We start from the raw sequence: 144,179 nt of genomic DNA, 5'->3' as shown, positions 1-144,179 counted from the left end.
CAATCTGGCTCCCCTTCACCTCTCATTGGCTTCAGCACAGATAAAGAATGTGAAGCTCTCGTGACCATTTGTTAGGGATTCCCAGGCCTGAGGTCAGATGCAGTGACACGGCTCACAGCAGCTGCCATTACCACAGCTGCTGGCTCTGAGCCCTGGCAGGGCTATTTCAGATCTACCGAGTGTTCCTTGCCTTGCCTGCAAAGCTTCAAGAAATGCTTTGAACTATTCAAGGACAAAAAGGCCTTGGTTCCTAGGCAGCCAGCCTTCTGCTAGCTTGGCCAGGGTAGGTCTGGTCCTGGTGGGGAAGGCTTCCGGTGTCTGTAGGCTGTAGTTTTTGGCAAACTTATGCATAACCATCATTCCTTCAAGTCCAAACCCTTGGAAACGCTTTCTGCCCCTTTCTTTTTCTGGTAGCCACAGCTAAAGGTCTAATATTAGCCCTTCCCCTGTGGTGGAAACGTCAAGCATCTCATGTGCTGAGGAATGGCTGTACAGGTTCCCTTTTCTGAACCAGTGTTAGAGCTGGAAGTGTTTGCGTTATTTCGGTTTGTTTGTTTGTTTGTTTGTTTAGACAGGGTCTTGCTATGCAGCCCAAAGTGTCTTCTAACTGAAGGATCACTTGAACCTTCCAGGTTGAGATCAGCCTGGGTAACATAAGGATATCCCATTTAAAAGTAAAATAAGCCAAGTGGTGGAGGTGGTGCATGCCTTGAATCTAGCACGTGGGAGGCAGAGGCAGGCAGATCTCTGTAAGTTCTAGGCCAGCCTGATCTACAGAGTGAAGTCTAGGACAGCCAGGGCTACACTAAGAAACCCTATCTTGAAAAACCAAATTAATTAATTAATTTAAAAAGATATGGTGGTACATGCCCTGGGATCCTATCACTGGGGAGGGAGGTAGAATAAAGAAGATCCACAGTTCAAGGCCAGCGTTAGCTACTTTGAGAGTTCAAGGCTAACCTGGGTTACATAACACTATCTAAATACTACCAACAAAAAAAGACAGCAGATCAGATGGTTCATTAGGTAAAGGTGCCCAGCATTAGGTCATTTGACCCGAGTTCGATCCCCAGGTCACACATGATAGAAGAGAACCAATTCCCACAAGTTGTCTTTTAATCTCCACACAAATGCTGTGACACACGTTAGAACACACACACACACACACACACACACACACACACACATTAAAATGATTACAAAAGAAAGAAATTAAATAAGAAAGAAAGAAAAGCAGCAGCCAGACATGGTGGTGAACCTTTAATTCCAGCACTAGGGAGGCCAAGGCAGGCAGACCTCTGTGAGTTCAGGCCAGCCTGGTTTACATAGCGAGTTCAGAGGACAGACAGAACTACATAGTAAGACCTTGTCTTGAAGCAAACAAGCACAAAGGAGGAGGAGTTGAAGCAGGAAGTCCAGAGAGAAAGAAAGGAGAAAAACAAAAGAAGAGATGAGACTTCATTTCAGAGCACTTTGAATCCTTTTTTTTTTTTTTTTCCCTTCTTAGAGACATGGTTTCTCTGTGTAGCCCTGGCTGTCCTGTCACTTGCTCTGTAGACCAGACTTTGAACTCAAGAGATCCACCTGCCTCTGAGGAGCGACGAGGCCAAAGGTGTGCGCCACCACTGCCTTTTGAATCTCAGATTTTCCAATCAGGGACGTCCAACACTGTGGTAGCCAACGGATGACTGCCCTGCCCTGGGTCTAACGCTGTGCTGACAACTTCCGGGCTCCTGTGTTTCTGCTCTACAACCTCACGTGTAGCTGGTTATTATTACCACAACCATAACTGACAGTGCACTATCCCCAAAGTTTTGCTAGCTCATGGTTCCCTTGTCATGCACATAGCCCCAAAAGTACAGTCCCCACCACCACCCTGTAAAATCTGTCAGTGACTGCCAGTGGAAAGGCAGACCTGAGGGGCTTTCCAGACCAGCCAAAGGAGCAGCCTTATTGACTTCTCTTCCCTGATTTCCGTTCTCCCAACCCACTGCCCCTATGAGCTTGTCTGGGTGATTTCGACTCCAGGTTTCAAATGTGATTCTTTATGCCTCTACCCTAAAGGCTGATGAGCTGCTGGCTTCCATCCTCCCACGAAAGCTGCAATATCTTCTTCTTCTTCTTTTTTTTTTTTTTTTTTTTTTTTTTTATGGCCTAGGGAACAAAGGTACTTTCAGTGACAAGAAGATAGGATGGGATGGAGAACAGGCCAGAACCATATGCACTGAATTTTTTAGTGTAAGGAGAAGCCCTTGGTGGGGCACATTAGTCATTTATCATGCGGGCGGCCCCAGGCAACAGCTGACAAGTGCAAATGCTGCCCTGCCTGTTAGCAGACTGTTGGGATAGTCTATGCAGACCAGCACAGCAGCCTTTTCCTCTGTCTCCCTCCACCCCACCCCTAAAACCTGTTCTCAGCAAACATATGGGAGCCATTCGGGGCCTACTCCTTCCCTTCCAGTGTCCGAGCCACGTTGACAATGGGGAATTACAACGGTTCAAAATGGAGCATTCTGTTTTCTTTTGGGTTATTCTAAGTTTGGGGCCTGTTAAAAGTTTTGTAACCACATAAATATTTATCCAGAGGTTTTGGTTACTACATAAACATAACAAATATGACACTGGGCCCCAGTACTGTAAGTCACATAAGTGTCTTTCCAATTCAGAAAGGGGGAAACCAATAGAAGAAGCCTTTGGAGCCGATTATTTTTATCATGAAATATTTTCATGGCTATTTTTATACTAGGCTTTTAAAATACCAAAATATATTTGTCCTTGACTGTATATAGCTATTCAGACCTCACTTACTGTCCATCTGCCAACTTGTTTAAGCATGTCCCTGGATTGCAGGGACATGGTGGGAATGTGGATGGTGCAACACAGGGCTGCATCTTTATAAATACACTCAGGCCAACAGCTGGAAGCCTGGGCTAAAATACCACTGCTCAGAGCTTTGTCTCCTTTGAAGGCGACGAATATTACTTTGTATCCAAATGCCTTAGCTTTACATTTGTTAACAGGTTCTAGTTGGCGTGGATGCTGGACATTCAAGAGCTGAAATATTTAGTGCCTATTATTATTATTATTATTATTATTATTATTATTATTTTGAGACAGGGTCTCTTGTAGTCCTATCTGGTCTTGAGTTCACTGTGTCCCCTAGGGCGGCCTTGCACTTCCGGCTCTCCTGAATCCACCCATGGAGTATTCAGATTATAGCTACATCTCCATAACTAGATTATGGAGAGCAAATCCAGGCTTCTTGAATGCTAGGCAGCCAGTGTACAACTGAGCTACATCCCCAACTCCCAGATGTTAATTATTAAAGATAAATACTCAAGTATTCATACTGGAGCACGTTAGAGAAAAAGGTGCATGTTCTTTGTTTTGTTTTGCCGCTACTGAGGATGGAGCCGAGGGCCTTGTACTTTCTAGGTAAGTGTCCTACCAAGACACTCATTCTCTTCTTAACACCTCCGTTGGTTATAATGTTCATCTGCTCCATCTAAAGGGTGAGGTCTGGGTGTGCACATGTGACGCTTGTGTTCTACAGAGATCCCAGGATCATCATTTTCTACTTACAAAGGATATACACACAACCTTGACAGTGGTTAGTCCAAGAGAAAAGCAGCTAATTGGACGTCCTGCTCCTTTGTTTTGTTTTGTTGTTTGTTTTTTGGATGCCACCAAGCCTGGCTGGTCCTGCTCCTTTGATCCTGGCCTGGATTTAGTTCCCCCAAGTTTCTCCCACGTCTCCCTGATATCAGAGCCAGTGGCTGTTGTAGGATATTTGATCCCATTGTGAATCCTGAGATTGTAAACTGTAAAAACCTGTTTCTAGTTGTGACCTGGCTCATCCCTAGCTCACACCTTTTATCCAAGAGCTTTCTGTTAACTGTGGATAAGTACTTGTATTTTTGGCTCAGACCTAGCACACACCTTCAATCCAAGAGCTTTCTGAACACAGGATTAAATAAAGTTAACCCTAAGTCAAGAAGCAGAGCAAGAAACCAGCTGACAGGGATTAAAGAGCAGGAGGGACTTTGAGTTGAGTGATATTTAAGACAGTATGAAAAAGAAGAAGGGCTTTTAGCCTTTGGCTTGTTGCTTTTCCTCTAGGATGTGAGCTGAGTAGGAAGGTCAGCTGGGTGCTTTCTCTGCCTCTCTGAGCTAGGAGGCTTTAACCACAGCATCTGGCTTCTGAGTCTTTATTGGTTAAAAATCAAATGTTTGGGATTTTGTATTTATAACAAGTGGATACGGTAAAGCAGCCCCATGTGTTCAGGAGCAGTATACATGTTGAATATTTCCTGTTGCTTTTGTTAGAATGTTCTTCTCCCCAGTCTGTATGCAAGTAAATATTGAACAGTAAATGGATTAATGATTTGCTCAAATTTTTATAATAACATGTTTGCCAATAATAAAAGCTGAAATTTCTGATACTCTTCTTCTTTTTAAAATTATAATTTTTTATTTATTGGGGAAGGGGTAGAGGGAATGTATGTCACAGCCCCCAGGCACGGGTCAGAGGACAAACTGTGGGTGTTGGTTCGCTCCTATCATGTGGGTCCTTGAAGTTGAACCCAGGCAGTCAGGCTCGGCAGCGCATGCCTTTATTTTCTGGGCCAAATTTCTGATTTTCAAGCCCAGGGGACTCAGTTCTAAGTGGAGATGCTCAGATATAGAAGAAACGATGGAATGTTGCATCTTATCTTTGTTCTTCATCATTCCCAACCCAATAACCTTTCTATAACCAACAAAGACTGCAAGCCCACTGCCAGATGTGGAGATATTCTTCTCTACCAGCTAGACTTTCATAGTCCCTAACTAGCAATTGGCTGCCTGGCTGTCCATGTGCCCTGAAGGACATACTCTGGTCCATTCACATTAGTGCTCGGGAGGGCTGACTAAAGACTGATCTTCCCCTCCTCCTGCAGTGGCTTACACAATAGTTTAATGCTCACGTGTAATCTTGCCCCTCAGTTGAGCACTGACAAAAGAGCTGGTATGTTGTGCAGAGGAGCTGCAAAAGCCTCAAGGGGCTTTCCGCTCGTGGAGGAGATGGAGCATTTACAGAGCCAGCTAGGGTCCTGGTCCCTTGTGGTAAAGGGACTGAGGGGTCCAAAGACTTTTAGAGTCAGGTAGCATCCTAGGAATAGACACCACATTCTATGTGGCACGTGGCCACATATAGACCTAAATGGACAGACAGATTCCCCCCCCGCCCCTTCTTCAGTCTTCAGGCTCCTTATCTGCCTAAGGAGAGAAAGAAAGCCGAATATATTGAGCTAAAACTTTTAGCACAAATGAAAACAAATGCTGACACTGAAGATTTCCCATCCAGCCAACAGAAATTCTCCTGGCCTGCTATCCATGGGTAACTTGAGTCCTGGAATTCTAGCCTTGGTTAACCCAAATCCACAAATCTGCTGGCGCTTCGAAGCTTAGGGAGAGCACTGTTTTTCTATTATGTTCTGTCCTGAGCCGACCCATTGAGTTTATTTCTCCCACAAGTTTAACCCTCTGCATGGTGATCACTTTTTGGCAGATACCCCAAAATAAACAAATGAGCCAGCCAACCAACCAGATAGACTAAAAGATAAAAGAAGAAAAAAAGGGGGAAGTAAATTCCTCTTAGCTTATTTTTAATTTCTAACTTGCATGTAAACTCCCCTAGTTGCTCTATGTAGTTTTCACATTTTGTGGGATCTACATATTCTTCCGGTATAACCACTGCTGCTTCGGGGCCGAGGAGAAAACTGAGGGCTTAGGGGCAGTTGCTCTTGCAGAAGACAAGGGTTTGGCTCCCAGCACCCACAGAGTGACTCCGACCCTCTATAACTCCAGTTCCAAGGGATCCAATGTGTTCTGACCTCTGCAGACACTGGCATCCACATGGTACCCATACAGACACGCAGGCAAAACACTCATAAATAAAACACAGCATAAAAAAAAAAAAAAACACGCTGCTGCTATGGTTTGCAAAGCTCCCAAGGCCCGTGTGTTAAGTGTTTTGACAACTTGTGCTGCTGTTGGAAGATGATGGAACCTTTAGGAGGAGGAACTATGGGAGTCAGGTCACTGTAGGTGCTTGAAGGGGATATTGAGCACCTGAGTCTCCTCTGATTCCCTGACAGCAAGAACTGAAGGTTTCCTCTGCCATTTGCTCCTACCTACTATCATACGCTGCCCTGCTACGGGTCCAAAAGCAATGAGCCAATGAACCATGAACTTCTAAAACTGTGAGCCAAAGTAAACCTTTCCTCTATGTAAGCAGCTTTATGTCAGGCATTTTGTTGCAGTGCTGGAATGCTGACCAGCACGCGCTTAGAAAACAAAAACAAAAATACACTAAAGGCTACCAGTATAGCTGACTGATGTTTTCGTAGAATGCATGAGGCCTTGCTTTCAACCTCTCACCCCCACCCCCACACAAGGTACTCCTGATACCTCTTCTGATCATGAGTTCAAGGCCAGCCTGGGCTTCAAAATAAGATCTGTCACAATTAAAAAAAAAAAAACGCAAAACCAAACAAAAATATATGGAAGGGAGGCTGGGAATGTGGCTCAGTTGGTAGAGTATTTGCCTAGCATTCGTGAAGCCCTGAGTTTGGACCCTAGTACTACATAAACCTATAATTCCAGCACTTGAGAGGTAGAGGCTGGAAGATCAAAAGTTCAAGATCATCTTCAACTGCATATCAAGTTTGCAGCCAGCCTGGGCTACGTGAGACCTTGTCTTGAGAAAGGGGTCAGGGGGGTGAGGAAGTACGGAAGAACAGCAGCAACCTGAGTGCATTGCTCTCAGCAAAGCCTTCCAGAAGCTTCCTGGAAAATAAAGTTTTATTTTGCAAGTGTGTGTCTACCTACCTGGAGTGTTGACTCTGGCAACTTGAGAATGTAATAAGTGGCCTGATAGGAGACTCAGGAAAATGGAGATTTATTTTTAGCACTGATCTTTGTTTAGATTATAAAGAACAGAGAAGAAAAAGAAGTATGGTTGTCAACGAAGAAATATTGAGTCCTTGCTTGATCATAAAAGCACCAGGGGAAAAAAAAAGCAACTGTAACCTGCTTGTTTCTCTTGAACCAGAATGCTGTTGACAGAGGTAGGTATGAACGGCACAGACAGGCCTCTTGACAGTTCTGTTTCTTTCCTGCAATTGTGTGTTTGAAGAATGTGACCCCAAGGGTCTACAGTAGAGATAGTGAGCCTTTTCAGGTAGCAAATGTGCTATGTTGTCTTCTGTTAACTTGACACAAGCTAGAGCCATCTGAAAGGAGGGAACCTCAATTGAGAAAATGCCTTCATAAGATCCACCTGTCAGGCATTTTCTTAATTAGTGATTGATGGAGGAGGGCCCAGCCATTTTGGTTGGTGCCATCCTTGGGCTGATGGTCCTGGGTGTTATAAGAAAGCAGGCTGAGCAAGCCGCAGGAATCAAGGCAGTAAGCAGCGCCTCTCCATGGCCTCTGCATCAACTCCTGCCTCCCTGCTTGAGTTCCTGTCCTGACCACCTTCAACGATGAACAGTGCTGTGGAAGTGTAAGCTGAATAAACACTCCCCCCCTCAACTTGCTTTTTTGTCACGATGTTTAGTCGCAGCAACAGAAACCCTGACTAAGACACCACGCTTTGGGCTTGCTGGTCATGTATCTCTGCCTGCCTTGTATGTCTTGCCATTGTATGGGATGCCCACCAACCAAGGGCTTCCCACCAAGTTTTTCCATGCTTCGCCAAGACAGGGCAAAGAAGAGATGCCATGGTTTGGGATCGGTTAGAAAGCTGTGAGCAGAGAGGGGAGCTGACAGAGAGCTGGAGAACCAGGAAGGAATTCTCTGAGAAGAAACCAGGTGACGAAAGCAGCTGTCTGGCTCAAAAGTGGATGAGGGGCCAAGGTTAACAGAGACACCCATTTTTACCCGCTTATACTGTATTGTCAAATGTGACCAAACATTTCATCATGGCTTACTGATAAAGCTTGTACCTCAGAGCAGTGTTCTACAAACAGCTCCCTGACTTGAGAGCAGTAGGGAGTATCTGGGGGGAAATCAGGACAATTGGAAAAGCTGTGCAGAGTCAGCTCAGAAGAAGCAGGAGCCTTGAGTTCTAGACTGCCACGGGCCCTTTCTGCTGCCCTTCCTGCACCACACCCAGCCAGCTGCAAGTGTCTGAGGGAAGGGAGGAACTCCTGCAGCAGTCTTCTGTGTCTCATTCCTGTGGAAAACATGTCCTCAACCCAGACCCCACTGCCTCAGACATCAAAACCTTAGACACTCAAAACAGTTTCTCTGTCCCAAAAGGAGGCAAATCTCAGAACTCATCCCAGTGAGACCGAGACTCCATGAGTCTAAAATTCTTGGGTTTACTGCTTCTGTTAGAGCACAGGGTTGTGGGCCGTTGACTGGAGGAGACCCGAGTCACGATCCGGAAGTCCAATGAGTCCCACTGGAGAGCAATCTTTGCTTCACACAGCCCTTCAGGCACCCAGGCCTCGCTTCTCCACCATCCGTGTGTTGCCCTCGTCTGTACGAAGAGGTCCAGAGTCACCATGTACATTCTCAGCTTGGGGGCAGACAGAAACACGAGAGAAAGTTCCCGAAAGAGCAACTGCTTTTTAAGCAAATGGTTCGGAAATGGCACGCATCACTTGTGCTCACAGTGCGCGGGGGACAAGGTTGTTATACAGCCACATGGAGCTATGACACGGGCTGGAAATGAAGTCCCCTGCTGGCTGAAGCACATTATATGGAAGAAACGGGCACTGTTTGGGGGGGGGACAGGGCCCTGTCTGCCACCCCAAGGAGCTAGAGGACTACACCAGCGTGCCCAGGGGAACCGTGGGCCTCTGAGCAGGCGTCAACAATGGGAGAAGGAAAGAAAAAAAAAAAAAAAAACTGACTGAAATTGTCAGAAGCTGTACATCTTCAGGAAGGAAGTAAACCATTAGCATTCAGCAGCCTGCCTTTCCTCCCCGGCTACGGCCCTGGCTGTTTTAAGGACCTCTGTCACACGGTGAGCTATCCCCCGGGACAGTCACACATAGGGAGAAATCTGAATTTACATGGGGTTCTGTTTATAACAAAAGAAAACAAAAGGAACGCTCTGGCTGAGACAGAGAGGGCCCAGAGCCCTGGCCACCTACTCATCCTCCCTTCTCTCGTTGCCATGGAAGCTCAGAGGCTGACACTGATGCTTGATGGAAAGTGAAACTCCTTTCTCCCATCTCCAACAACAGGGATCCAAGGAACCCGGTTTGAAAACTACTGATCTACAGGAAACAGGGCCCTGGCAGCTAGCAACAATGATGCCTCCAAAGCTTAACTGGGGCCACAGTGAACCTTGCTCCAGACTGTCCAGCCAGTGTCCAGGATTCATGCTCCTAGTGTCGGTGGGACATAATCATTACAGAGGCCCGTGGGTCATCTGACATTTGTTTTTCTGACACTGGAGTGTCTGTATATTTTGACGGGTTTAATTAACAAGACAACTGGCTGAGCATGGTGGCTTACTCCTGTTATGCCTGTGTTTGAGGCCAGCCTGGGGTACATAAGTATGTTCTAGGCCAGCCTGGGATATGGGTCGACTACAGAGAACAAATAGCATAGACCTCAATTGTAACATGGTCTCTGTGAGAAAAACATCATCTCTGTGATGTTTTTATCCCAGAATGTACTGCCACACAAACCCATAGAAAGATGAGGTCCGTTCTGGCCCAGACAGCACTGAGTTGAGCAAAAGGCATGTCTCACAGCAAGGCACTGTTATTACTAGCATGCATCAGCCAGTGGTTTTCCCTCCTTTTGGTGTAAAATATGGAGGAAGAATGAGGTGTGTGAAAAGACTGAAAACTGTGGCTCAAGATTAATTGTGGACGGTATCAGAAGAAGCCTCGGAGGCCAGAAGCCCAGTGCTAGAGGGCAGAGGAACACGGTGTTCAGCTTGGGTTACAGAGAAAGCGGTAGGGAATGAGGAGGGAGGTGAGCTAATGTACTCCCGACAAAGGGAAACAGAAGGCTTCTGTAAAACCATACAAGACAGGAAAAAAAACCAAGGCTGTAGTTTTACCTCTACAGCTTTAAGACCAGATGAAGACTCCTGACTCCCAGTGCATCATTCAAATAATCTTCCCACCGGACCCTGGGTTAAATGTGATGCTAGCAGGTGCCCTGTTTCAACATAAATGAGCAATGCATGGGCACAATGGTCCATGGTGCAAGGTTAGGAAAGAAAGATCAAGAGTTCAAGGACATCCTCCTCAGCTATTGACTCACCTGGGCTACAGTGAAGCCCATTTTTTTTAAAGAGAGAGAGAGAGAAAGAAAGAAAGAAAGAAAGAAAGAAAGAAAGAAAGAAAGAAAGAAAGGAAGGAAGGAAGAAAGAAAGAAGATGAACAAGGAGGAAAATGATTGAAATGATACCTGAGCCAATTATCCCTCTGATAAGATAGAGATTGACTATTTCACTTTTGAAAATTAAGAGCTCTGACAATGCCACCTGTGGCTCTAAAAGCTCTGGAATTTTTAAAAATTTTATGTTGTGAGGGAGAGTGTGGTGTCACCATTTCAGGAAGCAATTAGATGGATAGGTAGATGGTACATTTATTTATTTTGTGTGTAGGCATGTACTTGCCATGGTGTGAGCATGAGCAGGTCAGAGGACAATTTGCCAGACTATGTTCTCTCCTCTGACCACGGAGGTTTCAGGGATTGAACTCAGGTCGTCAGGCTTGCCAACAAGCCCTTTTACCTGAGCCATCTTGCCACTGTGGGTAAAGATTTTAAGTGATTTTTTAAAAAATGTGTCTGTTAAGTGGGTTGTAAAATCAATCAATATCTAGCTTTTTTGAAAGAGAGAGACAAAGTGAGAGATTTGATGTGACCTTGACTGTGGATTCCTGGGCTCAAGCATTTGTTCTGCATCAACCTTCCAAGTTGCTTACTCAAGGGGACACCACCACGCCTAGTTCACAGACAGTGCTCTTAACCGCTGAGGCATCTCTCCAGCCCACCCCATCTGTGGTTTTTATAAAGCCCCCATACAGTAAAATATACAGACGTACACACACACACATTCCATCTCTCTTTCTCTCTCTCTCTCTCTCTCTCTCTCTCTCTCACACACACACACACACACACAGACACACACACAGATACACGTATGGTAAAACTTCACTTTTAAAGCCTCAAAGTCACAAGTTTAGCACAGTGAAGGGGGAGGAGAGGTATTCATTATGTGCTGTTTCTCATATGTAGGGAAAACATCACAATTGTTGGACTAGCACCGTTCACCATTTATAGAAATGGCCCATATGTGTACATAGATGAAATATTTCACTACATAATATTATATGAAACTAAAATCAATGTAGCTATATAAGTGCCCGATAGGCTAGCTCAAAAACCTAGCTTGCTGTGGGCGGTGCTACATGCCTGTCATTCCAAAGCTTGGGAGGCAGAAGAAGGAAGATGAGCACTTCGTGCTACCCAGGGCTACATAGCAAGTTCAAGGCCAACCTAGGCTATGAACTAAGTAGGTGTGGTGGCGCAGGCCTTTGCTCCCAGCTTTGGGAGGCAGGGGTAGGCGGATCTCTGTGAGTTCTGTCAGGCTGGCCTGGGCTATGTAGATTGAGACTGCAAGGCCAGCCTGGGCTACCTAAGTCAAAGTGTGACAAACACACACACACACAAAGACTAAAGACTCTGAGTGTGGTGGTTTATGCCTGTAATCCAGCTCCTTGGGGGCTGAGACAATAGGATGGTTGTGAGTTTGAGGCCAGCCTGAGTTACACAGGACCACAGAAAGAAAGAAGGAAGAAGAAAGGGAGGGAGGATGCAAGCAAGCAGAACAAACAAGCAAGAAAGCCCTCACATCTGTTTATAGTGAGCAAATATCTGTCTACTACAAAATAGAGATTTATGTCAAAACCAACAATAAAAAACACAACAAAAGTGGAACGAGGAGGAAGAGATAGAATGAACCCTTAGGCTGTCATTATTGATTGCTTTAAAGCAGCGACAGTGAGAGGATCAGTCATCCTTTTCAGAGTTGGGAAGTGAGTCAGTTGGGACCCTTGTTGGAGGGTAGAATGTTTTCTCCTGGAACCTTTGACTGCTGTCTCAGAAAAGGTTTCCAGAATAAATTCATTCAAGTTAACAACAGGTCATGTGCCTGTGTGACTTTGTTGACTAAAACCCATTGCCTTCTTCAAACTACATTGTTGCACAAACCTATTTTTGCCAGTAGGAGAGTAACAGGCTGCGGACCAACCAAGTTCTTTAGTAGACACAATTCATTTACTGCTCTCATTCTCAAAATGCAATTGAAATGGATGTCTTCTTTAAGCTGAACACAAGCAGAGGCTTCTAGGCAAATGCTTGCCTCCATAATTTATGAAGCAGCCAATAGAGAGATGGCTCAGTGGTTAAGCGCTCATACTGCTCTTGGAGAAGACCTGCTTAGTTCCACACATCACGACTGAGAAGGCTAGCGACAGCCTGTAGATCCAACTCAGGGGATTTGATGCCTCTGACGCCGCAAGAACCTGCCTGAACACGTGCATGCATGCATGCACATACAGTTTAATAATTCTTGTTTTGTTTTGTTTCAAGACAGGGTTTCTCTGTGTAGCCTTAAGTATCCTGGAACTCTCTCCGCAGACCAGACTGGCCTCGACCTCTCATAGATCTGCCTGCTTCCTCCTCGAATGTGCTGGGATTAAAGGTGTGTGCCACCACCACCCAGCTAAATAATAAATCTTAACAATAATAATTCATGACATCTTCATGATTACCTATTACTGAGAATAAAGAGAAACTGGCCACACAGATCAGGGGCTGCGTCTGCTCTGAGATGTCAAGAAGGCCTACTCTAAGGCATGCTTTGCTGTCTTAAAACCCTCCCTGGTCCCAAGGACACAGTGAAATGAAATATGAATTATGAACTGTTAGTTCATATCGATGGAGCCAACTTCTGTATCTTTGTATTTTATAAGCTGCAACGGTACCGCCAGACTTAGATGCTGAAGAGCTAACCCCAGTGTATTAGAATTCCTTATTTTGAAATAGGGTGATTGTAGATACACTCTTTTAAGTGTTAGGAGGTCACGCTGGACTAGTGTGGGTCCCTATGCAGCAGAAACACTGTCCTCGGAAGAGGGTTAGGTAGGGACACAGACAGGCACATGTGCCAGGTATAGAGGAAGTCAGGCACCAGGTTGCGGAATCCAGGAAAGCCTATGGGTTACCAGAACACCCGACTCAGAACACAAAAAAACTCATAGGAGGCAGGCCTGGCATAGTGCATGCTTGGAATCCTCAGCAGCCACCTCGGCTGACAGTGGTCCTGGACTTGTAGGCTCCAGACTGTGAGACAAAGGGGCTCCCTTATTCTAAGCAACTCAGTTCGTGGCACTCTGTTACAGTCTCCCAAATCCATGCCTTCTTGTTCTACAAGGTTTAGGAAAATGCTTCATCTTTCATTTAACTATTATAATTATGATCTCTGGGTTTTCAGTCAACATCTGAAATCAGAGGAATAAGCTTCCAGTTGTGTTCATCCTGTGGCTTATACATACCCCAGTATAATCTTGAACATGGCCCAACACAAAAACCATAAAGCATTATAAGGCCTTTGTGTGTGAATTAATTGCACCTTTTGTTGTTGTTTGAAATAGGATTTCTCTGTGTAGTCCTGGAGCTCGATCTGTAGACCAGGATGGCCTCAAACTCAGTGATCTGCCTGTCTCTGTGTGTGCCAGGATTACAGGCGTGTGCCATCTCTCAATTGTACCATTCTCAAAGTTTAGAAATGACAATATCAAGTCACCATATCAAAAGGTTGGCCTTACTAGATGATCTCTTTCATTTTTTGTTTTGTTTTGTTTTTTAATTTTTAAGAGATACTGTCTTACTCTGTTGCCCAGGTTATTGTCAAAGTCCTGTGCTCACGTGACTGTCCTGCCTCATTCCCACAGGAAACTGGAACTAAGGCTGTATTATTATATTAGGCTCAAAGTGAATTGTTTGGCTTAAATTAGCTGCCCCCCTTCCTTTTAGATAAACTCTTGTTATATAGCCCAAGCTGGCCGCAAACTCAATATTCTTAGCCCAAGTTTTAGAGCATGTGCCTGCCACCATGGCTGGCTCTGGCTTTTGTCTCTGCTCTTCCTTTTTGGGTTTGGTGCTAGGGCCTTACACTCCAGGAACATACTGTGTCTCTGAGCATGTGTCTCTATCACTCCCGGCTCTCTTCTCCCTTTCCAGATGACTGTTTGGACTAAATGAATCACTTCCCTGTCTCCAGGCTATGTTCTCATGTGCGATACTCATGATACTAATATTTGTCCCACTTACCACTCCTAGCGGCAAAAGAGCCCAGTGGGATGACACAGGACAAAGTGTTTTACAGTTTTAAATCACTATAACTGCTAAAGTATTTATGACACTTTCTCTGTAACTCCAGCTCCAGGGGGATCTGATGCCTTCTTCCTGGCCTCCATGGGCTCCTGAATCCACCTCGCAGACACTTAGACACCCTCCTCCCAATAAAACTGTTTTAAAATAATGAAAAATAGAACGTTGAAAGCTGGGTCCCCAAATACTGCCTTCACGGTGTGTCTAAAACACAGCCGAGCTTACCGGCTACTGTAGTAAATGTCGGTTACTGTAGTAGCAGAGAGCACACTTTACCACACAACGCTGGGGCCTCAGAGCAGAAGGCAGCAGCAAAGACGGGAACTTAGTGAGAATGTGAAGTCTGATTTGAGGCAGCCCTTTCCACGTGGGAGCTTGCATAGGACTGAACAGGGATTATAGTACATTGGTTTGGCCCAAGTGGGTAGAGAAAGGTGAGAATTTTGAAGTAGAGTTTCAAAGAGTCCAAGGGCAATAACACGTTCCCACTTCCTGTGGAGAGGGCTGGAAGTTCCTTCAATGGATAGTAAGGTTACTATGTGCCTCGGAAATAGCTCCCCGACAAGGAAGTGACATGAAAGTAGCCAGCACACTATGGTAACCATTGTTTAGCGTAGGCACTTCAGTGCTTTAGGTATGTTCTCTCACATTGTTGTGCCATTGTCACCACCAGCCATCTCCAGCTGGTGCTTGAATGTGGTTGGTGTGGGTTTCGCTGTCCAGGTGGACGGAAAGTAGGGTGACAACGCATGCTAAGCAAGCGCTCTCATAAGCTACGCCCCCGCCCCACCTGTGGCACTGGCAGTTGTCTTGCACAAACTGTACCTTGGTGCCCATTATTCTCCTCAGCTCCAGCCCGGGGCGAGCACTCACGCTTTCCACCTCTATGGATCTGACGCTGCAGCTGTCTTACACAAGCGGAAGCACACTGCGTCTGTCCCTTTGTGTCTGGCTTATTTCACTGAGCAAAATACCAAAGTCCACCTATGCTGTACTGTGTGTGTAGCTTCTCCTCCTCTTCTTCTTGGGTCCCATGTACCCAAGGCTAGCCTCAAACTCACTCTGTAACAGAACATGACCCTCAACTTATTGATCTTCCTGCCTCCACCTTCAGAGTGTTAGGATTATAGGCATGTGCCACCATACCTGGTTTTATGTGGCGCTAGGGACAAAATTCAGTTTTATGTGGTGGGCTCTACCATTGAGCCACATCCCCAGCCATTTTCTTATTTTTTAGAGCTGGCTTGTAACATCATGTGTACACATCACACTTTGTCCAAAACATATTTTGTGTGTATGTGAATACATCTGGGTGTATGCATGTGTTCCATGTACACACAAGAGCCAAATGATGCCAGAAGAAAGCCTTGGATGCCCTGGACTGCTGGACCGCAGTTAAAGGTGGTTGTGAAACACCATGTGGGCACTGAGAACCAAAGTCTGGTCCTTTGCAAAATGCATCAGCTTCTCTTAACGACTGAACCACCTCTCCAGCACCTGTACATCACATTTAATTTTTTTTTTTTTAAAGTCTGTCAGTGGGCACTTAGGTCACATCACTCTTCAGGTCTTTTCCTTTTCTGATGTCCTTTTCTGATGATCCTTTTCTGGATCACTAGAGACAATGGGACAGAGTTGAGGAGTGGCGGAAGGCTGGAGGTGAGAAGACCAGGCGGGCAGGAGAGTAAGGCAGAATGGTCCCTGACTGCTGCAGGCCCTACTCCACTGAAAGGCCAAGTAGACAGCCGAGGAAGCCCTATCAGCCGCATTCATCAGTGCTGTCAGTGTCACGAGACCCTCCCTCAGCCATGGCAGCCACTCACCAGTTGTCAGTGTCATATGACCCTCCGCTCAGTTTAGAACTCTTGGTTTAAAGAGATTCTGGTACAGTGTCCCATGGGAGACCCTAGATGACACCAACGTTTCAACGCAGATTTTCACTGATCCCTAGGAAGCCAGGATGAGCATTTTTATTTACCCTGGTGACCTGGTTATGACGTGAGCTCCAGCCTCAGTTCCCCAGAACAGCAATATTCTAGGTCTGAACTTTCAATGTGACTGAAATGAGTTTTTGTTACATGTTCTTCGTGTATTTAGAAATTAAAACATTATTCTGGGAAAATTAGGCATAAAACATTCCAGGAGTAAAAATATTGATAACCCAGAGTGCTAACCAACTCAACGTAAATATCTTTACTTGAATCTAGTTCAAGTACAAAAGCTGTAGCCCTTTGTTGGATTTTCATCTTAGCCTATGGGGAGGTAGACACAGGTACTAGCAAACTTTGCACACGTGCAGAAGGAACATTTCAGAAGGGCTGTGTGACATTTCTAAGGCTACATATCTGAGAAGTGGACATATTGGGGTTGAAAGCCAGGTCTTTGGAATTTAATATTTATGCTGTTTTAAAAAATTAATTTTTTTGCTGAGCCATCTCACCAGGTTTATATAGGGCAAATATTTTTGTTCCTGGAAACAGAGGCAGGGGCAGTTCATTGCAGTGCGGACTGTGTGTGACATTAGCAGCTTGAAAACTTTGACAACTGGCTTGCTAGCAGACTGTCTCATATGAGATAAATAATGCTATCATACTTTCCAACCCTGGAATGTGTCTTAAGCAGTGACCTGCCCTCGGCCTGGGAGAGCAGGATTTAAGCCAGGCTGTCCCCCCATGGAGTGTCTACCACCCTGAGCTCCATTCTTGAAACAGAGGTGTGCTTTTGTTTGATTGTTCATGGGTTCCCAGAGAAAAGTATACTTGAAATTTAAAACTGATGAAGGCAAAAGTGAGCAGGGTTCCCCAGGTCCCCCAGGAGGAAGTTGGGCACAGGCTGCCCTGAGAGAGCAATTACCTTCAGTCTGACATAACCAAAGTCTACTAGCTAAGCTGGTCACCCTCTTCACCCCTCCAATCACCCCTACCCCGACCCCATCGCCATTTGAGTGTGTGTGTGTGTGTGTTCCTCTCCATTTACCTCTCTTTTGGTTTTCTTTTTCTCTTTTCCCTCCCGTCTCCCTCTGTTCCCTCCCTCCTTCCCCATCTCTGTTCTCTTTCCTTCCCACCTATCCTCTCTCTGCCTGTCTCCACGTCCTCCTGTATGCGACTGTCACATACTGGAGCCTTGTCGGGATAACACCAAGTTCTTCCTCTAAGACCTCCAGCTCCTATTCCTATGCATCTGCCATTCAGGAGCCTTTCCAAATGTACTCCTTTGTCTCTGCCAGGCTGGGGGTCCCATGATGGGGCCCTCTGCCGTTCTACCTGGGGAGCTCTAGGATGGATGGTGCTTGTGTGCTGTGCATTGCCCCTGCCACCCTCTCATCCCTGCTGGTTGGCCAGGCTGGTGCACACACAGCTGCCCATGGCTTGTTCTCTTTCCCATGTGCTTGTTTCAGTTTATGAAGGGTTGGAAACAAGAATGGCAACCTTCCCAGAGTAAGACTACAAATAAGACTTCTCATAAGCAAGACTAGCAAATAGCCCCGGGAGGCTTCATGTGAGTTAAGTGCCTGAGTTTTATACATGCAACTCATGGGCTCAGTGATCCTCCTGTCTCAGCTTCCAGAGTAGTTGGGGCTATGCCTACCTTTGATTTTTAGGAACTACTTAAATAACTTTTTAATGTTTAATAACTTTTTAATTGCAAAACACACACAAAATAAATTTTATCATGTAGGTAACTTTAAAGGATGCGTTTGTCGCTGGGCAGTGGTGGTGCATGCCTCTTAATCCCAGCAGTCAACCTGCAGAGACAAGTGGATCTCTGTGAGTTTGAGGGCAGCCTCATCTACAGAGCAAATTCCAGGGCAGCAACGGCCCCCGAGCCATCTCAGTGGCCCAGCGTGAGCAAGTCTTAATGTACAGTTCAGTGGCGCTGGATCCATTCTCACGGCCATGCAACTACCACCCCATCCATTTCACGGCCTTTATCATCTTGCAAAACTGAAACTCTGAATCCCCCAAAACAACCATCTCCAATCTATTTCTCCCTCCCTCCAACTCCCTGCACCTTCTGTGGGTTCAGCGGCTTAAAGCACTTCATAGAAGCAGACTCACACCGTATTTCATAGTCCCACGATCCATCGATCCATCATTGTATTATGTGTCAGGATGTCCTTCCTTTCTAAGGTTGAAGACTATTGCATTGCACAATTAAAACACACTTTCTTCATCCATTCATTCATCAAAGGACATGTGCCACTTAAACCTTTTGACAGTGTTTGACTAATGGGCCTACCTAACATGCTATGGACATGGGCATACAAATAATTCCTTGAGGCCCTACTTTCAGTCCTTTGGAGGATATACCCACAGTTGGGGCATATGCTTGGGTCATATGTAGTTCTGTTTCCATGGGAGCCACACCATTTTACACTGTACAAAGCTCTGAGTTGTCCACAAGCTCATCACTTGTCATTTTCTGTCAAATGCCCATTTGCTAACTTCCTGGTCCTTTCTTGTCTTTTAGACAATAAAAATGACAGCTGCCACACTGCTGGTGAGTCAAGGTGTTTCCAGTAGGAAGCAGTAGGTAGATTATGTCACTTTGCGTGGTAATGATGAAAGAAATCCTGTTTTCTTTATGTGTGTGTGTATGCGAATGAGCACCTTTGATCCCGCTAGTGGGGAGGCAGAGGCAGGCAACTCTCTGTGAGTTCAAAGCCTGCCTGATCTGCAGAGTGAGTTCTAGATGGCCAGAGGTACATAGCGAGACCTTGTCTTGAAAAACAAACAAAGACCTTCCTGAGAACATCACCGAGGTTCTGTTTTGTAATATTCATTTTATTCAGTGTGTGTGTGTGTGTGTGTGTGTGTGTGTGTATGTATGTATATGGATGTATGTGTAGACGTCAAAGAACAACTTTCAGGTGTAGGTTCTCTGTTTCCACCATATCAGTTCTGGGGATCAGACTCAGGGCACAAATCTTGGCTACCAAGCTATTTGACCAGCATACTGCTGAGTTAAAAAAAATTTTTTTTAACACTTTTTATCAGAGGTGTGCTGAGTAGACTCTTTATCAGGACTATTATCTCAGTGTTAGGGATGGTGAAAGACATCCAGAGAAGGGCTCTCCCCTGGACTGGTGGGGTTTCCCCTAAATGTCAGGAGTATTGGGCGACATTGGCACAGGAAAGGGACACGCAGAAAGTCATTTCAATGTTGCATCAAATTGTAAAAAGGGGAAAAACTCATAATTTGGACAAAAAAATATATATATATAAAGAGTCCTGGAAGGTCGGTATTGTACAACTTTGTAAGCACGGCCACCTCTTCAAACTTACTTGACAGTGGACAGTGGCTGACACTGGCATTGTCAGGCCGCTGGGGGTCATGCCCTCCTGGGTGTCCTCTGCAGAGCATTTCATGAACCCGCGATCCTTCTCAAATGCTTGAGGAGGATACTGTCACTGCTACAGTTTGGTGTTTGGAGTCTTACTAATAATTAACAAGCTACTAAATTTGAAATCCCAATCATGAATTTGGCTCTGATCATTGCCAGCTAAAAAAAAAAAAAATGTTATAGCACTGGAAAAAAAGTTAAGAAGCAATCAATTGTAGCCTGCCTTGATTTCTAACTTCATATGGGATAATCATTCAGAGGAGAAATCCTTGGATTTCTAGATTTAAAACAGGATAAATCATAGTATTGTTGAAAATATTTGTCATATCCCACATGGAAAAGTGTCTTCTTACTACAGTTTAACTCCATATGTCTGAGTAAGAGAAAATAGATGATCAATACAAGTTACGATTTAAGTAATGTTTACTGGGTTGTTTCAAGTGTGACTACACTACTAAATTATGTTATTTTTCTTTCTTTTCTTGAGCCAAACCATAAAAGAAATGGTGTGACATATGGAAGTACACAGCAGGAATGAACAGGAATTTGTGAGGATGTCATTGTGCTGATGCCTATAGGCTGGACTCACATGGTGTAATTCTTCATTATCACTTCAACTTGCACGGTTGATCGAGAACTCTACGACTGTCATCTTGTCACTTCACTGTGTACAAGATTCTGCCCCTCTGTGTGTCAGTGCTAACCCAGCAATGTCTAATTAGTCCCATTTGATCCATGGACTCTGTCCACGTATACTGCTTTCCTGACCTTCCAAATACAGATTTTTTAAGAACATTAGTACTGGACAGATATCATAAATCAGCTAGATGTTCCCTCTCAATTTACAGATCCAGGCATAGAGCTCTAGCAAGGGTAAGCAACTTGCTCATGCCAGATTATTGTTCATTTACTTATTTAATCATCGGCCCACGAACCCAATCAACCAATGTCACCAAGTGGGAGTTAACGTGAGTAAGTGAGGTGTCATCACTGTTCTTAGGTGAAGTTCACCCAGAAGAAGTGGTAGAATCCACAGCCAGCGTGCTGCTGTGGACTGTGGCGAGGACCCCACTAGCAGCGTGGACTAAGCACTATCAGAGCCGTCAGCCCTACCCAGTGGGGCTGGCAAGGCTTCCCAGAAAAGACTTGTTGAGTAGGGCATTAGAGAATGTGAATTTTGTCATTTGAGAAGAGCAAAAAGCAACACAGGTAGAACAGACATTACAGGCAAAGCCATAAACCGGTGAGCGTGTATGATGAGACCAAGGAACACATGTGACGGTGTAACATGCAAGTGTGAGGAGACAGGAGTCAAGCGGGAAAGGCTGGGTGCAAAATGGTAGAAAATTGTTCTTTAAAAGTCTTGCAAGGGCCTGGTGGTGGTGGTGCACGGCTTTAATCCCAGCACGAAGAGGTAGAGGCAGGTGGATCTCTGTGGGTTTGAGGCCAGTGTGGTCTACAGAGTGAGTTCCAGGACAGCCAGGGCTACACAGAGAAACCCTCTCTCAAAAGAAAAAAAAAGACATTAAAATAGAGTCTTTTGTGGTTAAATTGGTATAATTAATTGTCATACGAAGTGTGTGTGTGTGTGTGTGTTTCAGGGAAAACAGGGCCCCATGGAAGGCTCATAAACAGGGCCGGTGTAAACCTCTGTTTATGATGAGATGAGATGAAATTTACATTTTAGACGAGTGATGACGAGAACTTAAAAATAGAAGGACAGCGATAAGTCAGGAAGACAACAAAAGTGAAACATGACAATTATTAGCCCATGAGTAAAGGGAGAACACGTAGAAATGAAAACCATGAGCACAGCCTGTTACCTCTCCACTATCATAGTGCAAGTTAAAGATCCAACCATTCTAAGGGTGTGGAGAATGGAAAATGCAACAATTTTGGAAAATAGTTCAGCAAATTTTAAAAGCCAAATATATGCTTACTGAATGAAGCAGCGACTAATCCTAGTTACTCAAGAAAAAGGAAGCGTGTCCTTCCATTTGTTTGAATGTTATTGGTCCCCTCTGAAACTCATGTTGAAACTGGATCCTTGCAATGAGATATTAAGAGAGTAGAAAGTTAATCTGTTTGTGGTATTTAGAGGTAGGACCTTTGGGAGAGATTAGAGTTGTACGAGGTCCTATGGTTGAGTACTTGTAAGATGTGAGAACCAGAGCTCCCATCTCTACCCCTTTCCAGGTAAAGCCCTTCCTGCCTCTGAACTCTCTCAGCAAGAAAGCCCTCACCAGAGGTGAATCTTCAGTCTTGGACCCCCCATCAGTTTTGTTTCAAAATCAATCTTCTTTAAAATATATAGTCTGTAGTATTATGTTTTTAGCAATTGAAAGCAGGCAGAGCCCAGGTCCACAAAAAGACAAGTGAATGAATGTTTGCATCAACTTCAACCATAACGGCTTCCAAGCGGGAAGCAAACCACACCCAATACCATTTGATCTGTGTTTATCCACAAAGGAATAAAGAAATTCATTTAGATTGTGGTATATCCATTCATTGTAATACTACTCTTCAATAGAGAATAAAGATCTGTGGGTACAGAGAACGTGAAAGAATCACAGAGACAGACAGACTGAGGGAAAGAAATGAACCCACCAAACACTGACTTAAGCCTGTAATCCCAGCATCCAGGAGACTGAATTCAGTAGCAGGACAAGTTCAAGGCTAGCCTGCTCTATGTATTGAGTTTTAGGCCAACCTGGCTGCAGAGTAGAATCCTGCATTGAAAGACAAAAATTAAGTGAAGTTGACACAAGAGTTCATCTAGTATGTCTACATCTGTATGACGCTCTAGAAGAAGACTAATTCCATCATTTGAGGGAAAACTGACCAGTGAGAGAAAGGTTAACAGAAAGGATGAGCTGGTGGAATTTTCCTGTGCCTTGATTGTGATGGTAGTCATACCGGGTACTTATAAATGCGAGAAAACTCATTAAAATAATACATACTCGATGGGTATATCTTATTTTACATAAATTATGGTGTATAACACAGTTCATTAAAAAGTAATTGGGGTCAGCAAGATGGCTGCCGGTAAACGTGCTTGTAACTGATGTTCAATCCGTGTGACCTACATGGTAGGAGAAATCTGACTCCCAGGAGTTGTACCATGGCACACAGAAATAAATAAATGTAATCTATCATTAAAAAAAAAATGTAACTGAACTTACTTAATGGAATAAGTAAAAACAACAACAACAACAACAAAACCCACCATGGAAGCTGATGCCATTTTATAGATGTCTTCCTTTAGTTATTTATTTATACATCGGTTTCTTAAGGCAGTTCAAGTAAATACATGGAGGCTTCTCACTCCACCCAGCTACTCAAGGGAAAAGAGTTACATGGCAAAAATTAGTAGCCAGTATGATACTGAGTCGCAGTCTCCATGCTAGAAAAGCCAGGGAAGGACCATTCAGCACAGGCCCACAATCCCAGCTACTTAGGCTGAGGTGGAGGAGCACAAGCTCAAGGCTCACCTTGGCTACAGAGCACGGTGAAGGACAGCTTAGGCAACTTAACAAAACAAGAAGGAAGACTAAGACTGAGGCTGCGGCCCAGTGGTAGAGTTTCTGGTTATGCTTGGGAGGAAAAAAGAAAAGAGAAACTCCACTAATACTGGAAATCATTGATTTTATAGGCCTCTTGCAATGACTGACTCATTTGAAAATATTTTTCTACATTTTAAATGCATCTCTGCTCTATAGGGTTTTTGTTTGTTTTGTTTTGGAGACAGGGTCTTTCTGTGTAGCCCTGGCTGTTCTGGATATCCTGGCTGTCTAGGCTGGCTTGGCTTAGTGCTCTGACTACCTCTGCCTCTGAGTGCTGAGATCAAAGGCAGGCACCACCACACCAGGCTTTCTGCTCAACATTTTAAAGCTTGACAAAATGATAGTTATATTTAATGCTGTTGGTTTACATTTTTCCTTCTGTTTTCTGTTGCCATCCTTTTCTTCATGAATTTTATTATATATCTGAAGGGGAGGAAAACAGAGATGGTGATGAAGTGGGGGGTGGGAAAGACAGTGACAGAGGCTGGAGAAATAGCTCAGTAACTGAAGAGTACCAGAGGATCCAAGGGTCAAAGCTCCTACAAGCAATTGTGGGGCGGCTCCAGGGGATCCAACACCCTCTTTCTGACCTCTGTACACTTGACGTACCTGCATTCTGGCACACAAACATACGCAGAAATTAAAAGATAACTAAATGCTTTGTTAAAGATCATGGCACTTGCCAGGACTCATTCCCATGTTATCATTTAAGCTTTTCTCTGTTGTAATTTCTCAGCTTCTCACAGGAGCGGCGCACCAGGAAGCACCAGGCCTCGGTGAGGAGAGCACGAGCGCTTCGAACTGTTCTATTTCTACTTCAGGAAATGATCCCTCCTTTTAAAATTTTTATCTGTTTTTAAGACAGTGTCTCTGGCTGGCCTGGAATTCCCTATGAGACCAGGCTGTGTTTCAAAATTCAGTGATCCGTCTCTGCCTCCTGAGGGCTGAGACTAAAGGCTTGTGAGGGGCCCGCCCCCCTTGAGGTTTTTCTGTCTTCCCTCCATGAATGTGATTCTAAAAGGGTTCTCAAGCTGGGTACATGACCCAAGACTGGTGAGTTAAAGCACTAAGGTACCTTAGCTTGCTGGCCGGTGCTAGGATCAGTCACGGCCGTGACCCCAGGCAAGTGAAACAGGGATTTTCTTAGGCTTCCCATCCTGGGTTCACTGGGGGAAAGCCCAGCCCTTCTCTGGTGGCCAAGGAAGAGGTGAGCCAGGAGCTGTTGGTAGCTGTGGTTACAGCTCTGCTAATCTGAGAGAAAGAAGTTAATACAAAAAATAAAAACCAATTAGTTAATTACTTTAAAAGCAGAAGAGCCCCAACCACATGACACTAGTGGGCCCCGTGTCTCCTGACGTCTCAGCCCAAGAGAAAGCATCCCCTTGGTTCAAGCTGGCCTTCTCCACTGAAACTTCATTGTTGTTGGTTTGTTTTTTTTTTTTTTTTAATGAGTGATTCATATAAGTTTCTTATTGTCTGCCAAAATCACAGTACAGTCCACATTCCAGAGCAGCAGAGTTTGGGGCTCCCCCAGGGAAGGAGATCAAAGGCTCCTCCAGGGAGAAGCCCGTTGATATGGATGGAGCACGTAACTGACTCCAGGACTCCTCCCAGTAGACTGCTTTCCCCCCTCACCAGCCTCCGTGCTTCCTTCCTTCTTTCCCGCCTAGATGCCTGTGTCTGTTGAGCTCTTCGGCTCTTGGTTCCCTTCACGCGGCCTTCGTGGATCTCATATAACCCAGCTTCAGTGCAGTCACTCCACTGGACTGTAGCCTAGTACACGTGGAGGCCAGGATCTGAACTACCACTCTGCGATCTCCAGGAATATCTGCTTCCCTCCTTCTTCCTAAGTCTGAGCGAACTGGATTCCTTGAACTCTGCTCAGGGATGACATCAGTGTCTTTCAGAGGGGAGAAGAGCATGGCTCTGTGCCGACTCATGCTCGCCTCCTTAGCCATGACGCACAAGTATCAGCCGCATGGAGAACTTGGCCAAGTGGGGCTGAGCCACAGCTGCTCCCAAGTGCTCATTTCTCCAGAATTCATTAGGTAGGCGAGGGAGAGCATCTTCCTGAGAGTTAGTTCTACACAACCCAACAGTCTGATTGGAATGATGTCCCCCTAGAAACATGAACTTTAGCTTTTTTAGTACCCTTTGAACTGCTGAGAACAGATTAAAACAGCCAAACAAAATTTTGCTAAATATCTCTGGACAACAAAAAGGTGACAAGCAGACAAGGAATGAGGAGGTAGGCTTTCAGCACACTGTTTTCAGCTCTTGCTCAGAGCTCCAATACCTGCTATGTCATGTGACATAAGGTGCTGCCTTAGCAGCCTGTCCTGTGAGCATTCTGTGCTCCCTCCCTTGCCTTTGGGTTTCTTCTGTCTCCTGGAGGGAAATCCTCCAGTAGAGCAAGCAAAGTTGGCAGGAGTTGTGCTATACCAAGACGTAGGCTCCAGGAAGCCACCAGAGCACTGGCTGATGTGAGATCCTGGATAAAAACCTTGTGGCAGGAATGAGAGCTTCAGTCAACACATTTTCCCTTCGGTGGAGTAGCCACTGCTCCACTTTAAAGACATGGGAAGCGCTTGAGGAAATCACTGGTGTATTGGTTGGCTTTTGTAACGTGACCAATTATCCCATAGGCTTAGTGACCTTAAAACAGTAATCCTGGGACGGGGGCGTAACTCAGTGGGCTGGATGCCTTAGCCTGTGTGAGGCCCTGGGTTCTCATTATTCTGTGGGTTAATCGGGCAGTTACGTTGGTCTAGTCAGCCCACCGGGATTGGTTAGTATAGAATGGCTCTTTTCATGGCCTGTGGGTTGGCAGGCGCTTGCTTCAGGAGCTCAGCTTGAATAACGCCATTCTCCTCTACACAGCCATGGGTTGATTGGTAGAGCAGCTCGGGCTTCTTCACATGTTCATCTCAGTTTCCCAAAGAGCGAAAGGCCAGAGCCCTCTATGAAACTTTGCTTCTGTGACATTTGCTCTTGTACCATTGGCCCAAATAAGTCATGTGGGCAAAGTTTAGCAACAGTCTAAAGAGTGGCCAAACAGATGGATGGATAGTGGGAGGTATATCCTCGTGACCAATTAGGAAGGAGAGGAGGGGAGAAGGAAGGTGACGCACATGCTGTTGGGGCTGTGGCCTCCATTGGCCCGGACTTCTATCCTGCTGAGGAGAGCAGGCTGCTGGCACAAGCTCAGTTTCTAGGAGCGCCAGGCATCTGTGGAAGCACCTACAGCTATATTTGGGCCTGTAGAAACATTGCTCTCAGAGGTTTCTGCTCTCTGTAAACTCTATTACTGAAGAAAAGCCATTCCCTTACTTATTCTGAGGAGGCTTTGTCTTTGTTTAGCTACATCCACCCTAACTAAAGATTCCATCTGCTCTCTCCCTTACCAGCGGCTTTGTACAGTTTTGGATTTGGTTGCCACCAGTCTGTGCTTTCTCCGTGGTGCTCCCGGTATTAAAGCTGTCTTCCTGATCTCAGAGCCAGGACACGACTTGGTTCTGAACAGTTAAAGAACTTCTTCACTCTGGCCCAGGATGGCCGACCTGGGCTAGTCAGAATCCTTGCTGGTTAAACTGTCTTGCTTTGGGGGCACAGTGCTGGGGCAACGTGATGTTGGAACTATACAGTGGAGAGGATAAGTCAAAACAAAAAGGCTTTGTAAACAGAGCTAAGGGACAGAAGTGGTGGTGATGCCTGTGAGCCCCCAACTAGACTAAAGGGCATACTTGAGAATATGCTATCTCTAAACCGAGTTTGAGAGTGTGTTCGTTATTGCTTCCAGAATCTTAACAATAACAACAACAAACAAACAAACAAAACAAACCCTCCCTCCATCTTCCATAGACAAAAGCCATAAAGCTCTTTTGGCGAGGGAAATGTTAACAGGAGGGAGTTTAGTCATTGTTAGTACCTTCTGGTACCATTACCGACCCTTCCCTGAGGTGCCCCATTGTTTGGAGGTGGCTACATGCCTGTGTTTGAAGGATCGACGGAAAGCAGAGAGGGCACAGTCTAGAAATCAAATTCATCTCAATAACTTTTATACATTTACAATCACCACCTAGCCAGCTTCTACTCTTTATTCTTGGCTTGCTCTCTTCCTGACTAGAGCGGTTATTCTGGAAAGCACTATTGAGTCATACCTGACATAAACTATGAACTTAGCTAGTGACATCAGCTTTCAAAATTAAACACACTGTCTAGTGCTTAGGATACCAGAGGAGCATGAAGAGTCACAGGCCAGCATTCTTAAGAATTGCTTCTTAACTTAATTTGGTCATTGTGCAGCAGAAAAAGAATGCCAAGTCAGACTTGCTATTAGACAGAGGCCTGAAAATATAAATAACTCAAATAAACCAAGTTAAGAATCACTATCTCATTAGTAATAGGAGAGAAAACAACGTGAAAAACTGTAAGAAAAGACCAGACTGTGAACTTTTGAAGGGAAATACTGTTTGCAAGTGAGAGACACAGAATAAAATCAAGTACAATGAGATGCTCAGTGAAGGCGACATTTTATAAAAGCACACAAAACAGAAACCATTTACAGAAAACAAATTATGAGGTATTTGACAGTGAGATAAAACGGCACCTGGGTAAGACATGAAAACCTGAATGGGAAGCTTGGCTCTATTCAGGGCCCTTTTCTGAAATATTATAACTATATTCATCCATGATAAAGTTTAAATGAGTATTTAAATCCCAAGTCTTTCACAAGAATGCAAATGAGAAATCCATGTTCTTTGCAAAGAGTTTGGTGAATGTCATTCTAGACTAGATTTGCATGTCTGCTTTGCAAACAACCAAAGCTAAAGACAGCACAGGATCAGAATGGGGTTATATTTTCCCTCCCTACTTTATGTGATATGAACCAGAACGTTAATAAAGAGAATGTAGACATTTCTCAAAAGAGCTTTAAAAATGTGCACTGGGTACTGAAGAGATGGTTGGTGGTTGAGAGTGAGTTCTGCAAGCCGGGTGTGGTGGCATAGGCCTGTAATCCCAGAACTTGGGAGGCAGAGGCAGGCAGATCTCTGTGAGTTCAAGGCCAGCCTGGTCTACAAAGCAGCCAAAGCTATGCAGAGAAACTTTGTCTCAAAAAACAAACAAACAAAAACAAAAACAAGAAAAAGAACAAAACAAAACAAACAAAAATAGTGAGCTCTCCTCTTGCAGAGAACCCGAATTCTATTCCCAGCACTGAGATCCAGTTTCAGCAGGAGCTGATATGCCTGACCTCAGAGAGGATGCGCGGTCACATGTATAAACCCATGCACAGATACAGTCCTAGCACTAAGCTGGAGATTCATTGAACTCATTTATTGAGTCCTTGTCACCAAAAAATATAAGGTAGACCCCAGTGACCAGCTGACTGCCTATGAGGGTGTTTGCCAGTAGCTTGGGACTTGGGAATGAATTTTAATTTGGGAGCATGCCACTCTGGTTTCTTGAAGCAAGAGGTGCATGACTGAATCTTGCTTCATTTTTACTACACTAGCTACATTTCCTAAGTGAGCTTCAAGCTCTTTGTCTCTTTTTTACTTCCTGCTGCAGGAGACTGAACCCAGGACCGTAAGCATGACAGGCTACACTCCAACTCTCTCCTTTCCCAGGCCTCATCCATCCCCCTGACTGTTTGTTCTCCCTTCTCTACTTTGAGATGGGATCTCACATAGGCCAGGTTACCTTAATCTTGCTCCTGTAGCTTAAGATGACTTTGAACTTCTGCTCTTCCTGCCTCTATTTCCCAAGTGATGGGATTACAGGCATGTTTGAACTCCTTTTTTGTTTTAATCAGAGGAAGTAAAATGAAATAGAAGGGATCTTTTACAGTGGGCTATGGAACTGGTCTTTCTCATTTACGGGTTGCAAATTCTTCTCACATATGAAGCGTGTCTCTGTCCAATGCCATTAAAGCAGTATTTGTTACAAAGGATAGAAATGAGACCAAAATTCTTCCCTTTGGGGCTTTTTTCGTCTTCTTCTTCAGTGCTAGGCAATCAAACCCAGCATGCCCAGCTTCCAATGGCTTTCTTTCTTGTTCTGCTTTCTTTCTTTCTTTCTTTCTTTCTTTCTTTCTTTCTTTCTTTCTTTCTTTCTTTCTTTCTTTCTTTCTTTCTCTGCTCAGTTCATTTACAAGTACAGTATTCAGGCAGGAAAGGGCTCCAGCTCTCTAGATAGATAGAGTCCAGCATTGCTGCTCATTTCATCTTGAGGGGCCACTAAAGATTAGTTAAAGGTAACAGCCCAGGCTGGCCTCATCCTGGACTTCTCTGTTATTGCAGATGACACTGAGCTCCTGATCTTCCCTCCTCTACTTCCTGAGTACTGAGATAGCAGGCCTGCACCACACCAATGTGAAGATAATTTTCAAACTAGAATTTGGCCAGGTTATCATGGTAGTGACCATATTTTTTTTTCCAAAGAGAAATGAAAAATTGGGATTTTTAATGAGCTGTGAACCCCACCTGAAAGACAGAGAAAAAGCTACAAAAGCAAAAGTGTTAAACAGTGTGTGTCAACTTGGGGGAAATTTGTTTGGGATATACCCTAGTGGCACCACCTTTCTTCTCTGCTGGGATGAGCCAGAAGATAATCTTCACTGATGTTTCATCACCTTTTGAGGAAATACTCCAAGGTCATTTGTCACCTGCCCATAATATCCGCGAAAACCTCCTGGTTTTTTATTGAGTACGGTAAATAGAAGTCAATTCATTGTAAGAAAGCATACAATCACTTTGTCTCCCCGCCCCCAAAATCAGGCTATCTGCCAGATTTTAGAAAATAAGAGACAAAAGTTCAGAATTATGACTATACTTGTTTGTCACCATTTTCTAAAGCATGGTGGCTTTATTAGTGTCTAGAAATGGAGCCACACTCATTGGTGCATTTATGGCTGAAATTTGTAGAAATATGAACTAGAATATGACCTCTACCAGTTAAATCACATAATTCCATTCTGGCTATGGGAATCACCTGCCAAAGTCTAAACTGTCAAACTAAAGAAAGAAAGACTCTGGAAAGGAAGAAGTGAAGTTAATAAAATAAATCCCAGTTTAGAAAGGAGAGGGATGAGAAATGGAGGCAGATGACAAATTCGAAGAAACACAAATGGCAGAGAGGCCAATAGTTTCTCCCATTGTCTTCGGATAGTATTTTTGAACTGAGATTATACATGAGTTGCTAAGGCTGGAAGAGAAGTAATAAAAACTCTTTGAATCCTACTAGAATGCCATGTACTACATTATTTTCCCAGCACTTGGGGTGGGGTGGGGGGAAGACAAATATTTCACTGTGAAATGCCAAAAAGAAAAAAAAATACAGTACTGCTACCTACAATTATAAACATAAAGTTCACTCCAAATTAATTTCCATTTTTGCCCATCCCAGGTACCTCCAGGGAGAACTTTCTTTTAGGGAATGAGGAAGGGGAAGGCCTTCAGCTGTTAACAGTCATTTTCTGGCTGTGGAGTAGCATTAGTCATTCATCCTCCTCATGTCCATAAATGGAGGACAAGCCTACTGATGCTATCAGATGAATTTAAACAAGGTCTGCTCTGGGGAAGGCCTCAGAGCCAGGCTGACTCCAGTAGCACGCCTGGGAACAGGCTTTCATTTCCATCTGAATGCACACTGCTTCTATGGGTCAATCTGCCACACCAAACTCTGGTAAAAGGTCTCTGCGAGGGAAAGCCAAGATCCATGTACTTGGTGTTAGGAACACAGTTTGAGGTGGGAATGCGGATGAGGGCACTAAGCTTGGGTTTGAGTTTCAGTTCTATTACAAGGCGCTGCATGACAACTTACAAGTTACTTAACCTCTCTGGCTCTCACCCTCCTCTTCCTAAGAATGATTGTGATTCCTGCCATCTCTAAAATTCTTTTATACCAGATAGTAACACATTCATAATGCCCCCCTCACCCTGTGACTAGAATTAGTCTGTCTCTAGCTTGTTTCCTGTTTGCCCTCTTTCATTCAGTGTTAGACCAAATATGAACAACAAGTAATATTTTGTCAGAGCTAACAAACTACCCTTCCACAAAATGACCTTTGGAGGTCAGGCTAGTCGATGCAAGATCTAAATCCAAAGGCAATGGTCTGACCAGCCTGTGAGCTGGCGGGCTGCCATCCAAAAGGATGGAAATGGGTGTAGGCAGCCAACATTCTTGGCTGGTACATTTTTAATAAACACAGAAAACAAGAATAGCATTTTCCTCTTGGATCTCTTAATTTGGTACTCATACCACTAGGACATTTGCTGTAAGGATAAAGATGATGGTCATATACAATTTATTCACATCAGGATGGATTAACTAGCACAAATGAGAAGCAGGTTATGGCGTCTTTTGCAAGGAATTTTTATTCGTGTTTCTTGTCTCTGACAAGAGATAGTTTGAGTTATTACAGCAGTATCTCCACCTCGTTTGGCTCTGTTAAGACTTTTATCTGAAACATAAGATCTGTTGCAGTTAGTGCTGCATTTATTGGGATGAATGAACTCAGGAAAGCTGCTGCGACTTGCGCTTGAATATGTGTCTTAATTCTTTCCCCATGACAATTGAATATACATTAATTTTTTTTTTTTCAAGAATAAAGGCACCCACAGTAAATGTTCTTTAACTCGAGGTGCGAGCATTTTAAACTACAGCAATTGACACAAAGACAGCGCACCTCGTGGCCGCGATGTTTTCTAATCACGGCTATTGTACTAACAATGCACGGGGTTGCTTGAGATGTGCATTTCCCTGTCTCTTCAGTAATACGGCCACAAGGACATCTGACTGACAAGGCTGTTTTCTCTTCAGTCCTTGGAGATCCTTGAATAAAATGCTCTGTGATGGCAAGCTGTAATTAGTTATGTGGGTGGAAATTAGTGCTCTTCAAGTACACCATGTTTAGGACAGAGGCACCGTGCTTTTTACTACCCGAGGCCACTCTGGTCCTGTGCCACAGCTCCAGGTCACTGCTTCTTTGCAGGGCATCCTTCCAAAAAGCAAACTGTCTTTGTTGAGCCCTGAAACCAGGAGGCTTTTCATAGTTAAAACAGGATAAATTGTCCTTCTCCAGACAAGTCAAGAATTGACCAAGGATGACTGTAGTATGTTCGCTTTTCACTTGAAGGTGCATGTTCCCAGCTTTCACAACTGTCTTTAGAATCGCAGCCCATTTTATATGGAACGTCAAACTTTTGAATGGACTCCTGCAGTCTTGGGAGGTCCTCCATTTTGGATGTAACAGGAATCATGTAGCAGCAAAACCTTCCTAGCCTAGCCTAGTCATCTGGTATACCGCACCCACAAACGGGCTATGCGTCCAGTTCACATTTTTATTACATCAGTGGATTTGTTCTTTTCATGCTAAGCCCCCCTCCCCCCAAATCCGGGCTTCTCAGACGGCCCCTGCATCGCCTGACTATAAAACATTCGCTGCGTTAGTATTTTCTATCTACCTTTCCAAGGAGGTGAGCTCCAGACTAGGTGAAAGACAGAACATTTAAAATTATCCTCAGTTCCCATCCCTCCCCGCCCCCGGCCGGGATTCCCTTTCAGCTGGTGACGACAGAACGGGATCCACGGGCTGCGTCTCCAGCGGCTGCACAGGGTTCCGCGTGCCTCGGGCCACCGCGTTTCCCCGACACCGATGCGCTAGCTCCGCGTGCGTGCCCGTGTGTGTGCGTGTGTGTGTGCATTCAGTCATCCCCGCGCTGCGCGCGCGTCGGCCGTGTCCCCGGGCCTGGCACGCTCGGGGGTCCTCGGGAATCCGGGGGACGACGATGACCAAGCTCTGCGTGTTCGGGACTCCCCTCCACCCCGCCCTCGCCCTCAGCGGGGGTGGAGGGGGAAAGGAGAGCGGCGCGGCGGCGGGGGCGCGCGGGAGACGGGGGCGGGGCGGCCGCGGGATGCTTCGCCCGCGCGCCCGGGTCCCCGCCGCGATCGCGCCCGGCTAAGTCACGCCTCCCCGCGGTCCGCTCCGCACCCCAGCACCCCCGGGGGCCGCGGGAGGAGGGCGAGGTCAAGGGCAGAGCGGGCGCCCGGCCCCGGCCCCGGCGGCGGGGGGCGCGCGGCCCGGTGGGCGGCCACAAAGGGCCGCCGCCCCGCAGCCCCCTCGCGCGCCCCGCCCCTCGCCCCGGGAGGGAGGGGGAGGGGAGCGGGCGGCGCGGGAGCGGCGGGGGCGGCGGGAGGAGGGCGGCGCCTGCGTGCTCCTCCGCCGCCCCGCCCCCGGCGCCCCGCGGCGAGCCCGGCTCTCCTCCCGCGGCTGCAGCAGCTGCCGGTTCCTCACGGCCTCGGCGGCGGCGGTAGCAGCGGCGGCGGCGGGCGGACGGACGGACGCACGGACGGGCGGGCGGGCGCGCGCGGTCCCCGCGGCTCCCGTCTGAGGCTCGGCGGGGAGGAGGAGGCGGCGGCGGCGGCGGCCGCCGGGGACCCCGCTCGGCGCCTCGGGCCCCGCGCGCCCCCTCCGCGGCCCGTGGTCGCTCGCGCTCGGCGGGCCGGCGCCTCGCCTCTGCGCGCGGAGATGGTGTAGCCCGGCCGCCGCAGCCGGAGCCGCCTCAGCCCGCGCGTCCTCGCGCCGTCCGCCTCCCCGCCCGAGGACAGAGCCTCCGCTCGGCGTCTCCCGCGCCGGGGAAGCCTCGGCGCCGCCGGCACCATGAGGTGAGGGGCGCGCGGGCCGCCAGCCATTGTGCCGCGCCGCCGCGACCGCCCTGCGCGGACCCGCCGGCCCCCGGCCCGCGCCGCCGGCCCTCCCGGCTCTCCCCCGCTCCCTTTTGTCCGTCTGGCTCCCTCCTCTCGCTTCCCATGCCCGCTTCCCCGCTCTGGGGGAGGGGTCCCGCCGCGTCCCCCCCGGGATGCCCTCCGTTCGCCCGGGGTATCCCTGCCTCCGTTTAATGTGCCTGCCCCCTCCCTGCCCCCTCCCCCAGCCTCGGCTAGCGAGACCCAGGAGATGGGGAGGGGCCCAGGAGCCGGAGAGTGCATGTTGCCGAGAAACAGGTATTTTCCGTAGATACGTACAGATTCCCTGCACTTTCGGTACAAAGCTCTAGTATTTAATTGAGAAGAAAAAGAGAGAGAGAAAGGGGGAGAGAGAAAAGAGGGGGCCGGGGAGGGGGGAGGAAAGTTTGAAAGGTCTGAAATCTCTGCGGGGAATAAAGTGCCTGGTGCTAGGGTTCGGCCGAGGAGCGGAGAAAGGTGAAATTTCTGGATGGTGGGGGGAAGGGAGAGCATTTACTAGGTTTCCACTGCCGGGGGACGGTGGAGGGCTGGGACAAGTTGTTTGAGGTTTGTAAGCCCGGGCGGGGGAGGGTTTTGTTTGGAAAGCCCTTCTCTCCCGTTCTGTAGCAGGCTGTGTTGCATTGCAGCAGAAGCGGCAGCCTTCCCCTTCCTCTGTGATCAATACAGTTATTTCTTTCAGCCCCAAAGGAAAGGAATGGATGTACCGTCGTGAAATGCCTTTTGATTGATAACGGTGAAACACATGGGTGTGATAGTTTTCATTTTTTGTTTTCTCCAATTGTGTGGGAGAATGAACCAGGGATGTGGTGTGTCATTCGTTGGAGACCCCCCCCACAAAAAAAAAAAAAAAACCCAACGAACAAAAAAACCTTTCCTAAGCTTGTTTTGTGTCCATAACCTCCCGCTTTTGGATTGGTGCTAGACTTAGTGAGAAATGGAACTTGGTAGACTGAAGGCTGATCCATTTTGCGTTATCATCCTGAAAGGCCTGCCTTTTGGGTTAAACAATTGTGGATGAAGTAAAACACTAAAACACCCCATCTCTTTCTTCTGAGATAGTCTTTCATTTCGTTTGGATTTGAATCTCCTTTGTGTTAAAGATTAATGGCTAACCGTTGCCAAGACCTTTATAATGTAATGCAATGAGATTTGAATGATATAATTACAAATTCTTTCTCTTTGGCCTGAAAATGTTATGTCATTGGGATTTCCCCCCTTGTTTTAAGTAAGATCCGATTTAAACTTTAGTTCCCCCCCCCCGCCCAAAATCAGGGTTAAACACAGTCCCATTTTACTTTTAAGTACATTTTTTTTTGTGTGTTGTGTTCACTTAAACTCACTATGAATTTTTCCGATGCCAAGTGACTATGTTAGTGTTAGATTTTTGCTTAATGCTGAGTGACCCCTTTTCACAAGCTATTTCAAATGTTTAAAAAGTAATTATGGCATAGAGACCAAGATTAATCCTTGTAAAGTGCAGGTTGAGAAACTTCAGTTATATTTTTGTGTATTTTTTCTAAAGCTCCTGGTGGCCTTGAAAATTCAGGAACTGTTAGCAAAATACATGACCGGTCAGGTACTATTACATACTTTTGATTTTTACTTTAGTGACTTAATGCTTTAGAAGGGCATACAGAACAAGTTAATAGCGTTTTTCAGGCTTGCAATAATTTTCTTAACAAAATGAAGCAGGATATTTAACTTCTGATCAACGCTATCTGAAAGATTGTGAACAAGTTTAAAGTATTTGTTAAAACTTAAATACCATCCATTGTCTGGACTTAAAAGTTCTAGTTTCTAGCGAAACTTATGTTTTTAAAGCAGTTTTCTTGCCATATTTCTTATTAGCTGTAGAGACGGAAATCACACTACAGTTCGGGTCTGAGAAGTTTGTTTGAGCAGTCTACAGTAATTCTTTGTAGGCTGGTTTTGAATAATTTAAGAGCAGAAAAGAGGATCAGCTAGTTTTTCACTGTGAAAGGCTTTGGCTTGTTTGGTAGCTGGTGTGTGCAGCCTAGGCTGAGCAGTTACTTTAGATGGCTGTGAGGGTAGGGCTGCTTGGTATGAGGTAATCTCATGCTGTAGGAACTACATGTTAACCTTTTAATGGAATGGGGTTTTTGTGTGTGTGTGTTTTATTTGTTTTTGTTAAGTGAAGGATAGTTTTGGTGTTTGAGAGGCCACCCAGAAATAGGAATATTGAGTAGGAATTTCCATTAAGTTGGTCAGAACTCTGAAGACATAATGATCTTACAGAATTGAGTATTTGTGGTACAATCTCTCAGATGTTTTAATTTTAGGAACAGCATGTTTTTGTCACATAGTGTACTCTTATACAGAAGGGAACTAAATGCTTTACATTCTTGAAAGCCATAAGACACGTTCCACATGTAAAATGCTGTGTGTAGATTTATTAAATTTTGATTAGAGGTGGGCAGTAAAAAAAAAAAAAAATGGTTTAGTATTTACAAAGGACAGTGGAAGAGTTGGGGGAGGCACAAACCAAAAAATACCAAACTGGTATTTAATAGCTTGTTGAGTTTTTGCTTCTGTTTTTTTTTTTTTTTTTTTTCCATTTGTGTAATGCTTCTAAAGTGTAAGATTCTTTGTGACTGAAAAGTATGTATGGGATTGTACCTTTTAAAAGCTGGTTGATTGCTCAGAATTTTATCTTTTACTTAAAAAAAAAAAAAACCCAGAAAGAACCTGTTATAGTTAAAATAGTTCCCTATAGTCTGATCTCTAGGAATTGCTCAGAAAATTTTGGATTGACTTTTTTGTGCCATATTGTATGGCCGGGTCTACTGAAACACTAGATACTCAGACTTGTTCTTGTAAAAATACATAATGGGGTTATGAGGATTTGACCAAAGCTACTTACTTTTGAGTGACCTTGAGCTAAGCATCTAATTTCACGGACAGAGACACACAATATTAGATACCATATATACAAATCAGTGATAAATATCAGTATATATGTATATATCTGTATATGGTTTACTTGTTTGCTTTTTGATGCAGGCTCTCATGTATTCTGTGCTGGCCCGAGACTCAGTTGTATAACCAAGGATGACCTTAATTCTGATTTTCCCACCTCCACCAGCAGAATGCTGGGATTATGTGCGGGCTTGTGACAGCATGCACAGCTTGATGCTCTATTGGGAGGTCTTCCCAGGGCTTGCACATACCAGACAAGCATTCTGTGCCCCAGTACATAGCTAGGTGAGGTTTATGTTGTTTTGTTTGTTTGTTTTTTCAAGACAGGCTTTCTCTGTGTAGCCTTGGCTGTCCTGGACTTGTTTTTAGACTGGGCTGGCTTCAAACTCACAGAGGTCTGCCTGCCTCTGCCTCCTGAGTGCTGGGATTGCAGGCAGGTGCCATTGAACCCAGTTGCTGGGTGACTCTTTACTGGGTTGTGAAGATCAAATACAAAAGGCAATTTGTGTGTTTCTCTTGTTTTGAGATAAAACTTATTAGACTAGTTGTACAAAACTTTTGGGCAATTTGCTTCACTGTTGACCTTACTGATGTCAAATGGGTTACATTTTGCTAATGTAGTCCAGTGGTTAGTGGCTAACACTCCGATAAGGGCAATTATAGGTTTCTGGGGATTGATTGGGAAGAATGCCATATGTTCATCAGAGAGTGGTTCAGGAATGCTACTTTTTAAACTGTGTCATGCCCAGCCTTATTGGTTAGCTGAGGAAGTTGTTTTTTTCATCTTTTTTCCCGTGTACATGTTTAGTCTTTGAAACTTTTTTTGGTTTTCCAACTTAATTTATAGTAATGATAAGTTTAATACACATTTGAGAGAGGTACAGCAAAGGGACAGAAAATTGAGGTTATCCAAACTGTCTTGTTAATTGAGCATATTGGTATAAGAGATAATCCTATTGTTTCCCAGGATTGTGGTGTCAAGCTGTGTTTCCAGGAAAGGATGAAGAGTCTTCACTCTCATGGGTCCCCACATAATGCTTGCAGCTGTTGGATATATACTCTTCCACAGAGTAGGAGCCATATAGTCAGGTTTTTGCTTATTTGTTTTTTGAGATAGGGTTTCTTTGTGTAACTTACCTGGCTGTCTTGGAAACTTGAAATTCTGTAGGCCAACCTGGCTTCAGACTCAAGAGACCCACCTGCCTCTGCCTCCTGAATGCTGGGACTAAAGGCTTAGGCCACTGCTGCCCAGCCATCTTCAGTGTTTTTGAATGTCAGTTTTATAGTTATTAAGTGAATAAACCTTGAATATGAGTGCGGATAAGTAAGTACATTTTATTTATTTTTTAAAAGATTTATTTATTTTATATATGTGAACACTGTTTTCATGCACAGCAGAAGAGGGAATCAGATTTTATTACAGATGGTTGAAAGGCACCATGTGGTTGCTGGGAATTGAACTCAGGACCTTTGGAAGAGCAGCCAGTGCACTTAACCACTGTGCCGTCTCTCTAGCTTGGTAAATTTTATGTGACTTTATGTATTATTCAGAGTTTTGGGTATTTTGTTAATCCATTTGGAATAAGCAAAGTAATTAGGTAGGCACTATTTGGATAGTAAAGAAGAAATTACATTAGTTGCTTTCATAGTGTGTTCTTTAAAGCAGGGGTGATTGTATAACTTTCAAAATACCTAGTCTTTATTTTGAGAGTAAATAAGTATTTGGAAAGTGAGATGTCAGTTTTTATGTAGTTGTCAGATAGTAACTGAATACTCGAAGCCTATGTCGTTCCCCTTCCTCACCTCTTCTTTAAAATTAATAGATATAATTGAGGGGAAGGTAAGGTTAAAGATGATCTGAGTTGAGTTACCACAGGAGATGCGTCTAGATATAAGCCTGAGAAATTTGCTTTACGGAGCAGCACAAAGAGCCAAGAGTCTTCTTGTGACACCTGAGTAGCCCCTAAATTGTCTTTTTCTTTCTTTCTTAAGTTCTAAAGGATCTAATACTCTGTTCCCAAGTCACACCACTAGCCCAGGGTCCTGCATTTTCATATTCACGTTACCAATATAATACTTGGCTAATGCTGTCTGTATCCTAGTGTGTTTGATATTCTTTTTAGAATCTTACGTACTAACAGTAACAGTCACAGTTTTGGAGTGCCTGTGACATTCTAGAACTGTACTGGGTACAGCTCTGGTAGGATGTGGTATAGTATTTGCAGACAGAGGTGTTAATAAAGTTAAACAGACACCGGCGTCACTGCTGCAGGATGGACGTAGAAGTTGTTTCTTACTCCTTACCAAAGCTCAGAAGGAGCCAGAGCCTCAGATTCGGGTTTGTCTATCTCCAGAGCTCTTTGGGCTGTGTTTCCTTGACTATATTGTAAGATACTAAATTAATAGATGGAAGAATATTCTGTTTTTTAGTGTCCGACCAGAAGCTCAAATATATTTGAGCAGCAGACTTACTGTTTTTAGCTTGTTTCCGCACCATTGCTTGCTTTTTTCTTTTTCAGTGCTTGAGATTCCAGCTTGGTAGTTCATGAAATTCATGACGGAAGAAGTGTTTTCCCAGAGCTGGAGAGTGGAAGTTTAGGGCCAGTGGGTTCTGGTGAGGGCTCTTTGTTTTCACTTGGTGAGATGGGAGTGGATTTAGGAGGGATGGGTAGAGATTTTTCTTCTTCCTTACAAAGTCATCAGTCTCAGCTTGCTTTAGTCACCTCCTGAAAGCCCTATCTCCAAATGCAGTTACATGCTGGGTAAGGACATCAACCATGTAAATTGGGAGGGCATAATCCAGTCTGTATAGCAGAACATGCTTGCATGTTGGTGGGGGAAAAGATCATCTCTAATGCTTCTACTAATCTTAGGCCTTTTAAAAAACGTAACTATAACGAAATGTATGGGGTGCTGATGCACTTCAGTCACGTATGGTTTTTAGAAATGTGTTTCTGTTGGGAAGCGACTATATTAGAATTTTAACTTAATGTACAACTTGCTTAAGGAGGCCTTTTGATGTGAAACAATCTGTGTCTAAGTTTTGAGAGGATGATCTGGTGTAAAAATGGCTTGGTATAAAGAAGTCAGATTTTGAATTCAACTGTGGATTCAAATTCTAGTTTTGACATTTACTAATTGATTTTTTTAAGTGGTTTGTAAAATTTTTATTTTACTTAGGTTTGAGTTTCTTCTGTAAAGTTGTAATAATTTCTGCTTTTTAGAGTTACTGGGAAGATTAAGGCTCTGGCATAACACTTGGTGCACAAAGTGGGCTTGGTAAGAAAGAATAAACCCTCTGTCTAGGAAAGTCTGTCTTATAAGTTTATGTTAAGAATTTGAAAGTCCATATAAAATGTTGAGATGCTTCAGAAAAGTTTAGAAGTTCCTCAAAATTTAAATTTAGAGTTATATGACCCATTAATTTCTCTAGTGGAGACAAAAAAGATAAAAGCATGTCCACCTAAAGTCCTTAAATTGAATAAAAGATCAAAATGTGCTGTACCCTTGATATGAAATAATATTTAACCATCAGAAATAATGGATTACTGGTACATTTCCCTGTGTGGATGGCAACATGCCAAGAGATGGAAGCTAGATCCAAAGGTCTCAGTGATTCTGTTAGTTCATCAGTGGTTACCAGGAGTGAGGGAGAAACGGGAAGTTTGGCATTTGTTATTTAGGGATGTGCTTTCTTTTAGACACAATGAAAATGTTGAATAGGTGATGAAACCATGTGTGTATATTGAAAGTTGAATATATTAAAAGTTGAGTCAATATATTAAAAGTTGAATATATTAAAAGTTGAATATATTAAAAGTTGAATATATTAAAAGTTGAGTTGTAGCTCAACATCTACCCCCAGGACTTAGATTATTCTTACCTGTATTTATCTGTTTGTTTGTTTGTTTGTTTGTTTTACTAGAATAGACAATACCAAAAGAGAATCCCATCTGTTTCTTGCACTTACCCCTGACACTTGTATGACTTTGAATTAATATTGACATCTTCATGTTTTCTTAAAGAGAGACGGGAGATGTAACACTTGGCTCTCCTTTTTTGGGGCCCCAGCTATACCAGTGCTTGGGTTGAAACTTGGGCAGTGGTGCCTTTGAGGAGCCTGGGCAAGTTTTAGAGTCTTACATCACTGCTAAATTAACGGCAGTTAGTTTCCTTGTTATAAATGAAAATGAAAGGCTGGTGAGATGGCTCAGCAGGTCTACAGGTGCCTGCTGCCCAGCCTGAGGTAACCTGAGTTTGATCCTGGAGCCCTCATGCTGGAAGAAAGAACATTCTCTGCAGGTTGTGCTCTGATCACCTGTGGCCCCCCACACCCCCAAAATAAACTAAAAAAAAATTTTTTTAAGTTCTAAAAACAATAAATAAAAATGTGATGAAGCATATCTATATGCTTTTTAGAAAACTGTTTTGTCTGGTGTTTTCCTTGAGTCTGTTTATAGTAATCTCAGATAGCAATGAGAGTTTTGTTTTTTTGGGAATAAGGTGCCCATGGTGACATTTTTAGATGAGCTGAGCACTTTCCCAGTGGTAAAGGCCTGCTGGAATACCTGACCTTGGTAGTAATGATGATAAGAATTCATAATGCCTATCCTTTCCTGTTCTCTAGAGGGCTCTGTTTTTGTCCTTTTTGGTGTCTGTGTCATATTGTTAGTTTGCTAGGGGAGAAACTTTAGAAAAGGAGCCCTAGAACATAGGTAAAATGAATAGTCTTAGGTTAAATCCCAAGGGAGTCCAGATTGCTCATTTTACAGTTCAGTGGAGGGCTGGGCTCCTGTGAAGGTTTTCTAATCACTCAATATTGGTTAGGTGTTGGTTTTGTTCTGGGATCCTGAGAGGTCCTTTTCACCTTCTGTTATGTTGTTATAAGCAAAATTGTAACTTCTTAGCTTTTGTTTTGTTTTTCAAGACAGTTTCTCTGTATAGCCCTGTTTTGCCTGGAACTGCTTTATAGACCTGGCTGGCCTCAAACTCAGAGATCTGCCTGCCTCTGCCTCTTGAATGCTGGGCTTAAAGGTATACACCACCGTGCCCGACTTCAGCTTTTTAATGCTTAAAGATTTATACATCTTAAATGTTCTTTTAAAATATTTCTTCATAATCTGCTTAATAATTGTATTACTTTTAGAAAGTGAACAAATTACTACTGTTCAGATAAATGATGAGTTTTTGTAATTGTTTTTTCCCTTCATTATAAAAATGGTGCAGATTTTGCATATATTTTTGAAAGTATGAAAACATTAAATATTCAGATCCAAACTAAATGGAATTATGTATTTGTATTTATGTGTGATGTACTCACTTGTGTCTGTACACCTGTGTATAGATTCACATGTGGAGATCAGAAGTCAACTCTGGTGTCCTCATCCGGCCCCCCCCCCCTTTTTTTTTTTTGAGGCAGGGTCTCTCACTGAACCAGGAATCCATCTGGCTAGGCTGGCTGGCCAGAAAGCTTCAGGGATAAACTTGTCTCTGCTTTCCCAGCCCTAAGACTATATACGCAATGTGGACTTTTAAGTGGGTGCTGGAGATTCAGATTGAGGCATAGCGCGCTCTTTAACAAATGAGTCCTCTTTCTAGCTTGAACTATAGTAGTACTTTCATGTATAGCTTTTTAGCTTTTTGTAATACATACACAGTTGTAAAAGTTTGTGTGTATAAGTAAGATTGCACAATTTGAAAATGGGAAGGTGTTGGTGGCACACACCCCGTTAATCCTGGTACTCAGGAAGCAGAGGCAGGCGGATCTGAGTTAAAGGCCAGCCTGGTCTACATCTTGAGTTCCAGGATAGCCAGGGATACACCGATAAACCTGTCTTAGAAAAACAAAACAAACAAACAAAAAAAGAAAGGTGGAGAGATGGTTCAGCAAGTAAAAGGTGCTTGCTGCCAGGCCTGATGCCTGAGTTCAGTTTTTGGAATCCATATGGTAGAAGGAGAGAATTAGCACTAAAAGTTATACTCTGATCTCTACATGTCTTCTGTGGCATATGCATACACACAACATACATGCACAGCAGATTAGTCCTTTGGACATAATTGCAGTCATTAAATACAGATCTTTATAATTTTTAAGCGACTACCTTGTATTCTATTGCCTGAGGTGGATGGATTATATCTACTTAGTCACGTAGAGATGACTTTAAGTTTGTTCTAATATTTTTTTTTCATGAGTTCACATTCACCCCTTTTGGTTCTGGAAAACAAACCTAGCATCTTGATCTTGCATCTTGTGCTTGCTAAGCAAGCAGTCTTCCACAGAGCTAAATAACCAACTCTATTGTGTAGAGTAACACATGCCTCCAGTTCAGTGCTTAGGAGATGGATCAGGAGATTGAGACCATTGCCGTGAACATCCCTGAGACTATCTTTGTATTTATAAATGCTTACATTTTAGGATAAAGTTCTAGAAGTAAGATCAAGAAACAGTATTTACTTTTTCTTGTTTTTTGTGTTCGGGTCTCAAGCAGGCTTGGGACTCTGAGTCCTTCTCTGTGTCTGAAGGGCTATGATTACAGACATGCCCAACTTCTGTATCTTTTCTGTACGCATGCCCACCTCCATTTATGGAGTTTCACACTGTGCAGATCGCTAATTCACTTGAACAGTTGTCTCCTCGTTCCCCTCTGGACTCTCATTCTCCATCAGTGAGAAGTATCGTAAAGTGGACACTAGATACTGTTAATCCCCTCCTACTGCCTTCAGCGGCATTTTAGAATAAAACTCAATAATCAAAATTGTTAAGGTCATTTGTGATTTGACTTTGTAGTCAACTATATGATGACATACCGTTTATTGACTAATCCATCCTTTCCTGTAGACTTGAAATACCATATTTCTTGTATACTGAATTTCCATAAGTAATTTAATTCTGTCTCTGGATTCACTGGCTACCTAACTCCTTGCCATTTTTGTTTTTGTTCTTCTGTAGTGGCACCGGCTCAGGCATGTGTCAAGTGTTCTGTCATGGTATACGTCTCACTGTTGAGCCATTCCCACCTCACAGCACTTTTTAATCGGAGAAAGGGAAGATGTTTTTTAGTTTCCAAATTTTGATTTGTTTTTCTGTTCTGTCTTCAAATAATTTTGTCAAAACTAGTAAAAATGAAATAACACTTGACCCTCAAACCTGTTGTGATTTTGGTTAGAATTACGTGAAACTGATGGATTAATGTGGTTAGGGGAACAAATTGACGCTTTATAGCTCCTGGTTTCCATTTTTATCCTTTGTTTAGTTTTCATATGTCATCTGTAGGAAGGAAAGTGTCACACTTTCTATTCTAAGCTTCACAAAGCATATTAAAGGTTATTTTTTGAGACAGGCCCTTGCTGTGAAGCACAAGGCTGGGGTGGCGCTTACCTTGTGGTCAGGCTGTCCTCAAGCCCGTGGCCCTCCTACCTGAGCTTCCCCAGTGCTGGGATTATTTGCTCGCTTCTTTGTTTTTCTGGAGACAGTCTCATAAATAGCCTGGGCTGATGAAGCTCAAGTTTGGGCTTGAGGTTGGGAGAATTCACCCTTGGCCTCCAGAGCGCTGGGACTATCAGCATGTGTCTTGTTTAACTTTATATGATTTTTTTTTGTATTTATATTTTAAAGCATGCATACATCTTTTATTCGGAAAAAATTATTTTGCTAATTCCAGTGTTAGCATTTGAGTTCTCATTTTTCTTAGAGTTTTAAAAATATATAGCTCTAAAATGTTATGAGGAACTTAGCATCTGAAAACTTTTACCATGTGAATTCAGTTGATCCTTCTCCAGCAGCTAAAAGTTAGGTGCTTCTTTGCACTTCTGTGGCTGAGGTAATGGAGATGATACAATGAAGTTTTTCTCAAGGCCACTTAACTGGTACATGGTGAAAGTGTTGTTTTTTCTCTGTCTAGAGCCTTGTTTTTTGTTTTGTTTTTGTTGTTGTTTTAACTAATCAGCCCTCTGTAATTGTTGACTTTAATTGATCTGTAATTTGATGTTTGGGTAAATAATTAATTTTGTCTTGCAATTTCTATATAAGGGATCTTTATTTTCTTCAAGTAATTGGTATAAGATCAAGGCTACGTAGGACGAATTAGCCTAGAACATTTCCTAGATAACAGTACATAGCAGAGATGGGGAGAAATGGCTTGATTTGGATTTAATCTTGAAAAATGAAACAAAATTATGAAAACTTTGATATGGTTGCAACTATATTATGTTGTTAGATTGCAAGAATAATGAATCAAGGCTAGTTGCTTTAATATTTTTGCATAATTTTTCTGACAAAATTGTAAAAAATCAAACCATGGTTTTCATGCTATAGTGAACTTTTCTAATATGATAAACTCATGTTTTCCTAAGGATTTTGGGTTTTTTTTTAGATTAATTTATCGTATTGCTCTATTATTCTTACCTAGTCTGTCATCCTATACAGTGGTCAGGCCTTTCTTTTTGCCTCCTCGTAACCAGGGCTTTGTTAGTTGTCTCTAGTTATGGACTGAGCTTGTCATGTAAACAGTGAGAGAGTGTTTTATGACTTACACTTGAGTGTAAGTCAGGATTTAAAGTTCAAGGCCTGAGCTCTCTAGCAGGTTCCAGGCCAGCTCAAGGTACATAGTGAGGCCTTGTCCTTTCAAGGGAAAACAAAAACCCAAACAAGCCAATAAAAAGGAGAAAGAAAGAAAATTTATCTCATAATTGGAAGTCCAGAGGTAGCATATATTCAGTCAACACACAGTGGAGTGCTCACTGACTTCTGAGGACCAGCCTCTTTTGTTGTTTGTGGTGTCCACCTCTTTTTACCTTGGTAGCATGTAGGTCATGGGATTTCCATGCCTCACATTCAGAGTAGAGCTGTTTTTTTTTTTGTTTTTGTTTTTGTTGTTGTTGTTGTTGTTTTAATTTGTTCCTAGCCCCTTAAGGCAGTGGTACTCAATTTGCGGGTCGTGACTTTTGGAGGTCACATATCAGATAGCCTGCTATCAGATATTTACATTACGATTCATAACAGCAGAATTAGTTATGAAGTAGCAATGAAATATCTTATGGTTGGGCTCACTGCAACATAGGGAAGGTTGAGAACCACTGCCTTAAGGTATAATATAGGTCCCTGCTGAAGGATAGGTGGACACACAGTTTAGAATATACCACATGCCTATGAAGCTGCAGACTGTTGGAATATAGAATGTACTTAAAGTTTCCTCCTGTCGCTTGCCAGGTTGGTCAGTGACTTTGCCCTAAGTAGAAATAGTTTTCATGATTTTCAGTGACTTCATAAAGGATTGTTACTTTGAAAGGTCTGCACTTTGATTCTGTGGATGATTTGCATTGCATGGCTTGCAATAGAAATACCTATTGTGATAGAGAGATTGACTGGCCAGAGATGAAATGGTGGAGTCTCTACAGAGGCTGTGCTGCCCTGGAAGGTATATTAAGATCTTTTATCTGTTTTGTCTTCTCTAATACATTCTTCTGGACTCATTTATTTTATTGCCCAATCTGTCATTTTATCAGTAGTCAGACCTTTCTGATTCAGATTTTATTGGCTTATCTTCATTCTTTGAAATCCTCTATGTCTTCTGTTACTCCTAGAATTAAAGACCAAGTTTTCTTTATCATGGCCTAAGTCTTACATAATTGTTTTGATTCTGTGATTCCAAAGTTATTAGAGTAACGCAATAAGATAAATCCCCAAAATTTACTGGTAAGTAAAGATGTGCTTGGAAATTACCCATTCCCTAACCCCAAGCTTAGTGAGGGATGTGGCATCTATCTGTTTTCAAGAGCTGTAAAAACAAAAAACCCACTTGCTTTCTTGAGGATGTCTTACATATTTATGGATGACTTTCTTCCAAATAGTGCCAGCCATGTATATTTAAATTTCTTGTATTATTTATACCCCTTAGTTATAATAGATTGCCAATGTTACCATTTTTTTTTCTCATTTTAAATTTTTTTGATTTTTGTTGCTGAGGATTGAACCTAGTACCTTGCTTAGCATGCACTTGGTATTTTAATTGTCAAATCATAGTTATATTACATTTGTAGAGGGCAGTGAGATGTTTAGTTAACTGTTGAGTTGCCTGATGTATTTTTGTGATGGTATATTTGAAGTTGACTGTTTTGAAATATCTGGTATTGAGTGACTATAGTTAGCCTGCTGTGTGGTAGACCTCATGCCACTATTATTTTGCCTCAGTAAAGTACATTTTGTTCTGCCTTAAGGGAATTGCTTTTGAATGACATCTTTTAACTTTATATAGTCTTCTAGATATGGAAGTTTTCATCTTGAGGGACAGGTAGTCAAGTTTAACAGAATCACGTCTGTGAAGGATAGCAAGATGGCTCCTTGATGGGGTTTCTGCCAAACCTGATGACCTAGGTTCAACCTTCCACACACATGCGGTAAAAGAAGAGAACTTCAAGTTTTACATGAGTGTCCCAGTGCTGGTGGACACTCACACACAAACACACATTTTTAAAAGTAAGAACATTGTCTTTGAGACTGTAACTAGTCCAAATCTCAATTTCTTTTCTTCATAAAATAGGGTTAATAGTTGCCATGTTTTTGAGACTTAACATAATAAGCTTAGAAGATTTGTGTATTTAGAATTTGCATTCCTATGTATGTACATATGTATGTATGTATGTATGTATGTATGTATGTATATATCTATGATTATAAGTCTGAAATGTGTAAGGCAGAACAGTAGGTTGGGAACACAAGAGCTAGTGTTGAGTGCTGGGGTGTTGCTCAGTAATAGAATATATATTTAGCACATGTAAAACCTGGGTTCAATCCCAGCACCAGAGGGTGTTAGAAAAAGGAAAAAGATGATTTTGAATCTTTGTGGATAGACCTAGTATGTTAGAAAGTTAGATGAATTTCCTGTGTTCTTTGTGTTTTCTGTCTTCTGGTCTTTGCTTGTATTCCTTGACTTGTAGATAACTACTTTCTGCTTATAAGTCTTTTCTATGTGTTTATTAACCTGACAGCTGACATTTGTTTGAGACAGGGTCTCACTGTATGTATGCAGCCCAAGCCTCTTGCTTTAGCTTCCCAAGCACTAATGTTGCAAGTGTGTGCCACCTGGCCCAGTGATACATTTTTCTTTTATAATGAATTTATAATAATTCCAGCCATATTGGGTTAAGGTCCTAACATTGTGTCCTTTGCAGTGACCTTGTTTCTAAATAAGGTCTTATTCTGAGATACTTCATCAAGTCCTAGCTTGAGTTTCCCATTTGGGTATGTATCATAACTTTGATCTCATTCATCTCTCACTTTGGTTAGACAAGCTGTCTCAATGACAGATATAGAAGGAAATTTGTGTATGTGTCTAAAAAAATACATGCAAGAATCAGGATAAAGCTACTAGTGCTAATAAATGCAGAGTTGTAGGGTCTGAGATCATAGAAAACACAGTTTTGTTTCTATGCATTAGCAATGAACCATCCAAAAAAAAAGAAATTAAAAATAGCAGTTTCATTTGCAATAGTATCTAAAAACAAAAAATACCAAGGAGTAGATTTAATCAAGGAGTTAAAATATGTATCCTGAAAACAGAATTTTTCTGGAGGAAATAAAATACCTAAACAAATGAAAACAGATACTGTTAAGAGGACATTGATACTCCAAATGATACAGGACACTGTGGCCCCTATCAAAATCCCAATGACATTCTTTAGGAAGGAAAAGGCCTATCCAGAATTGTTAGTAGACTTTCAAGGGGCCCAAAATAACATTGAAAAGCAGAATTAGAAGATCTGTATGCCCAGTTTCAAAAGTACTAAAATGGTCTAGTGAGACCACTCAGCTGGTCAAGACACTACCAAGACTGAACCTGAGTTCAATCCCCAAGACCTGCGTAATAGAGAATTGACTCCTGCAAGTTCTGATGTTCACACATGCACCCGTGTGTGTATGCATGTACATCTATACATATGTACATAGGCAAGTGCGTACACTAAATGCACTTTTAAAAATCTTACTAAATTGTTACATTGATTAAAAACTATTTCAGTACTGGCATAAAGTTAGACCTATAGACCAATGAACAGAAGAGAGTCCAAAAATAAACTCAGGTTTCATAGGTCAGTCTATTTTCAACAAGAGTGAAAAGCCTCCTGGGTGTGTTGACTTGGACCTGTAATTCCAGTACTGGGGAGGATGAGGCAGGAGGTTTGCTGCTAATGTGAGGCCAGCTTGAGCTGCAGAGTGAGACTGTCCTACCTTAAAATCCCCCAAAACAAACAGCCCAAGAAAAGAAAGGGTGGTAAGATCTTTCAGTGGGGAAAGATTCTCTTTTTAACAAGTGATGCTGAGAAATTATTCTCAGGTCTTCTGAAAGATATTTTAATGATTTTTCTCACAATTTCATGTCTACACACACATTTCTGAATCTTGATACTAGACATCTGGGCTAAATGAGACCTCTGAAAATAGAAGCAAACAAAAACTAATTGACATAAGCCTATTAGGATGTTAGGAGTTATATGAAGGAAAAAATATGCTTTTGAATTTTAGTATTAGTGAAATGTAAACAGTAAAACTCTTCCAAAGAATGTGTGTTTCATTGTTTAGTGCAAATGTTTAAACTTATATTAAGATGAAACATTTTAAGACAGGACCTGGGCTGCTTTACTTTTGGATATTTGCGCATGTTGGTGTAAACCAAGGGGGCTGAACAATTATGTATGACAATATAATATTCCTTACTTAGATAAAGTAAACACGTGATAAGTAATTGCTACTGATGTGCATTGAAAGGCAACCTCACAAATGTTCTACTGTTCTTCTACTGTGGAGAAACTGAGACTTAGAATGGTTAGATAGCTTGGCGGAAGTCATACACGGATTGGTAAATGGCAGCTGAGATTCAAATCAAAGTGCTTTCTGTTAAACACTTATTAAATTTTAACTTTCAGTGGTATTTACTTCTCAGATATCATTTTTTATCCTTATATTTACTCAGTGCTGTGTGAATGCAAGGTGGGGCTTTTGTAGGAAGTTGTAGGAAACAGGGCAGATTGGACAAGATTTTTAAAGCTTTAAGGTGATGGGTGGTAAAGGAAAATGAATGTCAGGCAGCAGTGGCACACGCCTTTAATTGCAGCAGAGGCAGGTAGATCTCTGAGTTTGAGACCATCTTGGTCCACAGAGTGAGGTCCAGGACAGCCATAACTACACAGAGAAATCCTTGCTCAACAAAACATAAGAACAGAAAAACCATAATAAATAAACGAAAGCCACGAATTGCTTTGTCCTGCCTATAAATTATTTCTTGTAATTCCAACATAATGTCCTTATGTTGGAGTCCATAGTAAGTGGTAGGACTTTGTTTGAAACCCAATTTTGTCTTATTTCCAAGGTTACATATTTTTTTTCTTTAGGTATCTTCTTTAAAATGATTTGAAGAACTCTTCTGGGAGATTAATTACTTGAGGCTTGTTGGGGCTAAGATACAGGATTACTTCAGATACTCTGAATCAGAGGGTAGACTGTGTCTATATTCTGTAGAATAGCCTTCATTTGTAATATACATCAAGAATATATGGATGTTTTTGTGGTGTGTAGATTCATTTAAAGGCTAAAGTGAACTCAGAGTGCTATTAAATTCCTCAGTCAACACATCGTTATAAGTTGAATAACTTTTTTGTGAATTTAAAGGGTTTCTCATCTTTGAAACTGTTGGAAAACATTTTTAAACTCTGTATGTTAAATCTGTCACATCGGGGCATTTAACATTCTCAAAATAAATAGAGAAACTACAAAACAGTGAATGTATTTAAAGATATGGCAGGAATAACTGCAGTTTTTAGTTTTTGTTCCTTAGGTGAAGTAGAGTTTTTGTTTTTTGGCTTTTTGTTTTGGTTTTTCAAGACAGGGTTTCACTGTGTAGCCTTGGCTGTTCTGGATTCACTTTGTAAACCATGCTGGTTTTGAACTCACAGTGATGTGCCTGCCTCTGCCTCCCCGAGTGCTAGGATTACAGGCGTGGGCCACCGCCATGCTCCCATCTGAAGTAGAGTTTTATTTGAAAAAGTTCTGTGGCGTGATAACAGTTTATCTATACACGCACTTCATTGAGATCGCTCAGGCTCCAAGAGAGATTGAAAATGTTTGTGGTTCTTTTGGTAAATTGTATGTTTTTAAAAAGACAGCTCGATGTGTCTTTACTGTTAAGTTATGAAACAAAAGGTATATGTGCATGCACAAGCACTGTTACCTCTTACCTAAATGTGCCTGGAGAGATGGCTTAGCAGTTAAGGGTACTTGTTGCTCTTACAAGGTGGTTTACAGCCATCTGTAAGTTCCAGGGGACCCTGCTCTCTCGGCCTCAGTGGGCACTGTACCACACTTTGTGCACAGGTATATACACAAGTGAAAACACCTATGCACACAAAATAAAAGATAAAACTAGAACTGCCTTGTAGATGATTTTTCAAATGAAGTAAGGCCCCCAAATGAGCGTAAGTAGTCTTTTTCTACATAAGAAAAACAACGAGAGCAGAGAAACAGTGAGAGTAAAGGTGTAACAATACTTTGATGTTCTAAGTAATCTATGTTTGGATCTACTGCCTTGTAGTTTTAGAAGTATAAGTTATTTATATAATTAGACTTATGTTGGTAGTATATGCAAATACATTCTTTTGCATACTTTAACCTTGATGGAGTTAATTGTGGCTTGGCAAATCAAGAAAGGGAATCTTGTACTGTTTTCAGACTGCAGAATCTTGCTGCTATGCAACAAACATTGTCCGTCAGCATTGAATGTAGTAAATTGGTATTCTGGGTCTTTCGTCTCCACATGCTCATTTTGTAAGTGGCTTGGGGCTATTTTGTAAGTTTATTTTAAGATGGACATTTAAAGATTTTTTGTTGCTATTCATGATTGACTGTATTCAAGGTTTGTGTAGTTGTTCTGCATGTAGAAGACACTAAAATGCCTATGCGGGAAGAATTTATACGTTTTTGGTGTTTTTTTTTTTTTTAATAAGCCAGGATTTCATAACCCAGACTGACCTAAAACGCTCTCTGTAACCCAGACTATCTCACAGTCCTCCTGTCTCAGCCTTCGCAGGCGCTGTGAATTCTAACACAGTGCTGTCCAAAGCTTACAGTGGTTTTCATTGGGTCATCTAGTATTTCCTAGATTCCTCTTTCTCTTATTTATGGGTGATTAGTATTGATAGTCTAGAAAATAGAGTATTAGGCATAGGTAAAAGGAGAAAAGCATTACTGAGGCAAGTCACCAGGCCCTGCTTCAGTTATTATACCTCAAGGAATTTACCTTTCCTCTTTTGATTCCCACCCTGCTTTTAGTCTTGTGGTAGATTCTCTATCTGAAAACCCAGAACCTTTTTTGTTATTTATTTATTTGTTTGTTTGTTTATTTTGCCTTATTTGACTGACTGTCTCTCTTTCATCTCACTTTGTAGCTCTGAGTATCTTATATCTCACTGTGTAGACAGGTTAACCTCGAATTCACAGAGCTCTGCCTCTCTCTGCCTCCCAAGTGCTGAGAGCAAAGGCATGCACCACTGGACCCAGCAAACCCCAGATTCTTGATCTGCAGGATTTATATGTCTTTCACTCTTCATCTCTTTGCAGTTGCACCATATTTTAAAGACAACTCTTTGGTTTTTCCAGACAGGGTTTCTCTGTGTAGCCCTGGCTGTCCAGAAGCTTGCTGTATAGACCAGGGTGGCCTCAGACTCACAGAGATCCACTTACAGACAACTCTTAGGTTGTGATTTATGTACAGGTGATTATGCGTGCATATTGTATTGTTCACTTGATGTGTTTTTCATTTATTTTATGCTTTTAGAAAACTCAGAATTTTTATTAGATGACTATTTCATTGTAAATTACCTATTTCCATCTCAGTGGCTATTTACATAGTTTAGAGTGATTTTGTATAATGAATAATGCTTTCCTGAACCCAAAGGGTTTTTTTCCCTAATTGTAGACTATGTCCTTAAGATAGAATTCCAGAAATAGTATTAGATCCCTGAAGAAATAGAAACAGTTTTAAAAGCTCTTGAATCATATTGCCAAAATGCTTTCTAAAAGTGTTGTGCCAGTTTTTATGCCAGCCGGCAAATACACAAGAGTGTCCACGGCTTCACAGCCGACAGCAGCAGGGAATGTTTTGATGTTGACCTTTAAGTTGAAGAATAATTAACTTTGGGTTCTGCTGAGCTTTTATCCTAAATTATACTTAGATTCTAACTATGGTTGTGGTCAGGTTAGTGAGAAAGAAGACATAGCTTACCAGTCTCTGCTCTTTGAACTTTTCAAGTTTTATTATGATGCAGTTAGGACATTTATTGGACACATGAGGTGACTTTCTGCTATTGAACCTTAAGCATTTTGGTAAGTTGAGTGATGGGGGACAAATCAGAATGGGATTTACGTGACATTTTTTCTTGAAAACTGCGTAGCCCTGGCTCGTCCTCCAGATGTATAGTTGCATCTGAAATAGATTAATTTGCTCCCTTAAATATGGATAGATCTCCATGAATGGGAGGAAAATCATGAGAACGCATTCCTAACCAAAGTTGGTCATAGTTGTGACCTGAGTTTTATTGACTGTATAGCAGAATTCCCCTTTGGCCCAAATCGCTTTGCCGTAAGTGACTTTTAAGCTCTTTCAGCTCTTCACTTATCTCATTAGCTAACGCCTCAGTCTTCCTCACCCAGACAGCTTCTCTCTTCTCAGTGATACTCGGCTTCTGGTCACTACAGCTTGTGTGCTACTGATACACAGTTCATATTTTTTGGTTTTGATTGTTTGACACAAGATCTCACTCCATTGTATGTGCTGCCATGAAACTCACAAAGTAGTCCAAGTGGTCTTAGTTATGAAGAAGTGGTCTCCTGTTTCAGCTTTGAAGGTATGCGCCACTGCTAGCAGTTCAGTCTGTCATATCTTTTTTTTCCTGTCATATCTTGATAAAGCATTATATGTGTTTATTAGACTACTACTGTGCCTTTGTCCTCATAAATTTATTTTGAAAAGGAGAAAAAAATACAGTGATAACACCTTTATCGAAACCGTGTCATCAGTAATTTTATTCCTTCCAAATTTTGTGTGTGTGTTTGTTTTGGTTTTAATTTTTTTTTGAGACGGGATTTCTCTGTGTAGCTCTGGTTGTCTTGGAACTCACTCTGTAGACCAGATGTTTCCAAACTCAGAGATCTACCTGCCTCTGCCTCCTGAGTACTGGGATTAAAGGCGTGCACTACCACAGCTCAGCCCAAAAGTTACAATTTTTCAGTGTCTTTGTTCTCACTGCTGTGATGAAATACCTAGACTAGGTAATTAGCAGAGGCTACACTTAGGCTGGGGAGTCCAAGATCCAGGAAGGAGCAAACTTATGGCCTGGTAAGAACCTGTGGGTCTTAATGTGGAGACTGACATGCATCTGTATAGCTTGTTCCTGTAGCCCTTTTGAGGACCATTCATCCTGTTTATGAGGATAAAGACTTCATGGTTGAATCACTTTCCAAAAATCCAGCTTTCTAACTCTAGCACTTTGGTGATTTGCTAACAGAACTTTTGGAGGATATGTCCAGCCTCATTGGAGCTGGATGAACTGGATCCCACTTGTAAAACTTACCTGTCAATAAGGTTTGTTGATATCAACCAAAAGATACTAGCTTAAAGGTCTGCATCTGTGCGTGTTGCTCACACAGTCATCATGTTTCAACAGTTCTAGGACCTCAGGGATGAAAACAGCTGACAGTGTTGGTTGAACAGGAGTTATTCTTGCCGGTAATTTTATCTGGGATTATTTATATTTTCTAGTCTTTTTGGGGGGTGGGGGGGCGGAGAGAAGAGGTTTCACTTTGTAGCCCAGCCTGGCTTTGAACTCACTATTTAACCCAGGTTATTTTGGTGATCCTCCTGTGTCAGCCTCCCAAGTGTCAATATTCTAAGCATGCACCACCATGCTCAGTTTCCTTGTAGTCTTCACATAGCTCTACCATAGTCCATTTTTGTCTTTAATAAATTGAGAGCCAACAGTGTTTTCTGTATTCTCCAAGGAGAAAAATCTTGCTTGAACCATTGTGGGATTAGGACACTGGACAATCAGTAGTAGGCCAAGAAGCTGCTGCTGTTTCTCAGTTAGGTGGGATAGGGAACATTACAATTAAGAAAGACCGTAGCAAAGTTATATGAAGCATACAGGAAACATGTCTTAGGTTTTCTGGATGGTGTGTGGTTTTGTTTTGTCACCTTGACACAAGCTAGCTACCTGGGAAGAACGTCAGTTGAGAAAATGCTCTGTCAGATTGCCTGTAGCAAGTCTGGAGTGCCTTTTCTTGATTGATTGATGTGGGTTGGGTTGGATGGGGTGGGCCACCTCTGAGCAGGTCGCCCTGAGTATATATAAGCAGAACTGAGCAAGCTAGTCAGCAGCACTCCTCCTTGGCCTCTGCCTCAGTTCCTTCCTCCAGGTTCCTGCTTTTGAGTTTGTGACTTGACTTTCCTCAGTGATAGTATGATCTGAGAGTTGTAAGCTAAAGAAACCCTGTTCTCTCCAGTTTGCTTTATTACAACAGTAGAAACCATAACTAAGACGGAGGTGACATTCTGTGATAGAGCAATTTAAGAATGCTATTGTGATTTGTTAGAGTGTCCAGGTCCATAGTGCTTGTGAGAAATGCTGATCACAACATTGCTTTTTTGGAAGAAGACTGGATATGTGGATATGTGTGGGATTGTTTTTACTGTGTTTTAGGGGACAGGGCTGTGTATCCTTGGCTGGCCTAAAGTTAAACAGACCAGGTTGGCCTCCTGATGGTGATTAGTCTGTCCTAGCTTATAGGTAGTCATTGTCATGCCTGTGTCCTAAGAATTTTTTTTTTTTTTTTTTTTTTTGCAGAACATTTATAAGATAATGTCACCTTGCTGTCAAGGTCTCTGCTCACCTTATTTATTTGAAATTCTGTATAATAAATACTGTTTGAGGTTTGTGAAGAAATAAGAAATAATTTAAGAAAATTGATGTTTTGCTTTGTATTAGTCATGTGGTAAATGATTATGACTTGGTTTTTAAAATGGAACAATTGTTCTTTAAGGATATCTTTTCACTCTGGGACTAAAAGTCCATTTTAAAATCAGTTTCTTGCTCAGCTCTTACATGCTTCCATTTCACATGTTTTTCAAGAATGGATTATGTACAGAGAAAGGATAAATGAATTTCCAGTGGTCAGTACATTTACAGTACTGGGTACAGTACTTCACTATCAACAGCCAGGGGAAAGGGAGGACCCATTTAACTCTGCTAGATTAGGTTGGATAGGCATTAGCTTAGTAATCCTACTGCTCTGGGAAGAGTCAGCTCAGTGACAGCTACCAAAAGTGTCAGAATTTTGGAGTGTTTCTTAGACTTTAGTCTTGGGTCTTCATCTTCTGTGAGGTTCACATGTTGCGGAAACTAGGTGCCCTTTCACTGTGTAGGGCAGGCCATCCAACCTATCTGTCCTAAGTTGAGTACACATTTTATTGTAGGTTTCCAAAGATTGGAAAGGGTTATATCTTCTATAAAGGGGCCCGTGATTTGCTTCTTTGACATGAACAGACCTCCAGAAAATACGATAAGGCTGTTGCTATAAGTAGCAGGTTTTGTGTGCGAAAACCAGGAATGAACTGAGACTCCGAAGTAGCATGGAAAAGTAATAGGCTGGTATTAAGGCCTGGTTCTCACTGAAGCAGTTAAAGGGAGAAACCAGTCATGGTCAGGCTGAAAATGTATTTGGAGACTGGATCATGACAGTGTGACTCTTAAGGTAGTCCGGCTTTCATAGTCAGTTGTTGGTAGGAGATTAGCACCTAATTTTCTGTGGAAGCTATCATAATCACGGTTAAGTTCTTAAGCCAGTACTGGCATCGTTATTTGAATCCTTGTTCCTCTGAAGTATGTTGTTATGCTATTAGGTTTAGCTGTGCAAAATTACTCATTTGGGTAGGTTAAAAAAATCCCAGATATTGGCAGTTTTAATTTTTAAATGGTATAACTCAGTACATTTAATTACCTCTGAACTTTTTTCCCTTTTCTTTTAAACTTACACAATTCTTTCCCTCTTTGTTATGTGATTGAGTGTTTTGTCTGCATTCTGTGTGCCACATAGTTGCCTGGAGTCCATAGGCCAGAAGAGGGCATTGATTCCCTTGAAACTGGAGTTACACACAGCTGTGAATGGCCATGAAGTGCTGGAATTGAACCCGGATCCTCTAGAAGAGCAGTCAGTGTTCCTAATGAGTGACCCCTCTCCAACTTCTCTGTCCCTAGTTTTTGAGACGGGGTCCTACTGTGTACCTCTGGTGGCCTGGAACTACCTGGTAGATCAGCTAGCCTTAAACTCACTGATTCCAGGTGCTGGGACTAAAGGCAGATGTCCTGCTCTGAACATTTTTGATGGTTGTAATTTATTTGGTAAAACACAAGCAATACCAAATTGACTTGACTTGACAGATCCTTAATTGCTTTTGGGAACAAAGATTCTTAGTCTTGAGATTCTGGTACGTTTTATCTCTAATTGTCATTCTTCCTTGTGCAACCACATTGTTTTACAAACTGGTCTTCCAACATTTTTCTGAAATGGAATAGGAATATCCAACTTGGCACACATTAGTGGCAAATATTATGAAGATAGATGTTCTCTTTTTTTCCAGTGATCCCACCTGTCTCTTTTATAGAGACTTATGTTCTTCCTGTACTTGCCAGGTGATTAAGTGGAGTCTAGGAGTATCCTTAGGGGAGTTTAGTGTTCTTTTTTTCCCCACGAGAGAGCATTTCTTTTTGTAGCCTTGGCTCTTGGAACTTGCTGTAGACCAGGCTGGCCTTGAATTCACAAAGATCTGTCTGCCTCTGCTTCCCAAGTGCTGGGGACACAGGCATGTGCCACCCTGCCCATGGGATTTTATTTTTAAAGGCATTTTCCTAGAAGGAAGATAAGAGAAAATTCAGGGCACAGAAGTAACACTTTTTCATTTCATTGTTTTAAGTTGAACATGAAAATTTCACAAGTCGAGTTTCTAGAGAAGCTTCTGATGGTTCCTCAGTATCTTAGAGGAAAATGGGAGAATAATCCCTAATGTTTAGTCGGGACCTAATAAATACTTGTGGAACAAATGGAGAGAGCCCTATGCACTTGTGTAAGATCAGTGAACTACTTATTAGTGAATAATGAAGTGGAAGTGATGGAGGAAAAGAGGGGTGATTATTCTCGTTTCTGGACTGTATTCTCTTGGAAGGAGAGAGGAATCCCAAATTGTCAAATGGGTCATTAAAAGAAATCCCTGTAGTCACTTTTGCATCTGGATGGCTTTGGGGGTGGGGAAGAGGGTCATGTCATGTGTACATGTTGCTGGTGGGATGTTGATTAATTTTAGGGACAGAGGTCCGTGGTTCACTTCTTCTTTATCCCCAGTTACTGGAAAAGTTGATTGCTAGTAAGGCTAATTGCTTTTAGGGAGTTGTCATTTTCCTCCAGGGGCATGTTTGGGTGAGAATGGAGACTGCTTTGTCAAGGGCAGCAGCTGTTGAACAGTCTGTTTAGGGATTAGGTGTAAGTTGGTCTGTAGTTGAAATCTGCCTTCTAGCTGCTGACTATGTGTTGTCGTCCCCTCCCCCTAAGGAGAAAGGCTTTGCTGCTCGCTCTGGCCACATTTGCTTAGCTCTGGCTAGTAATGTAACTGATTATCTTTCTCTGTAAGGAAGTTCTCTTTAAAGAGTGGTGTTGGCAGCTACTGTGAGCAAATTGAAAATGCTGCTTATGCTTTTTCTTAAGTTTTTCTTGGAATTGAACAGTTGTTGGTAACAATGTTTGAATTTAAAATTAATTACATATTATCATTTTTGTAATGATAGAGATATAATCCTTCTGATTGTCTTGATGAAAACATTAAATAATACTTACCCAGTCAGTATTGTGTATAGAAATATTCATTCTAATAACCTTTAAAACCATTTAACTTTAACAAACTTGTAAGCTTTAGAAACTTTTAGACTTTACCTAGCCGGATGATTCTTACACATCCTTAGTCGGGACTGCATACATGGATCATACATAAGAGCAGTTGTGATAATACTAATTATGTTGAGTTTAGAGAAGAGACTGTTAATAAATGTAGCACCGTAGGGCTAAAAGCCTTTTGGCTGTCTAAGTGAAGATCTAGTTGAATGCTCTATGTACCTGGACTTGCCGTAGGTGCTTTTGATGTGGGTGGGGGGGTGCTGAGTTCTGTAATATGTTTAGATCCCAAACAAGGGTCACAAAAGAAACCCAAACCTTTTTAGGTTTGGCTTTTTTTTTTTTTTTTTTTTTTTTTGGTATCTAGATGGTATATTGTGAGCTCCAAAGAGTGATTAATATATAGGAAGCTTTGGATTAAAGATTAATGTACAAGAACATGCAACAAGTAGTTGCCTATGTTTGTTTAGTTTGAGTGTCATTTTTGAGTATAGACTCACTTTTAAAGGTGATGCTTCCGCAGTCAGTGAGCTGATATACTTTAGAATTGTAGGGTTCCATACTGTAGCTGAACTTGCACAATGGAGGGGGTTCTTCAAACCTCAGTGTGTAGGTAGGCTCAGTTTCCCAGTGACTGACTATTGAAATCTGCTAACTAAAATTTTGGATTACTTATATCAAAATTGGCGGCTATCCTCTCCCAAGATATTTAGGTTCACTTTGAAGTTCTGGTTGGTAGTTTGGAGTATCTGTTTTGATTGTCAAACATCCTAACTGCCTTTTCTCTTCAGAAACAAGTATTTTTCTCTTCAACAGTTTTTTGTTTTTTGTTTTGGTGCTAGAATTTGAAGTTGGGGTCTTGAGCATACAAGTAAGAGCTCTGCCACCGAGCTACACTCCCAGGCTTCCTCAGTTTTATATGCAGACACAATACTTGGGATCACAGAATTTCATCTTTTAGAGGTTTTTATAATTTGGAATATTGGCATAGACGTTACCAATTGAGCATCTGAAATTCTTCGAAATTGCAAACTCTTGAGCATACACACACACACACACACACACACACACACACGAAGTTAATTTCACTGGAGAACAGTTAGAAAAGTATGTAGTTAAGCTGGTTTTTTCTTTTTTGGTAAATTGAAATTTATTTGTAATAGTAAATCAAATTATTTTCGGTAAAGGAATTTTCAACGTCAGTATATTCTTAAGAGTTCTGAAATAATTTTTTTGTGTGCCACAAATATGATTACTTAAAATTTTTATGCTACGATTTTTGTATGTTCCTGGAAAGCACATTGATGTTGAGATAGGATTGGTGGGGGATTGGTATTTTATGATGTTAAAGTTTTGGGACAAGTCATTTTAATTTTCTGCAGATAGGTCATTGTGATATTGCAGTATAATAAGAGCTCTGTATTTGGTTTCTGTTTTTACTGCCTGACGTACAGTTCTTAAAACTCTTGGATTGCTGAAGTGTTTGGTGTATTTTTTGCAAAAGGCACTGTGCTGTGGGAGTTGCTTCATAGAAGAATCAGTTTATAATTTGAGAATTGGAAGTCTCAACTCCACTTCACACTTCTGGAGAGAAGGGGCTGGTCAGGAATGGCCAGTGATTTGATTAGTCACATAATAAAGTCTCCATTAAAAACACGGAAGGCCCAGGTTTAAAGGGATTTCAGGGAAGTTATAGAAAAGAACTCAAGTGCCCAGCAGATAAAATGCCCCACCTCCATGAACTTGTGGAAGCTTTCCCACTCAGCACCCTTACAGACCCAGCCCTATGGACCTCTTTATCTCTCTGTTTGCTTGTGCCCTTTAAGATAACCTTCATATTAATGGGTAAACTTTAAACTGCATTTAAATCAAAACCCAGGAGGGGATTGTTAATGGTTTCATCTACAGGAGCTTACGTGGCTTCACAACCAGCTCTCTTCCACGGTGCTGGGAGTTGAACTGGGCCATGCTGAGTAAGTGCTCTTCTGCCCAGAAGTAATGTTCTGGGTGCTGATTAAGAGTAGGGCAAGCTGTTTTTCCTGTCTATGAGACCGTGCTGTTGAGGTACATGTTGTTACTTTACTTGGAAGGATGATGATGAGGTTTTGGTCCTGTTATGACTGAGAACAATGTCTTTGGTTTGCTCTTAAACGATTAAAACTGTTACTATTTTCTTTGACTCAATAAGTGATGTGTGCCCATTCACCTAGTTTCGTATTTAAAAACAGGATGAAAAAAATCAGATGCTTATTAATAGAAGATTGACAAACTAAAAATGTACAGGTATTGATTGGTTAACTTCACAAGTGTTATTACTGATAAGCACTATTCTTCCTGGAAACATGGAGCTGAACACATCTGTGTGCTTTAGTCGTAGAAGGGGAGAGAGATGTTAATAAAGCTGTTATTTTTCAGTAAGTACAATGAAGATAGAGTAGTAGGAAAAGGGTGGACACTGGAGCAGAACATACTCAGTTTGAACGATTAGGAAAGTCTTTTCTTAGGGAGTGATTTTTTTTCATTCTTTGTATTAATTCAATTGATGCCTCAGTCACAAGCTCCTCCTTCCTCTCCTCCCAGTCCCCCTCTCCATTCCGTATCCTCCTTCCCCTATTCTTCATAATAGGGGAGTCTTCCCTACCCAGACACCCCAGCTCATCTCTTCACATGAGGACTGGTTTCATCTTCATCTCCTGTGGCTGATAGGGCAGTCCCATCAGGGGAAAGTGATCATGTCAGAGATATCCCCCTCTCCCCTAAATAGTGGGTCCACATGAAGCCTAAGCTTCATGCCCATCAGCTACTTATAAGTAGAGGACCTAGGTCTACACCATGCATTGTCCTTGGTTGGTGCTTCAGACTCCATAGGCCCCTCTGGGCTGTGGTTGATTGGCTCTCATGGTCTTCTTGTGAGCTTTTGTTAACTCTAGGAACATTTATCCTTGCTCCTTTTTCTAGTAGACTCCCTGTGCTTCGCCTAATGTTTGGCTGTGAGTCTCAGTGCCTGTTTCAAGCCTTTGGTGGGTGGAGCCTCTAAGAGGAGAACTCTGGTAGGCTCCTGTCTCTAAGCATATCAGGGTATCATTAATAGTGACAGGGATTGGCTTTCTTCCACGGGTTGGGTCTTAGGGTTGGGCCCAGTATTGGTTAGACATTCCCTCAATATCTGTTCTATCTGGTGAGGATGTGGAGAAAGGGGAACACTCCTCCATTGCTAGTGGGAGTACCAATTTGTACAACCACTTTGGAAATCAATCTGGCGCTTTTTCAGAAAACTAGGAATAGCCATACCTCAAGACCCAGCTATACCATTCCTGTGCATACACCTGAACGATGCTCCACCGTACAACAAGGACATTTGCTCAACTATGTTCATAGCAGCTTTATTTGTAATAGCCAGAAACTGGAAACAACCCAGATGTCCCTCAACCAAAGAACAGATAAAGAAACTGCGGTACATTAACACAGTGGAATACTACTCAGCCATTAAAAACAAGGAAAATGTGAAATTTGTAGACAAATGGATAGATCTAGAAAATGTCATCCCGAGTGAGGTAACACAGACCCAGAAAGACACACATGGTATATACTCACTTATAAATGGCTTTTAGTCATATAGTACAGGATAGACATACTACAATGCACAGACCCCAAGAAGGTAAGTGACAAGGAGGACCTAATGGAGGATGTGTAAATCTCACTCAGAAGGGCAAATAGAATAGACAAAGGTAGTGGTTAAAGAGTGGGAGCAAGGTAGAAGAGGGAGTGCAGAGAGAAATAAAGGTCAGAGAGAAGTAAGATCAGACCTGGGGAGAGTAGGAGCGGGAGGGCAGAAGGCCTTCAGAGAAATGGTGGGTGGGGGCATCTCTGCGACAAGCTGCAGACCTAAATCAGCATAGGCCTCTGGGAGGATATGAGGGGAACTCTAGCTGTGCCTCCTAGTAGAGGGGCCATGGAGATTGTAGACCCTTTATCTAGACAAGACTTCTAGTGGATGGAGGAGCGCAGCCCACCCACAAAAACCTCAATCCAAAACTTAGCCTACCTGCAAGACCTGCAGGGACAAAGGTAGAACTTAGGGAGTGATCTTTGGGTCGACCTGAGGATGTGGTGAGCAGGAGAAAGCCACTCCTTCATGTAGAGGATGCAGAAATCTAATGGCAGATGAAAGTGAGCAGGCTTTGCTGAAGAGACTGAAAATGCTGTATACAACACTATCATCTCCTTACTCCCCTTTTCTCTCCTTTGCTTCTCTCACCCCCTCCAATTATTTTTTCTTTCTTTTCCTCTCCTCCTTCCCTTTCTCTCCCTTCTTCACTCGAGATTGAACCCAGGGCCTAATCTATACATGTGTCTCTAATCTATACCTTTAGCCCCTCATTCTGTGTGCTTAATAATTTGTGTGTATAATATTTTGTGTGCATGTATGTGCACCGTATACATACCTGCAGAGACTAGGAAAGGCTGGCAAGTCTGCTGGAGCTGGATTTACCAATGGTTGTGAGCCAATTTGAAGTTCTAGGAACATGACTCAGGTTCCCTGAAAGAAAAGAAAGTTTTATTTACTTCTGAGCCAACTCTTCAGCCTCCTTATTCTGGTTTTTTAGACTTTGATTTTTCTAAACACTCGGGATATTGAACATCTTTTTACTATGCTTGCTGTCCATTTGTGTATGGTCTTTTCTAAATTCAGAATCGCAGTACACACATGTAGCCAGCGTGAAAAGGCACAGAACCAGTTCTCACAGTCTATACTAGATACAGTGTCAGTAAAGAAGGAATTAGTTCCTTTGACTTAGAGCAGTGTAACTTAGCTTTGTTTGGCTTTGTATGTAAATGAGCAGAGTCCCTCTGCAGTTATTGCATGCCTGGCTTACTTAGTATATTATGACGTGTGTGCTGTTCTTTCATATATATATATATATATATATATATTTTTTTTTTTTTTCATTTAAAATTTGTACAAAGTGCATTTTGCAGAACTTAAGACTCTGAACAGAACTCCTTATGAAAGGAAATCCCAACAAGGGACTGGGTGAGCACACGTTTGGGTTAAATCTTATGCAACCGACAGTCAACCATTGTTGGGGGGACAACATAGTTTAAAATGATTTTCTATATGTAGTGGTATTAATTGAGAATAAAAGGATACGTAACGCACTTTAGGAAAAAGAAGGGAATATTGGATTCTAGTAACTGACTTTTACAAAGTAACGTTTACTCTATACAGTTCCAGTTTACACAACTGGGAGCTAACATCTGGAAAGTGAAATTAGGGAAATACTAAAACTACACATCTTGCCGAGTATGGTGGCGCATGCCTGTGATCCCAGCACTCAGGGAGGCAGAGGGAGGCCTTGGAATCTCTGTGAGTTCCAGGACAGCCTGGTCTACACAAAGGATCCTTGTCTTGAAAAAGAAAATCAAACAGATAAACAATACACCTGAGTACAAAGTCCAGGCTGCTTCCACTAAGCCCCATCTCCCTACTGAAGCACATTAGAAATAAAAGCCTTTTGTCATGTGCACATCTATAACCTCGCACTCAGGAGGCAAAGGAGGAAAACTGCCATGGACTAGAGGCCACCCTGTGCTGCTTACCTCATACCAGGCCAGGCAGGGCAGCCAAAACAAAACAAAACAGAAAAAAATTATGCTGGCTGGAGAGACGGCTCGGCAATTAAGAGTGTTTGCTGCTCTTATAGAGGGTCTGTGTTTAGTTCCTAGAACACCCACCACAAGGCTTCACACCTAATTTCCAATTTCAAATCTGTATTTGGTCTGCACATAAATGTTCAAGGAATAAAAATAAACATTAGAATGTCCACAGCATCGATCATATATAAAACTACAACCAGTTCAAGTAAAATGAGTAATTCGCACAACGGTGAAACCTGCAGACTGTAATCTGCTGAGTCAGGGAATGCCTTCATTGCAAAGGCTCTTGATGGGTTTGCACCAGCAGCTCTGCAGAAAGCTTGTTTTACCTGTATCAGCAAGACGTTGCCTTTTCCCAGTCTCAGAAAAGGATATCTTGTTTTATCTTGCATTCTTTGCTCACCATTGAGTTTCAGTGTTTTTCATAATTTTACTACCCCTCCTGAAATCTTTTGTGAATTATCCAGTTTTGTTTTCAGAGATGGCATTGAAATGAGGGAATTGATTATTTTTTTAGTGTGTTTTGTTAAGAAATTGAAAATTCAGTTTTTATTTTTCTGCTTATTAAACTAATGGGAATGAGGTTTTTTTGTGGATTGTTGAAGTTGAAACGTTTTTAAAAAAGACTAAATGTACTTACACAAAAATTCTTGGCTCCAGATGCTCAAATTTGAATTCTTCTGTGGCCTAGTACTTTTAAAATCCAGACAAGCACTTTAACCTCTAGGCTTCAGTTTCTTCATCTGCAAACAAGAATAACAATACTTAATTCATTTGGGTGTTGCTAGAATGAAATGAAACAGTGGTTGAGAAGTTACTACCTCATTGTAAGTAATCATTCAGTTAGTTGACTAAGGTAAGTAATTAATGGTGGAAGCAGAATTCTTGACTCTTTGTACCCTTTGTTTCTTGTCATCCATGACCTTTTCACTGGAAACTTCGCCATCAGGTAACAGAGCATATTTTAAATAGTAATTACTTTATTTCAAGACAAGCTATTTATTCCTAGCTAATTGCGATTAGTCTTAAAATGATTTGTTTGCTTGCTTTTGATTTTCTGTGTTTAAAAATAGCACAGGATATAATGCGCCATATTTAAGAAGAGCCTCTGTAAATCAGCTTTGGTTTTCAGAAGAGATTAGTGACAGCACCTGCATTTGCTTTACACTTGGTTGTGTTAATCTCTTCTCCTCCCCCTCTTTACTTTGGCTGCCACTATAGTGTGGGACAACCTACCAGGGGCTCACACCTGTAGAAACTGTTTCTTTCTACTAGCAGCCATGACTTCTTTGTAGCTTCTCAACTAGGAGTGGGACCTTGTGAGCCCTCTGTTCTCCATCCTTGGAGGAATATTGACTAGATTGATAATATGCATGTTTTGTATAGGTAACCACAGCTCTTGCGAGTTCTCAAGTATAATTGCAAAGGCTAGTTGTTAGGCATTTCTTAGCTGAAAACTAAAAGAACTATCTATTTTGCAATAGAATTTAAAAGCAATACAGTTTGAGTTTGGGCTGCTTTAAAATTATAATACCTTTCTTGCTTTGTTGGCATAGTTTGTGGCATAGTTTGTAGCTCTTGTGACAGTACATTAAGTGAATGAACGGGCACTACACTTTTACATCTGTTTCAGACTTTACTTTGGAATATGTTTCAAGTACTAGGTTATGGTATTTAAGCCCCTGCCACACCTTCTTGAGATAATGTATTTCAGAGATTGACAAGTAACAAGTTTCTCTTGTTTTCCTGTTGTATAGGTTTCTCTCAAAGTCTGTGGGAATCAGCTCCATAGCCTGACATAATCCCTATTGTGTGTAAAAAGTTTAACCCTTCACAACCATTATTGCTGACCAAAGTGTGCTTGTAGCCATCTTGCAATCTTTTCTCTTGGGGCTTAAACAACCTAACATAGATGTATTATTAAATCTTAGCTGTTTACTACTTGAAAATACTTGTTATGTGTGTGTGACATTTAGGTGAATAAAGGAGGGTGATTTTTTCAGTTTGCTCTTTTACAGTATGTTCCATTGTTTTAGACCAACATTTGTACAGTTTAAACATACAATTTGTTACTCTAAGTCATTCACATGGCTCTCTCATAGTGTCTAGCATATATTTTCCCATCTACTTAATTACTTTTTGTATTGTCTTCATTTTATAGTTTACTCTTCGATCATTGTTACTGAGAAAGTCAATGGCATTTCCAGTTACAGAAATAGAATCAAACAAACAAAAAAATGCAGCATGGTGCCACATTCCTGTAATCCCAGCATCTGTGGAGGTTTAGGCAAGAGGTTTGTTGTAAGCTTGAGGTCTGCCTGGGCTTCACAGTGAGAGCTAGTCTCAAAACAAAACAAAACAAACAAACAAAAAACCAAACCCAAAACAACAGAAGAAAACAAAAATCACAGCAAAAAGAATATGGACTTAAATACCTTGAATAATACTGAGGTGGTTTGAATAAGAAGGGCCCCTATAGGCTCATATATTTGAATCTTAGTCACCAGGCAGTGGAACTCTTTGAAAGGATTAGGAGGTGTGGCTTTCTTGGAGTAGATGTGGTCATGTTGGAGGAAGTGTTATTGGGGGTGGGCTCTGAGGTTTCAGAAACCCACACCAGGCCCAGGTTCCCTCTCTGCTTGTGGAGCAGGATGTAGCTCTCAGTTACTTCTCCACCTTTCTTTCTTTCTTTCTTTCTTTCTTTCTTTCTTTCTTTCTTTCTTTCTTTCTCTCTCTCTCTCTCTCTTCCTCTCTTTCTCTTTCTTTCTTTTTTAACCCTGTTTTTCATTCCTTTTTGAGACAGGTTTCTCTGTGTAGCCCTGGCTATTCTGGAACTCACTCTGTAGACCAGGCTAGCCTTGGCCTCAGAGACCCATGTGCCTCTGGGTTGAGATGAAAGGTTGTGTACCACCACCTGACTTGAGCTCACCAATTTTGCTAGACTAGCTGGCCAGCAGGTTCAGCAGTCCTCCTGTTTCTTCCTCTCAGAGTTCTGGGGATGGAATTCGGGTCTTCAAACTTGGTAGGCAAGCACTGTTATCAGTTGAGCCCTCCGTCCACTCCCACTTCACCTCCCTCTAAACTGTTGGTTTGTTGTGTCCCTTTCCACTAAGTTCTCATTTACTTCTATTCGAACTTTTTTGTCATCAGACCTCTTTTTTTTTTTTTTTTTTTTTTGAGCAAGTCTTAACTCCATTGTCTTGGCTGGCCTAAACACCTGTTAAGAAAAAAGTTTTACTGTGGAGTTAGGTTTTGTTTTGTTTTATCTGTTTTTGGTTCCCCTTTTGTAGGAGAACATCAGTATTTTAGTCTTTTTGTTCTCTTTTTCTTTTAATTCACTCTATACTATTTGATAATTTTGGCATTTCATCTAGATTACAAAATAGTGTGGTGGCTAGAGAGATGGTGCAGTAGTTGAGCACTGCCTGCTTTTCCAGAGGAGCCAGGTTCAGTGCTAAGTGCCTACGTGGTAACTTACTACCATCTGAAACTGCAGTCCAAGGGGACCCGAGAGCCTCCTCAGACTTCTGCAGACCTTGCACACGGCGCACACACGTACGTGCAGGCAGAACACTTAATGGGTAAAAGAAATCTTGATTAAACCAAAATCATGTTTAGTTAAAATACTAAGCTACTTCACTTCTTTTTGATCTTATCTTGATAGGTCTTTCTGAAATTTTATCTATGTTATTACTATTCTTCAAGAAGCAGCTTTTTTTTTTTTTAATTAACCTTTTATCATGTTTCTTTGGTCTAGACTTCTCTTGTCTTTTTTATTTTCTTTTTGTTTCTTTGGCTTTCCTTTGTTTATTTTTTTAAATTTTAACGTTTTAGCCTTTCTATCTTGTAATTCTTTGTTTTTTAGTTTTTTATGTTTATTTATTTTTTTATTGAGACAGGATTTCTCTGTTTTCGCTCTGGAGGTCCTGGAATTCCCTATGTAGACTGTCCTTGAATTTATAGAGATCTGCCTGGCTCTGCTTATGTGACTGTTTCCCCCCTCCCCTTCTTTGAGAGCCTCACTATGTATAACTGAATAGTTTGGAACTCACAGAGAGCCTCCTGCCTCTGCCTCATGAGTTCTGACATTAAAAGTTTCCTTCTCTTTCTCTCTCTCTCTTCCCCAGCTCTCCTCCTCCTTCTCCCTGCCCCCCCACCCCAAATTTGGGAGAAGGTGTGAGGTGGATTTTCATTTTGTATTCCTGGTTAGCGGTCCTTGAATTCACTATGTAGTCTAGGCTAGCTTTGGAGTTAATGGTAGTGCTACCTTAGTGTTCCAAGTGTTGAAATTTCAGGCATGAACCACCATGCCGGCTATATTTTTAATATTATTAATTTTAATATTATTAATCTATATTTTTAATATTATTGTTTAGGACTTGATACTTTACTTGGCTTTCAATTTATATGTTTGCTCTATCAATAATTCCAAGCAGATGATATTGAATTAAAGATAATTGTGTTTTTTGGACAATTGTGTTAGTCACTTTATACAAACATACACTTTTTTTTTTTTACAGTGACCGTATTTGTGATGAGTAGATTCTGTTCTCATTTCTGGTAGTGTGTAGTGTCTTTGTTAGTCTTAATTTGTTGTTTTTTAAACAGTTTACATCTTTTGGAATGCTATGAGATTATTACAGAGAAATTGATACAGTCACATAGAATCATACATACATTCATCAATGAGTCCTTTTTGGTGGTCAAGCTCTCTTGTACCCAGGCTGGTCTCAGACAGTCTGTAGCTGAGGATGACCTTGAATTTATGGTCTTTCTGCCTTCATTTCCTGTGTGTCGAATTATAGGTGTGTGCTGCCTTGCTCAGGTGATGGAACACAGTGTTTAAGGATGCTTGGGGACACTCTACCAACTGAACTGTGTGTCTAGTTGCATTAAAAAGCAAAGATGCTGACTTTCTGTGTATGTCTGTGCATCACAACACTGAAAATTAGTCCCGTCTAACATCTTCTCCCTAAGTGTGAACAACGTGAACCCTCTCCTACATACTCACAATATAATTACCTTATTCTGGATGTTTTATAAATATTCATAATTTTCATTACATAATTTGAGGGTTGTTTGAATATAGTTAAACTAGGGGAAATGCATGTTTTGGAGCTAGTGATACATTTACATACACACCTTGTAAGTTTCACTGCTGCCCTAGAGCTGTGTGTGGCCTTCGTAGTCCTGTAAGGAGTCTTGTCTATTTCACGTAGTCCTGTAAGGAGTCTTGTCTATTTCACGTAGTCCTGTAAGGAGTCTTATTTCAGGCTGGTTTTGCTTTAGAGATCAGGCGACTCAGCTTGAGCCTCAATGCTCAGCAAGTGTCAGGTTCAGCTGATAGAAAAATCAGTCATGTGAGTTTCCTGGCCCATTTCTTGGGTGGGTGGGGTATCTGAAAATTGGGTTTTTAATGAGGTATACATTGTTTGGTACAGCTGCCTATCTCAGGACAGAGTATTAAAGGATATGAGCCTTTTCAGCTTTTGTGGCTAATGAGGTCAGCCAAGGAAAGACAAATGATCCTCAGAGGAGTCTTTCAACAACAGAAGTTGTAGGAGGGCAAAAATTATAAGTCAAGAGAGTCAGGGATACACAAAGAGGTAACTTTCCAGTAGTAAGGAAAAGGAAGAAGAATGTTTAAGCTGGAATGAAGCTCAGCAATAAGATGGGAGCCTAGCATGCATGCAGTCCAGTCCCCAGCACCAAGGTCTTAAAACAAAAACCCCTTACAGTTACAGGTATTGCATATTCTTAGGAAAAGAGGACACTTCTGAAATAAAAGGACAGCCTCTAAACACTTAGCTTTTTATGAATTGGATTACTCATCATTTTGAATGTTGCCTTCTGCTAAGTGACTCTGTTAACATGAATCGAGTTGACTATATTTTGTTCAGTCATATTTCTAAATGTTAGATGAAACTCATTTAATGTTTTAAACTATATTTTTAGACATACTATAAAGATTACACAGCTGTTGCTTAGAGATGCATGTGAATTGCTTTGAGCATTTGGATTTGATTTGGATACTATGCCAGCTGATAGCTGCTACAAATGAGAAGAAGCCAACATGAGAATAAAATTCTTAAAGGGTGCGAATATCATACTCCAGCATGTCTAGGTTGTGCCTGCCTTGTTTTATCAAAGTGGAATGGCCAAGTGCAGTTAGGAGAGTGGTTTTAGATTGTTTGTTGGAGAGTTGGGAGTATGTTCCCCTTTTGCTGAGAATCAGAGTAAGTGTTGACCAGCTACTCATGTCAAGATATGTTTCATTAAATCAACTCAATTTCCACACTTCATTTGATAAAACTTTTTCACTCAGTTGAAATATTTGGTTTGATTCTTTGTGGCATGCCTAATTGTGCATAGATTGAGTTGCTCCCACAAAGCAAGTAAACTTCTGATGCTGTTACATGGTCAATTTTCTGTGCTTCTGGTTTTCCCCCCTCTCAGTTGTGTCAATTCTGTACACCTATTAAATAGGTGTTTTTATGTGATGTTTATTTTATTTTCTGTCCGTTGCCTGCACATAGTGTATGTGTGCCATGTGCGTGCCTGGTGCCTGCGGAACGCAGGTGTGGACATTGGACCCCCGTAAATAGAGTTACAGGCGGTTATGAGCCACGATGTGGGTGCTGGGAACTGAACCCAGGTCTCCTGGAAGAGGAGTGAGTGCTCGTAACTACTGAGCCATCTCTTCAGCCCTTAGATGCTTAGTTGTAAAGCTCCGTTGATAATGTTTTTTTTTTAAGTAAAGGACTCTACTCAATGCCTATAGCAAAGTGTCTGTATAAATAAGATTTTACTACTGACATTTAATTACAAAATTGCTTATACATTTGTTTCAATTATTTTTTTGCTACTACAATAGAATACTTGATGGTGAATAATTTGCAAAGAACAGATTTGTTTCTTATAGTTCTGAAGGTTGAGAAGACAAGGATCAAGTGACCCACATCTATCCAATAAAGGTCTTCTTGCTCTTGCATCCTTTAACAAAAGAGCATGGATGATGAGGAATGGATTTCTTTCTTCTCTTTTTTAAAAAAAATTAAATTTATTTAATTTTATTTTATGTACATTAGTGTGAAGGTGTCAGATCCCTTGGAATTGGCATTACAGACAATTGTGAGCTGCCATGTAGGTGCTAGGAATTGAACCCAGGTCCCTTGAAAGAGCAGACATTGCTCTTAACCACTGAGCCACCTCTCCAACCCTCCCCCCCCCCTTTTTTTTTGTATTTTTTGAGACAGGGTTTCTTCATGTAGCCCTGGCTGTCCTGGAACTCACTGTGTAGACCAGGCTGGCCTTGAACTCAAAGATACTAACCTGCGTCTGCTGGGATTAAAGGGAATTGATTTTTTTTTTTTTAATCATGAACCTAATACTGTTATAGCGTAATATACTCCTAAAATAATGGCATAAATCCATTCATGCAGACTGTATCCTTCTGCTTCTTAAAGATTCTACCACTAACAGTACTGTTTGGGGTTAAGTGAGCTTTGAAGAACACATTAAAACTTTGAGTTTTTCAGGACACTTTCTAATTTCAGGAACTTCAAAAGAACAAAGTGGTGGTTATCTGGTTGTTCATACTGGGCCTTGTGATCTGTTTGTTTGCTTGACATTTCAGCATGCATCTGAATGTGTTGTAGTTATTAATTGTGTAGACAAAGGTGGTGCACTTCTCTACTAGGGATTTTTATGTTTGGTGTGTTGCAGTGAGACTGATGCCATGATAGGAGTGCTCCTGAGCTTGTGTTAAGAGGTCCTGCTTCAGAAACACAGTTGTATACATAGTCTGAGAACATTACATGGTATGAACTGGAAGATAGAGTGGAGAAGTAATGGTTAAGGAAACAGTTAGCGAAGTGAGGCTTTATTTGGAAGAAGAAATACTAATTTAGAAACAGCAGGCTGGAAGGGATGGAGAGAAGCTTGTTACCCAGGGCAAAAGATAGCATTTACTATATTTTTCTAAAGATTGACTCAGTTTTACTTTTTATATGTAAGTGTTTTGTGTGTTGTGTGTGCACTTGGTACCTTTGGAGGCCGGAAGAGGGCTTTGCATCCCTTGGAACCGAAGTTACAGATGGTTGTGAGCCACTGTATGTGTGCTAGGAACCAAGCTCAACACCTTCGAGAGCAGCAGCTGCTCCTAACTGCTGGTCTATCCCAGAAACAGATTCTGTGCCGTGACTAAAGTTTCTTTCACATTACAAATAAAAATTACTTACATATGTTCGTCACTTCACAACTAAAATTATTTAAGAACAGTTTGCTCCTAAACTTTGAGTCTAGCAATATGCCAGAGCCACAATGTATAACAAAAAGACTTGGGTGGGTAGTACATATCTATAATGCCAGCATTCAGGAAGCTGAAGCAGGAGGATTTCTCTGAGTTTGAGACCAGCCTGGAGTACATAGTGAGTTTCAGGCCAGCTTGAGCTAGTGTAAAAAACTGTGTGTGTGTGTGTGTGTGTGTGTGTGTGGTCATTTCTGAGTTTCTACTTTAACACAGCTTTACTGCCTATTCTCTGACTTCTGCTTCTCCTAAGAGAAGACTGAAAAGAGATTTTTTTTCCCCCTGGTTTTTCAAGACAGGGTTTCTCTGTATAACATTGGCTGTCCTGGACTCTCTTTGTAGGCCAGGCTTGCCTGGAACTCAACAGTGATCTGCCTGTCTCTGCCTCTCTGAGATCACAGGCATACACCACCAGGCCCAGCTTTTTCTTTTTTTCAAGGTGAGGGAGAACTTCTGTATTTTTTAACATATAAGAATTCAAGGTAGCATATTTTTGAAGCACATCAATTTGGTCACTTTCAGCAGATTCCAGCTGCTGAAAAGCAACCCCTCTTTATAAACCCCTTTTTGATATTATCAGGAAAGACCAGTATAAGGTCTTTTTAAAAAGTTAACTTAAAAAAGCAAGTGGACTAATGACAATTTTATTTTGTTGGAATGTTTTATAGGAGCACGGCATGAAACTGCAAAACCTCTAGAATGTCATACAGTTTATATTTGGCTGAAATATATTTGGCTGAGTATAGCTAGTGATTGTCTTTAATTATCCAGTACTGTCATAGCTTCCAGATACTGCCTGTGTGTAAACAGAACATGATAGGCTAGTGATTCCCAGTCATGCTCCATTGCCTTTTTTCTACTGTCAGTGTCAGACCCATGAGTGGTGTATTAGCATTTTATTCTTTGCAGCTACCCAGCATTCCCCTTAAGATTAAGCTTCCTCTAGTCAGACTTAAAAGTTCTTTGTGGTGCTTTTGTGTTTGCATTCTGGGGCACTTGTCCACTGCATCAGGATTGACCATAGACAAATGTGGGTTATCCACATGGAATGCCAGTTTTACTGTGAGCTTTTTGGGTAGGTCTTCGTATTAAAGCAAGTTGTATAATGGAATAAATAACGAGGTTTTAATGTGAAATGAGTGACTTCTAGGAAGTTTTGTTTTCTATGAGCTCTTCACGGCTCCAGGAATTATTTGATGTATGTGGGTAGAAGGTCTAGTATGTGCTGTCTCATTTTTCTAATCTTTTCTGGAATTTATGTTGTATGGTAACTATCATAGTTAGTCTAGTTTTTAGAAATAAAATATGTTGAACCTCATTTGAAGAACCAAGTTCTTCATCTAATTGGAGAAACTGTGTATAGAGGAAAGTGAGAAGCATGTTTTCCCAGCTGTAGTGGATAGATTGCTTTTCAGGATAGAATTGCCCAATTTGTAAAGTAGTTCTGAGCAGAGTTGGCAGCTGGTAAATGTAAAGGTACTTGCCAGACTATAAATATCTGGTCTGGAATCATCAGTGTCCAAGAAATACTCTTGGAAAATTAAGAGTTTCCTTGGGATAATAGGAAAACCAGGCTTTCTTCCAGTAGTTGTATTTAAAAACGGGAAGTTTGGGTTTTGATTTAGTTGAACTAAGTATTCAGTGCTACTAAATATTATATGTACTTATACCTTATTCACATTGATGATTAACAGCAAGCAACTTTGTTGTGTTTGAAGACTTTTATGGTCAGTCTTTTTCAAAACAACAAACAAAACCAGAATCTTGCTTTATATGTAGTCCAGGCTGGCCTCAAACTCCTGATTCTCCTTTTTCAGCCTCTTCCCTGCCATGTTTACAATCTAATGATTGTTGTAATCATTGAAACCAGAAGTTAGAATTATGTTCCAGTGTTAACAGAGATGTGCTAAGCAACAGCCATTTATAGTCCGCTGGGAAATTTCAAGGCCATCGTGAATTCCCAGATTTAGAAATGATCACTGTAGCTTATAATAGCCTTCACATAAGGTGGGTTCCGAAGGGTGGGTAGAAATAAAGGCTGCTGGTCTGTAGTGAGTAGAGCTGAGTTTGGCGGACTCTATCAGAGTTATGTAGGCTCATTCCCCACACATTAGAATGGAAGAGTGGGAAGTCCAGGGTCTTGAACTGACTAAAGGAGTGGTGGTGATTCAAAGCATGCTGTGTACCTTGAGGGTTATCTGGCAGTGAGCAGATGTTAAGAATGTACCACAGTTGGCTTATGCTTACTGTAGTTCTGAAACTTTTATCAGTTGCAGAATCAATTTGCCAGTTTGCACAAGTTTGAGTGTCCGGTGCAAGTACCTGAGGCTCCATGTACATAGATTCATTCTCAAAATAGTTGCATGATGTGTTACCGTTACTCTACTTTAGAAATTAGGAAATGGAAGCTTATAGAGGCTTTATAAATCGTTCAATACAATTAAAAAATCACAGTTGGAACTGAAATTAATTTAGGCTTAAGTTTCTTATTCTTTGCTGACCACCAAAGTGCATTTAATATTTTCTTTGATGTTTTAGGTTGAGATGAGCAGCTGAATATTATCACCAACCCTATGCTGATGCTATTTACTGTGAAAAGTCTATATAAAAACCTACTGTAAACAAATTTAAAAACCTAGAGTGGTGGCCCATGTCTGTTTTCTCCTTACTTGTGAATCTGAAACAGTAGGATGGTGAGTCAGTATAGAAAAACTTTGAAACAAGTAAACAAACAACAATGCACCTTTAAAATTAATGGAATGGAAGGCAGTTGTTTTATTTCCTTACTTTTAAATTATAAAATCAATATATTAACTGTAGAAAACACTGGGATTATAGATCCCAAGTCTTCCTTTCCCAAACAGAATTAAAGCCATTCATTATTCTGGCTTCTATAGATACCAGCCACTAAAAATGATTTGGTGTTTGTAATATATACATGTGGATATATGTACACAGACAGATACACACATAATTTCAGTGTATCATTTATATGTGTTTATATGTATACATTTATGATTAGGGTCATACATTTTTTCAGCTTTTCCCCCTCAAATATACCAATACTTTTATAATATTTGTTGGCCCTGTTTTGTTTCACCATAGGATACCTTGTTTTTGTCAGTCTGCTGTTGTCTTACGTTTAATTTGTTTCTGATTCTGTCACTGCTGTAAACAATACTTAAAACATTGTACATTAGGATGTAGTTGAATCTTCATACAGTTTAATTGTTATTCAAAATTTAAGCTAAACATTTGTATTATCAATTACTTCAGATAAATTACAGGGTTGGTTAATAAGCCATAATGTAAAGAACTTACTTTATATGTACAGATGTTTAACCTGCATACATGTCTGTGCACTGTGTGTATACAATATCCCTGGAGACTAGAAGGGGTGTCAGGTTCCCTGGGACTGGAGATGATTGTGTACTGCTACATGTGTGCTAGAAGTCAGGAACCATCTCTGGCTCTTATGAGCTACTTAAAACAGAGTTACCATTCATTGAATGGGTAATAACAGAAGCATTGCTTTATCTCATTTAATCTGTGACTTTATCATCTCCACTTTAAAGAAAGGAAGACTAGGAGGCAGGTTTGTAAATGTCAGAAGACTCTGGTCCTGTCGTATCATTGCAGCTAAAGGTTTCTCATGCCAGCCCCTGGCTGATTGCAAGGCCCAGGGTAAATTAGAATTCCAGACATGTAGTGCCCTGAGAAGCAGCTCTCAGTCAGGGAAAGACAGAAATTAGTGGGCAAGTACACCCAGGCTCCAGTCCTCCCCATCAGCATGCCCAGCTTGGTTCTGTACTGTTACAACATTCTAGAGTTTCCTCAGTGGCAGCAGTTTTTGTTGGCTTCCTCCATTTGCCTGACTCTCCTTCTGATGAATCCCTTACAAATAAACCACTAATGCTAAATCCATATGTCAGCATTTCTACAGTGGTTCTTAGCCTTCCTAATGCTTCAACTTTTTAATACAGTTCCTCATGTTGTGGTGACTCCCAACCGTAAAATTATTTCATTGCTACTTCATAACTGTAATTTTGCTACTGTTATGAATTATATATAAATACCTGATGTGCAGGATATCTGATTATGTGACCTCCAAAGGGGTCTCGACTCACAGGGTGAGAAACACTGTTCCAGAGAATCCCCAACTGCAAAATCAATATTGTTTTGTAACACTTCAGAAATGCTTACATATTGCTGGCTAGGCTTTTCCAGAAGCTGAGAGAATGCCTTGTAAGATTTCAAAAAATACCTGGAAGTATGTATTTGAAAAAGGACTATGAGATATATTCAGATTGCAGTCAGAGTATTTTGTGATTGTTATTATTGGTTTGAGATTTTAGCATATAGAATTGATTTCTCCTTCTTAGAGCAGGAAATACTTTTATTATCTGTGTATGCTTTCAGTTATTTTTACTTAAAATTTTTTCTTCGTTATTCTCTTTTTCTTTCCTTCCTGTGTCTTTTCTAATTGTCACTGGGCAGATGTAGCCAGGAGTGGGTCAGAATGACACGTCAGTCACATGCAATGCCTGCACAGGTTTACCTACTATTATCTCACATCCTCATCAGCCCCTACTATTTATTTATTTATTTATTTGTTTGTTTATTTATTTATTTATTTATGCATGCTTAAGTCATAGTCTTAAGGGCATTTTTACGGCCTTTATGATTGAAATTTTGTTTCATTGCTAAACAGTCACTCCATTTCCTTGAGTAAGATTCTCTGCACTTTACACCCAAGCTCTAGTGCTTCAGTCTTGTAAGCTGCTTGACAATGAGAATCACAGAAATCTGAAGCCAGGCAGGCCACAACCGTGTGGTTTGCTCATTAGTGACTGTGTTTGTGTTAGTGAGTATGAGAGAGGAGAGAGAGGTGTGTAGTAGTAATTAAGTCTGAAATTACCATATTAAGATTAGACATAATCTTAATTACAAAAATGATGGAATAATTTGAATAAACTCACTTAACAGTTTACCTGAAGAAGTTGCTCATCGGGAATATAAATCTATTTTGTAAAATGTCCTAATTAAAGCCAGGCATGCTGGAAGTATTCCTTCAATCCTGGCACTGAGGAGGCAGAAGCAGCCAGATTTCTGTGAGTATGAGGCTAGCCCAGGCAACATAGTGAGTTCCAGGCTAGCCAGAGCTACATAGTGAGACCATTTCTTTAAAGCCCTAATTAAGATATTAATACTAGATTCTCCTCTGCGGAAATAGTAAGGGATTGTATATTCTATGTAATGTTTCCTCTGGGGCTTTTTTAGAGGACTCAAGTTCGGTTCCCAGAACCCATGTTGGGCAGCTCACAACCATCCGTAGCTTTATGAGGGAATCTGATTTTTTTTTTTTTTTAGTGTCTGTAGATACCAGCACATAGATAAACATGGCAGAAACACAAAAACAACAAAAGCCCTGCTTAAAAAATAAGAAGGCCGGGCACGGTGGCGCACACTTGAAATCCTAGCACTCAGGGAAGCACAGGCAGGTGGATCTCTTTGAATTCAAGGCCAGCCTGGTCTACAAAGTGAGTCTAGGACGGCCAAGGCTACATGGAGAAACTCTGTCTTGAAAAAATCAAAATAAATAAATAAGGGAAAAACAAAAAAGATACTTATCCTTATTTGGGAAGTATGGACTATCGGCCTCCAGAAAGATGCTGGAGGGTAGAAGTTTGTTTTTGAGCTTTTATAATAATCCAGGGGAGAATATCACACTAATATGGTGGCGATAGGACCATGTAGAGGCAGTATAGAAGGGATCTGTGGGTGTTGGTGACTGGTGGACGATAACTGCACAGGAGCAATGTTTCTGTCTGGGGAAGATACGTGTATGCTTAACTTGGAAAGGGACAATAGGGAGAAAGGAGCAGTTACGATAAAGCAAGGAAATGGGTAGGTAAGTGCCTGTGCTTCATAATTATTTGTGTATAAATACACAGCAAGTAGCTGTTTGTAGCTTTTGAAAACAGAAGAAAAATGTAAAGTTGGAAATACTGTTTGCTACAGGTGTTGCCTGTGGACTGTGTTGAAGCCTTAATCATGGTATGTCTTTGGGCTTTAGTGGGAAGCATTAGTGAGCACACCACCAACCAAATCTTGATTGCTTTCGTCTTTATTGTTTCTCCATCAATAAAAAATTCTAATTGTGTTTGTAAACATGTGGGCCCTTATATCAGAGTGTGCTTGTGATGGCTAAAGGACAACTTTCTGGAGTTGGATCTTTCCTTTCATAAGAAATTTAAGGGGCCAGACTCCATTCTCAAGACTTTAACCCACTGAGTCATCGTACTATCTCGCAATTTTGAAATTCTTATTTGAGTGAATATAAGAACTGAAACATGTCTGTCCTTTCATTTTATGAAAATGAAGATACACAATTACTCTTATTTTTTACTGTAATTGTTCGTTTAATTTCATTCTGTTTTGACAAATACCCTGACCAAAAGCAACATGGAAGGAAAGGATTTATTTGGCTTACAGTTCCAAGTTTCAGTACATTCTTTAGGGTAAGTCAGGGAGGAAGAACAAGCAGTCTCCGCACAGCACATCTGTGGTCCACATAAACAGTTGTACCCAGGCTGCCTGCTGACTGCTCATCTTGCTTTCTTTGCTCTTAATGCAGCTCAAGGCCTGCCTATGAAGTGGTCTGCACTGAGAGTAGGTCTTCCACAATTGGCAGCCAAGACACTACCCACCCTAGACATGCAGCCTCATCTAGGCACTTCCGAAAATCGAGACTCTTCTCACATGATTGTAGGGTCTGTCAAGTTGACATTTAAAACTCACTGTGCCTATGAAGTCTTGGGCGTTTATAGAGAAAGCTGTGTAGAAGTAACACCTGGTTAATTTCTCCCCAACATTTTATCATGAAAATGTTCGATATACAGCACAGTTGAAGGAATTGCTCAATGATGTAATACACTCACATTGTAGAGTATCCAATAAATATTTAATCTTACTGTTTTGGAGAGATGGTAGTATAACATTTTGTTTTTAATACACCAAAATTTATCAAACCTAAAGTCTGTACATCTTAATGAGTCTACATATAGTTAGAATAGCCATTCTAAACAATGAAATATTTTATTATATTTACTTTATTACATATTTGTCATTCTTTTTTCAATGTACATTTCAAAAAAAATTATAATCACCAAAATAGTTTCTGATGTATATCTATATGTCATTTACTAAGTCGTAATGCCTGAGTATTTTAACTTATCACACAAACACGAGCAGTGCAGTATTCATAAGTGAACACTGAAAGATGTACATGTGTAAGTCATACTTATTTTGAGGCAAAAGAACATTTTGGGGTGATGGCAGAATGTACTAAAACTTCCCCCATGTTATTCTTTGGCTTAATTTCCCCACTTCCACTGACTGTTGCTGTTCTTCAAAGTGTGGTGATGCATCCTTTAGTCCCAGCACTATGGAAGCAGAGGCAGGTAGAAGAGAAGCGAGTTTGAGGCCAATGTAGTCTACATAGCAAGTTCCAGGCCAGCCAGGGATGCATAGTGAGATCCTGTCTTAAAAAAAAAAAAACTTTTGAATAATTTCTGCTATAGATTTAGGTTCTTTCTGCGTAAGAACTTAATGGATACTATTAAAATGATAATCTCTTGTATAAGGCTTCGTTCACAGCATATTTTCTCTGTCAGTGAAAATATCTTTGCAATTGTCAGTTTCTTTGCTTTTCTTGCTTGGTAATAAGGGAACATATAAATATGCCAGTTTATCAATTTTTCCGTTAGATACCTGGACTGTTCCCAAGTTTGGGTAATGCTTAGTATTGGAATTGAAGGTTCAGAGGGTAGGTGTGTGCTTAATTCTATAACATCTTCTGTTACTGTCTTTAGTTGAGGTCATAAGGTTTAGAAGGCTTAGTCTAGTGGCTTTTTAAAGCTATACCTCTTTGCACCCCCCCCAGCAATAGTTAAGTAGTTAAAATATGCATTTTTATCTTTTTACCATTTGCTTGAAGTTAATGCTCTAGCACTTCACATGAAATGTTAACCATGCAAGTCTTTGAAATAAACAGGTTTATTCCTGTCAGTTTTTGTGCAGCTATCTTGTCAATATACTCTGTCTGAATACTTTGAACCCTTATAAGATGTAACAATTTTTGCTTCAAAATGTCAGTATAACTTATATTACTCTATGTGCTATTTACTTTTTATTGTCTGTTTGATATAACCTAGAGTTGTATGAGAACCTGAGCTGAAGAATTGTCTCAGTCAAAGTGGCCTGTGGCACTGTCTGTGAGAGATTGTTTCCATTGTTGATTTACTTAGGGTCCAGTCCTCTGGGTGGCAAGTAGATCTGGGCTGTATAAAAAAGCTAGCTGTGGGGCTTGCAAAGATGGCTCAGTGGTTAAGAGCTCTTGCTTCTTTTTGGAAGATCTGAATTCGATTGCCAGCATCTTTGTTAGGTAGCTCACAATTCCAGTGACAGAGGATCTGACATCCTCCTCTTCTGGCTTTTGTGTACATCAGGCACATATATGGTACACATGCAGACATGCAGGCAAAACACCAGTACACAATAAAATTTAAAAGAAAGAAACTGAGTATGAGCCAGACAGTAACAAGCCAGAGAAGGAGCCAGAAAGAAACATATCTTCTTGGTTCCTAGTCTAGGCTGCTGCCCTGATTTCCTTGTCATGGGTTTGATCTAGAAGTTTAAGGTGCAATGGACTCTCTCCTCCTGAAGCTGCTTTTTGGTCATGGACACCTATATTGGCCAATTTAGTGATCTTAAATTTTTTAAAGATTGCTTTTTCACCATTTTATTTTATGTGTGTAGACATTTTTTAATTGCCTCTAAGGCCAAAACAGAAAGCTGGATCCCTTGGAAATAAAGCTACGAGCTACCCAGGATGGATGCTGGGAACTAAACTTGTGTCCTTTGCCAGAGGATTAAATGAGCCATAGAGCCATAGTCCCTCCCTCATTCCCTTCCAATCCCATCCTCCCTCCCTCATCTCCTCCCTACCCCTTTCCAAGTCCACTGATAGGAGAGGACCTCCTCCCCTTCCATCTGACCCTAGCTTATCAGGTCTCATCAGGACTGGCTGCAATGTCCTCTTCTGTGGCCTAGCAAGGCTGCTCCTCCCTCAGGGGCAGGGCTGGGGAGGGGGGGGGGACGTCGAAGAGCTCGCCATTGAATTCATGTCAGAAATAGTCCTGTTCCCTTACTAGAGAACCCACTTGGATACTGAGCTACCGTGGGCTACATAGGTTATATCCATACATGGTCCTTGGTTGGAGAAACAGTCTCATGAAAGAACCCTGTGCCCTGATATATTTGGTCCTTGTGGAGCTCCTGTCCTCTCCAGGTCTTACTAACTCCCCCTTCTTTCATATGATTCCCTGCACTCTGCTGAAGGTTTGGTTATGAGTCTTACTATCTGCTTTGATACACTGCTAGGTAGAGTCTTTCAGAGGCCCTCTGTGGTAGGCTCCTGTCCTTGTTTGCTCCTATATCCATTGTCCATCCTATTTGTCTTTCTAAGTGAGGATTGATCATCTTACCCTGGGTCCTCTTTCTTGTTTATCTTCTTTAGGTGTATAGATTTCAGTATATTTATCCTATCTTATAGGTCTATAGAAGTGAGTATATACCATGTGTGCATTTGTGGTATTTTTAAAACAAGGTAAATGGCTATATTGGAGTTCACTTTTTGTTGACCTTCCACATTTTGTACGATAATTTTGGACTCAAGTTGTAGTATAATACGTACAATTGCAAAGAAACCATAGATAGAAAAATAGCCTTTATTTTAAAGGGAAGATTTCTGCCAGCTCTAGTTATCTAAAATATAATCTTTATACCAGACATTTTATTCAGCAGTGATAGAATAAACTCCCAGTTAATACAAATGTATTGTGTAATATGTAGATCTTTAGTTGGGGTAATAGAAATACTGACAGTCACACATTTTTTTTATATTCATATTTTTGTTGTTGTTGTTTTCAGTTATTTGGAGGGTTTTCTTCTGCAGTTTTAGGTTGAAATCGTTATCTTAATTTTTTAGCCACTACTTTGATGAATTGGTAAAAATGTCTTTGAAAAAGTGAGGTAGCCATATCCTTCTAATTGCCTAGTACATTTTAAAGGTCATGTACGTATGCATCAGACTTTCATCACTGACAAAAACAACAAAATAGTTTATGTTTTAGAGTTTTAATCTAAGTTTCTATTTTAGAGCAGTAATTCCAAGATTACCTAGTTCCGTTGGTTCTGGGCCAGAGCATGGGGAGGCAGGGCATGATGGTGGAAGCATGTTGTGAGAAAAATTGTTTACTTGATGACCAACAGGATGCTAAAATGGGTCAGGACACAAAAATTTACGCTCTTTAAAGGCAACCTCCAATGGGTCCTTCCTCCAGCATGGCTCTTCCTTGTAGTTTCCACAAATGCTTTAGACTGATGCCATCAACTTACGAGTCCACCACTGGAATAAACCATTGACGAAGGGTCCTCATGGTCCAGTCCCTTTCGTAAGGCTCAGACCAAATGAATGGAGAAAACCAGGAAAGCTTGAATGAGTGTTTTCATTCATGTTTCGTTGCTTCCTGATGCACACAGATATGAAGCAGGCATGCCACCAGCTCCCACTCCTTCAGCTTGTGGGCCTACTTTCTGTGCTTTCCCCACTGTAATAGACAGGCAATTCCTGAGTTACAAGACCTCTTTCTGGTTTCTTTTGTTATGTATTTTGTCACAGCAATAAAAATAAGTGCTTCCCCCCCACTGCAGGAAAAGATTGCTTTATTTTTGTTAGTCGTCAGTATCCCAGGGGCTTGTTCTTTGGTAACAGGTCAGGTCTTCCTCAGTATGTTCCCAGATGCAGATGCACACATGAGGCAGTTGCCCATCCTGTTCGTTTTCAGTCTTATTAGTTATGTTACTACTTTTTGCCTCCTTCTAATATGTTTTCATTTTCTCTCCATGAACTCTTAGAAATTCCACCCCAGTCTGTTTTGGATATGCCTCTAAGGATAGAATACTGTATGTATATATATTCGTTTTACATTCTCTCTCGGCATGTTGTTGACATTAGAAGGTTCTTTTTATTTACGCACATTTACTGAATTTTACAGATCCTGTGCTTATTTGAGTACCCTTAAGGATGATTTCAGGTAGGTATGGTGATATAGGCTGCTAATCCAGGCAGTTGGGAGGCAAAAACTAGAGGAACACCCTGAGGCTACATGGTGAAACCCTGTCTCAAAAAACACAATAGAATATTTTAATAGCTCTTCTTATTATTAGGAACAGAGTTTTAGGTAGCCTAGGCTAGCCTCAGGCTCTAGTTCTGCGTAAGCCTTGAGCTCTGGATCTTACTGCCTCTGCCTTCCAAATGCTGGTATCACCGGTGTACTGCCATGTCTGCTGCTGTACAGTGCTTGCACATCAGCACTCACCAACTAAGCTGTGTCCTCGCCCTGAAGTTATCATTGCAAAGCTTAACTGCCAGCATTCCAAAACACATGACTGTGTTTAGTAAGTACCTCCTTTCCACATACTAACTATGAGGAAAGAATGGTTAAGGGGTTTTTCATCTTGAAAGGTGGTCATTGAATTTAGCAAAGTATTCGCAAAAACACTCTAGTTTACTTTAGATGACGTGACACTTTCGTGACTGTGCATAGATAGTTCCACCTGGTTACTTTTGCATTTTGTGTGTGTGCTTGGATACTGTGGGATAAAAGAGCTGAATAGGGACGTTGATATTTTACCTCTTAATAATGCTGCTTTTGTGAAAGTGATGACTGGAATCTTGCTTTTCTACATATTTGAAGTGTCTACATCACAGATGGTTTTCTTACTTTGCAAAAAGCAAAAGAAAATGTTTGCTGCCATTATTTTTATCTGCTGTTTGTCAGTCATTCATAATGTTTTTGCTATTTTCTTCAATCAGTGAATCATGGTAGAAAAACCTGTTATTAGTAAGCAGAATTTCTCCCATCTTTAGCAAGGTTTTTGGTTTTGTTTTTTCAAGACAGGGTCTCTCTGTGTGTAGATTTGGCTGTCCTGGAACTCACTTTGTAGACCATACTGTCATCAGACCCACAGAGATCTGCCTCTCTCTGGGATTTCTGTGGGTTCAAGTCCAGTATGATGTATATAGTGAGTTCCAGGACAACCAGAGCCCCTATCGTTGAAAAAAAAGGAAAGAAGAAAAGAAAAAGAAAAAAAATAAGGATTCTATTTTAATGTTCCTGTTGAATATGTTAGAAGAGGCAAGCAGGTACAGGGTTGGGATGCTGACAGTTTTTCTGTGTAGGTGAGTCCTGAGTGTCTGACTTTTGCCTAACACTCAAGTTACAGCTTAGGCTCTGAAATTCCCTTGACCAGATGCCAGTGATTTCTATTTCAGAGAACTGGGAGTGAAGGGAAGTTCAAAACTCAAGTTCTTACTTATTTGAAAAGGCAGAGTTTAGGCTCTCAGCTATTATACCACTTACTGTATCTGCTGACAGTTATTGACAGTCATTTTTCAGTCACTGCAAAACCCCAAAGGTCACTTACATTTTCACAGTACCAACTAGACATGGCTTTAGAAACCCGTGAACTTGAAGCAAAAAGTGACGTATAACAGACAAAGTCCAGCGAGAATTTTGCCTAGTCCTTCCTTGGTGCTTCATGAGAAAGGCAGGAGACCACAGTTAGCACCTCTTCTGCATTTTTTTTTTTCCAGGAGTCTGGTCAATAGTCAATGTCTTGGGTTGGGGATGTAAAAATTATCAAAAATATCATTCATATATCTAATTGGCTTTAATGTACACCATTTATGAGTAAGCCCCTGAGCAGTAGAAAAAAAATGTGGTTTGTAAGGTGGAAACAAGAGCAGAGGATGTGGGTGCAGTAGAAGCTTAACTACACTGAGGATTTCTCTACTTAAAGTTTCAATGGGATTGTTTCAATGGGATTGTATGCCATTTAGAATTAATGAACCCATTTTGGTGTGAGTTGATCTTTTGGAACCTAGTAAAGGAGCTAGATCAAAACAGGTTTTGTTTTGTTGTGTTGTGGTGTGGTGTTTTGTTGTTGTTGTTTTTAAGCAGAAACATTAGTAACTTGCTAGAAATGGTCATAATTTTTATCCTTTGTGTCCACATGTTCCTCTCCTCTTTTCTAGTCTAGTATTTTTGCTTCTGTCCCTAATTTCCATGTCATCTTCCACAATTCCATGGTAGCTAGAGTCATGTTTTTAAAAATGTAAGTCATATTCTACTTTAAGCCCTCCAGTATTTTTCCTAGCTACCTGTGGCTCAAATGCTGACTCCTCAGGGACTCTCACGAGGGGAATGAAAAGGGAAGGGATTAATTGCGGCTTGGGAGACCCTAGGAAGACTTAACGAAAGGAAAAGTATTTGATTCTGGTTTTGGGAAATCAGGTTTTGTTAGCTGCATGTGTTTACTGAACAGCCTTTAAAGAGTGCCTACTGTGTGCACGGCGCTGGTATAGTAACGCTTCCTTTGATGTATAATTAGTAGATGGTCTCTGAAGGGAAGTGCTGTTTGTTAAAGACTGCCGCATTATCACTGCATAGTGTGTACAAGAATAAGGTCTTTTTTTCCCCTTAAATATAATGAACCTTTAATTTACTGCTGTTTTTGGTGAACATTCTCTACTATTATACATACCTACTTGTTTAGGAAATTTTGACTGTATTCAGAAATGAATTTACTGACCAAGCTGCGAAACTGTACATAAAGTAATGCTGTGTATAGGGGAAGGGTGGTAAGCTAGCTAGCCATTAGTGTTTTAATGCTGTATTTCATTGGAAATACCAAAATTAACATTAGGGACATGAAGTATAATTAGCTCTGTACACTAGTTCCATTGTATCATAAGAGCCTGAGTTTTGTTTATGACTGTTTAGTATCTAATCTTCACCAAACTACAGTCTAGTGGTTTACTCATTTCATCTTTTTCATAATTGTTTTTACTGATTTAGAAATAGGAATATTTTGACAAGTTTTTATTCTGAGGCTTGTCATAGTGCATATAAAATGCATTGCTATGTTCTTGGATATATACCAACAATACTTTCTATGTAGCTGAGAACAGCCATAATTAGCTAAGTTTTTCTCTATAACCAGGCTAGCTTTGAGCTTTGGATCTTCCTGTACTCAGCTTTCTGAGCGTTGGCATTACAGATATGTCAAGTACTACCATACCTGACAGTGCCAAGCGGGTGCTTTATATATATTATATACCACATATGTGCCTGGTACTTGCAGAGGCCAGAAGAGGGCCAGGGTCAGATTCCCTGAGACTGGAATTACAGATAGTTACATAACCACCATGTGGATACTGGGAATTGAATCAGTGTCCTCTAGAAGGATAGCCAGTGCTCTTACTGTTGAGCCATCTATCCCATCTCTTTTATAACTGTCTTTCTGTTTCCAAAAAGATCCTTAGCTAGGCAGTGGTGGCACATGTCTTTAATTCCAGCTCTTGGGAGGCAGAAGCAGGTGGATTTCTGTGAGTATGAGGTTAGCCTGATATACAGAGTGAGTTCTAGGACAGCCAGGGCTACACAGAGAAACCCTCTCTTGAAAAAGCAAAACAAAACACAACAACAAAGAAACCCTCATTTTAATAAGTTGTGATGGTCTTCCCCTACAGTTTTTTATCTACTCAAATTGCTAAAAGACCAAAATATTGATATCCTGTTCTGTATTGATTCATCCAGTCTGTTTTTAAATTTGTAGGTCCACAAAATTAAAAATCTTGAATGTCATTGTCTTAATTTGTGTATCTCTTCTGTGGTGAAGTTGACAGATGAGTGCTAGCTGGTCTATGATTCTTTGTGAGTCTCCTGTCTTAGTCTTACCTCTCCCATGAGGTTGCTAGAAGTACAAATGTGTACCATTGCATCTAAATCAAGTCATAAGGCTTTCATGGCTTCCCGAAATGGCTTTTTTAAAAAAATGGAGTTTTGTTTTGTAGCCCTGTCTGAACTTGAACTCACAGAGATCTGTCTACTTATGCCTCTGGAATGCCAGAAGTAAAGGCATGTGCCACTATGCCTTGCCCATACTAATTTTTGAACATTGGAAGATACCGTTTTTGCATTAATTTTCAGTTTGTTTTTTTATTCCGTTTTGTAGTCAGTTTTTGTTTTGTTAGGTTTTGTTTTGTTTTCCGCAGCGGAAGGCTGTAGGAAACACTGACCTTTGCTTATTTCAGTCATTTCTGTTATGCCTTACATAAAAGTTGCCGCTTAGTTTGTATTTCTATTGTGAGTAATAAATCTTTAACTGCTTGTACTGACAAATACCTTTAAATAATGCTCTTTAAAAAGTAATTCAGGCTTTAGTCATTGACTTGTTTCTGGTCTCAGAAAATTTCTAGGCAGCATAAAAGTAATTTGAGACAGAACCAAAGGGCTTAGTACACCATTGTTGTTTATAGTTTAGGCTTTGTAGAATTTTTATAATGGAAAATTAAAACAATTACAACTAATATCTCTGAAGCAAATTACTTATTTTGTGCAGTGATTTCTTTAGGTTTCCCATGGTCTTGTTACCAAGGCACACATGACCCCTCCTGGGAAGCTGTGTTCGTTGTCCTTAGATGGGTGGAGAGAAACACGAGTAAGGTGACTGTGTGGGGTACCTGTTTCTGAGGGTGATTGGGAAAACCCACATAGTGTCTGAAATCTCTGGAGGCAGAAATTGGTAGACTAAGCATATACTTTTATTACATGGGATGAGGAGAACATGAACTGTTGAGGGACGTCTGTAGGCCTATCCCTCCAGAGCAGTGGGTCCCAAACTTCCTCATGTACAGTGATCTCCAACCACAAAATTACCTCAGTGCTACTTCATAACTGTAATTTTGCTACTGTTAGGAATCATAATGTAAATATCTGCTATGGTGGATACCTGACACGGGGTCACAACCCATAGAGAACCACTGCTCTCGAGGCTGAGTTTAACCGCATTTGTAGTTAGTAGCGTGTCTGGGTTTTATGGTTTTTGTTTGTTTGTTTGTTTTTAATAAATGCTACTTAAAAAGAAGTGTGACATAAAATCAGTTAGTTAGGTTTTTCTCCGGAACATTAGAGAATATTCAAAAGGTATTCAGTAAGAAATTGACCTCATGTCTGTTTTATTTGTATGTCTCAGTATTACATAGGAGCAAGTAATTGGGATAGACGGCAACCAAAAATTGTGGTCTTTTTCTTTTTCTTTTTTCTTTTGGGGGGGTATTTATTTGTGAAGAAGAGAATGTTAAATGTAGGATCCTTAGAAATCATCTTTTAGTCTTAAACTTTTCTTTTTAGTATGTGTGTGTGTGTGTTGGTGGGTGTGCACATGTGAGTGCAGATGCCTGTGGAAGCAAAAGGCTCCTGGTCTCTTGGAGCTGCATTACAGGTGGTTGTGGGCTGTCCAGTCTGGATCCTGGGTCTCAAAGTTGGGTTCTCTGCAAGAGCAATAAAATGTCTTAATCCTGAGCTTTTTCTCCAGCCCCTTATTCTTACACTTTAAAGGAAAAACGAAATGTTCAGGTGTAGGATATTAACCTGAGTAAAGGGAATGAAGGAGTTAACCATGTTGTCAGCCATTGATTACTAGTTTCACCTCCCTGTTTTGAAGAACAGATAGTGGTTTGTCTGAATTTGTTAGAGACTTTGAAGTGTTCCTGATGATAAAAGTTAGCTTTGTCAACAAGAAGAAAATAATCTCAGACAGGTCACCATCATGTACTTACACAAGTGGTGGCTAATTTATAGTTCTAGTATATTCAATTTGATAATAAACTAGGTATATTAAGAATAAGATACTTCTGGTGTTTGTATTTTTACAGATCTACCCTTATCATCTGCCTTGCTTCTGTCTTCCCCACTAGACTCTGTTCATGGGGTAGGAGCTACTCTGATTGTTAACTGATGCCAGGTTGGCTAACCCTGGCTCATGAGTCTGTGGCATACCTAGCATATCTTAAATATCTCATTCGAATTTTATGTTTTTACAGTGAACAGAGTATCTGCCAGGCAAGAGCTGCTGTGATGGTTTACGATGATGCCAATAAGAAGTGGGTGCCAGCTGGTGGCTCAACTGGGTTCAGCAGAGTACATATATATCACCATACAGGCAACAACACATTCAGAGTGGTGGGCAGAAAGATCCAAGACCATCAGGTAAGGGTCTACTAAAATCCTGTATACTTTATGTTTGTGAATGCATGTGTGTGTACGGGTGCAGACTTGCACATAATGATAGCAAACATGGGGAGGTCAGGGTACAGTACTTGTTTTCTCCTGGTGCTTTGTAGGATCTGGAGATGGAAATAAGGTCCATCGAGCCTCACTGATCAGGAGTCTTTTTGTCTTCATTAGATTGTCATATCTGGTCATCCAACTGGCCAGTTTTTATAATCTGACTTCAGAATAGACAAATAGAAAATACACTATAGGGAGCATGTTATATGTTCTTGGAATTCATTTGTCCGTCCATCCATCCATCCATCCATCATTTGTTGGTCAAGGTATAGTTTATGAGGCTAGAGAAATGATTTGAAAATATGAATGGTTTTAGAAAGTATTGTCAAATAATGAGTGAGTAATTTAAAAAAAAATGATAGGCATCAGTATTGCTGGAATAATTGGTCTTTCTTTCCAGTTCAAGTCTGAGGTGACAGGTGAGCTTTTGGTAATGCCCTCTTGCACATTTTTCAGGAAAGTGACTGGGTTGTCTGATCACCTGATGCCTTGGTCCCTGTCAGATCCAGCTCAGGAACTGTAAGCGGAGGGAGAGGTAGATCAGGCCTTACTGCTGTTCTTTGTACTCTAGTAGCAGGCACTTTTTCACATTGCACACTTACTAAGCACCTTTGGAAAAGTGTTTTCCGAAGATGTAATGTAACTAATATTTAAAACCGTTCTGCTACAATGTGCGAGGAAAGTACAGAGCAAGGTTCTGTCTGGTGTCCTGTGAGTTGTTGCTAAAAGAAAGTTAGATCTATAATTTTCCAGTAAGTTGTAATGTGAACAGATGCTGTGGTAACCCTGAATTTTAAGTTGGTTTGTCAACTGGTAATAGCTAGGGATTTATAATAGTCGTGCATGCACGTAGGGAATGGATTTTGAAACTGGTACTTCTGTGAACATTGCGAATCAAAGAGGTTGCGTCTCATTAAAAAAGGACAAAGAAAAAATTTTTGTCTGAAAAAAACTGCAGTTTCCCTTCTATAACTTATTGACTAACATTGGTTGCAGAGTAGGGGACTCTTAAGATGCCTGATTAAAAACGCAGTGCCTCTCTGATGAGAAAGTTTCATAGCTCTGGGTTAGTCTGCAGAAATTAGCTCACCTCTTTGTTGTGTGTTCCCGTCCTCCTTCCTAGCCTCTGCTTTTCTTCTGCGCTCCAGTTTCCTCATTGTGTTCCAGCGCTCTAGTCTCCTGTTTTTCTACCAAAATCTCCACTCATCACTGCCTGTCAGGAGCTGAGCAGTGCCATCTGCTTTCTCCTCATCTGTCCTCCCGAAGAGTGCTCCCTTAGGTTAGAGATGTAGCACATACTGCCCATGATGCTGCTGTGGAGAACAATGAAAACTAGAGGACAAAATTTGTACAAGTTGTTGAATGTTCTGTTTTTCTCTTTTTCGTGTGTGTATGAATTTTGTCTGCGTGCATGTCCGAATTAAATGTGGAACCAGAGAATGGCGTCAGATTCCCTGGTGCTGGGGAATCCCAGTTGTCTAGAACAAAACAAACAAAAAATATATATATTCTCATTTCCGGGTGACTCCTTGGCAATGACTGACCACGAAAGCATACTATATGCCCAAGCTGTATTACAGTCTCTTGCAGCCTGAGTCCACATAGGTGGTGTGTTCCATCTAACATCACATATTCATTTTTAGCCTGACCACAGTGGGGTGTACAGTATGTGAATACCACTCTCTTGTGACCTGCCACAGTATCAGGTGTCTGAAGTCAGCTTCAATTCTTTCCCTATCTTCTCAACAAACTGTTTCTTTTTTGTTCCTGTTCAAATTTATCGCAACTTAAACATTTCACAGTGCGTCTTTACTGAAAAGCTTAATATCCATACTCTTTAGGAGATAGCATTAAGCAAAAGAAAAAAGATATTTGGTATTGACCACATGTTTTTAATATTCTTATATGCCTAGCCAATAGGTAAAAGCAGGAAAAAGGAAATAAAGCATACAAGGATTAAAAAAGACAAAATGAAGAAGTCATTTCTAGGTGATGCGGTTATGTATTTGGAGGAAAAAAGCCTGACCATAAATCATCACAATTAGCAGGATGTTAGAATTAATAAATCTTGGATTAGTGATAGGTAAGAATCAAGAAGTAGGTTTAGTAAATACTCTAGATATGTTGATATTACTATAAATGATTTCCATCTGACTTAGGAAATAAAGAATTTAGGCAATACTGTGTCTTTAGTTCCTTAGCTGATGCTGTGATAAAATATGCTGACTAAAGCAGCTTAGGGAGAAGGAGCCGCAATCTCACTGGTCATGTCGCATCTCTAAGTAGAAAGCAGGGAGGGAACAGGAAGTGAAGGCAGGCTGTCGATCTTCAAGGCTTGTCTCCAGTGACCCACTTCCTCTAGAAAAGAGCCCTCTAAAAGTTCTATACCCTTCCGAAACGATGTAGCCAGTGTTCAGATATGAACCTGTGGAGGAAATTTTTAAGCCACAATAAGTATCTACTTTAGCAAATACCTGACAGATTTAATAATAGATGCTCAAGATACTAATACAGAGAACCACTGAGTGTTAATGCCAGCTTAGATAAAAAGTGTGATACTCATGAAGTACCAGGGAGCTTTATGACATCAGTGATCCAGTTGTTCTGTTAGCTTTAGTCTTGCATTTGGAAATTTACAGTTAAAGTGTAAATGGTAGCTTTACACAAAGAATAAAAAAAAACAACAGCTAAAACAATAACGAGGAAAAGAATAGAAGAACAAAGTGGAAAGTCTGAGACCTAGTAAAAAACTTCAGTAGTGAAGACACACTACAGTTGAGCAAATATGAGATATATTGACCAGCGGGACAAAACTCAGTTACAAAAAGTAAACCTGCAGCTTAGTTAATGGAAGTGAATCATTTGGACACCCAGAGGAAACAAACAGGAAACTTGAGCTTGTCTCACACTGGCTTAAATAGTTTAGTTGGACTGGAGAGGCAAATGGTAATGGTAACAGTGATAACTCTTCTCTAAGACAAGATGACGTGGTATTTTTATAACTTAGGTTGAGAAATATGTATTAAACAGAACTCCAAAACATTAAAAGAGAAAAGGATTCCTACTTTGAAATAAAAGAAAGTGAACTCACAATATCACTGATAGTGAATAGGCAAGTTACAAAATGGGACAAGATATTTGTCATGCAAATATTTTTCGTTTGGGATCATGTATGAAGAAGAAGATGTATCACTTAGGACTGGAATGAACTAGTGGCTTATTGATGAATGTAAGCAGAAATTCACAAAATATGTATCTTGAAGCCAACAGAACACACAAAGAGGGTCCTGTGAGATAGCTTAGTGGGTAAGGGACCTGCATTGCAGCCTGGCAACCTGTTTCTCCCTAGAACCTACATGGAGATGGTAAGAGAACCACAGCCACGAAGTTGTCCTTTGACCTCCATGTTTGTGCTAACGTACCTGCCTTCTTCTGAACTCCATTATGCACACACAACATAATGATTTCTTACAGAACTTGAAAAAAGTATTAAACTTCATTAGTGATCAGAGTAATGTAATATATACTGAAATGCAAAGACACACATTCGAACCCACTAGGATTGCTATAACATTAAGACCAACATTATCAGTGATAATGCTTCATAATATATGGAGTCATACAAACTTTCATATACTGTTGTGGAATAATAAATGATAGGACACATTTAGAAAACTGGAGTTTTCTACTAAAGTTAAATATACATATGGCCTATACTAGTAACAAAAGGTACTGTGTAAACCAGGAAGTGTTTTGTAGAATGTTCATGCCATTATTTATAATGGCCACAAATTATGAACAATAAAATGTAGTGCAAGAATGGGCTTATAGTTTATACAAAGGACTGTCTCATAAAGCAATGGAAAGTAACAAACCAGGGTTTGTATAAGTGGGTGACTCTTAAATGTGAATTTGAGGAAAGAGGGCAGGGGCATCTCTCAACATGGATTCTGTGACTCTGTGTTTATCAACTCCAAAATCCTGTAGAATGAGTTTGTGGTATTAGAGATATTCTCTCAGGCTGGGAGGAGTTAAAAGGGCTCTTTACAGTTAATTTTCTATTTTTGTATTTCTAGTGTTCTAGCAAACAAGGTAAAGTATATTTAATGAGGTGCATTGGTTTGTTGTTGTTGATTTACTGTTTTAAAACAGGCCTTTTGTAACCTTAAGATCACTTCAGTTCCATCAGACTGATTCCTATAGACTTGCCTTTAACCTATGTAAGTGTTCCACTAGCTTTAACAAAGTCTAATGGGAACACGTTTAAATAAATACCTACAGTCAGGATTTGTGGCATCTATTTCCCCAGTTAGTAGCGCTGGCTTTATAATGAATTACTGTCTTTTAGGTCGTGATAAATTGTGCCATTCCTAAAGGGCTGAAGTACAATCAAGCTACACAGACTTTCCACCAATGGCGGGATGCTAGACAGGTGTATGGTCTCAACTTTGGCAGCAAAGAGGATGCCAATGTCTTCGCAAGTGCCATGATGCATGCCTTAGAAGTGTTAAATTCACAGGAAGCAGGTAAAGTGTCTGTGCTTTCCCACTATTCTTCAACGGAAATGTTCTGTATATGTTAAAGCAAACCTTTCTTGTCAGTCTGTAGGTCATATATATTTTTAAAGTAATTCCTAAGTTATTTTCTACAAAAAAATGAACTCTTATTTGTTTCTGTTTAAAGTGTAGACTAGCTGGGCGTGGCAGCACACACTTTTAGTCCCAGCACTTGGAAGGCAAAGGCAGGTGGATCTTTGCGTTCAAGGGGGCACCCTGCTCTATAGAGTGAGTTTTAGGACAGTCAGGGATAAACAGAGAAGCCCTGTCTTGGGGGAGAAAAAGTATAGTCTAGAAGCATAATGCTTTGAGTTTAATTACTCTAGTTCTTATTCAAACCTCATTTGAAATTATTTAGATTGGTTTATCTTGCTCTAAAAACATAACTTTGGTACCAGGACATGAGAGCCACCAGAGATACAGGTCTCCAAGTTGCTAGCCTCAAATTCTTTGCTTCAGGCAATCCTACTGCATTCTGCTTCCAGAGTAGCTGGGACTTCAATCATCCACTATGCTTGATGTTACTTGCCTTTTATCAAGATATGCATAGGTTTCTAAAATATACTATTTAAGCCACCACTGAGCCTAAGGACTTTTAGAGTAAGATCTGATGGAAAAGAGCTTGGCCCTAGAGTGCTTCTCACCCTTCCTGATGCAGTGCCCTTTAATACAGTTCCTCATACTGCGGTGACCTCCAACCATGAAATTATTTTTGTTCCTTCTTCATGACTGTAGTTTTGCTGCTGTTATTAATTGTAATGTAAACATCTGTGCTTTCTGGTGGTCTTAGGTGACCCCTGTGAAAAGGTTGTTCAAAGCCCAAGGGGGGTACAGTCCACAGGTTGAGAAACACGGCTCTAAAGCACGCCCTCAGCTAGTCTAAGCCAGAATTGGATTCTTACACATGTTGCTTAGAAGGAACAACAACAGCAATTCACTTTAAAAAGCTCAAATATTCAGAACGTAATGTCAGAGGTAAACTAAATTTTGTTGTGGTTTAAGAAACAGAAAAATACAGGTGTGGGTTTTTTTTTTTAGAGCAATAAATTTTGTAATCAGAAAATGTTACATATGAAAAAATACAAATGTAATTCCTCTTTATTTTGTTGTATAATAGGTAGTAATTTTAATGATATAAATGTTCTGAGTAAAATTTATTATAGTTTAATGAGGAGTATTATAGCCAGATGAGATACTGATATTTTGTTGATAATATAGAATTCCCCAAAATCCAATGTTTTATTTATATCTTGAAGCATGAAAAGGATTAAAGCATCTAACGTCTTTGCCTCCTTTAAAAATGAATTTTAGAAGACTAGGCATTTTGAGATTTGCAGAAGGCTTTATACCATTGTGCCTGTGCCTGTTCTATATGAAGTTTTCTTTTGGGGAAATCAGTGTCTGTAAGAAACATTTTATCCTCATGTTGGGTCTGTTTTAATGAGCCAAACCACTGGAGCTTACTGTGGTTTGTCTCTTAAATCCAAAAACAAGACAGCAAAGTCTGGGCTCATGGAAATCATTTCTCCTGGACACTGGACTGTTTTTGTCGGCACAGTACTTTACTGGGATATATTATAAGAATGTATTTTCACTGTAGTGATTGGGGAAAAAACTGAAATCATGATTCATATATCTTAAATAGGCCAGTTATATAATTTAGAGAGTGTGTGCATAGCAACTTCTGTATTCCTGTGTTTGGAACCAACTACCATTTTCATTTCTCAGCCTTTCAATGCGGATCCAGTTAATAACTTAAATGTCACTTAACATAGTTCAAATTAATTTGTCTTTTGTTTTTACTAAGTTAGAAGCACTGTTTTTACCAGGAATAATTACATTTTTAAAAAATACAAATGGCTAGGAGTCATTTTATTCTGATCCTGATTATTTGAAATTGAGTCTTTATGTAAAGAGACTAAAGTTACATTCTCTTACAAAATAAGAAACATTAAGAAATACTGTTTTAATTATGTAGTTTTGCAAATACGAAAATTAAAGGTTTGCCATAGAAGCATTTTTGATGTGTACAATATGTAGGATTATTGTTATGGTAAGTTTGACAGTACATTTTCTCTCTTCTTTCACAATATCAGTTGTGGTAGGATAATTATCTCTGTCATAGACCAACTTACTAGCAGTGAAACTTTTGGTTCTTTTTCATTCTGAGAGAAAACAAAGCATTAAAATGATTAATTTGTAGATAGCATGATTAATTTATTCAGGGAATTACTTTTTATTATAAATGCCATTTTCTGAATTTTGGTCACACTAATGGTCCTTGCAGGGGAGTGTGGGAAGAAATAAATGCTAAGAATCTGGAGCAGGGCTGGAGAGATGCTAAGTGGTTAAAAGCACTGGCTACTCTTACAGAAGTCCGGAGTTCAATTCCCAGCAACCACATGGTGGCTCACAGCCCTCTATTCTGGGAACTGATGCCCTCATCTGGCATGCAAGCATACATGCAGACAGAGCACTTGCACATTTAAGAGAGAGAGCAAGCATACATGCAGACAGAGCACTTGCACATTTAAGAGAGAGAGAGAGAGAGAGAGAGAGAAATCATGCTTTTCTGCTGCTAACCCAAGCTGTTGGAAAACTTGACTTCAAACTCTTCTGTAAACAGTAGCCCAGCAAAACTAACCAGAAACAAACAACAGATGTATTCGTGAAATCAGAGCTATTGTATGAATTAGTCTGCCTGTTCCGTAAATTTTTGTCTCTTTAAAATTTTTATTGGTATCTATTATTCGCGCAGAATAATGGGTTGCATGGTGTTGGTATTTCTGTACATGCACGTAATGTGCTTTGGTCATACTACTCTCCATTGCCCCCTTACTCTTTACGCCTACACTGCCATTTCCTCCCTCCCTCCCTCCCTCCCTCCCTCCCTCCCTCCCTCAGTCCTTCCTCCTTTCCCTCCTTCTTTCTGCCCCTCCTTCTTTTATTCCTTGTTTTGCCTTCCTTCCATGGTGCTGAGAATTTAACTGAACCCAGGGCCTTGTGTACATGCTAGCCAAGCACTATACCGCTGAGCTGCGTCCTCAGCCAGTTTCACCACTTCATACAGCAATATTCCATGCACGGGGTTACTGCTTATTACTCTATTATTTTCTATACTGTTAACATGAGAATCAACCATTGCCATTATCATGAAATTAATCTTAGTGATTCTCAGAATTAAAGGAGTGGGCATCTTTGTTCAAACAATCTTTTTCTGAAGCTCAGTACAAATAGAGAGAGAGCTTCTCTGATTAATATGGAGCAAGGCTTACAGCCACTGAAGTACTCCATGGTTCTCCAGAGCATGATGAATATTCTCTATTCATGCCCAAGCCAATGATTCTACATTTCTCTCTTCTTTTGATGCTGTCCTTCAAAGCCCTCATTTCTCATCTACAGTGTTCTTTAGACTAGTCATTCTAACCTTCACAAGCTACCCTTGTGTGTATGTGTATATTTAATATTTTCAGGGTGGTTTTTTTTTTTTATGAAAAGGTGGGCGGCAGGAATGTTTTCCTTTATTTTGTTTTTAACATGGTATGCAATTATCTAATATACTGGAAAGTACAAGAGGTGCTAAATACAGTGTGTTAAATTTGGAATTAAAAAAAAAACAGGAATCACATGTTCTAACATTTTTTTTTAAGGAGCTGAATTAGTGCTCCTGCTTTTATACCAAATGCTACCGTGTAATTTTTCTTTTTATCAGTGGAAATTGTCTTAGTTTAAATAAATGTACCATACAGACCAACAATTTTTTTATTTCTGTATTTAGTTACCAAGTATATTTAAGGCTTTTATAGATAATAGCAATGAATTATATAAACTACAATGTCAATCCGTTGATGACCAGCCAGTTAGATTATTCTGGTTTTGTTCAACCATGATTAAATATAGCTCACTAAAATATTTTTTACCATTAACTAAAGACTGGGTTTGTTATTTTGTTTTTTAACTATTGTGAATGAGAACATAGCTAGAGTTGTTGAAGTTTTCATCACATTGATAATAAAAATTGAGATTCTGTTAATTTTTAACATAAACTTGGGCAGCATTACTTGTAGTGTGAACACACTTCTAGCATTATTTTCAGCGTTCTCTTTATATGATATTCTCGGAATTGATGGGACTTTTAAAATTCTTGAGGTTTTTTGGTTTGTTTGTTTGTTTTGTTTTTGAAGCAGAATTTCTGTATAATCCTGGCTGTCGTGGAAATCCCTATGTAAACCACTCTGGCCCTGGACTCACAGAGGTCCTCCTGCCTCCTCTTTCCTGGTACTGGGATTAAGGTCGTGCCCCATTATGCCAGGTCCTGGATTACTTTGTTCCTAGTGAGATTTTTACTTTCTAGTCTTCTGGGTTGTTGATATTAGTAAGAACAATACTAAGCCTATAATCTCAAAAACTATTTTCAATAATGCCTTTGAGGCATATGTCCTGTGCTGGTAGCCACTGAGAGCAGCACCAGTATAGTACCTTTCTTGTATTTCATGCCTGGCCTGGAGCTAGCTCAGCAGGAACATTAGGATAGTTTGCCAATAAAGTTTGGAGTAAAGTCTTCAGAATGCCAAAGTAAATTCTAGGGTCAGACCAAACTTTGCAAACAAGAAGTTGTTTGGACCTTCTCAGTGATAGAGTATTGTAAGTGGGCCTGTCATGGAGGTGTGTGATAGTTGGGAAGCAACAGACCGTGTTACGGTTGGAGCATGAGAACTTATGTGGTCTGGGGCTTAGGGAAATCCTAACAGACAAGGCTAGAAAGGTTCGAAGAGGGCTGGTGTCTTACAGATCATTTTATCATTTGCCCTAAGTCGGGTAGTCAGGTCTGTACTGTAATACAAAAGCAGGTAGAGTGGTGAACGCGATAAACATGCTGGTGAGGAAGGTGTGGCCTGCGTTTGATACTGTAGAGAGGGAAAGGAGCACAATGAAGGGGAGGCAGACAGCCCTTAACTGCCATGTCACTGTTAGCTTTCTGCTATGTCCTCATTTAGTCATTGCAGCCGTTCTGAGGCTGGATGTTATTGCTTACCTACTGTGTTTCTGATCTTAATCTGGGATGAACTTTACTGGTATTTTTATTGAAACCTTGTGAATTTAAGGATATTACTGTTTTAGAAGTAGTATTTGGGCTTACACTGTCTGGCATTTGTTCCTAGATCTTATGTTGACATTCATCCTCTACTCAGTGTAATATAGGAAGAAGTAAATGATGTTTTGAGATAACATCCAGCTCTGTCGGTTTGAAGCACTTGTAAAGCTGGTGCCATAAATCAGAGCTAGAAAGAACAGGAAGAAGCTTCAGAGAAATTATTATTAAGTGGATAACAAAGTTATTTCTGGACATACTGTATTTCGGGAACTTTATTAACACAATTCTAATAAAGTCATATATATTGGGCCTGGAAAAAATTACTTGGATAATATTGACTGGTGCTTTTGCTTTCACTGTTAGCTTTTCTCGAGTAGTCTTGCAGGGGAAATAACATTTAGACACACGTGTGTGGAGACATGGGCCTTTGGCTTTAGAAAGGGTCCCACCAAAGAGGTGGCTGGATTTTCTAATATCTGATTTCTTCTTTTAACTACATTTCTATACTTTTAAATTTAAAGTCTCTAAAGCATTTAAAATTTTTTTTTATTATGTATACAATGTTTTGCCTGCATGTCAGAAGAGGGCATCAGATCTCATTATAGATTGTTGTGAGCTACCATGTCATTGCTAGGAATTTAACTCAGGACCTCTAGAAGAGTAGACAGTGCTCTTAACCTCTGAGCCATCTCTCCAGCCCAGGACATTTTTCTTAAAAAAAAAAAAAAAAAAAATCTGAAGAAATTCAATTTAGGGTGAGAAAGAAATTAGAAAAAAAAATTATTTACTTTTTTTTTGTATTTTTTAGGAAAGTTTTAAGACCTTCAATGTGACTCAGTGGAAAAACTTATATTTGTTTGGAATCAAGTTTACTGTTTTGTCACATCACCAGAGGGGAGGCTGAGCAGGCCACGTTCTCTAGAGAAGTCTCATGAGATCATTAAGTAGTGTGGCATGGGAATTAGATGGCACAGGGGATATTGGTACTCTTAAAGTATAAAATGTTAATTTCGGATGCTAATCAAAAAAAATTCATATGAAAAGAAAGTGCAGACTTATTTTCTACAGAAAAGAAAGCCATCCATTGTTTGAGTGCATTATATATGCAAAGAGGAATTAAACAAAAGTCTTGTTTTCAGTATTCTATTGTGAAAACAAGACATAAGTGTGATACAAGAGAGAAAATCATATCTAAGGACAAAAAAAATTCTGTCACTAACTTTGGGCCTACACATACATACATAACTCATGAAAATAGAAAAAGGAAACTAGAGAACCAATGTTAGAACTACAATTTAGTTATTAGAATTTTATATAATATATGTGAATGTAGTTTTTATTGAAGATGGATAACCATGTTCTTGGAGTGGTAGTCAACCTTAAAACTACTAAAGTAAGTCTAAAATGGTGTTCAGTCTTGGAAACATCATGCATTTTAGTGAGACCACTAATGCCCAAACTATAAGCTGCTTTGAGTCTGAAAGCGACTAGTTCTTTATAGAGATAGTAGCCTGAATCTAACCACAAGTTCTGATTAATGAGGGAGATATAAAAATGTTGGGGTTTTATGATTGCGCCAGACACTGATAAGGACACAGTGCCGGAATTGAATATGACTAATTGATTTTCAGTGATTTTTGAAAGAACAAAGACTAATTATACACACAACTTCTTTGGATGGAATCACACTAAATACTAAGTTTAAGAGATTTGTTAAAATAGTAAGACAGCTTAGCAGTTAAGAACACTTGGTACTCTTGCAGGGGACCAAGTTTTGGTCTCTACATGGCAGTACCCAGCCACCTGTAATTCTAGTGTCAGGTGGTCTGACGCCTTCTTCTGGTCTCCAGAGGCACCACAGGACATGGTGCACAGACAAAACCTACCCACACTCATACAAGAAAAATGAATGAATCTTTTAAAGAGAGAGATTTTCCAGCTTTTGAAAAAGAACAGGAACTACTGACTCAACTTTCCTTTCCTGTGGTCCCCCTTTATATTATACCTCAACCTGAATTTCCAGTCCATGTGCTAGTCTTTTCAGTCAGAGAATGATTGGGGTGACTGACTTCTCAGGTTTTCAAAAAGAGAATTATCAAGTGCCATCACCTGCACTGGATGCATTAGGCCTAAGTCATCCCAAGAAGGTTGTTTTTTTCAGTGTGTTTTCCTCTGCCCCTTTTGGCCTGTTTCCTGTCTCCCATTCACCCACAAGAACTAGTTCAGCTGTGGCTAGAATTGAGGTAAGAAGGTGACTGGTCTTCAAGAAACAGTTAAATGCCAGGGCTTTCATTTGTTCATCTTAGCTTTAGCTCTTAACTAAATATTTTTAAATATTGACTTAATATTTGAAATAATTTCCGGTCTAGTTCTTGGTCACTGAAAGAGAAATTTGAATGTATAAGTAATAAGTAACCCATTTTACAGTGAGCAGACTCTGTGTTGTCACCAAGGGTAGATCACTCTACAGTTTTGCTTCTTACTGTCATTTCCTTTGTTAATCCAGAAGTAGAATCAGAAATCTTTTGTCTAAAACCCCTACTTAGGGAGTCAGTAAATGCGGCTCAATGACGCTCGGGGAGATTTCCTGTCCAGATTTCTACAAAGTGCTCTGTAAAAAAGTTCCCTCTTTATTATACATCAACCAAAGCAGCATACTGTGTGCAAAGAGAAGACATAATCCAGTTGTCTTGTCCTATAAGGAGCTATCAAAGCGCAATTGCATTGTAAAGAAAAGCTTCTTAGTGGACGGTTCAGCACATTTGGGAGTACATAGCCTAGACTTCTGCTGAACTCTGGTGATGGCCTCATGGCAGATGACATCATGCTACTGGTTATACATGTCATTGGGAGATCACTTTACCAGACTAGAAGACAGCAGGGACAGATCTGCTCTCTTGGAAAAGCCCTTCTCTGGATGATCCTGCTCCCTTTTGAGGGCAGCACTCTAGTTGCTTTCCACCAGATTATACCTCACTGATGAGAAACCCGCAGCACATCCTTTATGGAGACAAACCACAGCACGACCTATAAAAGCATGAAACTGTAGTGCTAAGTCACACATACATGTTGGTTTCTTTAGATCATTGAGTCTTGTTAGTGCTCCGTGCTGGAATGTTGTCTGATTTGTTGCCTTTACCTTGCACAGGCAACCGTAGCTGCAGTGAGTACACAAGCAGTGGCCGTGTCAGGTCTAGATGACAACATTTCATAGCACTCCTCTCCAGCTTCGCTCTTGCATTCTTTTTGTTCCCCATTTCCATGAAGTCCTGAATTCATGTCTGATGAGCATCACGTTAGTCTTGGCTTGTAGGATTTGTCCTACTCCAAAGTGGAGTTAGGGAAACTAAGAGGCAGATACTATTTTTGTGGTAAATCTGGAGTTCATAATCTTGAAAAGGTGATTTTAATGTGAAGCTTGCTGTTGTGCAGTCTGCTTCACATCCTTGTGCCTCTGCATGTCTGGCACATGGCTGCACTGTCTTCGGACTGGCTTTAGAGGAGTTTCAGTAGCAGGCTGCTGCATGAGCCTGCAGAGGTCATTGATTATTGGATGTTTTTCCTGCATGGGCATAATAAGTTGCACACATTTGTTTTCTCTATATTTGTGGTTTTTTATTAGTTTTTGTTCATGAATTAGAGAAGCATTTTACTGGATGTCATTCAGTAGGTCTGGTATCTATAGGACACGAAGGATAAAGAGATTTGAGTTGGATGCCTCTTGTCTTCTCACTGATTTAAGGAACCACTTCTGCCTTGATGCATTTGCGGCACAGAATGGCAGCCAAACCTCCCCCACAGATTTTACCTTTTAGTTTTGAACAGGTTTTTACACATCTATGTAGGTGTAGCAACACCAGCTTGTCCAAGGCCACATACACATCAGCGTGCTGCCTCTGAGTGAACACCACGCATTCCTGTTTTCGTAATCTAGACAAGACAGAAATATCTAACCAATATTTTAAGTAGGATATCAAAATGGTGTTATCGTTGAAGTATATATATATAAATAAAGATTATTACGACATTTTATTAATCGACAAAATATTCCTAAAAATTTGATAGTGTTGTGATCTAAAAGAATAAAAGCCTCAATGGACAGGATTTTTTGTATTTGTACTTAGGTACTGTGTTAAGAGATATTAGAGAAATGAAGGAACGATAAAATAATGGAAAGCTGTTGGTTTTATATAGCCTTGTACAGAGAAGATACCACTTGGTTGGAAGTATCTGCAAGGCGGTGTAAATACTGCAGAAAGTGGTGATTGGGAAATAGGTTTAGCAAGTATAGCATGCTGCTTTTGTAAAGATACTGAAAATAGTTCTTCTGAGGTAGACTTGCTATTTCTGTGAGTTTAATTTCTAAGATGATTCACAAGAGAAATGTTTTTTGAAAGTGTCCAGGTCTTTGGTTTTGGTTTTGGTTTTTTTTTTTTTTTTGAAACAGAGTCTGTCTCAGTTAGTGCTTATTATTGCTGTGATAAAATCATAACCAAAGCAACTTGGGGCTTACACTTTGACCCTTACTGTTTATCACTGAAGGAAGTCAGGACAAGAACTCAAGTAGTTCAGGAATGTGGAGGCATAGGCTGATGCAGAGGCCATGAAGGGGTGCTGCTTACTGGCTTGCTCCCTTTGGCTTGCTCAGCCTGCTTTCTTACAGAATCAGGACCACCAGCCCAAGGATGGCACCACTCAATGTGGGCTGTGTGCCCCCTACTCCCAATCAACCACTAATTAAGAAAATGCCCTATAGCTGTATATTGCAGAGGCATTTTCTCAGTTGAGGTTTCCTCCTTTCAGATAACTCTAGATTATGTCAAGTTGGCTTAAAACTAGCCAGGACAGGGTCTCTGTACAAAGCCCTGGCTGTCCTGGAACCCACTGTGTAGGCAAGGCTGACCTTGATTGAACTCACAGAGATTGGCCTGACTTTGCCCTCTTAGTGCCAGGATTAAAGGTATGTGCCACCACGTCCAGCTGGAGCATTATGACAGTGCCATTCATATAAGAAGAAATCAGTTTTTACTGAGGACTTTGTTTAGAAGCATTGTCCTTTTTTATCAAACCTTGGATTCCTATACTCCGTTTGAAAGCATTGACTAGATAAGTGATGGACCCCCACAGTGGGTCTCCCAGTCTTCTTAGATAGTATTGACACTGACAGTGCAGCTAGGAAGATGAGGTGGGCTTTTTCACACTTGCCATGTATAACAGATAACCCTGAAGCAGCTTTCTGTTAGGCTGCTGTTTCTCTTGGTTCCTTTATGGCTCAGACCCATAAACATGCTCTCACCTACACCCCAATTCTTACTTCAGTACCATGATGTACATCTTTCTCCTCCATACTTTTTCAAAGCATTTTAAATAGTTAGTTTCTGAGTTATATAAACAAATTTAGCAAATGCAGAGTTAGCCATAATACTAATATAGTAGCACTTACATACGTGTAAAAAAGTGAATTTCCAAAGTGTCTCTTTTAATATGAGGCCATAAAACACAGATTTTTCTTTTCAGTGGAGCTAATATTCAGCTAGCTAACAAAGTTAGACTAAATGTAGCATTCAAGTATGTTTAGTGCAATAATATGCTTTTGCATAAATAGATGCTGAATCCTCATAATTTCATCTTAGGAAGCCAGAATTGTTTTATTGCTCTTAATAGAAACTTTGGAAAATTGTTTGAATTACATCTCTTCCATCTTAGTAGATATTTTGTCCTCAGTTTGAACAGTATAGTGTTATTTTTTGCAAAAGAAGGATTAACTTAGCTTTCTTGACTCTTGAAAGCATCTATGAACGGGTATTTCCTTGCTTTTAGTTATAATTTTTTTCTGGCTGTTCATGACAGTTATAGTCCTTTAAAAGCTTGACTTTTATGGATTGTTTATACAGTTATTAAATTCTTAGTTTATATAGAAATGCACAGTTTTCAGGGCTTTTTTGTTCGTTTGTTTTTGAAACAAGGTCTTGTCTCAAGAAATCTGAGTCTTACAAATTTTTGTAACCTTGTTTGGCCTGTAACTCATGAAGTAGTCCAGGCCAACCTCCACCTCACAGAAATTCTCCTGTCCCTACCTTCTGAGTGCTGAAATTAAAGGCATGTGCCAATACAGCTAGTAAGTATGTACATAAAGATTATTTTAAGAAAAAAATTCCTAGAGTTTTAAAAATATTTCTGATCTTATATGTATATTTCTCTTATTCCTTTATCTGTATGTAAAATTATATACAAATTTCATTAATATTCATGTTTATTCACTTTTTCCTCTATCTGAATTATTTAGGTGTAGATACAGAGTACAGCTAACATGTAGTATACCTTCTTGTTTAAGAGTTGAAAAAAATTGAGTTGTAAAGATTTTTTTTAATTGTATTAACTATGTACATGCCAAAGTATAATAGCTGATAGCAATAGGAAGATAAATATGGTTGTTAAGTCTCAAACTAGGGACAAATGGCTAGCTGGGGTGCATATTAACATATCAAAATGAACCTGGCCACCAGGTTCTCCCAGCGTCCCTCATCCCTACTTGTTACAGGGTATGGCTGGCATACTCCGTCCCCTACCCTAAATTTCACCAGCCCAGGGTGCTGCCCTTCCCTATATAATCCAGCCATTTGGTTTCCTGGCTCTTACTCTACTCCTTAATCTCCTGCCTACTTCCCTTCCCCTCCCCCTCTCCTCACGTGGCCTGGCTCAGGGTCATGTTCACTCTAAGACTCCCGAGATCTCTGAGCCTCTGGGACCTCTAACCTCCTTCACCATACCTAAGAACAGTCAAGTCCTTCCCCTTTTATTTCGTTTTTTTCATTCAGTGGTTTAGATGTTATTGTTGAGCATCTTCAAGTTCAGTGCAGCAACCAGCTTATTTTAAACAGACAGTGTAAAGTAATCCAGTGATTACATTACAAATTAGAGAAACCTTAGGCCCTGTCTGTGGATATTGGGCTTTTATCATGGATTGTTGATAAATAAAGAATATTTCTGTTGCCTTTTATTTTATTTTTTGAGGGCAGATAATGAAAGGCTAAATTTGACATAATTTTTCAGTAAAGAAAGTAAAATGATGGAGAAACAGTATCAGAAGTATTTAAAGTCCCTTACCAAGTTTACTCTATAGCTTTCTTGAACTGAAATAATTGATTAACATTTATGGATTAAAAAATATTATATGCTCATGTCTGCTTTTGCCTGCATGTATGTTTGTGTGAGGCTGTTAGCTCCCCTGGAACTGGAGTCACAAACAGTTGTGAGCTGTCATGTGGGTGCTAGAAATTGAACTCGGGTCCTCTAGAAAAGCAACCAGTGCTCTTAACCACTGAGCCATATCCTTAGCCCATCATTTATGGATTTTTAAGAGCAGGAACATGACACCTGGTTTAAATTTCTCCCCCAATTTTTATGTTTGGCAGTAAATAATAGGTTTGTTTTGGTTGGGTTGGTTTGGTTTGGTTTTGAGTATACTGGTGTTTCATCTAAACAACAAACTTTGGTTGAAATGGCATGCATTAAAAACAACTTGAACTTAAAACAGGATATCATTTTGCTTTTTTTCACTGGGTCTGACTGTAGCCAACTCTGAATCTTACTGTTTCAGACTCCAGAGTGCTGATATTTCAAGTCTTGCTCAAGTATCCTGTTTCTGACTTCTGAGTGGGAATTACAGGCAGGCCACCAAGCTCACCTGACACTTAACATTGATTCTGGGAATCCACACTCCAGTCCTCACAATTGGGAGGCAAGTGCTTTAACCACTGAGTCATCCCCTCACCCCTATTACAACATATATTTAAACGCAGAGTAAAAGAAAGGCACATTGTTATTATTACACCCCAGAGAGAGTGAAATTCAGTTTGTCAACACTTGTTTGGGTGTGGTTGTGCTCACAAGCATGCTAGTCTATAGTGTTCAAAGATCAGAGAAACTTGTGTGATTGGTTCTTTCCTTCCAGGAATTGAACTCTGGTTGTCAGGTGGGCTTGTATGGTTGGATGACAGGCACCTTATCTTAGTTACGATTTCTGTTTCTGTGAAGAGACACCATGACCATGGTAAGTCTTATAAAGGAAAATATTTAATTGGGGCTGGCTTAGAGTTAGTGTAGTCCATAATTGTCATGGTGGGAAACATGGCAGCATGCAAGCAGACATGGTGCTGGAGAACGAGCTAAGAGTTCTACATCTTTTTGTGAATTTGGCTGGTTGGTTTTGGCTTTGGTTTTTCGAGATAGAGGTTTTTTGTGAAGGCTGGGCTGTCCTGGAACTTGCTCTGTAGAGCAGACTGGCCATGAACTCATAGAGATCTGCCTGCCTCTGCTTCCCAAGTGCTGGGATTAAAGGCATGTGCCACCATCGACAGGTGAGAGTTCTACATCTTGATCAGCAGGCAGCAGGGAGAGAGCTGACCTGAGCTTCCTAGACCTCAAAGCCCTCCTCCACAGTGATAGACTTTCTCCAGCAAGACCATGCCTATTTGCCACAAGGGCACTCCTCCTAGTAGTGCCACTCCCAATGGGCTAAGCATTCAAACACATGAGTTTCTGGGGGCCATTCCTACTCAAACCACCACACACTTATACCTCTGAGCCAATTTGTTAGTCTTGTATCAACAATTTTTAATGTCATTTCAAATAATACATGGCAAAGCATTGTATTTAATTCTGTATAATAAGTCTTACAATGGAAAGCAGCTTACTTTAAAAACACTAAAACCATTATAAAATGTAGTGTACTTTTTAGTTTTGAAACCAAATGCCAAGCTATGTTATTTGGTATTTGCTGTCCTGTGTTATTTTAGATAAAAGCTTCTTAGTAACTTATTTAAAATATAATGAATTATTGTACAGAGAGAAAGAAGGACACAGGCAGCATAGGGTTCCCATAGAAAAAGAGCCAGTTGGCCTGTGTAAGTACGAGAGTCCTGGTTTTTGATGAGCTGCCCTGAATGGATGTATACATTCAGAGTTTTGACTAAAGGAATTTCTTTGGAAGCTGTGCTTATACAGTAAGACCCTATCTCAAAAAAAAAAAAATTTTTTTTTTTTTGTTGGTTGTTGTGTGTTTCAGTTTTTGCTGATAGTCAAATTGCAGAACTGCCCTGTGCTTTCCCACTTATTGCTTATTATCATACACACTTTGGTGTTGGTATAACATATATGTTATAAAACGAATAGGAAAAATACGTAAAAGATGGGGAAAGCAAACAAGAGTGTTATGTTTCTTTCCTCCCTGGTTATGTGCTAGACCTCTCAGCACTGCCTACTCTTAAGCAGTATGTCATCAAACAAGAACAGTGTCAGTGTGAGTTGGGAGGGTTCATGGACAGGCTTTGGAATCAGTTAAGCATAAGATAAAAAGATAAGGGGTGTCAGAGTTCTGTGTTCTAGTTTGTGCTGGTTGTGAGTTAACAGATACTGTAGTCATACACTAAACATGTCACCACTTGAGAGTGTCTCATTTTCTCTGAGTGTTTACTGGATGCCTTTTAGTGAAAACAGGCAGGAAGACATGAAAGGTGATTTGATGGACATGTCTTACTCTCTGCTTAGGAAGAAGAACCAGCGAAATGAATGTGGAGGCACAGGTAATCGTTGCATTACAACAGCAGGATATGACAGGACTGGTAAATTATAGACCCCTGAGCTTCTAGTTGAGTTGACTCTTAAACGTTTCTTCAGCTAGAGGACTTACATGGTGGACTGAAGGGCCTGTACAGTGTAGTAAATGATCTGCAATTGATCTACTGCTAGCAGTCATTTTTTAAAAGGAATTGATAAAGTACATTTGAAGCCATAAAATGAAGGAGGATTACCTTTTAATAGCAAAGGAGCAAAAGCCAAATACATGTACATGTAGATAGATACACATATACATAGATTAAATAAAGAAATGAGAGCTCTAGATGATGTTGAGTTTTTTTCATATGCGATTCCAGCTACACAGAACTCCATTTCTTGAGATAGGTGAAGATTTTCCTTTATTAAACGTATGTTTCAAAACAAAATTTGATAAGGGGTACAGGGACTGTCTCTGGCATGAACTCAGTAGCTGGCTCTTTGATCACCTCTCCCTTGGGGGAGCAGCCTTGCCAGGTCACAAAGGAAGATGATGCAGCCAGCCCCGATGAGACCTGATAAGCTAGGGTCAGATAGAAGGAGAGGAGGTCCTCCCCTATCAGGAGACTAGGGAAAAGGCATAAGGGGAGAAGAGGGAGGGAGGGTGGGACTGGGAGGAGATGAGGGAGGGGACTGCAGTGGGGGTACAAAGTGAATACATTGTAATAAATATATATTTAAAAAAAATTTTTTTGAAATAATACTGTGAAAGCATTTTTAAAATACAACCTTAAAGTCTTCATTGCTTTGAATAAATTTATTGTTTGTAATTTTCATGTCTTTGAACAGTGCCCTGAAATCTGGAAATTGGTCGTTATTTTTACAGTTTAAAGTTTTTTAATTAAAATGTAGATTACCTCATTTTCCCCTTTGCTCTACCTTCAACCCCCCTGTGTCCCTCCTTCCAGTCATTCCCATGCCCCAACTCCCTCTTAAAATCATGGCCTCTTTTTTTTTTTCTTCTTTTTCTTCTTTCTCTTTGTATAGCCCTGGCTGTCCTAGAACTTACTCTGTAGACAAGGCTTGCCTCAAACTCACAGAGCTCCTTTTGTCTTTGCCTCCTAAGCGTTGGGATTAAAGGCATGTGCCACCACATAAATATATAAATACAACCTGTTGGGTCTGTTTCATGAATTTATTTTTTAATGCAGGTGACTGTCATTGCAGTTCCCGATTTCATTCTATTTTGAGTCCTCTCTTCTCTTTCAGATATCTTAGCCTTTGAACAAACACAACCGCCTTTGTTTTCAGTCTCTCTTGGTCATGAAGGGCTCTATTAAAATGGTCAGAAGTGTGAATACCATTCCTTTAAATGCGAACTTTGAGCTTACTCCATCACTCGTGACCAGCTTTCCAGAAAGGCAAATCAAATTCTAGCCAGTCTTCAAGCAAATATTATCTCATTTAATCCTTAGAAATGCAAAGTGCTGAAATGAGCAATGTTCCTCTTATAAATTACTTTGAGATGAGATGACTAATAGTTAATAATAGAAACCTAATTTTTTTTTTCAAAGCACAAATACTATTAAGGGTCTGTAGTATTTGTATGTAATAATAAAATGCAGTGGTATAAATTAAAGCTTAAAAGCCTGTCATTTTGTACTACTAATAACATCACTTAAAGTTGATTCCTTGGGTTTTTTGTTTTGTTTTGTTTTAAGTTAAATGATAAGAGTAGTAAAGGCAGGGCCCAAGGCCTGAAATGTTTTACAAATTATACTAATAAACAAATGAGTATCTGCAACAAGCTCAAAGGCCAAAGTAGTTGATCAAGAGGGTTATATTACGTCTAGAAAAATAATGAAGGTGTTAAATTTTACATTCTTAGCCAGGCGTGCTGGCACATGCCTGTAATCCCAGGACGTGGGGAGGCAGAGGCAGGTGGATCTCTGTGAGTTTGAGGCCAAGCCTGGTCTACAAACCGAGCCTAGGACAGCCAAGGCTATACAGAGAAACCCTGTCTCAAACAAAACAAAGCTTACATTCTTGTTCCCCTTATCCCTAATTAAGTAAGCTTCTATAGTATGACTTACTTAAGAAACAGTATCTTTTCATAGTTAATGCTGAATGTACCTATGTAATCAGTCTTGTCAGCGTAAAGAAAGAGTTAATAGCATCAACAGAAAGCAGGAAGCTGTTAGTTTTATGCTTATGGTGGAATGAATAATTTACTATCTCCAGGAAATGCAAACTGCAGTAGAATTCAAGCTACCCTATCGGAAAGTAAATCAATGTTTCACTTGGTAACAGAAATAAAAGTCACCGGAAAGAAGCTGCTTAAAGATGACAAGGGCAGGGGCATTGCTTAGTAGTTCAGTTGTGAGAAAGGTTGCGAGTTCTTAGTTGGAAAAGGTTAGTAGTCTCCTGCAGTGATAACAGTGCCTGCATTCTGACAATTGTCAGGTGACTTTCTGCTGAAATGCTTGCTCATGGGATGGGGCAGCTTCTTTGCTGTCAGAAACAAGATACTTTCTCAGGTTTTTCATGTAAGTTTTTTTTTCTTTTAATTTTCCTTATATGTTTTCCTGTTTGATATGGATTAAAGGAACTAAAGGGTAAAACCTAATAACTAGGTGTGTTTACTAATAAAAGTTTTGTGGAAGTAGCATCTATAAACACCAGTGAGACCTTTGTATAAAGGGGTTTAAATTTAAAATATAATTATCATCATTTTCCAGAAATGTTTATCTCCTTTAGCGTGATCTCGTTAGCTTGTTGAGCCTATCTTCCTGTGCCTGTGATTATGCTATTGCTCTAAGTATCATGCATGCATCTTTGGTGATAGATGGGGGGGAGAAGTACTTAACAAATTTGGCATTATCAATTTTTTATTTTATTGGTGTTTGAAGTACTTACTGTATCTAATAATTTAAGATTTAAGTGGATTATGTTGTCTCTTGCTAAAAATGATGAAAAAATTATTTATGACTTATTACCATATTAAGATAAGCCTTTGAATATGAATTGGATTGGTTCTGATTTTACTGATACTTTTTACTTAGCAGGCATTACACTTTTAGGTAAATCTAAAATAATGTCTTGTTTGCTTTAATGTGATCTTCCTTAAAAACAACATGTATTTAAGCTGTTAACTGCTTTCTTAGACCCCATAAGAAAACAAAATCTCTTCCTTGCTGGAAAGGGTTTTCAGAGAAATTATTGATGTATCTTTTGCATGTTATTAATAGTAAGAATTTTTTTTCTCATCCCACTTTTGAGTATTACCTTGATTTTGGATAAAGCATTTCTTTTCAGAAATTAATGCATTCTCTTTGAGGTTTTCTTCCTAAGAAGAATTTATTAATTTATTTCATTGATAAACTAAATTTTAATGTAAATCTCATGTAGGTTAAATGGCTGGTTGTCATGGCCACACAGAATTAGTAACTCATTTTGTTAAGTGTATTGTTGTACCTAGGGGGAAAAAATAGTAGTAAAGTGTGTCTCTGTAAACCTTGTTGGCTACTGTTAAGTACAAAATAATCTCATATCAGTGGATTTATATATTATGGCTTTTTAATGATAGCCTTTGTTTTCGGTTTTTTTTCAGCCACTATAAATGAACAATCTTAATTAGATGAATTTTAAGTATTTCCCCTGAATTTTTTTTTTCAAATATAGTTTTCCTAAATGGGACAGTAGACCTCCTGAAATTAATTCTATTGGCTATGTTTCTTAACTTGCTGTACCTCATTTTCACTAATGTTATTATTTTTTTTAAATACAGTCTTAAAATGCAAATTGCATTCTTTGATTGTATCACTCAGGAAATATTTAAGCTATAAGATCATAAATTTTCCAGGATGAGGATCTAGATAGGACATATGTATAAATCCATTCTGAACATTTGAAAGCACTTTTAGTTGATGTGAAGTTCTTCAGGTGGCCCCATTGTCCTTCGAAGCTTCTAACACCGAGGTGTCTGTTGCAGCCCAGAGCAAGGTTACTGCTACCCAGGACAGCACTAATTTGCGATGTATTTTCTGTGGTAAGCAACATTATGTTTACATTCCTTTTTCAAGCTGTGGGACATGCTGCTTGCACATTTCCATAACTTCTGTCTCCTTAGGCCGTAGTCTGGTTTGTGGGCATTTCAGCTAAGAAGCAAACTTCTGCTTGATGTTGTGCTATCTGTTGTGTTCATGTAGGTGGTTCTGGGTTAGCGTTTGAGTCGGCTTATTAGTGAGGTTTTAATTAGAAATAGAGTCTTAAAATCACTTAATTTTCTTTGGGAGCAGGCACTGAATTTAATTTAAAAGAAAAGGGCATATGCATCTTTTGTTATGATTTGAGTAGTATAAATGTGCCTGATTGGAACCAGCTTTGTTTACCTTGAATTAGTTCTAGATGTACGTGTTGTAAAGGCAGATGTAAGTGTACTTTGTCAGTAGATTGGTGTCAGGTGACAATGTCCTTTATTTGCTAGCTTAGGTTTCTGTGCCTTAGAAATGAATTTAGGCTTGTAGATTGTTTTCTTTCATGCTCATTTTCATAAACATACATGTATGTATATACATGTATTACTTACATTGATAAATTAGGTACATCACTTAGACACTCCAGGTTAGAGCTGAGCAATCATATATATAAATTATGTACATAAAATTTTTCACACAAGGAAATTGTTTCTATGGATATTTTTATTCCTGTTTGATTCGGAAACCCTAATTTGGAAATCCAAGTTTCAAAAAAAGTCTTAATTATTTGTTTGTTTGTTTGTTTGTTTTTTATTCACATTTTTGATTCATTTGACTGGATTATTTAGTGAAAGAAAATCATAAGGCGGTGTGCTGCAAAAAAAAAAAAAAATTAATAGCTAAGCTAGTGTGTGTACTTTATCCATGAATTTTAGTGTGGTTTCTCAGTGTTCTTGATAAGGTTTTTAGTTTTTAAGTTGATAATGCTTACTGGTTTAGATAAGCATGGCATAAGAAATTATGATGTATCTCATGGCCACCTGAATTATATTTGATTTGCTCTAGCTGATGGTTACAGCAGTGAGCACCTATTTTATGACTTACTATACACCTGTCCTCTCTTCCTGTCCCCCAGACTCCAGCTCAGCACTGCAGATTGCTTGTAATCAGTAACTTCATTTCTGGTCTTGTCTTTTTCTAGGGTTCTCCTGGGGTCTATGAGCAATCACTGATACCTTTTGAGAATGTACTTGATATTGTAACTTTGTGCTTAAAAGTTTGAGATCCACATGTAGAATGATAGTTTACCCAGTTTTAAAGGTGAAAGTGGCTTGGCCTTATTAGTAAAGGTGAATTTTTAAAACAAAATAACAGATTTAAAACCCAGATTTTCTTTATAACATCCTTTAATTTGTACACAATCTACAGCCTGATTGCTAAGTTTAAGTTTGATTGTATTGTATATAATAGCACTTGTCTTTTAGTCCTGTGTTAAATAGTCTGTGGCTACTTGTTAAACTAGATTTGTGAGAATTAATATGGTGAGAGTAAGTGAAATGTGCCTTAACAAAAACTCAGTGTTGAAGGCAAGACTGAAATGCTGTTCCTTTTGGAGAAAGATGTTTGTATTAGATTTTCATCATGTATGAGATGCTTATTAGCAATATTGCTACATTGTCTTTATTAGAAGCAGTAAATCACAAATTTTGCTTTGCATTTTCTAGCCTGGGCAAATTAGGACCAACCATTGTCTGGTTATAAAGCAAACCCTCAGACAGTTGCTGTTCTTCATGATTTAGGAGGACTAGAGCAGGGTCACTCATTTTTATACCTTGGTTGTTTCTCTCTTTTTTTTAACCTCCTTCACAAAGATAACTGATAACCTACATACCATTGCATGTTAAAGTATTGTCATTTGCCCACTGAGATGGTTATGAAAGTACCTATTTTGTATTTTATGAGAACACAGATACTCATTTAGAAATATGGCCCGTTTAAAAAAATAGTATACATTCCAGAAAAGATAGATAACCTTGCCTAACCTTAGTTTCTGCTTTCTGTTGTTTGTATAATGCCTTTGATACAACTTACCAATTTTATAACCCTTTAAAATGTTTGACAAGAAGAAAAATGTAATTGTATAGACCTCTAGTTCATAAGTTACCTAGAACTTTCATCTAAAAATTAGTTGTTTGTTTATAATTATGTTTAATTGTATATATGTTTCAATATGTAAGGTTTTTACAACTTGGCCATATTGATGAAGAAAAACAAAACAAGCAAACTAAATACAGATGTCAGAAAATGCCAAAGAGGGATTTTAAGAATGCCCGGATAACCAAATGGCTTGTTATCATACAGCTATGTAGCCATGAATTATAAGAGTTAATTCTTAGATCAAAATCCTCATTTTAAAGGATTCCTTAAAGTTTTTCTTGTCTTTTCATGTGGCAGGAATAAATTATAGTGAGTTTCCCTATTCAGTTTGTTTTCTGTGTTGTATCAGGACTTATCTCAGGTACCTTTTGATAGTTTGTCTTGTTGAGAGTACGTAAGTATATATAGCCCAGAGATACCCTGAGCTCAGTTCTCGTGTGGTCGCCTCTCCCAGGCTGAGATTACAGGCATGCACCACCATGCTGGGCCCAGCGTTATTTAAAAACAATCAAAAATTGTTTATTAAGATCAGTAAGGTTAGATTGAAATTTTAACCTTTTTGACTTGAATTTATAGAAATTTTAGCTAAACCATAGATTTAATTCATTAATAGTGTCACTGAGATATGACGCCTTCTCTAGATTAAGCATGACAAGTAGAGCACTAGCTTCCAGCTGTTCCGTTATTTACTGGCCACAGTTTTCAGTTAAACACTCAGACACTATTTTAAAAGTAAGTAAGCCATGGTCTTTTAGGTTGGTTTTGCCAAATGCTTTTATTTTATAGTTTTAAAATAAATATACGTATAGATATGTAACTTATATTCCCCCAATTTTATAGGTTATTAAATTTATCCTCCCAACTCATGTGTCTCTACCTTCTTCTAAAAGCATTTTTCTCTAAAATAGTGAACAATAATTTATAGCCCAATAAAACCTTTTTTTTTTTTCAAAAATTCATTGTGTTAATTTTCCAAACATTCTGTTTATTAGACAACAGTTATATTTTCATTTATGTAAACATTTATGTGTGTATTTGACTTTAATTTTAAAATGTGTTTTTAGTTTTTCTTTTCAATTACATGAGATTGATTTTATATTTTCTTTGGTTCTCAAAGTAGCAGAGTTATATTTAATGAAATATATTGCTGCAGTTGTCATCTAATTTGTCATTAGAGGGCAAATTAAATGACTAAAGTCATATAAAGAGGTAGGTAAGTTGAGATCATTTTTCTGTTTTTCTGTGCCTGGGACGGCCGTGCTGTGTTATATCCTGATGAATCTTTGCTTCCAGCTGTGGGGCTGCTCCACTAAGATAAAATAGCTGCTTTCGTGGGCTTCACTCACAGACCATAGTAACATGTTCTAGTACACAAGCATTTATTTAATTACTTTTTTATAGTAGTATTTTACAAAGATCTGAGAATTCCTCCTAGGGGGGTTGGGGGCATACTAGAAGTCAGAGATACGCTTCTCAGACAATGGGAGGAAACTGTCTCTGCTTTCTTGCTTTTACTGTGGTAGATTTCAAGATTGTTCTAGCTTAACCTTAGATTAGTCACCATATATTATGCTAGGTGCCACATGAATCTCACTTAGTTTTTATATCCCATGACAATAAGAGTTCCCATAACTTAGTGGCAGTCTAAAATGCCAGAGATGGGTCTGCATTCCATGTGGATGTTGGGAGTGGATGGTCAGTAGTTTCTCATGACACTTGGGTGTAGAAACACAGGGTCATAGCCCCACCCCCACTGTCTTACCTCAGATTAAAAGTTAAGGTTAACTATAACATTAAAAATTCAGAGAAGTACGTTCATACAGTATATGGGAGTTTAGCAAATGTTTGTTTCATCAGTATTGGAAATGCCATGTGATTAAACAAAAATGGCAGCTCAAGTGGGCAAGTTTGATAAATGCATTAGCATACTTGAGTCTAGTAATGAGGTTCTCATGCTCTCTCTCTCTCCTGTTTTTCATTTCAGTGTTCTATTTAGGTGAGTTTTTAAATTCTGATTTTTCCATTTAAGTTTTTCCTCTTCACCTCATGAATAATTACCCCAAAACAGAATGTCTCATTGTCTTAGAAAATGTCAAGCTCAGGTGCCTATTCAGATGCTCACTGAACACTTGTTTTACTCAAGCTCTTCATGTATAAATGTTTATTTTTTCCTTTATTGTTGGTGTTTCCATTTGTTTCAAGTAAGCCTTCTGGAGATGATGACCGTATTATGTTGCAGTCTTTCATTTGCTGTGTGTTATGTAAAGCTTACATTTTATTTTGCTAGAAAAAAGGAAGATGCATTTTTTAATATGTGATGGTTTTATGTTGTTCTCATGGCTTAAATTTCCTCCGTCCAGCTTGGTAGAATGGTAACATTCATCTGTAATGTTTTCCTCCCTTATAGGTCCAACATTGCCTAGACAAAATTCACAACTACCTGCTCAAGTTCAAAATGGCCCATCCCAAGAAGAGTTGGAAATCCAGAGAAGGTAAATGCATGCATTTGCACTTTCTTCTTTTGCAGCAGACCCAAAGGACACTGACAACACATTGTGCCTTTCAGTTCTTTGAAATTGTGTCTTTCATTCTATCTGCTTTTTTGTAAAAAGAATACTGTGACACATCTAAGAGTACATTAAATAGACTTAGGGTATGAGAGTGTCTGTTCCCTTCAATAAGCTTTATTCTTTTTCAGTGTCTGTGTGTCTCATATGCACCTATATACCTATGCATGTAGACGTTAGAGGTCAATCTCAGGTGTCTTCAGTTGCTTTATTATTGTTTGCAACAGTCTCTCACTGATCCTGGAGCTTGCTGATAAAGCTAGACTGGATGCCTGACAGGTTCCTTCTCCCCATTGCTGGGATTATGGGCGTGTACCATGCCTGGATTTTTTTTTTTTCATGTATGCTGAGGATTGAACTGAAGTCCTACTGCTTGCATAGCAAGCACTTCATCAACTGAGCCATCCAAGTTCCATTAAGTCTTTTTTTTTTTTTTTTTTTTTTTTTTAGTAAATAACTGTGACCAGCATGGCTTTCACATGACCCATTTAACTAGAAAGTCAACGTAGTGTTATCCAGATAAACCTTTAAGGCTGTAATCTAAGATCATCTTGTTTATGAGTAATGTTGGTTGAACAAAGTCATCAGCATTGTCTCCATCATTTCAGTACAGTCTAGAGGCAGACTTGAAATTATAACTTCATTTAGGGGTGGATTTTTCTGAATTAGCTGGATAGATACACACACACATACACAGTACTTACCATTTCAGTATGAACTATGAAATCATTAAGACAGTTTACATGGGGTTGGAAAGGTAGCTCAATGGTCATTCTTTGGCATCTGAAAACTGTCTATAACTTCTGACCCCTGCAGGCACTGCACACATATGATGCATAGACATACATGCAGGCAAAACACCCATCTATACACATAAAGTTTAAAAAAAAAAAAAGTTATTTAAAAAGACAGTTTCCGCCAGGCAATAGTGGTGCAAGCTTTTAATCCCAGCACTTGGGGAGCAGGGGTGGGTGATCTCTGAATTCAAGGCCAGCCTGGTCTACAGAGTGAGTTCTAGATCAGCCAGGGCTACATAGGGAAATACTGTCTTGAAAAAACAAAAATAAGCCAGGCTTGGTGGTCCACGCCTGTAATCCTAGCACTTGGGGTGGCAGAGGGCCGGTGGATTTCTCCACATTCAAGGCCAGCCAGGTCTACAAAGGAAGTCCAGGATAGCCAAGGCTATTCCAAAAAAGAAAAAAAAAAAAAAGAAAAAGAAAAACGAAAAAAATATTTTAAAAATTTACATCTCAATTTTCTTATCAAAATATAGTATATATTTTGTACTTAAAACACATTTCTGTTCAAAATAACCACATTTCTAGTGCTTAATGGTCATATGTGGAAGGCATTAGAGATGTAAGTTTAAATTTTCATTCAAATTTAATTTTTTATTAAAATTTAATTTCAATAAAATTTCATTAAAATTTAACTTCAAGATTTGTTCCTTTTTGTGCTTACCTGTTGTTGACATTAGTCTGTGCTGTGAGGAAGCCCAATTTAAAATATCTTCTCAGCTAGGGACAGTGGCACAGAAGAAAAAATTGGGAGGAATTAGAGGCTAGAATATAGCTCAGGGATAGAGCCCATAGAGGCCCTAGGTTCAGTCCCTAGTGCTAACCACCCAGATCATAGGAATTAAATCATTTGTCTAGTAGGAAAAGAGTAACGTCTAAATTTGAAAAGTCGGGAATAAATATTTCTAAAGAAAATTATTGTTTAGAAACATGAGATAAATATAAGTATTGAAATTTAATTGCCCTGTGGGAAGAAGCCAGAATGGTGAGTGTTGCTAAGATGCCTTGTAATACTTGACTTTTCAACTAAGCATTGTTTTTCTGAGTTTACTTTTTAATTACTGTGAAGCTGGTTGACATTTTAAATATTAAACTTTGTTGATCTAATACCTTTATTATACCATTATATAGTTTTCTGCTAGTATGTCTGTCATTCATTAAATTAGTTTCTAGTTCCTACTCATATTATTAATGTTTGACTCCCTTGGCTATGATGGGAAAATATATTCTAAGAAACATGAGTCAGCCCTGTGCTCGTCTCAACATAGAAGATAATTTAGTTAATATCTATAAATAGCCTACAAATCATACTACTACCTGAAAGTTATAAAAGGGGAATAAGAATCCTAGCACAGAACTGAGGAACTGGAGTGATGAAAGTGCATAGCACTCCCATTGTCCTCCAGAGGCGGGATGGGCCAAAAGTTGATCGGATCCTGGTGTAAGTATTGGCTCTTGTCTCAGGAGCTTTGTGATATTAAAATTCAGATATCTTTTTTATTTGTTTGTTTGTTTGTTTGTTTTGGGAAAGTTCCATCTTTGTTGTTGCTATTGTTACTAATAGATGGAAGGCCTTCAAAGCCCAGTAAAAACTATGTGTGTCCCTCAGAAGTGGCAGTATACACCTTTAATCCCAACAATGGATAGACAGATGCCAGTGAGTCTGTGTGAGTTCAGAACCAGCTGGGACTACATGGGCGAGACCCTGTCTTGAGAAAGTTAATTTAAAAATACACACTTTTACTTTCTGGCTTGTCATTATTATTCAGGAGAATAGTGAGTTAGCAATCAGAATATTTTTCCTGGTTGGTTCTCCCACATTTATGAAATTGAAATTTCTGAATATGTACCCAAAAGCCATTCTAGGTAAAGATGAATAAAATGTATCTTGACATTCTATTTATATATATATTTTTACTTGCTTCACAAGACTGTATTTATGTAAAAACAAAATGCATGTTTGTGTGTACTTATTGATTTGATTGTGGGCCAGTTTTGTCTTGGGGGAGTTGTTTTTTGTTTGTTTGTTTTTTTTTTTCTTTTTCTTTTCATCTGTTTACATTGGAGATTGCTGTTTTGGAGAATACTTCAGTAATAGAAAAGAACTATATCTTTTATGTTTTTACTTAATATGTGTAAAATACTTTAATGACCATAGTAGTATTTATTCATATTTGTTTCTGGAAAAGGTGTGTAATTGTTTTCTCTGAAATATTCAAATTATTGAAAATGTATATCTAAATGAAAGAATTGGATTGGAATTTTCTCTCAGCTCGGAATCCAGACATGTTTGGTAAAGTTCAGAGGTGATTCTGCTAACTGGCGGACAGTCACCAGAGGTAGACAGCCTCCAGGAAGAAGGGCCTCGTGCATCTCAGTGTGCAGTCTGGTAGGGTGGTCCTGAGGGAAGCAAGGTTTAGAATTTTGAAGAGTCCTTAAAAAGATTTGGGAATGTCTTCTTTATAGCTTAAGACAGTCAGATTTGTCAGCCTTTCAGTTGAAGTAGGAAGTCAGGAAATTTCTGCTTGACAGTTTTTTTTTTCCCAGTTACATACATATACATAGACATCTTTTCAATGAACTGGCTAAATGTATTCATTACTTTCTTCAAACATCAGTCTCTTTGAACGTGTATCAGCTGCATACCTGAGTTATCCGTCAACAATATTCTTTGGAAATATTCTTTGGCGCTGTGCTTTTTTCCTTAATAGACACTCTATCTTTTATTGACTGGGCACCTTTGAGATTATTTTGACATTTGGAGCAATCTTCTGAAATCAATGCATTCTAGTTATAAAGTCACTATTTCAATATGGCGTCCAGACTCACCTATTCCTATTTTACCTATAATGACTACCAAAATGTACTTATTCTCATTGTTAAAAGCGTTACGTTGCCCAGAGAAACAGATATTAACAGCTTTTTTTTAATGCCCAGCAATTAGAATGGGGTGAAATGCAATCAGAATACCATGTAGCTTAGCTGTGGACAGTGTTTATATAATGTTGATATAACCCTGAATATTGATTTAGCCAAGCTATTTTCCTATGGCTATGGGGTGTGTGCGCGTGTGTGTTGAGAGTGGTTATGGGAGGTTTTTGCCATTAGACAATTGGTAACTAAAGTTAAGACACAAGAATCCACTAAAATAGGAAATGAGTGGGGAAATGTTAAGCCAGTAAGCTAATATTTGTTTTGTTTTAAGCTTTTATATATATTATTTTGATACATTATTTATATATATTGAGATGAATGAAGAGATATGAAAGCACAAAATGTATAAAACTTAATTTTTTTTCCAATTAGTACTGGTCCATTTTCTTTTAAAAACTATTTTTCATGTGTGTGAGTGTTTTACCTGAAGGCCAGAAGTGGGTGTTGAATCTTCTAGAACTGGAGTTACAGATTACCGTGAACCACTCTGTAGGTTCTGGTAATCAAACCCAGGTCCTCTGAAGACTGGCCAGTACCCCCCCTTTTTTTTCCCCTACTCCCATAAATTAAGTTCCAACTGCAGTTTCCCCTCCCTCTCTTCTCAGTCTTTCCTCCCCACCTCCTCTCTCCCCCATATCCGCCCTCCCACTATCCCGCAGAAAAGAACAGGCCTCCCAGAGACATCAGCTACAGTAAGACCAGGCACATACTGTCATATCAAGCACCCACTGAGCCATAGCCCTGCCACCAAAGGACTTAAAATTCTGATACAAACCTCAGTTGTGTGTTTTCATTACATGCACATTATTGGTAAAGGGGATCTTTTCTGTCTAGGTTTTTTTTTTTTATTTAAATTTAAAAAATTAATATATCTAATTTCCTTCTTTAAAGATTTATTTACTATGTATTTAATATTGTGTCTGCATGTACACCAGCATGCCAGAAGAGGGCACTAGATCTTGTTGTAGATGTTTTTGAGCCACCATGTGGTGCTGGGAATTGAATCCAGGACCTCTGTAACACCAGCCTCTGCTCTTAACCTCTGAGCCATTTCCCCAGCCCGATATATCTAATCTCTTGCCAGCATATCCACAGAGATGGCTCTTTCTCAAAATTGTGGTAGCTTGTGAGTTATCACATAGCATAATAAATGTACCCTGGAAGTCTGATTTAATTAATAGTAAATTTCTAAACTACTCAAGAGAAGTACTGCAATGATGTACTATTAGGATGACTCCTAATAGCCATTGATCTGTATTGGGGCATTGTGTAGAGAAAGGCTGTGATTTGACTGAGATAAGTAAACAGTTTATTTGAAGTACGGGCTTTTTCCTTTATTATGATAGCCAACTTAGGAGACAGAGGATAAGTTGTTTCCCCCAGTATTTTACTGGATTGTTGATAATTCTGGGAGGAATGAAAGGAAGCATACTTACTCTTTCATGGGGCTCTCGTTACCTCTTATCACATTCCAATTCAAATTTTTTTCTGAATGATCATTAATATTATAGTCTAAATGTATGGGGTACTATACATTTTAAAGATCTTTTACTGTATTTTATTTAATACTAGCTAAATGCTATTAAATATGTATAAGGAGAGAATAGTTGCTTTTTAGATATATTTCCTAAAATAATATAGAACCATATATTAAGAATCTTAAGAATTATGTGGCTGTCTCCTAGCACATGTGGTCCTATAGAAGTTGGAAGGGGTTTCAAGGGTGAAGATAAATGTTTACCCTAATAATAATATTAGGGTAAATCATATCTTACACTGGAGCCTGCTAAAACTCAAGAGCTAAGCAATGGTGTTGACATGCTCATAGGAATTAAAGTCTAGACATGTATACTAAGATGTTAACTATAGCTACCTATAGATAACATCTATAAAATTTTAGTGACTGATAGTTTATTTCTTACCTAGCTTGGTTTATTTTCAGTTCAGTTCATGTAATCCCAAACAGCACTGTTAGAGGTACAGTCTTTAAGTGAGCTATGATTATTGTGTTTTCTAAAATTATAACTCGTGCAGTTAAAATGTTACATTAATTGTTTCATCATCTGATTAATATAATGACTTGGTCAACAAAGTGGTAGGTTTATTTGCAACTCTCTATTCTCAAAAACTGTTTTGATTGAGTCCATGTTAAGAGCTTGGTTTCATTGGTATTAAAAAAAGGTAAAAAGGTGTCTGTGAGGAAGCCTTCCTTCATGGGGAAGTAGTAACCAAGGGTAGTACGTTTATCTAAATCAGAAGTCAGGTGAACATCCGTTCCTGTCAGCGATGGGGCCATACATGCATCCAATGTTTGATTTCAGGCAACTGCAAGAACAGCAGCGGCAGAAGGAGCTGGAGAGGGAAAGGCTGGAGAGAGAAAGAATGGACAGAGAAAGGTTAGAGAGAGACCGACTAGAGAGAGAGAGGCTAGAGCGGGAGCGTCTGGAACAAGAGCAGCTGGAGCGGCAGCGGCAAGAGAGGGAGCGGCTGGAGCGCCTGGAGAGAGAGAGGCAAGACAGAGAGCGGGAGCGCCTGGAGCAGCTGGAGCGGGAGCAAGTGGAGTGGGAGAGAGAACGCCGAGTGTCCAATGCTGGTAAGGAGTCTGCAGGCTTCCGCCTCCCACCTCTGAACTGGGCAAGGCTCTGTGCTGTCGGGAATAGCGATGGTTCACATGTGCAGTGCTTGGGAATACGCAGTACAGCTTGGAGTTAGGATAAATACTCAGCAGTTATTGCTTCAGTGTTTCTTTTATTGCTTAGAAACTATAAGAAAGCTCTCGGGAATTTTTAGTCAGTCATTTTAATTCTTCTTGTTGCCCTAAAATTCAGCTATAAAGTGTGAATGTGTTTTCATGCAAAGAATTTTTTTATAATGATCTTGGAAAATATTTCCCTTGTGTAGTGCTTAAAATTATCACATACTATATGTATTATGTTATGTACAGCAAGAAGTTAGGTTGGTTATAGTTAGTCTTCTGTAGAAAAAATTAAAATGGGTGAAAATATTCTCTTAAAAATAACTGGTTATTTAAACATTTTCTGGTGTTGTGAAAAATCACAATTTGGAATTTATCAAGTGTCATAGAGGTTTATGATATGGTAAAAGTTCAAGGTGTTTAATATTTATCAAAGAATTTTATTCTTGAGTTACATCAGAAGCCAGTGTAGGTTTTTGATTGGTCAGTTGATTAATTCATTGTTTTTAACTGCCTAATTGTCCAGAGTAATGGCTCTCTGAGTTGAGCGTTCTAGTAAACAGTTTGCTGGGTTTATTTTGCTGTTTGTAATAATTTTGATGCTGTTTTAGTGGATCACCTAATAAAAGTTAAGATTTACTATCCTTTTCCTATGGAGGATAGATTATTAATCCGCTCATTTAAAAGAACTTCATTCTCTTTCGGGTTTCAAAGTATGCTTACAATTTAAATTTCCTCAAGTGGAACAGTTACTTGCCTAATTCTCTGGTACTAACTGTAATCTGCATTTATACATTTTGTCTGATTGCTGGTTTTGTGGCTTCACTAGCTCCCTTTTTCTCTCTCCTTTTTTATCCTGTCTTTTGCCGCTGCTTTCCACCTTATGTCCAGCTCCATCTTCAGACAGCTCCCTGTATAGTGCTCCACTTCCTGAGTATTCCAGTTGCCAGCCTCCTTCAGCACCTCCTCCATCATATGCTAAAGTCATCTCAGCTCCGGTGTCAGACGCCACTCCTGATTACGCTGTAGTGACTGCTTTGCCACCTACTTCCACACCCCCTACACCACCACTGCGACACTCAGCGACACGTTTTGCAACATCTCTAGGTTCAGCCTTCCACCCTGTTCTTCCCCATTACGCCACAGTTCCTCGTCCTCTGAACAAAAACTCTCGACCTTCTTCTCCTGTGAACACACCCTCTTCTCAGCCTCCAGCTGCGAAGTCCTGTGCCTGGCCTACTTCCAATTTCTCGCCCCTCCCTCCATCTCCTCCGATAATGATTAGCAGCCCCCCTGGCAAAGCTACTGGCCCAAGGCCTGTCCTTCCTGTTTGTGTCTCCTCTCCTGTGCCCCAAATGCCTCCGTCGCCGACAGCACCCAATGGGTTGCTGGACTCTGTAACATACCCAGTGTCTCCACCGCCTACCTCAGGGCCAGCAGCGCCACCTCCGCCACCGCCGCCGCCACCACCACCACCGCCGCCACCACCACCACCACCACCACCGCTGCCTCCCCTCGCCTCACTCTCACACTGTGGATCACAGGCTTCTCCTCCTCCAGGCACCCCTCTTGCCTCAACTCCCTCATCCAAGCCCAGTGTTCTCCCTTCTCCCTCTGCAGCTGCCCCTGCCTCTGTGGAGACCCCTCTAAATCCTGAGCTGGGAGACTCCTCTGCTTCCGAGCCAGGCTTGCAGGCAGCCTCTCAGCCGGCCGAGACGCCAACCCCGCAGGGTAAGGCTTCACTACTGCTGCTGACTACCACTCACTTCAGAGTAGTGCATGGCAACAGCTTTGGCTGCCAAGATTGGATCGGGTGGTTTTAGTAGCTGAGCATGACTGTGCCAAAGTACTGCGGGGTTTTTTATTTAAAAAATGAAGGATTTTTTTTTTTAATCCTGGGCCTTAATTGTATATAGTGATTTAATACAGGAGGTATCCATATTAAACTTAAGTTTTTAGATCTTTTGCACTAAGTATTATAAAAGGTATGTTCTGATATTTAGGTACCCCAATACTAATACATGACTTTGAACTTCATTGGGAAAACTTGACTGGCTCATCTTCTATGCTCATAGATCTTCTATGAGATCTACATACTTTCCTGAGGCCTAGAAATCTGTTTAATAAATCATCCCAGAGTTTGCCCTGGAGCACTTCAGTTCTCTGACCACTTTTTCACTTTGGCCTGTCCTGTATTGAGCTCTCTGTATTAGACTTTGAGGATGGGCAGCCTCTTAGGCTCTTTGCAAAAGGTGGGGTGTTCACAGGCCTGATGTATGACCCCAGAGGATTCTATGCAAGTAGTGGCATAAAGAGCAAACAAAATCCTTGAATGTTCTTTCCAAACCCAAGAGCCATCAACCTGAAGTGTAGCCTATGCACGTAAAGCTGTACCTGGTTCTGTAATAAGAGGATGCATAGTAACCCTGTTTTTATTACACGATGTAGAGAGGGTGCTGAAAACAAACGTACGCTTATAGAAACAGGGTTACAATCAAGATTTAAACATACCTTTTGTTAAAAATAAATTTTTGATAATGTCTTATAAGATTTTTATAAAAGGTGAATCAAATTCTAGTATGTGTCGTTTCATACCTCTGTGATTGACATCTGAACAAGAGCCCAGCAGCCTGACAGAACTTAATGCTCAGGGTTGGACAGCTCACCTTTAGCCCTTCATTTCTGAATGACTGTTCAAGCCTCAGAAGTGACAGCTGCTACCTGGTGTGCAAACTTAACTCTGGCTGTACAAAAGCAAAAATTAGCCCTTTAAGCCTTAAGTAAACACTTATTAATTTGGTATTTTGATTTTAAATAAACTCTTTACTCTTTGTGGGTTTTTTTCTTTTTAACAAGATTTAAATGGTTCCTGTATACCCCAGCGTGAGGGCCAAAACAACTTATAATTCTCATTTATGTTGCTGTTTTACCTGATATTAGATTATTTTATTTCTTTTGTGATTCTTAACTCAGGCTGTCTGTAGAATCATTTTTTAAGATAGTAAAAGCTGAGATCAGCTTCTCTGCAGTTTCCATCTTGTCTGTCACCAAATACTTCGTCATCATAGTCAAGTATATTATCTCAGCACCTAAGGTTTTGTATGGATTATCTTGGGTCTGTTATCAGGCAGTTCTAACTGCCATTGTGTGTGTGCTTGTGTAAAATGTTACGTGCTTTTCTCAACTCATACAAGCATTTGTCTTCAAATCCCTGGGTATGGGAGGATCTCATTAGCTTTATCACATAAGATATAATATTGAATGGTTGTATATGCACTTCAGCTTTCAATTCGAGTATCTTTTGTTAAAAACTTTCTGTTGGGGGAGGAAGGGAGGAGACTACAGCTGGGATACAAAGTAAGTAAAGTAATTAATATAAAAACAAAAAACTTAACAATGTATTAAGTTATGGTAAATTAAGTGCGGTGTCTGAGTCAGTTACTTTAGGATGGCATTCTATGTATCTGTACATGTAAAATACAACGATTTAGCTCTGTTGTTGATCACCTTTGTCAACTTTCTTTCTCTCAGGCCTTGTCTTGGGACCACCTGCCCCTCCACCACCACCACCCCTCCCATCAGGCCCTGCCCATGCCTCAGCACTTCCTCCTCCCCCTGGACCCCCTCCACCACCTCCACTGCCATCCACTGGGCCTCCACCACCCCCTCCACCACCTCCTCTTCCTAATCAAGTTCCTCCCCCTCCTCCACCACCTCCCGCCCCTCCCCTCCCCGCATCTGGACTTTTCTCTGGATCCATGTCAGAAGACAATCGCCCTTTAACTGGACTTGCAGCTGCAATTGCGGGAGCAAAACTTAGGAAAGTGTCTCGGGTAAATTACTAAATTACTGAACTTTTAAAAGTATGTCTTCTTGCTTCTAAATGTCTAAAATAGTGAAATTATTGTAAATTATTGTAAACCCCGATTTTAACTCTTTTGATTAAAAACCAACACAATTTAAAATTTTAGAAAAGGTTTAGGGCTGTAGTGTAAAGAGTTTTCTGTGGCTCTGTCATCTCTAGATTTACTAGTTAACATTTGACTAATATTTGCCTTTTGGGTTTGTTTTGTTTTGTTTTGTTGCATATGTCTCTTTTACTACACACAGTTTTTAATCTGAATAATTTGAGATTAAGTCAGAAACACTATGCTCTTAGTTTTCTACATCAGTGTAAGTTTGGAGCGGAGTAGCTAGTGATTTTTGTGGCATAATTTTTTCTTGTTTAAATTTAGTTGTAATGTCTCTCTCATTTTAATCTGACAGTTCCTCTATCCTTTTAACACACTGATAGTTGTTTTGAAAAGTTATATTTCAGTTTGGTTTATTGCATTTCCCTCTCAGTATGGATGCAGTTTATATATGAGATGAGGGGGAAAATATCACCAGGACTGTGGAGAGACAATATTATTTCAGCCATTATTGGTGATCTTAACTTTGATAGAATTCTCACCAATATTTAAAGTCCATGTTATTCACTCTATTGGTTCTTCAAATTTAAAAAAGTGCTTCTTTTGAAATCAATAATGTGTTCTTCTGTTTTGAGTATGATAGTAAACATGATTGTCTACACAGGAAATTATTATGTGTATGCTCTCACTAAGGTGGAGGATAGCTCTTACCCAGCTGGAGGGAGTGCTGTGGGTGTGAACTTGGCCTCATCCAAAGCAGATGCTGGTCGTGGGAATGGACCCCTTCCTCTAGGTGGTAGCGGCTTAATGGAAGAAATGAGTGCCCTGCTGGCCAGGAGGTGAGAAATTTTATTGTAATGGGTAGGTCAAGAATCAGGAAGATTTTGATAATAGGTAAGTGATATAAAATTTTTTAACCAATTTGCCTTTCCAGGAGAAGAATTGCCGAAAAGGGGTCAACAATAGAAACAGAGCAAAAAGAAGACAGAAGTGTAAGTGAATATAAAATCTCTTACCTTTAGAGTGGAACTCAAGCCCACTTATTCAGAAACTCATATAACGATTACTTGATCTGAACTTAATGTTTGATCTTATGTTTACTATTACTATTTACTATTACTATGATTTCCAACTATACAAGTATGAAAATGGCTTGAGTGTTATTTATATTATTATAATCTCATTCTGAGTGACTTGAGTTGAATATGGGGAGTTCTGAAGAAGGTACTAAAGTTCAAGCCTATGAAGTTAAGCTGTTCTTATATTCATCTTTAAATGAGTGAATGAATTCTTAGAAGTTTTCTAATCTGTTGGGCTTCTCAATTTCTTCGTGCTATTGAAGATTAAAGGATTATATCAACAGTTTATATGTCATCCGTATGAACCCTGTGTTCATTAGCCATGCCCCTTAGGAGTATACCCTTCATGTCCTGCTCCACATTTGAGCTGGGCAAACCTCTCTTACCTGTTCGCTATGTTGTCATTCAACAGAGGTTGGAGTGGCTCTCCCTGTGCCATCTGGCCTCTCTTTTCACTAACAGTCCTTTGTTCTGTCTCATATCAGGTTCCTAGTTTTTTGACTAGTACAGGTTCTCAGAACTTACCACAGAAAGAGCTTTTGGGAAGGCAGTAGGGAGAAGACCGAACGGAAGATAGGAGAAGGGAACAGTCTAAGCCAGAATGTAATAAAGACGAGATGGTGGAGGAGGAGAGTGACAGGAAGAACATGGGAAGGGAACTTGTAAACCTACCTGCAAGAGAGACGTAGTTTCTGGTGGATGTGGTGTTAATGTGACTATTTCTGTATATTTAGGAAGATTCAGAGCCTATAACTTCTAAGGCCTCATCAACAAGTACACCTGGTAAGTTCAGGAGAAACCTTCCCCCAAATGCTAATACTTTGCAATTTAAAAGTTCATTTTCCTGTATTTGGACAAGTGATTGCTTGCTCACTGAAATATTAAAGTGTTTTGTTTATATTTGAAGCCACTGACCTTTTTTCTGCCTTTTGTGATCTCAGAAATTAATGCTTTTCATCCTGATACTGTGAAATCTATTAAAATTGAACATTTTTGTTCATGCTGTCTAGGCAAAGACCATAATAATGTGTGTTCGCTCTTTGTTTTATGGACTTGCTATTCGCTACAGGGATCTATTTCACACAGTTCTTAGAAGCAGAAAATGGAATGCGTATGTCGGGTAGCATTATTTCAAAACCTTCTCAGTTAAGGAAACTAGCCCTCCTCTCTGTGCAGCCATTGACTGCTTTGTCCAGGGGTTGAGCTACATGGAATTTTCCATGTCTGTGTTGGCGTGTCATCTGGTATTGTCACTGGACTGGTCTTGTTCAAGCAACCATACTGGGATTTCATGAGTCCAGCTTCCCTGTCGTGTCTAGAGGATGGCCCTCTAGCATCAGGCCTGGTCCTCTGGCTCTTAGAAGCTTCCCACCCTCTCATCTGTGATTTTCCTGAAATTGTGTACTAACTGGAATTGGCACACAGTCAGTCACTTACTCTCTGTACAATTGTGGATCTTAACGATAGTCTCCATCTGTTGAAAAAAAAGTGAGCTATATTTATGTGTAGATATAAAGATAAATAGTATATAATTAGAAATTATATTGGCTTAGGAGAATTACAGTAGTAGGTTTTCCTCTCAGGTCATTTTCTTACTCAAAAAAAAAATCTTTTTGAAGTTGGCTGTTGAATAGACTTACTCCTGCCCCTGACATTCATAGGGCTGGGGTGTGGCTGAGTAGTAGCACACTTGCCCAGCGTGTAGGAGGCCTGCGTTCTGTTCCAGCACTGCAAGGAAAGTAAAAGAGACCTCATGGGCTCTTTAAGCTGGGTGTGGTGGCACACATCTTTAGTCCCAGCACTCAGGGAGGCAGAGGCACAGATCACTGTGAGTTCGAGGCCAGCCTGGTCTGCAAAGTGAGTCCAGGACAGCCAAGGCTACACAGAGAAAGCCTGTCTCAAAAAAAAAAGTGACTTCATAAACTATTTTTCCACAGTCCACCTTGGTTTGGGGGTTGGTACATTATCTAAATAAATTCAGTGGTTTGTAATCCACATGTATAAAATGAGGACTTTGTTCACAACAGTTTGGAACTTCTTTTTCATTTGTTTCATTCGATTCTGAAAATTGACTTTTCATAAAACACTTAATGAGCCAAAAGTGAGTGAAAGAGTAAACCTCTTAAGCACAAAAACTTATGAGACTTTAAATACTACTATGTCAGGCTGGGAATAACCTGTCGAATCACCTGGGCTATCTTTGGAGAAAATGGTGTTATATTATGCATTGTAGAGTGTTTAGCTTGGCTGAAACTAGGAAGTTATTGTCATGAGCGGAGGTATGTTGTTAAATAAAATTGAATAAGAAGAAACTAAGAAATAAGTTGACTTACCTGTCTAGAATTTATTTTTGAGGATTCTTGGGAAAATGAGTTTGAAACAAATGTTAAGAGAGTGTGATGGAAAAGATCAGTAGTAAATTTAGGCTTTTTCTTAGAAGTATTCTCATTGACACGTAAGTCAGCTGAAACTATTTGGGAAGACTCAGCCTTATAATGTGGAGCTGGGGAAGACTAAGATCCAGTGTGTTTTGACACTGCTGACGGGTAGGCCAGCCTCCACCCTTGTCCTGCAGTACGCCTGTGCTCCTCAGAGAAAAAGACACCCTCCCCTCTGCTCCCACAGGGCTGAACCACTCTTCCTCACAGCCAGGCCCTTTATGATTAACAGGGTGAGTGGGTGAGATTACTCTTACCTGCAATACGAGCATTTGGGAGACTGAGGCAGGAGGGCTGCCACAGTTGGAGACCAGGCTACCTTGAACTTCAGTGTGAGATTGTGTCTCAAAGGGGGGAAAATAATAGGCGCGTCTCCCTATTAAGGTAGTTTGTACTGCATCTACCAACTTTTGACTGACTTTCATCCTTCCGCCTGCATCTTCTCCCCCTCTCTTCCTGGTATGCCTCCCTCTATTACTTGAATTAATGTGCTGGATGTATTTTTATTCAGTCCATCTTGGCCTCCCTCTGGTTTTTTTGATGTTCCTTTGCTAGCTCTGGAACCTGCCATTTATGTGTTCACTGACAGAATGCCTTAGCTATTCCTGTTCAAAAGGCAGAACTAAGTGATGATGAAGTAAAGGAAGATCAGTAGCAACTTGAAGGTTCTTCCTTTAGATGCCTGGCAACAGCAATGCAGGGCTTCAAGGGAGTTTAAATTTAGTTTTGCATACGTTTTGAGGAGACTAGAAGCCTCTTCCTGAGTAAAGATGTGCAGAAGCCACTCCAGGGGAAACATTAGAAGATGAAACAGAGTTTCTCATATAAGAGTATACAGTGAGGTCATGAATGTGTATAGACTTGATTTGAATGTGACTCAAATGCTTTTCTCTATGAAAAGTTTCACTTTTGATCTTCTCAAGTTACATAGTCAGGTCAATGATAGTGTCAGTGAGTGAACCAAATTAGAAAATCACAGTTAAAGGCATGCTTTCTTTATCGTGCTTATTACAATTATCATTTGGATTATAGAAACTAAAATATCTGGATTTTATAATAAAAGGGTTTTTTAACAAAACAGTAATTTTTTCACTTTTTTTTTTTTGGTTGTTGTTTTTGTTGCTTGGATGTTTGGTTTAGTTTAGTTTTTGGTTTTTCAAGACAGGTTTTCTCTGTGTAGCCTTGGCTGTATAGACTAGGCTGGCCTCTAACTCAAAGATCTGCCTGCCTCTGCTTCCTGAGTGCTAGGCTTAAAGGCATGACTTTGTTTTGATGTTTTTTGTTTTGTTTTTTAAGACAAGGTCTCACTTTGTAGTCTTGGCTGCCTGGAACTTACTATGAAGACCAGGCTGGCCTGAACTCATAGAGTTCTGCCTCCCTCTACTTCCTAAATTTCTGCTTTAAGTTCTACAATCATAACAATTTAGTCTTTACTGTTCAGAATTTTTTTTAATTTGTATTACAGCTATGTACATAGAATGATGGTACTTTAATGTCTTGTAATGATTCTGGAAGGATCTGAGATGTGTTTAATAATACTTATTTCTTATTTTTGAAGAACCAACCAGAAAACCTTGGGAAAGAACAAACACAATGAATGGCAGTAAGTCACCTGTCATCTCCAGGTATTGATTTTCTTTTCTAAGTTTTATGTTATGTATTTGTCTAAAAAAGTTAATACATTTTTATTGTAGAAAAATTTGAATTATACAAAAGCATCTATAATCCATATGTTGAACAACCACAGAACTCATATTTTTTCTATTCCTTATTATGTGATAAATTCTACCAATATATTTATTAATCAGATTGATATTTTAGGATAGTTTCATCCCTTTTAACTTGTGTATTTTTTTTTAAAAATTCAAATTAAAAGGAAAAACAATGCAGCAAATACTAAAATACAACTATCACCCAAACTTAACAAGTTGTCATATGTCTTACAGCTTTGTAGCTATATTTTTTCTCTTAATAGTTTTAAAGAAACTTGCAAGTAAATGGTATTTCACCCTAAATACTTTGACAATTTCCCAAATAACCCAGGACAGCTCCAATATAACCATAATAGAATTGTTGCCTCAGAGTAATTTAACATTTAGCAATAACAAATCTTATATAGTATTGAACAATAATGCCCCACTGGTCCCTATATAGTCTTAAAAATAGAATTTTAGAGGAAACCTTTATGATTTATAGTGAAAATCAGATAGATATTGTATAGAATACAAGAGAGCACAAATCAAGTACAAATTTTCTGTATCTCAGTTAAAACTTCTAATTGTGGGCTGGAGAGATGTAGAAATGTTAGTGGTGGTGGTTCTTGCAGACTCAGGTTCAATTCGTAGCACCCGTGTGACAGCTAACAACTATCTAACTCCATTCTTGAGATCCAGTGCTGTTTTCTGGCCTGTAAAGGCACTGTGTGGGCATACAGACTTACATGCAGGCAAAAGACCCACTTGCAAAAAATAATCTATGTGTGGTGGTGCACACTTTTTATTTATAGCATTCACGAGGCAAAGGCAAGCAGATCTCTGTGAGTTTATAGCCAACCTAGACTACCTGGTGAGAGCCTGTCTCAAAAAAAATTGATCAATTGATAAATAATAAAATATCCAAAAATATTAAAAACCAACGTTTCTAGTCATAGTCAAGTTAGATAAGATAAGCTTGCTGACCAGCTAGTCAAGAGACCCTGTCTCAAAAAAAAAAAAAAAAAAGAGGTGGAAAGAGCAGTTGAGAACAACACCTGTCATCAACCTCTGGCCTCCACATATACATGTGTGCAAGCACACACACCACAGAAACGGAAAGGAAAGATAATCTTCAGGTTGGGGGTATGTCTCAGTTGGTAGACCGTTTACCTAATATGCATAAAGCCCTGAGTTCAATGCCCAGCTTGGCATGAACTGGGCAGGGTTCATACAGTCCCAGTACTGAGGTACAGGGGTTGAGAGTGAGACCAGAGAAAAGGTCAAGGTCATCTTCATCTACTTACTAAATATGAAGCCAGCCTTGCCTACATGAAATCCTGTCTCCAGAAACAAAGAAAGAAAAGATCGTGTCCGTGAATCTTCTGTGGTAAAATGCCTTAAGATGAGTGGCATAGAACATTGGGATGTTCCTCTGGCTCTCGTTGGTAATCTACTGGTTTTGTTTTCATAATAGGAGAAGATGTTCTTTACATGCCTGTGAATAGTTAGTTTTATACAAATCAAGCTACAGAGACTTTTTCATTTGTTGCTTTGGTATTCACAAAATCAGAATGTCTTTGCTTGTGTTTTGATCTTTAAAGAAGTAGCTGCAGCCTACAAAAATAGCCATTGTGTCCTTGTGTAAATTAGTTTCAAAATACCCTTTTAAATTTGATAAAACAGATATTTTAAGGATAATTAACACCTTTTATTTTTGTTTTGCTTGCTGTGACTAAAAAGTAAATCAGTAGCATCATGGGAATTATTTTTAGAAGTTCTACTGTATACCCTTTAAATGGTTTTTCCCCTTCATAGACGGGATTCTCCAAGGAAAAATCAGATTGTTTTTGACAACAGGTCCTATGATTCATTACACAGGTATCATCCTGCTGTGACTTTGTGATTTCAGACTTTTCAATAACATGTCCAGGATAGGGCTGAGCTTTTTCTACCTGGATTGGTAATCACCACAAGGGAAACATTTAGGAAGATTGAGGTTTCTTTTATTTTAGCTGTAGTTTGAACACATAAAGTAGAACTCTGCTATTGTTTGATAGTTGGATTCAGATAAATACAAATGATAAACATCTGAAGTGCTAGAATAAGAAGTCGAATCGTCTTAACATCGTCTAGTTGGTAGCTTTGGCGTTTTCCTCTACGATTCTCTTGGTGGTTATGTGACAAGGCTTTTGAAAATGCAATCAGAGGTCCTGTGCTAGTTTTGCTAGAACACTGGACAATATTGTAGCCATAGATGAAGCTGCTGAGAATACAGTCTGTGTCCTCGATGTAGTGAAATTTGCTACTTAACATCCCAAGAAGACTGTACTTAGCACATTTAAGGCTCTAGGTTCAGTCTTCAGCATGGCCCTCCACCTCCCCTAGGAAGGAAGGGGACAGTATCAATCATCTATTTCTTATTTGAAAAAAAAAAAAAAAAAAAAGACAATTTTAAGAATCTGCACATGCTTTTCAGCAATTTGTAGAATTAATTTGATAGAATAAGAAGTTAAATACTGTGGTATAGTTTTTTTTATAGGCAGGTATCTAGGTAATGGTCTCCTAAAGTTAAGAAAAATACATGTATTTAAACATCTGATAAACCCACATATTTTTATCATCAGTTGTATTGAAAACCCTTAAGCTAAAAGTAATAGACCTAAGGAAGGGGCATGGTAGTATATGCCCATGCTCTCAGCACTCAGAATACTGAAGCAGCGTTATGAGTTAAGAATATCATGGACTACATAATGAGACCTTGTCTCAAATAAATGAGTACATGAACAAATCACTGAAATATTTGAATTTTATTAGAAATATGTTGGTTTATGCCAGGCACAGTGGTATATACCTTTAATCCCAGCACTCTGGAGGCAGAAGCAGGAGGATCTCTCTGTGGGTTTGAGGCCAGCCTATCTACACAAGAGAGTTCCAGAACATCCAGGGCTACATGGAGAGATCCTGTCTCCGAAAAAAAGAAAAAGAGAAAGAATATATTGCTGCACACATCCATTTTTAATGCACACAGGCAGGGCCCGTTTTTCTGCTCATCTACTGGAAACGGGAATGAAGTAGTGCACAGAGAAGATAGCTGTGTCAGTAAGTGGTTCTGTAACTGGGCGCTGTCCAAATTCTCACTTGCTAAAATTACTTTATGCTACTGGCAGACTTATTTTGTCAACTAGTTAATTTTCCATAAATGTTCATATCCAGCCTTTTCATTTGTTTCTTTGAGGTAGGCTAATTGTTCTGAACAAAAGGTATTTTTTTTTTTAGAAAAATCTGCTGGAACCTAGAAAGAAAAACAGTACCTTACAACAAAGTCTTCCAAGTCACCGCACTGCTACCCATACCTAGTGCTGGAATAATGTTTCTTAAAAAAAAAAAAAAAAAAGTGGTGATTACTTCTTTCCTTCAGTATGAAAAGTTCCCCCCTTGAGTTAATTCTCATGGTGGTGGTGGTGGTGATGGATTGCATGTTAGCATGAATTAAATTTTTTTACAGTTGCATGTTTGCACAATTGTGTATTAATTAACATTTTAAATTGTTTTAATAAATACAGATGTTTATATAAGATAGCATATTTCTCCTTTAAGTAGTAGATTGTACCTGTTTGTTTGGATGTCAGAAATATTCATTATATATCTTAGGAAAAAATAACTAATTGATCTACTCAAATGGGAAAAATAAAAGCAAATTATTAATTATTTGATTCTGGAGAGCAGAAATAAATAACTTGGGTATATAAAATTCAGTTTGCCAACCCTCAAAAATATTTACTGTACCTAACTCTACACACAACACTGGGTTTTCTGCATTCCATGGGTTTTAGATCTTAAATGAGTGGATTTAAGTAGGTACCTCAGCAAAGAAAGGTACATCCTCATGGGAGAGGCAGTTCTTTATATAAATCCTTAGGACTTACTGAATGAAGTTTCTGAAAGTTACTATATAAGTAGATACCCAGTAAGTTAAAATTGGTTGGCTTGTTCTTGTTTCATAATCAGCTTTTTAAGCAGTAATATGTCTTGATATTAAAGTAAATTAAGTATTTCACCTTCATGAACAATGCCTTTGGGTTTGGAGTGTTATATCAGTTATGAAATATAGCTTTATAGCAAGTTACACATATTGGGTCTTGATTCAGATAGATTTCTTTTTGGTGCTATGCAAAATTAAAACACATGATTAACTGATGGCTTATAGAATGGTTACTGTTCTAAACCAGAAAGTGAAGAACTGAAGGGCTGAGGCTCCAGATTCCCTACTGAGAATCTCCTTTATTTCCAGGATTGGACAGGAAGCCATGACTGATTTATTTGGTGTTGGAACTTACAAAATATACCTAATCCCTAACACTTACTTTACTGTGTAAAAATTTTAAGAAAAGCTAAACTATTAAAAGGGCAATTGTAATTGACAGGCAGCTTCTGCATTAGAATGTTCCATTTTTTGTTTTTATTTTTTTTCTATTTTCTTCTTCCTCTATGAAGCAAAGTAAATTTATAGAAGATAGAGTCAACTGAATATGAGAGTATGCCTCTAACGCAATAGTCAGTTTTCAGCATCATTTTTGCTTTAATTCTTAAAATGGAAGCAAATAGGGAAAGAAATTAGGCTTACTAAATTATTTCTTTCTACAAACTGAGGCTCGGACTTATAAATTGATCTGTGTTAAAATAAAATATTCCAGACAGTAGAGCTTTTCCTTTATTGATTTGCCTGATATTTAATACGTGATACAAAATTTCAAGAGCACTGCACATGACTGCATTATCTGGGCCCTGGGAACTTCAGCTGGTCACTTTGTCATGTCCATGGTCAGCAAGCCATGTGTTAACCTTGTCCCAGGGAGTGCTTCCTTCTACTCTCTTAAAGGAGTTTCACCAGATTGTCACCCTGTCTACTTTTTAAATAGGTTATCAAATTGAGAAATTAAAAGACATTTTCTGCTGCCTGTTCTAATCAGGCCTACAGTTGTGACAACTTAGCAAAAAAATGTGCTTAAGAAATAAATTTAAATCTGGTGTTGGGGTGGCAAATTTAGAGTTATTTAAGAACTCACTAAATGTTGTAAATATAATTTATCTGTCTTGAAAATTTCTTTTGTGCAGACCCAAATCCACACCTTCGTCACAGCCCAGTGCCAATGGAGTCCAGACAGAAGGACTTGACTATGACAGGCTGAAGCAGGTGGGTATTCAGTGTAGCTTGCTTTATTCTTGCTTTTCTGAAAGGGCATGGGGCACCTTCCGTGTGGATCCTGGGAGTACTCTAAAAGCTCACACGGTTAAAATGCTTTAGACAAATTATACGGTGGCCATAGTCGTCCAGTGTTGCTCAGCTCAATTTTTTTTTCTGGTTCATTTTTCACCTATGAAAACTGTGGCTCTTTTCATTGTCCTTTTAAATTTGAATCTACAATTCTTGATGAAAGACACAGCATAATTTAAATACACACACAGTGGTAGCCACATAAAAATATGAACAGCTGAGGCTGGAGAGATGGCTGAGTAGTTAAAGCATTTGCTGCTCTTGCAGAGGACCCAGGCCTGCTTCGTTCGCAGTACCCGCCTGGTCTCTTAACAACCATCCGTTTTAAGGGATCTGACATCCTCTTTTGGTTTATTCAGGCACTAGGCACGTCCCTGGTACACATACACATGCAAACACAATACTCACATGGAAAATAAGAATCTCTTTTAAATGAACAAATAAGAATAATTTTAATAGTTTATTTAATCTAAATATTTTAAAAAATAAGTTGAATATATGCTCATTGTTGAGTCTGGAATTCGGTGCATGGTTTACACCTACAGTCCATCTTTCAGACTAACTTGATTTAAAGAGCTCAGCAGCTATGTGTGGCTGGTGCCTGCTATTAGTTACTTGAAATAGGACTTCGCTGCTATGGTGATTCCTAAGAAATTGCCATTCTTTAAATGTGGTGACACATTTGCCAAGAGCTAACTGTCCAGTGACATCTTCCTTGAAACTTCCATATGCATCACCTTTCAGGTGGCATCAGGGGACTGGGTCTCACGGCTACATGAATTAAACTTCTCTGAATGACAGTGCTGACTGTTGAAGTTTTAGTCTTTCTATTTCATATCTTACTAGGGCAGAATAAGCAAAGATGGGCAAGGAAAGAAGTATTTAAACAGGATTTAGTGAGGCCAGTCTTCTTCTAAGAAATAGAATTGCAGCTGTGGAATCAAAAGCTGTATAGGGACCCTGGGGAGATAATCAGCAAAGTGATCGATTATGAATGAGCATAAAGATTTGAGTTTGGCCCTGGAGCCCATGTAAACAAGCCGGGCATGCTGGTGTGTAGTGTCCTTGGCTCACTGGCCAGCTAGCCTGGCCCACTTGGTGTGAGGTCCACCAATAAAGAGATTATCTCACAAAAGGCAAGATTGCCCTCTGGGTACACATGCAGAAAAGAACTATATTTCGTGATGTTCTTAAACTTTCATCTGAACAAGAAACTTCTTAGACATCACCTCATCTTTGTTTGTTTTGTTTCCTGGTCTTTCTCTTGATACTTCAGGACATTTTAGATGAGATGAGAAAAGAACTGACAAAGCTGAAGGAGGAGCTTATTGATGGTAAGTACGTGAGACATGGCATCCTTCAGATGCTGTAAAAATGATGCCATGCTCGCTTGTCGTGGGGCCTAACCTTCTCTTAGGTTTCTGGGGAGGTACTGTTCTCATAGAAGAGGAGTTATTTGTGAAAATGAAGATTGACAAGATTTCCAAGTGTCAGTGTAGAATTTGGTGGAATACCAATCAGGCAGATTTTTTTTTCTTAAGACCCCTCTTCTCGTCCATTCCACCCTTTGTTTTGGAGCCCACAGAACCAAAGTTTTTATCTTGTATATACAAGGGAAGAGATAATATAATCACATGTGCTTGGTATGAATTAAGTTTTATGAATTAAAGATCTATACGATGAAGATTTAAATTCTGTATCTTTTGATGATGGAATTTGAACACAACCCTGAAGATTTCTCAGGAATGAAACCTCCATCTGTATTTCCTTTCTGATATGTTGACTTTGAAAACTATTTCTTCCCTGTTACAGCAATCAGGCAGGAACTGAGCAAGTCGAATACTGCATAGAGAAGCAAACTAAGGAGACAGGACTTGAATCTGGAGAAAAACAAAAATTCCTACAAACAACTGTTAACAACCCCCTACAATTTTTAAGCTGTAAGAAGAAAATGGATACACAGTCAGGAGGGAAAAACCGCCAATCTCTGAAAGCCTTCAGACATAGCGATTCTGGCAATCAGCTGTTCCCTCCCAGTGTGCTGCTCTTGTTCTGACCTTCACCGCAGGATGGAGAATTGTATTTGAGCTCCCGTAGCAGTACTAAGCCCGTCAGGCAAGATCACCGTGCATTGAAATATTTTCATGTCTAGATGAAATTGCACGTTTTCCGCAATCCATTGCTAAAATAAAAAAAAGAGAAAGGCTTAAGAGGTTTTTTTCAGAGGGCACTGACGAAGAATTTTATTTAGCAAGTTCTGCTATTGCATTGCAAATGTTTCTCTCAGGTTTGTCTTCCTATCATATTTGATATTCCGTGAATAGTTAAGATCATAAAGTATGGAACAAATGGAATTGTATGTGCTTTCAAAGGGTGGTATTTATAAGAAAGGTCCTAAACTGTTTAGTCCCACTTGAGGAATTTTAGAGTGATAGGAAGTGTCTCGGGTTAGCCTTCATGCAATTTTGTAGTTTAAAACATAAATCTGTCCAGAAATTAAAGATTTAGATGCCTTCCTAAATTGTTACAATGCTTTACCAAATCTATGACTTCTATATAACAAACAGTGGTCAAATGTAAAACATTCTATTATAGATTTACTGTAGGTTTTCAACCTTTTTTAGACTTATGCATGTGGACATTTTTATAATGTAATTACAATCACCACAAAGTTAGCTTTTTTAATTACAGGCGGTAATGCATGTCACACTAATATGTAGTGGCCTTTTCAAGGCCTAATCCCAGGGGAAATATTTTGTAGAATATAGGGAAGCGGGAGGAAGGGGAGGAATAACTTTTTATTTAAAGTTAATTTCTGCACTGTCTTTATTTTCTCAATTACCTGCATGAATTACAATGAGAAATATTTTGTGACTTTAATCAGTAAACATGTTAACAAAACCAAGTACTTAATCATTTACATCATGACTTCAGCTATTTGTATTTTAACCAGCAGTTTGAATGGTCTGAAGCATGATGCTGAGCTCCGCGTGGGCTACATCACTGTGGAACTCAAAAGTTTGATCACTGAATTGGGCAGTTATCTCTAGGTCCCCGCAGTGCTGCAGGTGCTCAGGTGCTTGCTCCTGACTGAAGCTGCTCTCGACCTCTGTTGTGCTAAAACACAAGAAATATCAATAATGGCAGCAATTAGGATCACAGAAATCACAGATAAAGGGAAGCCACTGAGGAGTTCTGCAGTTTGTTTGTTTTTTTTAATAAAACTAAACTGAGACTTAAGTGGTAGGCAGAGTCTGATGTTGTTACACCCTGAGTGTGTGTATGTGTATGTGTGTGAGATGGATGTCATGGATGTGTTCCAGCCCTTTATGTTTATGATTGGCAACATTAAAATAAGGGAGAAATCCTATATATTGTAATGTTAGCTTTTTGGAAAATCTAGGAAATCAAAAGTTCTTGAGGCTCTCCATCATGATTTATGCTTGAGTTATTAATGTGCCATATTTGCTTTGGAATTTTTGGTTAACAAAACTACTAAAAAATGGAAGAAATAATCTACTTTCGTTTGCTTTCTAGATTTCATACATGTCAGTTGTAAAACAAAGCTTGACAGCAGCATAGTTTTCTAAATGGTACCATTTGCAGTTATTACCACTACAGAGATGTTTGAATAAGGGATATTTTTTTCTTGTTAAGAGTTTCTGTTTCTGTAGAAACTTCATTTTTAGATTTTATGAGGGATGAACTATTATAGTTGAGATATTCAGCTCTTTTTCTACCCATTATTGTCATGCGGTAACAGTAAAGGTGTTGAAGGTGTGGCGAGCTTGTAAGTTGTTCTCTAAAAGAAGCAGGCCTTTCATTTTACTGTTGAACTTTTGATTACGCAGCTACTTTGATAATGTAAATGTGTACATCCCTTACAGAGCTGATAAAAAGTCACTTCATTTTGTTGCTGAAGTTAATAGTCTATAGTAGGTAGGGTACTTGGTATAAGTGGTCCAAAGTGAGACAAAACACTAAAGTCAATGCTAAGTCCTAAAAGAAACTGGTTTATGCACTAAACGTTTTGTGCCTTGGTCTAATATTTAACACAATGTCTGTAAAGTGACAAAAAAAAAAAAAAAAGAACCAGTGTTGACTCATGCTATATGCTTCATCATATCATATATCGCATTATCCCACATGGCTGAATGTGTTCCTTCATAGAGCTTAATTGGACTATTCTATACATTCGCTGTCATACATGAAATCTTGTCATTGTTGGAGATTTCAGTGATTAAAATGGGAAACAGAGCTTAAGTTATTTTCCCAAAACTGTTTCTTGGAACCATATTGTGATGCTGGGTTTTTGCTTTTGTGTGTTGAATGTCTTCAGCTGAGTACAGTTTAGGGATCCTTTCTAGTTACAGGAAGGCACTGCTCTCCTCAACACTGTGATCTGACCTGCGACAACTCTGTACAATACACTCTGTGAATGGCTAGCAAGTCAATAGCAAACCAGAATGTACAAACTTAGTGTGGTGCTGAAATCTCTTCAGAATAGTCATCATGGTCTCAAAGTCTGTTTAAAATTTACAAGCCTAATGTGTCAATCAGAACTAAAGATGAAACACTGATGAATGTTCAGTTCTCATGCTGCACGTGTGTTTTCTGTTTAGGTTTTTCAGTTCTGCTGTTTTTACCATAACTGTTTCATTTAAATTTCCTACACGCTAACTTCATTTGTGTGATTGAAATAAAATTGCAGTATATACATGTTTCTTGTTTGTGACACTTAGGTGATCTTCTGATAGTGTGTTAATTCTAAACCAAGTGATACTGGGGGTAAACTCCGCACCTGACACAGCCCAGGTCTTCGCTGTTTACAGTCCACACATCATGTCACTGTTCTCTGCAGATGTCATCAAAGTCAGGAGTAGTAAATAACACAAAGGGAATATGGTTTGCTCAATCAGTCACCCTTTTGTTTTGAAGCCAGTGCTGTGTGCTCCGTGTATCTTACATTCTCTCAGCACAGCTTGACATAGTGTCTTTTATAGTCAAGGTGGTAAAAAATGTTTCACCCCATCTTTTTGTTCTGTAACATAATCCTGTATATTTCACCTCATTTACAGTTCATTTTCTTTATGTAATTTGCAGATTAAAGGATATTGCCAAGTAATTAGCTTTATATGTAGTAGTCTGTTCCATCTATAGGTTTTTCTACATTAGGCTGTAAATTGGCTCTATGTATGTAAGTTTCAGCATTTTCATCTGTTACGAGTTTTAATTCCA

At 39.9% G+C, this 144,179-nt stretch overlaps 1 protein-coding gene across 18 annotated transcripts; it reads left to right on the top strand.

The window, feature by feature from the left end:
- The first annotated feature begins 32,974 nt into the window (after positions 1 to 32,974).
- Positions 32,975 to 143,660, top strand: Enah (ENAH actin regulator). Of its 18 annotated transcripts, none has more exons than XM_060364840.1 (17): positions 32,975 to 32,995; positions 89,965 to 90,130; positions 94,560 to 94,737; positions 113,409 to 113,465; positions 117,536 to 117,547; positions 117,959 to 118,043; positions 124,171 to 124,442; positions 125,436 to 126,275; positions 128,076 to 128,377; positions 129,149 to 129,294; positions 129,390 to 129,447; positions 130,269 to 130,317; positions 133,531 to 133,597; positions 135,482 to 135,544; positions 138,782 to 138,860; positions 140,218 to 140,275; positions 140,754 to 143,660. In XM_060364840.1, exons 2-17 carry the CDS (start codon positions 89,999 to 90,001, stop codon positions 140,789 to 140,791), a joined length of 2,436 nt encoding a protein of 811 aa, XP_060220823.1. In that variant the 5' UTR covers positions 32,975 to 32,995; positions 89,965 to 89,998; the 3' UTR covers positions 140,792 to 143,660. The 18 variants fall into 18 exon arrangements, with proteins under 18 accessions (XP_060220823.1, XP_060220819.1, XP_060220828.1 ...); XM_060364836.1 differs by lacking the exon at positions 32,975 to 32,995 and adding an exon at positions 33,852 to 33,990; XM_060364834.1 differs by lacking the exon at positions 32,975 to 32,995 and adding an exon at positions 34,176 to 34,326.
- Positions 143,661 to 144,179: the final 519 nt, after the last annotated feature.

Source organism: Meriones unguiculatus, chromosome 11, assembly GCF_030254825.1.
Source record: "Meriones unguiculatus strain TT.TT164.6M chromosome 11, Bangor_MerUng_6.1, whole genome shotgun sequence".
Classification (NCBI taxonomy): Eukaryota; Metazoa; Chordata; class Mammalia; order Rodentia; family Muridae; genus Meriones; species Meriones unguiculatus.
This window is presented reverse-complemented; position numbering and strand designations above follow the sequence as displayed.

Bases quoted from the DNA above. Each gene is read 5' to 3' on its own strand.
- Enah (XM_060364834.1), top strand. From the start codon at position 34,280: ATGGGGAGGGGCCCAGGAGCCGGAGAGTGCATGTTGCCGAGAAACAG. The intron at 128,378-129,148 runs GTAAATTACTAA...GCTCTCACTAAG, and splicing joins AACTTAGGAAAGTGTCTCGG to GTGGAGGATAGCTCTTACCC. The intron at 129,448-130,268 runs GTAAGTGAATAT...CTGTATATTTAG, and splicing joins AGCAAAAAGAAGACAGAAGT to GAAGATTCAGAGCCTATAAC.